The sequence below is a fragment of the Myxine glutinosa genome, chromosome 3, assembly GCF_964187855.1.
Source record: "Myxine glutinosa chromosome 3, kmMyxGlut1.1, whole genome shotgun sequence".
NCBI classification, from domain to species: Eukaryota; Metazoa; Chordata; class Myxini; order Myxiniformes; family Myxinidae; genus Myxine; species Myxine glutinosa.
Window position 1 is genome coordinate 113,273,853 of NC_136263.1, and position 144,179 is coordinate 113,418,031.

The window sequence follows — 144,179 nt, forward strand, 5'->3', positions numbered from 1 at the left end:
CTGGTGGGAGCAGCGATGGAGAAGGCCCTGTCCCCCCAGGATCTGAATTTCGTCCGGATAGAGGGGGTCAGGAGGTTGGTACCAGCAGAGCGGAGGTTGCGGGTGGGAGTGTGTCTGGAGAGGAGGTCAGCCAGGTAGGATGGGGCCAGGTTATGGAGGGCTTTGTATGTCAAGAGGAGGATTTTGTACTGGATTCTCTGGGGGATGGGGAGCCAGTGAAGCTTGTAAAGGATGGGGGTGATGTGGTCACGGGTCCGGGAATGGGTGAGTAGATGGGCAGCGGAGTTCTGAATGTATTGGAGTTTATTGGTGATTTTTGAGGGTGAACCATAAAGGAGGCTATTGCAGTAGTCCAGACGGGAGGTGATGAAGGCGTGGATGAGGGTTTCTGCAGCCGTGGAGGAGAGGGATGAGCGGAGACGGGCAATGTTTTTCAGGTGAAAGAAGGCTGACTTTGTGATCTGTTTAGTGTATTTGTCGAAGGAGAGGGTTTGGTCAAAGATGACGCCAAGATTACGGATGTGAGGGGAGGTGGATACTGAGATACCATCGATGTTGAGGGCAAAGTTATTGGTGGATTTTGTGAGCGTTTTTGGGCCAATGATGATTATTTCAGATTTATCACAGTTAATACCCCCATTCCACTTATGCCGATCGACCCCGATTTGCACAACGGGAACGATCCTATTTGGAACGGGATAAATCGGCATGATCGTAAACGGAACGTCTTCGATCTTTGTCGATCGGGACAAAAAAATAGATCGGGGCGATTTTTTAAACATGTTTAAAATTTCCATCCCGATCTGAAATAGCGGGACTGATCATGATTACAGCGTGAATGCAACGTAGTCCATCGGAATGATCGTAGTTAGAACGGCTTGATCGTGATTACAGCGTCGTTGCAGCGGGAGGATTATCTTGTGCCGTTTGGACGACGATCGTTACCTATCCGTCCCGCTCCAATGCCGATCAAAGCCGCTGTATATAAATCGGTCCGGATTGCATCAGCCTCACCCGATCAAATATTTCGACACGACAATTTTTGTCAATGTTGTGAAGTGGAATTGATAACTGCATGAGCCAAATTGCATTGCCCAATAACCCCATGGTCTAAAATTAAAAGCGGTACAAGTTAAACAAATATTATTAATGATCAATTTTACCGCTTTTAATTTTATGACCTTTTAATTAAGTGAATGCAAACTTTGATCCCCTCTACCCAGCAAAAACTTGTCAAATTTTTAGCTTTTATTTTGAAGACCTTTCATTTTGCAATGCATTTTCATCCCCTCAACCCTTCTGTCAACCATGGCCGGACCCAGAACTGAGGGGCTCTTCTTCTTCTCATTCTTCTTCTCACCTGAGCAGCTCTTCTTTCATTAATTGCATATTGTTGGAGAAGTAGAGCGAGCTGCAGACGGCCATTTCTCTGATGTTGATCCATGGCTGTCTTCGACGATACTGCTGATCGGCAAGCAAATCGGGCCCTATTTATACGGATCGGGACCTGAAATCTGCTTTTTAGTCGGCTTAAAGACGGGAATAGAGCGTAGTTAGATCGGTTTGGTCGGGAATGACGTAGTTGAAACGGCAATAGATCGGCCGCATCGGCGTTGGATCAGTTTTAGATCGGCGGCGATCGGGAATGCATCGTGTCAGAGCGGCGGCAATCGCGAATGCAGCGTGGTTACAGCGTACGCGAGCGGGAACACAGCGGCTCTAAACGGCTTCGATCGGGTCTTCAGGGACCCGATCTACCCACGATGAGCGTGGTTACAGCGTAGTGATCGTAATCGGCGCGTACTTAGGACGTAGATACAGCGTAGATGACCAGTTTTTTCCCAAAGTGTCCCGATCGCTCCCGACCTGGAGATCGGGGCTAATCGGGGCCAATCGGCATAAGTGGAATGGGGGCATTAAGCTTGAGGAAGTTGATTTGAAGCCAGGATTTTATTTCAGTGATGCAGTTTGTCAGGATAGAGTGGGTGTCGGTGGAGACGGACTTGGTGGAGATGAAAAGCTGGATGTCATCGGCGAAGCAGTGGAATTGGAGACCATGACGGCGGATTAAGTGACTGAGGGGGGACAGGTAAAGGATGAAGAGGAGGGGGCCAAGAACTGAACCTTGGTGGACACCTTGGGGGAGGGGAGCAGTGGGGGATTTGCAGTTATTGATGGAGATGAACTGGCGTCTGTCAGAGAGGTATGATTTAATCCAAGAGAGGGCAGTGCCGGTAACGTTAAAGGTGGTTTCAAGTCGGGTGAGGAGGATGGTGTGATCGATGGTGTCAAAGGCAGCGCTGAGGTCGAGGAGGACGAGAATGTTGAGGTTGCCAGCGTCAGAGGAGAGGAGAAGGTCGTTGGTGATTTTGAGGAGAGCAGTTTCAGTACTGTGGTTGGAGCGGAATCCGGATTGGAATGTTTCATACAGGTTATTGGTAGAAAGGTGATGTTTGAGTTGAGTGGCTACAGCGCGTTCCAAAACTTTTGACAGAAAGGGTAGGTTGGAGATGGGTCTGAAGTTGTTTAGGGTGTCAGGGTTAAGTCCAGGTTTTTTTAGAATGGGGGTAACAGCAGCAATTTTGAGGGAAGGTGGGACGATGCCTGTAGACAGGGAGGAGTTTATTGTTGCAATGATAAGTGGAGAGAGAGCAGGGAGGGAGGCCTTGACAAAGCTGGAGGGGATGGGGTCAAGAGTGCAGGTGGCAGTTTTCATTCCTATGAGGAGTTCAGAGAGGTCAATAGGGGAGATTGGGGAGAACCGAGACAGGGGATGGCAGGACAAGGGGGGGCAGGTGGTTGGAGGGGGAGCGGGTGCGGCGGTGGTCAAGCTGTTGTAGATGTTGTCAATTTTGCGTTGGAAGAAAGAGAGGAAGGAGATGCAGTTGTCTACTGTGAATGACTGGGTGGTGGTGTTCAGGGGGCGGAGGAGTTTGTTTATTGTCGAGAAAAGTGCTTTTGGGTTTCCGGAGCCAGAGTGGATAATTTGAGAGTAGTAGGCAGAGCGGGCGCCGGAGAGGGAATCTTTGTAGTGTTGTAGGTGGTCCTTGTAGGCTTGGGAGTGAACTGTGAGACCTGTTTTATTGCGGAGTCTTTCAAGTTGGCGAGCACGAGTTTTCATCAGGCGGAGTTCAGTGGTAAACCAGGGAGCAGAATGGGTGAAAGAAACTGTTTTGGTCTTCATAGGCGCAAGCTGGTCAAGGCAGGAGGAGAGAGTGTGGTTGTAGTAGTCAGTGAGGTCAGAAGGGGTGTGGAGGTCAACGAAGAGAGAAGTGGACATTTTTTCAGAGAGGGTGGATGAGAATGAGGTAGGTGAAAGAGCGTTTAGCTTATGGAAGTTGATAGTGCGATAATGTCTTGGTGTTGGGGTGGGGATGTTGATGGTCATAGTGATAGCTAAGTGGTCAGAGAGGGTGAGGTCGGAGCCAGAGAGATGGTGCAAAATTAATCCAGTGGAGCAGACAAGGTCCAGAATGTGACGATGGTTATGGGTAGGAAAGTCGACATGTTGAGTGAGGTTAAAGCAGGTGAGTAAATCAGTGAAGTCAGTGGTTATTGTGGAGTCAGTGGAGTCCATGTGGATATTGAAATCACCAAGGAGGAGGATTGAGGGGGAGAGGGAACATAGCTGTGTCAGAAAGTAGGAGAAGTCAGACAGGAATGTTGGGTGTGGTTTGGGAGGGCGGTAGACGACAGCCATGACTGACTGCATGCGACCAGAGAGTTTAAAAGCCAGGTGTTCAAATGATGAGGATGAGGCGATGGGGATGAGGCTGGTCCTGATGTCTTGACGGTGGATAATGGCAATTCCACCACCTCGGCCCCCCGAGCGTGGTTTATTGACATAGGAATATCCATTGGGTGTGGTGAGGTTGAGTGTGTAGTAGTCCAGAGGTTGTTGCCTGGTTTCGGTGAGACAGAGAAAGTCCAGTTTGTTATCCAGGATGTAGTCGTTCAGGATGAGGCATTTGTTGTTGAGGGACCGGGTGTTGAACAGGGTGAGCTTGATGTTGTTTTGAACAGCAGGGATGAATTCAGGTGATTTAGCCAGGGTCCGTAGGCAGGAGGTGCGATTGTGTGCGTTGCTGTGACCAGGTGGGCTGGGACGAAGAGTGAGAGTGCGCTGAGCCGACCAGAGGACGGGGATGGAGTGACCTGATTGCAAATATACAAACTTATGACCGGAGCCACTGTGAATGTACCTGGGTCGTCGGAGGAGTCCATTTGATTTGATGGCAGAGATGCATGATGGGGTGGAGCGGGTATTGAGCAGAAGGAGCCTTGCGGCGGAGTACCGCAGAGCCATGTCAGGCAGGAGGGGAGAGACGAGACGAGGCCAAGGTTGAGGAGGTGAAACAATGGTCCCAACCCACGGGAGCGGGCCCGAGGAAACGAAGGAGCCAGGTAGGTGAAGCCAGGAGCAGAGCCGGGACCAAGCAGAGGGCAGGCAGGAGCAAAGAGACGATCATGAGGCCAAGGTTGATCACGGCAAAGCGGCAAATGCAGCGGCAATCGACTGCCGCCGCTACAAATCTAGATCACGGTGGAAAATTGCCACCAAACCGCTGCGATGGTCACAACCCACGAGAGCCTGCCCGAGGAAACAGTGAGCAGGCGAAGGAGCCGGGCAGGCGAAGCAGGGAGCAGAGACGGGGCTATGCAGAGGGCAGACTCAATGGCCAAAAAATCCGCATGACCACCAAAAAAGCAAGCAACTGACAGTGGCCCGGTCGAAGAAGTGGCGAGCATGTGACGCCTGCGTCCTCTTCATACCAGACCGGAAGCGGAGGAATCTATCTCGTTTATATATCTATATATATATCTATATCTATCTATCTATCTATATATCTATCTAAATCTATCTCTATATATCTATAGCACATCTCGTTTCAAATCCCCCCACAACATGTCGATGGGATTTCGATCCGGGCTTTGACTTGGTCATTCCAGAAACCTCCATTTCTTTCTTTTCAGCCATTCCTTGGTGGATTGCTGGTATGTTTAGGGTCATTGTCATGTTTCAAGGTCCACCTTCGGTTGAGCTTCAACTTTCCGACAGCTGGCCTCACATTATCCTCAAGCACCCTCTGGTACAATAAAGAATTCATAGTGGATTATATGATGGTGAGCTGCCCAGGCCCTGATGCAGCAAAGCTGCCCCAAACCATAATATTTTCACAACCATGCTTTACAATTGGTATCAGGTGCTTGTGGTCAAATGCTGTCTTTGGTTTTCGCCAAACATGTCTTCTGGTACTGTGGCCAAATAGCTCTACCTTTGACTCATCTGTCCAGAGCACATTGTTCCAGAAGTGCTGGGCTTTGCCCAGGTGTTCATTCGCAAACTTTAGTCTTGCCCTGATGTTCTTTCTGGACAGCAAAGGTTTCCTCCTGGCACACCTCCCATGTAGATCAAATTTGTGCAGCCTCTTTCTAAAGGTAGACTCGTGCACTTTGACATCAACAGTGGCAAGAGCTACCTGTAGGTCCCTTGATGACATTCTGGGGTTCTTCGAGACTTCTTTCAGCATCTTGCGGTCTGCTCTTGGGCTGAACTTGCTGGGGCGGCCTGGCCAGAACAAGTTGGCATTTGTTTGCAATCTTCTCCACTTGCAGATGATCTTCCGGACAGTCGAATGATTGATTTCAAATTGTTTGGAGATCTTTTTAAATCCCTTCCCAGACTCGTATGCATCTATAACCTTCTTTCTGAAGGCCTCAGAGAGCTCTTATGATCTCGGCGTGGTGACGCCGCACACTTCAACAACAAAGAGCAAACCAAACGAAATGTCTGTGGTTTAAATAAGACAGGTTCCTCCAAGATCCTTTCTGACGATGCTCTAATCATTTGCACCTGAGCTGGTGCACCTGATTCTAATTTTAGGTATTTGAAGTAGTGATAAATGTCGGGGTGTACTTACTTTTTCCAAATGCGAAATTTGCATTTATGTTTATTTAAATTATACAATGGACTACAAAATGTAAATGTTTCATGATATTTGTTTTATTATATCACCTTTATCTATCAGTATTGTTGAAATGATCAAATAGCTGTATGTTGAAATATGTTGAAAAAGTCAAAACATTACATGGGGTGTACTTACTTTTTCACGTGACTGTATCTATATGTATTTATCTATCTATCTATCTATCTATCTATATATATATATATATATATATATATATATATATATATGTATATATATATATATATATATATATATATATATATATATATATATATATATATATATATATATATATACAGGGTGATTGAAAAGTAACTCCCTATTTTTAAATACTTATAATTTATTTCTTAACTATAATTTTTACAAGAAATGGATATAAGAAGAAAGCGTGTAGCATGTAGTTTTATTTAAAATTCGATATGGGCACCAGAATTCGCCACCAGCTTCTCAAGCCGCCCGGGAACCGCGTCAAGTAATTTCACCAGGAACTCTTGTGGGATGGAAGACATAACTTCTCGTATTCGCCCTTCAAGTTCTTCCAAAGTCGTTGGTTTGGTACAGTAGGCTGCTCTTTTACCCAACCACAAAGAAAAAAGTCACATGGTGTTAAGTCAGGGCTCCTGGTTGGCCACTCATACGGACCACGACGACCCATCCATCTCCCAGGGAAGTGGGCATTCAGCCATTCACGAACAACAACAGCAAAATGTGGAGGAGCGCCATCTTGCATGAAAATCAAATCTTCAACATTCTCCGAAGCACTGATAATTGGCCAGATTTCGTCTTGCGGCATGGTGAGGTACCTTTTGGCATTCATGGTATCGCGAAAATGAAGGGACCTACAATCCTTTCCGAAGTCATTCCACACCACACCGTTACCTTGGGCCGATATTGCGTTTTTTCAGAAATAACACGAGGATCTTCTCCTGCCCAGTAATAGCAGTTGTGACGGTTCACAAACCCACTGATGTGAAATACCGCTTCATCAGACCAGAGGATATTTTTGAAGAGATCAGACCAATCTTCATACCAAGCCAGCATCACCTCCCCAAACTCCATGCGAATGTCGCAGTCTTCATCAGAGTGCTTGACAGTAGTGCGGCTTCCAAGCATGCCATTTAAGCTCCTTTTTGAGCACAGTTCATACTGTGTGAAAGGAGAGCCCACTTTCCCTTGCTGCTTGTCGAATTGACTTTCTTGGGCTATGTGTAAACATTTCTTGAACTGCTTGCACTGTCTCCGGGTCACTGGACTTGGAAGGGCGACCGCTTCTTCGAGTATCAGATACAGATCCTGTAGCCATGAGTTTTGCATGACAATTCTTGATCGTCTTTGCCTCAACTTGAGCATGTGCTCCTTTAATGGTCCTCCACCATCTTTGCACTTGAACAACGGGTTTCCAAACTTCGTAACGTGCCGCTAGCTGGGCACGCTCCTGCAGGGTAAGACGTCCAGCCATGTTTGTAGGGCTTCCGAATTTCAAACAAAAAATAATCTGAAAAAAAACCAACACAGATTAAATTCTCATACATTAAGGAACAAACACTAAAAATTTGAGAAAAATATTATAATAAATAAATAATGTCTAAATATTTTAAAATAGGGAGTTACTTTTCAATCACTCTGTATGTATATATATATATATATATATATATATATATATATATATATATATATATATATATATATATATCGATCTATACATCTATATATGTCTATCTATATATCTATATCTATCTATCTATATATATCTATATATATCTATATATATATATATATATATATATACGTATATACATATAATATATATATATATATATATATATATATATATATATATATATATATATATATATATATATATATCTCTGTATATCTCTATATCTACATCTACATCTACATCTACATATATATATATATCTATATATATCTAATATAAGTTCTTCCCAATATATATATACAGTTTTTCCCAATATATATACGTATATACACGACCGGTTAAAACTTTTAGAACACCTCAATTTTTCCAGTTTTTATTGAAATTTACGCAGTTTAATGTCCAATGAATAAACTGAAATGGTACAAAGGAAAGCAGTAAACTGCTCGAGGTTAAAAAAAAGTTTAGGTTAGCAAAAACGGGAAAATAATGTAAATTGCAAAGTTATATTGTAAAAAAAAAAAGGCCTTCTTCAGGGAACAATTAATGGGTGAACAACTTACAGCTGTTCTGCAGCAATGTAAGTCAATTAAGCCTTGAAAGTTGATGCAAACAATTCCTACAAGTGTCCCAACCTCTGCTGATGACTTGATTACAAACCCCCTGTCTGTATAAAAGCAGCATTGGAACAGACTGTTATTACACCCTCTGAAGCATTATTTGGACAATATTGCACTGCAGGAAGTAGTATATTGGAAAATGGAGGAAACTCTGGTAGGAAGAGGTCTGGCAGACCCAAAGCCACAACAGAATCAGAAGACAAGTTTCTGAGAGTCAACAGCTTGCGTGATAGGTGGCTCACAGGACAACAGCTTCAAGCACAGCTTAACATTGGTCGAAGTAAGCAAGTCTCAGTTTCAACTGTGAAGAGAAGTCTTCAAGCTGCAGGTTTGACAGGTCGAGTGGCAGTAAGAAAGCCATTGCTAAGATGGAAAAATAAGAAAAAGAGGCTTGCCTGGGCCATGAAGCACCACCAGTGGACTACTGAAGATTGGAAGAAGGTCTTATGGACCGATTAATCAAAATTTGAAATCTTTGGTTCATTATGCAGGGTATTTGGACACTGTCGAGTTGTTGAAACGATGGGTCCCTCAGTGTGTGACACTAAACTGTCAAACATGGAGGAGGAAGCGTGATGGTCTGGGGCTCTTTTGCTGGATCCAGAGTCAGTGACTTGCACAGAGTGACTGGCATGCTGAACCAAAAGGGCTACCACAGCATTTTGCAGCACCATGCAATACCCTCTGGTATATGCCTAGTTGGTCAGGGGTTCATCCTACAGCAAGATAATGACCCTAAACATACGTCCAGGCTTTGTCAAAACTACCTTCGAGGAAAAGAACAAGACGGTAGGCTTCAAATCATGGAATGGCCAGCACAGTCTCCAGACCTAAACCCGATCGAGCTGGTTTGGGATGAACTGGACAGAAGGGTGAAAGCAAAGCAACCTACAAGTGCAACACATTTGTGGGAACTTCTGCAACAGTGTTGGGAAGAACTTCCCGAACAATATTTGATTTCCATTGCAGAAAGAATGCCACGAGTGTGTTCGGCGGTTATATCTGCAATAGGTGGCTACTTTGCTGAGTTCAAAATTTAAATTAAATTTTGTTAAACAAAATGATTCTATGATTTCTTTTTTATCTCCAATTGTTTATTTGTTCTATGCTTAATTTCAGAGTACATTGAGACATTAAACTGCGTAAATTTTATTTAAAAAACTGAAAAAATTGAGGTGTTCTAAAACTTTTGACCGGTAGTATATATATGTACTTCCAGAAGGACAACCATCACTGCAACACTCCACCGATCTGGGCTTTATGGCAGAGTGGCCAGATGGAAGCCAAACAGTTCAATCTTGGTTTCATCAGACCACAGAATCGTGTTCCTCACAGTCTGAGAGTCCTTTAGGTGCTTTTTTGCAAACTCCAAGCGGGCTTTCGTGTGTCTTTCACTGAGGAGAGGCTTCCGTCTGGCCACTCTGCCTTAATGCCCAGATCGGTGGAGTGATGGTTGTCCTTCTGGAAGTTTCTCCTATCTCCTCACAGGATCTCTGGAGCTCAGCCAGAGTGACCATCGGGTTCTTGGTCACCTCTCTTCCCAAGGCCCTTCTCCCCCAATTGCTCAGTTTGGCCGGGCAGCCAGCTCTAGGAAGAGTCCTGGTTGTTCCAAACTTCTTCCATTTAAGAATTATGGAGGCCACTGTGCTCTTGGGAACCTTCAATGCAGCAGAGATTTTTTTGTAGGCTTTCCCAGATCTGTGCTTCAACACAATCCTGTCTCTGAGCTCTGCAGGCAGTTCCTTCGACCTCATGGCTTGGTTTTTACTCTGATATGCATTGGTAGCTGAGACCTTGTATAGACAGGTGTGTGCCTTTCTAAATCATGTCCAATCAATTGAATTTACCACAGGTGGACTCCAATCAAGGTGTAGAAACATCTCATCGATGATCAAGAGAAATGGGAGGCACCTAAGCTAAATTTCAAGTGTCATTGCAAAGGGTATGAATACTTATGTCAATGTGATATTTCAGTTTTTTTTAAAAAATAAATATGCAAAACTTTCTAAAATCCTGTTTTCTCCTTGTCATTATGGGGTATTGAGTGTAGATTGATGAGGGAAAAAATGAATTTAAACGATTTCAGCATAACAAATGTGAAAAAAGTGAAGGGGTCTGAATACTTTCTGAATGCACTGTACATATCTCTATATTTAATAAACAGGAAATAATTTCCTCAGAGATTTCTCACACTAACCCTGCAAGCTTTATAATGGCCAATGTCTTACATGCCTGCTCGGTAGAACCCAAATGTGAGTGTATGTATGTGTATGAAAGTGCATTGCAGATGAACTCATCCAACAATTTAATAAACAGGAAGTAAATTCCTGTGTGGGGCTGGTGTGAAAAAATTCTGACTCAACCCAGGACTCAAACCAATGAACCTCATCACTTACACAGTGACAGCCCACTGAGCTTTTGAGTCTCCGGGATATCCTCAGAGATTTCTCACACTAACACTGCGAGCTTTATAATGGCCGATGTCTTACGTGCCTGCCTGATGTCAACTGATAATTGAAGTTTAGCGTTTTGAATGACAGTGTTTTCCACGTGAAAACAAGACATTTCCTTTATGAAGATTGTGCATAATGAGGAGAATTCTGTGAGGTGTTTTGGAAAATGGTTAAATGAGACTGAAATTTGTGTGAAAAACAGGTGAAATGTGCTTCTAGTTTTGAAAAAATTGTCTTTCTTTTTGCACATTAACTTAACGTTTTGCTCATTGGGTTCATAGCACCAGTTCCAGTGTGTAAACAGTCGAGAAAAACTGTAAGCTGCCAAAGGACATTCCAAGAAAACTCCCCAAATATTCCACACTCTAATGGGTACAAATTCCCTTACAAGAGCCTTGTGGAACAAGATTATCTGTGAGTATAATATAAGTAAGGAAAATAGAAATGTTACCTGCCATGTTTGGAATTCACTAACATTGGCACAAGAGTTGTTAAGAAAAGGTCCATGACCAGGCTCACATGTTTGCAGATCATGAAGACCATATGCTGTAATGTACACAGCCATGTATGTGTTGTAAGTAACTCTCAGCTCTGAAACATCAGTGAATGGATTATAAACTGAGGAAAGGTTTTCGTTGCCTGTACAGAGCTTTGTGTAAATGTCCAATGTATTCCAAGTGCAGTCAAATATTTTCTTCCAAAGTTTTTCGAAATAGGAATCTGGAATAATACTTGTTGATTGTTTGTGCATTTGTTTCTTTCGAAATGCAAAATCTTTGAAAGTTTTTATGTCATGCAAAGTTTGGTAGTTGTTGTTTTCTGTAAAGTTGTCTCATAGCTACTATTGTGATTTCCTTTCATCTCTTCTTTCATTCTGGTATTTTCATACAACGTCAATGAGAGGTTTGATATGTAAACAAATTCCTTTTCAGTTCTGAGATGCTTGATTGGAATACCATTAATTGTCTTTGTGAGTAAAAAGCTTGAATGAAATTGCTCATAATTATTTGAAATGCCATCGTAACATGCACTGACATTATAACTTGAAGTACAATGCAATTTTGGTCTTAGACCATGCTCTCTCAATGCACTTATTACATTTCTGGACTTCTCTGTCTGTAATGCATCTGTTGTCTTTGATAGAGGAATCATTTTTTCCAGAAACTCTCCTAAGCCTGGAATCCTTCCTCTGCGCATCACAAAGCCAATTGTTCCCTTAAATAAATGAGCATTGTGAGATTTACTGAGAACTGGTGCTGTCACCCAGGCATCACTTCCTATCCATGTCTTTCCAGTCATATTTCGTTTCAATAACTCTTCAGCTAATGGGAAAAGGTCTATTTCACTTGTAAATAATAATATGACACTTGCTTTTGTTTCTTCCATAACTTTTCCTGTGGGAAATGTAAAAATATCAGTTTAAGTTATTGCTCAGATAATGCTCAGTTAATGCATTGAAAATATGTACTGTATGTTCATTTTAATTTCACAGTGCCATTATCTTCTTTAATTTGTTGAGATCACATTAACTTCTGTTGTCAAAGTAACAACACATTCTGCAAGATAATTTGGTGAATGCATTTGGATATTATTTTTTGATATATAGTGACCCCTTTATGGAGAAAGAAAATCTTTGTTGCATACCATAATCTTCCACCTGAGGACAATGCGTGGTTGAAACAATGACTTCATACACTGACAATAATTAAACTGACCTCGGAGCAGGTTCTGAAGAACTTTTCTTTTATGAAGAAAGCTTCTTCTGTGAAAGTCTTCTTTGGACAAGGAAGAATTAAGTATTATATGCCTGTCTAAAATTTACTATTTTGAGAAAAAAATTAATTGAAAATGCTGCATCAGAACAGGTATCTGATTTTGTATCCAATTACATAAACACACACACACACGAATACATACATACATATATACATACGCACATACATACACACACACACACACTAATATATACATAAACACACAAATCTTTAATACATACATACATAATACATTGGTTGGGTGTGTTGTATACATATATATATTTATTCGTACATGTATTTGATGGTGTTTTGTGATCGTGTAAAGACAGTACTGTAACAAACAAAAATTTACACCCGAAAAATACATTATGTACACTAAATTATTATCAGTATTTGCGTAACGTTACAAGTGACTTATTACGTAAATATGTTGGAGAAAAAAAAATTCCATTCAAGTAAGAACTAGAACGGCACTCTTTAATGTCACAATGTCGAATGATATGCCTCCGCCCACATTATTGCATCATTATAATAAATTTATCAAGTTTGATTTACATCCATTCAGCTGTGCCCAAGTTAGCACATTTTTACCTGACATGACATCTGACCTTTGACCTAATGAACGCAAAATTTCATCAGTTAATGTTTACATCATTATACATACCTGCACAAAGTTTTAATTTAAATTCCTTCAGCTGTTCACAAGTTCTCACTTTTATACCTGATATGACCTCTGACCTTTGACCCCAGGACCCAAAAATCAAATCAGATAAAATCTACATCATTATACATATCTGTAACAAGTTTGAATTAGATCCCTTTAGCCATTCTCAAGTTATAGACCTATTACAGACTTTGACCTTTAACCTTTGACCCCTTGAACCCAAAATATAATCATTAATCTTTACATCATTATAAATACTTGTACCCAGTTTGAATTTTTTATCACTTCAGCTGTTCTCAAGTTATAGACCTTTTACAGACTTTGACCTATGACCCCAAAATCGAATCACTTCATCTTTACATCATTATACATACCTGTACCAAGTTTGAATTAGATCACTTCAGACGTTCTCAAGTTATAGACCTATTACAGACCTTGACCTCTGACCTCTTGACCCCAAAATCTAATCAGTTTAATCTTTACATTATTCTACATAAGTGTACCAAATTTGGTCAGAATCCCATCACTGGTTCACAAGTTATCGCGGTAACAGTATCTTTTTATCTAACATGACCTCTGACCTTTGACATTTGACCTCGTGACCCCAAAATCGAATTAGTTCATATTTACCTCATTAGACATACCTGCACCAAGTTTGACGAAGATCCCTTTAGCTGTTCTCAAGTTATCGGGGGAACGAAAACCTATCACGGACAGACGGATGGATGGACGGACGGACAACCGGAAAACATAATGCCTCCGGCGGCTTCGTCGGCGGAGGCATAAAAATAGGGGCAATATCCCTGCACACTCACCCGTTAAAATAAAGCAGTATACTACACATTCTAAAGGTATTTTAAACCAAATTTAAATGGTTGTTAGGAGACAGGGCAGCATGTAAATCATACTAACGTAATCACAACACTTAAAAAACATATTTTGGGGGGCAACCCCCTGTAGACATCCTTAGACCCCGAATTTTCGAATGCAATGAACAAACTTTGGTACATCACGGGTGACGAAAGTTGTGATAAAGTTTCATTAAAAGTGTGTAGTTTCAGAGAAGAGAGCAAATACCTAAATTAGGGGGTCAAACACCCCCCCCACCCCCCCGCACCACCCATTTAAAACCGGATTTTACTACTAATAAGTTGCTTACCGAGCAAAGATATTTGTCGGTCATCTTTAACCTTTGGAAGAATTCCATGAAATGCAATGCAAACACCGTTTTGTTCTACTTCTTCAACAAACTGAGCCACAGCGAGTCGACCATAATCATCATTGACTGCGATCGTACCAACAAAGAGCCAAGAGAAAACTTGCACAAGGTGGGATAGTGCTGAGGCTTGGTGTTGGTCACTTGATTCGGTACGAACAAAAGAGGGAAACTGCGATTTGTCACTCAAACACTTGCAAGATGAATCATAGCTTACCTGTTTCCAAATGAAGATGACATTCATTAAAAACTATAATTAGACTTAATTGCACAAACTTTATTTCATAGGAATATATCGTGTCTAAAAGTCTTTGTTAAATAAGAATTTTTTATTTTTGCCTCCAATACCTCATCACAACTTGAGTCATCAAACATGAGAAGAAAAAGCAAAGAGGGATTCAGTTACTAATTGTCTGGGAGAGAGGTTTGAATAAGCAGACATGGGAAGAAAAATGGAACTTCCAAAACTATGCTCACAGGAATGTTGTGAGTCTTGGGTGTCACATGGAACCCAAAGTCTAGCTGAATTTGTCGGCTATCATGTGTTTTTTTCCTCCAGGTCCTAAGAACCTTTCTCTCCGTCAAATCATGAGGATGAAGCTGATCAGTTTACACTTCCCTGCAGTCGGTCAATGTAACAGAATTTTCCACTTTCAATCTCTCAAATGATGGACACTTGTGAATCACAATTTAATTTTTTTTTAAAAAGAACCTCCAAGGTTGCAATAATAACGTTTTGATACAAAGGACACACATTTTTACATGCCCCAACATAACTGCTTGTTTGATGCAATTGGTACATCCGCCACTGAAGGTGGATGGAGGTTATGTTTTCACCTCTGTCTGTACGTCTGTCTGTGAACAGGATGTTTCAAAAGTTATTGACGGATTTGGATGAAACTTGGTGGGCAGGTTGGGTGTGTGACAAGGACGAATGGATTTGATTTAGGTGAAGACAACTTGGACATCCTTTAAGAATTAAATTATCCTATCGATCCTCTACGCAAAAGGAAATGCTTAAACATTTGAGTCAGTAGTTAGCAGGAAGCTGAAATGTAAAGTCTTTGTTGTGTGATGTTTTTTTTTTGTAATCTTCAATGACAGGTATAAATGCAGATTTTGTAAGGTGGCCATGGAGAGTTGTGATGACTTGAAAGCTTTGCAAAGTGAGATATAACTCCTCCACACCACATACATCTTCTGAGCCTTAAATTCTGTCATCCATTGTCCACACAAAATGAAACGTCAAAGCATTCAACACAGAAGACAAAACGTAGGACACACAAAGGAGAGTCTTTTGGTCCTTGCTGCAGAATTTGAATTCACTGCATCTTTCTCCTTATGAAAGCAGGGGGAAATTTCAGTATTGGTGAGAGTGAGAAACACCATGTTCACATCAGGGAGCACACCCTACAGCATGCCTGATCAGAACATAATCCGCCCCATTTGGATGAATGACTTGTTCAAGCAGCTATATGCACAGTGGCCTTCTCGGCCTTGTGAATACAGGACCATGCAATGGTAAATGTCACTACCTTCAAACAGAATAAAAGTGTCAGAACAGCCGTACAAGCTATCATTGATGCACATGTTTCAATCAAGAGCTTGTTAGGACCTGGAGGACCTTGTTAGGACCCTGGAGGACCTTAGGACCTGGAGAAAAAATGCTTAGCCTTGTGCTTGGGAAGTCTTATGTCCCCAAATGACACTCCCACGTTGTTGCAGACCACCAAGAGAGCCAGAAGTTCACCACATATTCTGATCATAAAGAGCAAAGAGTGAGCAAACGTTGTACAGTGTGTTCTATTGCTATTCCATACATCTTCAAACTTCCCCTATTCAAGAAACCTCCACCTTCTTCTTCACACTTGCCCTGGCTGAAATGCACGCAACAAGGTGTAAAGGCGAGGGGCAGGTTTGATGGGAGGCATGGGGTGGGGCTGTGAAGAGAGCCTGCTTCCTCCCGATTTAGCCTCTCCTCCCTCACTGTTCTATCATATTAGGAAGAAGAAACACCTCCTGTAAGGAGATGGCAATTTTATCAAGGCAAGAACATGACACCATTTTCTTTCCCTGCGCCGATACTATTTTTTACAGTTTTTAGTATGACTCGGCCGGGGTTCAAACCGCCAATCTCCCAGACTCAGAGTGCTCCAATGCTCCAACCATTATGCCAAAGACCAAAAAAATAAAATAATCGGTGTCAACAAAAATGTTCATGGGAAGATCATGCCCTTCTTTTGATTTGATTTGCCCTTCTCAGTCTTTTGATTTGTAAACCCTTTTTTTTTTTGGTGATTTAAGTTGATAGCATTCAGGTGTGTGTAATGGGTCCATAAAAGAGAAAGATACCTCATAATGTTATGGATAAATGCTTTATATGCTGTAACCAACTAAACATTACGATATAATGATTTCAACACAGGGAGAATGCTGGTTATAAAGGGTAGCTCTAATTGGGTTATAAAGGGTCATTCTAGAGGGTTATAAAGGGTAATTCTAAAGGTTTCTGAAGGGTAATTCTCGAGAGTTTTAAAGGGTAATTATAAACGGATATAAATGATAATTCTAATTGGAATCTATAGTGTAATTTTAATGGGTTATAAAGGGTAATTCTGAAGGGTTCGAAAGGGTAATTCTGAAGGGTTCTAAAGGGTAATTCGAGAAGGTATTTAATGGGTAATTCTGATTGGATTCCAAAGTGTAATTCTAATGGTTAGAAAGGGTAATTCTTAACGATCATAAAAGGTAATTCTTATTTGGATTCTCAAGTGTAATCTAGAGGGTAATTCTAAAGGGTAATTCCAAATGGGTTATTCCATAGCGTCCTAAAGGGCAATTCTAAAGGGTTTCATTCGATTCTAGGCTTTGCCTATTTATATTTAAATTATTTATTTAAAACATTTAAAATGCCAAACTGAGCCGCTTCTTTGAGACACAAGTGCGATTTTTAGTTCAACGCCTAAAAATGTTCACAGTCAGCTCTCCTTATTTACAAGAGATATGTGTTCATATTTATGTAAAAAGATTAATGCATTGATCAGACATAATGCAAACAAAAAGCTTACTTGAGGAATGTAATAAAGCCCAAACAGGCGGGCCATCATCACTGCAAGTGTAGATCCATAGGTACCAACAACAAGGTGCTGAGGACACAATGTATTTTGAAATGAAACTCCTTTCATCAGGTCTAACGAAGCTTTCACTGTTTTTGGCATATTGAAGCATGTATCATGTATGATATAGCCAAGTGTGGTACTAGGAAGCAAAGAGCTATTTTCATTGATCTCGTTCACTGCAAAAACCATTGCCATAGCCCAGCGAAGACCTCTTGGATAAAAACTGCAAAATAGATGTTTTGGCAGAACAAAAATGTTTAACAGTTTTAATAATGCATTAAACTTCTAAAATCACACTTGTATACACTTGAGATAAAAAAAAAACAAGACCGATAGTCTAACAACGGCGAAGTCAGGCTTGGATCTGCTGAGTCCCTTGTCATGTGATCAGATCCTCAGCTCTGATTGGTGGACGTCTGTGAGGGACAAACATACATATACCAGATGGACAAAGGCTGTTCCAGACAGCATAGCCCTTTGGGCTATGCCATAAAAATCTGGCTGCCGAACCATGTGACTGACGATGCCATCAATTTTTGTTCTCGCCTAATTTATCCCTAGATCACGCTCCAAAAAAATTCATACTGATTGGATCGAGCATTCTACTTGTCAATTTATGACATCATAATGACGGAGCCTATGACATCCACCTTTCAATATTTTCCATTGAGTGGTTTCGAAGATATAGAGGTGCAAATTCTTTCAGTTTTTCCAAGATGGCGCCATACCACGTGGTCCATGACGCCATAATAAGCAGTAAAAAAAAATATACAGGAGGGGTGCTCTTATCGTTTCAATTTTGTGTCAATGGGACGAATGGTTGCAGGGACAACGAATTTTAAAGGGAATAAACCCACAAAATGGCAGCGGAAGGATCATACATACATACATACATACATACATACATACATCGGACAGACAGAGAAACACTATTCCGTAAACGGTTATGGGCTACGCTGTAAAAAAGAAGTGTGCTTACGTTACAATAAATACTACATAACATAAGATAAATTTTCACAAGGTGAAAACCACTTTAGTTACAGATTACTCCTAGTAAGGACAATTGATAGGGAAAATATATATGTAGACAAGGCTTTGATATGAACTATAAGGAATAAAAGGACATTAGTAAAAAAAAAGGACAAATACATAGTCACAATACTAGCGAATCCATGGAGTTTGAAAATGTCAGGAAGTCAATTTAACAGGCAGGCGCATGTCACGTTGGGATTTTACCCAATAATGTACTCAGCTGTCTTTTAAAAGTTATTTTAACTTAGGTTTATTAAACTGCGATCATTCATGTAATTACTCAGACTGCAGGAAATGATATCCCGTCAATCACCCCATGTTTACCCATACATATGAACGTGAAGGAATGAACCAGAAATAAACGAGTATGTAAATTTAAGAAAGCACATTTATTGTCAAATAAACATAGGTGGGCATGGTTACTCAAAAAAGTAACTTCGTTACCCGTTACTCCGTTACAAAAAGTAATGGAAGTTACCGTTACTCCACTACTTTTATTAATTAAAGTCAAAGAAACGCCGGATAGCGTATTTTTTTATTATACAAAGGGAAGAAATTTAAAAAAGCGCTTAAAAAGGTTAAAAACGGAGCTTATCGGCGACGACGTTCACTCCTTGACGTCCTGCTCCAACTGGTTTGTGAAAGACTTGGACCAAAAGCTTTCCATGGAGGAACCCAAAAGAAGGATGGCCATAATATTGGGGTCATGAAAGTAGTAGTAGTTGTAGTAGTAACTAGCCGAAACCCGTGGAACATCCACGGAAGGGAGGATGTGGTTGCTTGTCCATTATGGATGTGTACCATTATGGATGGCATAGGGGATTTGCTTGTCCGAGTAAGAGTTAGGAAGAAAGATGAGCATGAAGAGTGCATATATGAACAACGAGTCAACGATCGCCGACATCGGCACAAATGCATGCTCTGGATTGTCCACTCAGTGGACGGCTTGCTGTCGCCTTCGACTGTCCAATCAGATGAGACAGCTACCTTAACGTCCTCTGATGCGACGTCACACCTGCGAGGTATCAGGAGGCGGAAACCGAATCCAAAACAGAAGCTAAAGTAAAGACCATCGGAGATCTCCTGCGGCAGCGTTTCTAACCGATGTGGTAAAGTACAGTACGTACAGTAAAGGACATTCTCATTGATCCGTTGATTAACTATAACTGACCTGCGCCGCCCTGCTCTAGCTTGACATGTTAGCAGGTACTCTGACCTTTTTCACAACTTCAAATGGCGTTTCATAAAATCCTGCTGTGACTCGACATGCGCCGCACCATAATCATTGGCTCATAAAACCCTACACTGCTACAGAGGATTATACCTACCACCGGAAGCCGGCACTTGGTTGTCCACAGAGGGAGGGAAGAAACACACCATGTGGAATTAAAAACAAAATGCTTTAAAATATTCAAGAAAGAAACATTTTTTTTTTCATTTAATATTCCGTAAGTATTTATTGTACGACTAACGATTGTCAAAATAAGAACCTGCTTTGGGCAATCGCACACTATACCGTCGAGGCCGCTTTTACAGAATAAGAAGGAAATAATTAAATTAATGCTTTCCTATTTACATCGTTGAGTCAATACGTCAAAAAATCATTTTTTAAACCTGTAATCACTGGTTGTAGGGAATGCAGATTTGACGATCAGTTGATTTATGTGTGTGTGTGGGTGTGTATTTTAGACTTGGACAATATAATAAGGAAAATTGCTTTGCAATACATGCCCATTTGCAAGTTTCAGATCAATATCAGTAAGCAGTAAGCATGGCCCATTATTTAATGACACCACTCGACTGTCCAATCAGCGGACGGCTCGCATCGCCTTCGCCCAGCAGACGCCCAATATGATGGCGTCGAAAGATGGCGTCGTATCAGCCGTTAATCGGATGCTTTGGGGCCCCAAAGTCGACGAATTCAGATTTTTCGAGTCTGTCTGTACGTGATAAACAAACAGCGCGGTTCGTAGATCGTAAATCCATTAGTGCCGTGGGCATCGGGTCACTGGGTGCGGCGTAAAAGGGAGAACAAAGTCGAGTCCTTATGGTATTATTATATAGATAGTAGAAGTAGTAGTAGTAATAGTAGAAGTAGTAGTAGTAGTAGTAGTAGTAGTCGTAGTAGTAGTAGTAGTAGTAGTAGTAGTAGTAGTAGTAGTAGTAGTAGTAGTAGTAGTTGTTGTAGTAGTCATAGTAGTAGTTGTTGGTTTTTGTTGGTTTTGTTTGTTTGCTTGTTTTATGAATGTTTACTAAAAGTAGCAGAGCACCTTGTGACTTTTACACATTCAACATTATATTCCTGCCAGAATTCATTAATTTCCTTTCTTATGCAGTGTCCCCTGTATGTTAGATCAATAATTTGTAATTTGTTCAATGTCCCGGCGATAGCTTGCCTACTCTTTGTAAAGGACACTGTACTGATTCATGTCCACCAAGTAACAGATGGGACGCCCAGTTTAACGTCCATCCGAGGGTCCACACACATACTGATGCCTCGTCCTGCCTGTTAGACACCAGGATGACAGTTTGTAGCTGGTTCGGGATTCCAACCCAGGCTAGACAGCCCGAAGGCGAGACTTAAAACGTCTATCCGGTAGTAGTACTTGCAATATGTGCAGTTCCATCATCATTCAATGTAATTAGCGTCCCAGTTTAATTCATTCATAACAACAGCCGATTATTTTTCTGTCCCATAAATTCTTGAGTTCTGTAAAATAAATTTGCACAAGACTCACGACTTGATGAATCTGATACATGACAGGTTATCTTCAAGATAGATTGCACAATAGAGGCCGAAAATAATAAATCAAAATTTATAATGAAGGAATCCAATTCCTACAAACTAAAAAGCATCTGAAAATGCAAAGCCCGTCCGCCAACGTTTGTATTCGTCTTTGTCTTCTTCTTCCATTTTCTCAAAATAATGAAAACAGTTTTTTTTTAAATACAAACTGAAAATTGATGATTTTATGCAGCCTTGACCTTTGAACTTTAGATCTTAAAAAAACAACAACAATCAGCTTCTAGGTTTTGATTGGTGAACTAATTCAGTGACCCAATTTGCAAATTCTGTATATTTCAGGTCAATGGGGTGAAAATTGGTGATTTCGGCATGCTGTAGGTGGCGGTTGCCCTGTAATTAAAGCATAAATGTATCAATTGAATTAAGTGTGACTTGCGCGATCGCGCACAGTAGTTAATTTAAGTACAAAGAAACGTTAAAAAAGCAAGTACACTAAATATAATCTTTTTAACGTTATTTACCTTGAGGAACATGAGACGCTCCAAGCTGGCATCGGAGAGGGTGGCTCTCTTTGCCCTGATGACGGCCTTGCCCATGGAGAAGAGGCGCTCCATGGAGAAGAGGCGCTCCATGGAGAAGAGGCGCTCCACGGAGGAGGCGCTCCACATCGGAGAGGGTGACTCTCTTTGCCCTGATGACGTCCTTGCCCATGGAGAAGAGGCGCTCCACGGAGGAGGCGCTCCACATCGGAGAGGGTGGCTCTCTTTGCCCTGATGACGTCCTTGCCCATGGACAAGAGGCGCTCCACGGAGGAGGCGCTCCACATCGGAGAGGGTGACTCTCTTTGCCCTGATGACGTCCTTGCCCATGGAGAAGAGGCGCTCCACTGAGGCGCTGGAAGGGACGGCCGTGTTGTATTTGGCGAAGACGCGCATTAGGCCTGGCTCCTTGCAGAAGGCCATGTCCATCAGCTTGTCATCCTTCAAGACAAGTTAAGTTAGACGATAGAGAAACGATGCTGCTGCTGCTAAGAAGTAGGAACACTGCAGAACTGAAGTCAGTCAGTTCTGAACACGGAACGGAAATGGAAGTCAGCTATCGCCGCAGCTCGGCTTCATTTGTATCGGTGTATGCTATTGGTTGTTGGCTATTCAAGCGGCCAAAATGTAGCAAACTAATGGAGTAACGGAGCAAAAAGTAGCGGAGTAGCGGACCAAAAATTAACTTCCGTTACCTGGTCCGTTACAGAAAAACAAAGTTACGGGTCCGTTACTCCGTTACTCAAAAAAGTAACTTCGTTAGTAACGGAGTAACAGTAACTGACAGGTGCCCACCTATGCAAAAAAATATTTGAATAAAGAAGAATTGGAACTTAATAAACACTTCAGCAATTACTCCGAAACAGTCACTTAACTATAATCCCTTCCTCCGGTATGTGTCTACTTTCGTCTCGGCATTATCATATTAAGACTAGTGGGGTCACCCGTGGGAATCCCACGGGCATGGACGTGTGTGACATTTCGACATATTGCGTTAGATGCTGCACCTGCACATTCAGTTTCACAAACTGGTTACTGGCAATTTATCAGATCCACAAATAATGTAATCTACACAATGTATTTACTTCTGATAACATGTGAATGCATGTGCGTGCACATGGAAAATACAGTTTGAAATGTGTTATTACATCTCATGTAAAATACATACATACATACACACACACACACACACACACACACACACACACACACACACACACACACACACACACACACACACACACACACACACACACACACATTTTGTTTTTTATTTTTGTTTCTCACAATTCTATCTCTTATGATTTTCAATTCTTATGTGCAACGATGCTCCGATTCTTATGTCCAAACACACACACACACACACACACACACACACACACACACACACACACACACACACACACACACACACACACACGCGGGTAGTGGGACACGCACACTTGGAAACTCGTGCGAAAACAAACAAAAATAATAATAAAGATTTCACGATTTTAGTTCCTGGAAGCTATTCCTGAAAATTGAAACGCATTTTATTTGGGCGGTGTATAATCGCTCTGAACGAAACAGGCATTACCTCGTTTCCTTTGCTCGAGTTGTTCAAAAAGTAATTCTTCATCGAATGATCGAAGACAGGTTGATTGAGTCTTAAAATGCACATCCGATCATAGACATACAGAGGCCGATCGTAGGCCCATAGAGGTCATGACTCTTCTTCATTTTAAAACTTGAATATATTCATAACTTTTCGCTTTACAAAGTAAAAATAGATTAAAACCAAACGTTATTAATAAATATGGTATTCCATAGTTTACATTATTATGTACATTTTTGAAGTACTGTATTGTTTTATTCCATGGTTGGAAAAGAGTTGACTCGCTTGAAACAAACTCTGTGTATACACCCCAGGAATATGGAAAAATATAATTCGTCTTCGGTTCGATCCCGAACTTCAGTATTCAGTCGCTGTATTTTTACGAAGTAATAATATAAATAACGAAGTCCTGTGGATGTTATCTCCTTCTCCATCGCTCCTTCATCTCTCTCATTCTCTTCTGTCATTCTCTTCTCTCATTCCCCTCTCTCCTTCCCCGTGCCAACATAACAGTTGACACATTCAAAACGGCTGTTCGAATACATGTCGCCGATTTTCTCAACTTTAGCTGAAACAGAGACTTGAACAATCCCAGTGACTGTGATGGTGAATTAGTCGAGATAAAGCCGCGAGGGAGACTCAATGAATGGGCTTTATGTTACAGGCCTTCGAAAATGCATTTTGTTCTACAAACAGTAACTTTCATCGAACTTTATTCCAGTTTTTTTTGCAACCGAGTCTAAAACCATGTAAGCGACTGTGAAAAATGAAATGATACATCGAATTAGAGTTGAAATAAAACTGTGAAAGAGAGCAAGACACCGCGGGCCTCACAAAAGAGGCCTCAAAGCTATGCGAGTAAACAAAATGGTGGATATTTGTTTTATAAGCCTCTTCCAGAATGGGTGGAGCTACTCTCTCAACGGAGGAAGCCACACCCCCGGACAGACGTCCGACAGACAGAATCACCTACGGAGAATATAATTTAGATATGCCATTTGGTGTCTATCTATCTCCCTGACTGTGATACCTCCAGTCATTATTTATCCAATCTCAAACAAACTTGACAGAAAGACAAAGGGTCACACAATGGAGGTTGTTGTGACTTCATTTGCCTGCCCCACAATGGGATTTTCTGCCTTTGGCAAAATCCATGTCAAGGTGTATAGATTACTTAATGTGGTATTTTTCTAAGGCCACTTCTAAACATAGGGGCAATACCCTTGGCACTCACCTGGTAGAATAAACAGTATACTGCACTGACTAAAGGTATTTTAAACCAATTTCAATGGTTGTTTGAAGACAGGACAGCATGTAGAATCATACTCACATAATCATAAGACTTTAAACAAACAAACTAAACAAGAAGACGTCATGCAGAGCACGATACTTGAAAAATACACCACCCCCCACCCCCTACCCCATGAAAAAAAGGTTGCAATTGATCCAGCAAATTGTCCATTTCATCAAGATCAAAATTGACGATCATGATCAAAGCTCAAGTCAATAGGATGAAAGGTGACGATTTTTAGATGAAAATTGATGATTTTAGAAGCTTGACCAAGAGATGACCTTTGACCTTTTGACCAAAAAAATAATTGGTTTCCCAATTCAATGAGGCATTATGCAAATGCTGTTAAATTTTCAAGTCAATCGTATGACAATTGATGATTTTTCAGATGAAAATTGATGATTTTGGAAGTTTGACCTTGAGTTGACCTTTGACCTCAAAACTAGTTGTTTACCCAATTTGTGACAATGTGTAAATGCTGTTCAACTACCAAGTCAATCGGATGAAAATTGATGGTTTTTCAGATGAAAATTGATGATTTTGGGAGTTTGACCTTGAGTTGACCTTTGACCTCAACAATAGTTGGTTTTCTAATTTAGTGACTCGATATACAAATGCTGTTCAATTTTCAAGTCAATCAGATTTAAAATGGCGATTTAAGAAATTTGAAATAAAAATGGGTTTTACCACCGTTTTTTCCCACTCTCTATTACACAACCCCTTCTAATACATTACATTAGTTATTCTTAACTAGTGTACAGTCGAACCCCGACTTACCATGCCCTGGGTCTCAATCATGCTTCTCGTCCAGTTGCTTTGACCTGAGTTTTTGCGCAAACGTAAGACCAGTGCCATAGATGCGTCGACTACCAAGAGGCAGATGAAAGTGATGAGCCTCGACCAGCTTTCGAGAGAGAGCCTCTGTTGCCAGGCATTACGACGTCAATGAGTCCACCATTTGCTAAAAACAGAAGAATGAGAAAGTGATTCGAGAAAGTGCTGCGGCGAGTGCTATAACGAGCACCAAGGTGGTCACCCAGGTCCTGGACGTCCACATTGATGGGATGGAAAAGGCTCACAGCATATGGATAGAGGACAACACAGGGAGAGTATGGACCTCTCATTCGTGCAAAGGTGAAATTTATATACATTTAGCAGAGTTACCCGGCGTTTCCCGGAAAATAAATAGCCAGTCACACAATTTAGTTTTGATATTCTGTTTATTTGTAGTGGGCTTTTTATTGTCAGAGGAAGCTACGCCCCTTGGGCACGCTCTGCTGCCACGCCCCTTGGGCGCACCCCAAGTCTAAATCAGATGCGCCCATGTTTTTTCTCGTGAAAAGTTACCCCCATAGACCCGCTCTTCCCTCTCTAAGTCACTTCCTTAGGCTGTCCATGAGGCACAACCGAACAAACAGACGTTCACAAATATGGATATAGATCAAGTTCATCTGTCTGGCACGGATGGTGCAAGCACGAGTGAAGTACTGAGCGATTATGGTACGAGCAGCGCTGGTTCATTCACAGCAAGCAGGGGATGGTTCCACCATTTAAAAGAGCAGTACGGTCTCAAAAATGTAAAGTTCACAGGGGACCGTGCCTCAGCAGACCTCGACGTGGCCAAAATGTTGCCTGCTCAACTCGCAGGTCTTCAACACTGATGAGACTGGCCTTTTCTGGAAAAGATGCCTACGAGAACTTTGGTCTCGAAGAGTGAGGGAACAGCATCAGGATTCAAGTCGCCAATGACCGGGTATCACTTCTCCTCTACGCAAACACAAAAGGGGATTGTATGGTCAAACCCATGATGTACTGTTCCTTGAACCCGCATGCTCTCAAGGGCAAGCAATGCTGCACATGTTTTGGACGCCCAACGGAAAACCTGGGTGCCGGCAGCAACCTTCATGGACTGGTTTCATAATTGTTTCGTCCCTTAGGTGGTGAGGGACCTGGTGGAAAAAACCTTGTGTTCCAGGTTCTTCTGCTCATAGACAACTTTCCTGGCCACCCCGCAGACCTGGACGCAGGCTTACCCGAAGGTCGAGGTGATCCTCATGCCGCCCAACACCACCTCACTGATCCAGCCACTCGACCAAGGTGTAATCTCCACATCTACCATATGAAACACAATATGTGTTTGTGTATGTGTGTCTGTCCCCCTTCATAAGGCTAGGTTTTAAAAGCTTTTAGTAGTGATTTAGGAGGGATTTGAGTGGGGGGGGTTAATGGGCAATCTTTGAACATGACGACTGTGTGTCCACTGGTTGAAAGACCTAAAAGACTCTGAGGACCCAAAATACCTCAATGATCCAGAAGACCCCCAAGGACCCAGAAGACCCCGAAGACCCAATGGACCCCAAACACCCAAAATACCTGAAGAGCCAAAATACCCTGTAGACTGTGAAAGACACAAAATACCATGAAGACCCAGAGGAACCCCAAGGGCCCAAAAGACCCCAAGGACTCTGAAGACCCAAAATACCCCAAAGCCCCAGAATACCACGAAGACCCAAAAGACAGAAAAGACCCTGAAGACCCAAATGACCACAAGGATCCAAAATACTCCAAGGATCCAAAAGATCCAAACAACCCCAAGTACCCAAATGATGGAGGACCCAAAATACCCCCCAAGGACTCTGAAGATCCAAAATACCCCAAAGACCCCAAAAAAACCAAAGACCCAAAATACCATGAAGACTGTTAAAAAACAAAAAAGACCATGAAGACCCAAAATACCCCGAATACCCAGAAGACTAAAAAGAACCTGAAGACCCAATGGATCCTGAAGACCCAAAAGACCCTGAAGACCAAATATACCCCGAAGACCCAAAATACCCCGAAGACGCAAAAGACCCTGAAGACTGTTAAAGATCCAAAAGACCATGAAGACAGGCATACAGGTGGTGGTTCGGGTGACAGGTCTTCTAGACACCATACAGGTGGTTCGGGTGACACCGTCACAATTTCGGTCTTCGAGGCCGGCCGATAGGCAAAGTGTGACCGGAAGGGACGAGGTTCTCCTGACCACGTGGCCCTTGACTTGGTTTGTCCGCACAATGTGGGCGCTTTCAGGATGAACTTTAGCCGGGGAGCGTTTGGGCGCCCCGGTCTGATACTGCCGCCCATGCGCAGAACAACTTGTGAGTGCACGTGGGTCCCGGCGGTCCCACTGGCCTAGCGCTACCATGTTTAGACAGCGAACTCTGTCGCCGGGCACCGGCACCTTCTCCCGGAAGTTTGAGAGATCAGCAGTGCCGGGCACGGTAGGACACCCGCGGAGCCCCGGCGGACCAGGGACGCGCGAGCCTATGCGTTAGCGTGCTACGGCGGAATCAACGGCTTCGGCAACGGCCGGGCCGATACTCGGCCCGGTCGCCCAGAAATGAACTGGTTCGACACCCGCGCTAGAGAGGTTGCGGGCGACTGAGATGTATTAACAAATTAGTTAATTAATTTGAGACGTCCGATTTCTAGTGTTTGGAAATTTGGAAGAGCTTGACCCTAGCCTTTCCCTTGCGAGGGCAAGGAGGAACTTAACACTTGACACTTAAGCTTAGTTTGAAGTACACCCTGCCAGCGCTCACGGTGGGACGGCAGGGCAACCAGAAGGGACGAGGTTCTCCTGACCACGTGGCCCTCGATCTGGGAAGCGAGAGGCGTTCCATTAGTGGACGCGCCCCTCACGCCCGATTTTTGGGCGGCCCCGGCAGGCCGTTTGTTTTGACGTTCCGTGACAGGCCCCGCACCCCCACCTCCGGGCCGACCGGGCGACCGGAATGAATCCCGGTGTCCCGATCCGAACCTTCAGAGCGGGCCGGCTGGGGAGTGCCTGGCACCCCGTACCTGCACTTTCCATCCCTGCGGTCCCAAATACCGGAACCACCCGAATACCACTTTATTTGACAAAATGAGGTGCGGCCTACAGCCTTAGAAAACCAACCCTATATAAGTCAATACCTTCAACGACATAGGCGCGCATTCGTGCCGCGTGACGTGGTGACGTCATCGCGCTTTCACCTTAAAAGACTTATTTGATATAAGTTAATATCTTGATATAAGCCTTAGAAAACCAACCCTATAGAAGTCAAATGGTCCAATAAAGGGTGATGGGAGGGTGATGGGAGGGTGATGGGAGGGTGATGGCAGGGTGATGGGAGGGTGGTGGGAGGGTGATGGGAGGGTGATGGCAGGGTGATGGGAGGGTGATGGCAGGGTGATGGGAGGGTGATGGCAGGGTGATGGGAGGGTGATGGCAGGGTGATGGGGGAGGGTGATGGGGCAGGGTGATGGGGCAGGGTGATGGGAGGGTGAGGGGAGGGTGATGGGAGGGTGATGGGAGGGTGCAATAATCCAGTGCAATAATCGAAAACCGATTCAAAATGGCCCCTCGCTACGATTTTCCACGATCACATTTTATTTTCACCACTTCAAATCGACCGAATTTCACCAAATAAGATACCACACTCGATGCACTGATGTCATTTTTACGGCAAAAGTGAAAACAGATTTTAATTTGGAAATAAAACGAAAGCGTGCACAATGGAACCATTCGTGCCGCGTGACGCGGTGACGTCATCGCGTTTCCACCTTAAAAGACTTATTTGATATAAGTTAATATTTTGATATAAGCCTTAGAAAACCAGCCCTATAGAAGTCAATATCTCCGACGACACAGGCGCGCATTCGTGCCGCGTGACGTGGTGACGTCATCGCGCTTTCACCTTAAAAGATTTATTTGATATAAGTTAATATTTTGATATAAGCCTTAGAAAACCAACCCTATAGAAGTCAATACCTCCGATGACACAGGCGTGCATTCGTGCCGCGTGACGTGGTGACGTCATCGCGCTTTCACCTTAAAAGATTTATTTGATATAAGTTAATATTTTGATATAAGCCTTAGAAAACCAACCCTATAGAAGTCAAATGGTCCAATAAAGGGTGATGGGAGGGTGATGAGAGGGTGATGGGAGGGTGATGGCAGGGTGATGGGAGGGTGGTGGGAGGATGATGGGAGGGTGGTGGGAGGGTAATGGGAGGGTGATGGCAGGGTGATGGGAGGGTGATGGGAGGGTGATGGCAGGGTGATGGGAGGGTGATGGCAGGGTGATGGCAGGGTGATGGGGGAGGGTGATGGGGCAGGGTGATGGGGCAGGGTGATGGGAGGGTGATGGGAGGGTGATGGGAGGGTGATGGGGGAGGGTGATGGGAGGGTGATGGGAGGGTGCAATAATCCGGTGCAATAATCGAAAACCGATTCAAAATGGCCCCTCGCTACGATTTTCCACGATCACATTTTATTTTCACCACTTCAAATCGACCGAATTTCACCAAATAAGATACCACACTCGATGCACTGATGTCATTTTTACGGCAAAAGTGAAAACAGATTTTAATTTGGAAATAAAAGGAAAGCGTGCACAATGGAACCATTCGTGCCGCGTGACGCGGTGACGTCATCGCGTTTCCACCTTAAAAGACTTATTTGATATAAGTTAATATTTTGATATAAGCCTTAGAAAACCAACCCTATAGAAGTCAATACCTCCGACGACACAGGCGCGCATTCGTGCCGCGTGACGTGGTGACGTCATCGCGTTTTCACCTTAAAATATTTATTTGATATAAGTTAATATTTTGATATAAGCCTTAGAAAACCAACCCTATAGAAGTCAAATGGTCCAATAAAGGGTGATGGGAGGGTGATGGGAGGGTGATGGCAGGGTGATGGGAGGGTGGTGGGAGGGTGATGGGAGGGTGGTGGGAGGGTGATGGGAGGGTGGTGGGAGGGTGATGGGAGGGTGATGGCAGGGTGATGGGAGGGTGATGGGAGGGTGATGGCAGGGTGATGGGAGGGTGATGGGAGGGTGATGGCAGGGTGATGGGGCAGGGTGATGGGAGGGTGATGGGAGGGTGATGGGAGGGTGATGGGGGAGGGTGATGGGATGGTGCAATAATCCGGTGCAATAATCGAAAACCGATTCAAAATGGCCCCTCGCTACGATTTTCCACGATCACATTTTATTTTCACCACTTCAAATCGACCGAATTTCACCAAATAAGATACCATACTCGATGCACTGATGTCATTTTTACGGCAAAAGTGAAAACAGATTTTAATTTGGAAATAAAACGAAAGCGTGCACAATGGAACCATTCGTGCCACGTGACGCGGTGACGTCATCGCGTTTCCACCTTAAAAGACTTATTTGATATAAGTTAATATTTTGATATAAGCCTTAGAAAACCAACCCTATAGAAGTCAATACCTCCGACGACACAGGCGCGCATTCGTGCCACGTGACGTGGTGACGTCATCGCGCTTTCACCTTAAAAGATTTATTTGATATAAGTTAATATTTTGATATAAGCCTTAGAAAACCAACCCTATAGAAGTCAATACCTCCGACGACACAGGCGTGCATTCGTGCCGCGTGACGTGGTGACGTCATCGCGCTTTCACCTTAAAAGATTTATTTGATATAAGTTAATATTTTGATATTGTGGCGGACACAAAAGCCCACTGGCGTGGTGACATCATTCCGCGCACCAAGTGGGCGGTGGCCACGCTCGAGGGGTAGGCGTGGCCTCATGATATACACCGGGCGCGCAGCCCGGAGCACGCCAGTGTTACAGTGAGCTCCTGAAATAAAGACGCTTATAAGTTACCGCTTGTCCGCTTCCTCCTTGCTCGCAAGCAGCGCGCGTAACGCCGCGCTTTACTGGTGACCCCCTTGACGTTGGATCTGCCGGAGCGATCCTTCCACATGCGACGCCATTGCCATGGCCAACTTCATCAAACTTCCCGAATTTTGGGAGGCTCAGGCCGAAGTCTGGTTCGTCCAGGCCAAAGCCCAATTTCAGCTTCGGCGCCTCACCGGCGATGACACGCGCTATTGCCACGTCGTCGCCTCCCTCGGGCCCGGCACGGTCGCTCGAGTTGTGTCCGTCCTTCGCCACCCACCGGACGGCCACAAGTACGAGGCACTCAAGCGGCTACTCCTAGCCATGTTCGGCCTCACGGACGACGCACGGGCCGACCGCCTCCTGGATCTCCCCGAGCTCAGTGACACGCGCCCATCGGTCCAAATGGACCATATGCTGTCACTGTTGGGCGACGAAGCCCCCGGTTCTCTATTCCGGGCGCTTTTCCGTCGCCAACTTCCAGCGCAGGTTCGCCTCGCGTTGGCCGGGACCGGGCTAACGGAACCCCGAGCATTGGCAGCCGAGGCGGACAAGTACTTCGCCGCTTCGGACACGCGGGCGAGAGTCGGCGTGGCCGTCACGGCCCTCGTGGCTGATGCTGCTGATGCTGCTGATGCTGCTGCTGATGCTGCTGATCCACAGCATCAGCTTATACAGCATACGCAGCATGCTGATACGCACCTCATGACTGCCGCCACGCCCCGCCCACCGCCACGGCGAAAACCGCCACCGCAGGGAAACCCGCCAACTCCACCGGCCTGGCGGAGCCAGCCGCGCTCCTCCAGCTCCACCACCTGGTGCTGGTTCCACGCCAAGTTCGGCCACGAAGCTCGGCAGTGTCATCCGCCATGCTCCTTCAACAGGTCGGGAAACGCCTGGGCCGGCGCTCAATAGTGGCGATCAGCGCCGGCCGTTCGAGCAGCCTGCTGTTCATAACGGACACCTTCTCCGGGCGCCGTTACCTGTGCGACACGGGAGCGCAGGTGAGTGTCGTTCCCGCCGGCACGTCAGACAAGCATGCCGCAGGTGGGGGCCCCGTGCTGCTTGCCGCGAACAGGACGCCCATCCATACGTATGGAAAACGCTGCCTCTCTCTGCGGTTCGGAGGGCAGGTTTTCCGATGGACGTTCATCACCGCCGACGTGCCCATGGCACTGCTTGGCGCGGACTTCCTGTGCGCTAATGGGCTCCTGGTCGACGTCAAGCGCAGACGTCTTGTCCAGGCCGAGACGTTCAGCTCGCTCGCTTGTGCGTTGCCCAGCTCAACGAGCGGCTTGCCAAGCGGCTTGCCGAACGGTTCGGTTCCGGCCACGTTGGTCTGTACGCTTCCGGCAGCGGACACATTCACCCGCCTCCTCGCCGGCTTCCCGGCCCTCACGCAGCCCACCTTCTCGGCGGGGGCCGTCAAGCACGGGGTGGCCCATCACATCCCCACCGTCGGGCCACCGGTCTACACCCGGGCACGCCGCCTCGAGCCGACGAAGCTGGCGGTGGCAAAAGCGGGGTTCGCTACACTGGAGCGACTCGGCATCGTTCGGCGCTCAGAGAGCGCTTGGGCATCGCCACTGCTCATCGTGCCGAAGCCCGGCTGGGGATGGCGACCGTGCCGGGACTATCGCCGTCTCAATGACGCCACGACTCCCGACCGCTACCCCGTCCCCCACATTCAGGACTTTTCCGCCCGTTTGGCGGGCATGTCCTTCTTCTCGAAGGTGGACCTCATACGCGGCTACCATCAGGTCCCTGTCAGGCCGGAGGACGTCCCGAAGACGGCGGTCATCAAGCCATTCGGACTCTTCGAGTTCCTGCGCATGCCCTTCGGTCTGAAGAATGCGGCTCAGGCATTCCAGCGACTGATGGACAGCGTCCTGCGTGACTTGGATTTTGTCTACGTCTACCTGGACGATATCCTCGTCGCCAGCGCGTCCCGCAAAGAGCACCTACGCCACCTCCGCACGCTCTTCGAATGCCTGGGCCAGCATGGCCTGATTGTGAACCCCGCAAAGTGCCGGTTCGGCGCCACCATAATCGATTTTCTGGGGCACAGTGTCACCAGGCACGGAGCCGTCTCCCTGCCGGCCAAGGTGGAGGCGGTGAAGGGGTTTCCGCGCCCCCGCACGATCAGAGGGCTGCAGGAGTTCCTGGGCATGGTGAACTTTTACCATCGGTTCCTGCCCCGTATCGCCCAGCTCCTGCGCCCCCTGCACGAAGCTCTCCGAGGTAAGCCGGGCAAAGGCGACGTTACCTGGACCGAGCAGATGGACACGGCGTTCACGGGCGCGAAGCTCGCCTTGGCTAACGCCACCATGCTCGCGCACCCGGCGCCCGATGCACCGATCGCCCTCACCACCGATGCCTCGGACTACGCGGTGGGCGCGGTGCACGAGCAATGGGTGCGTGGAGCTTGGCAACCGCTGGCGTTCTTTAGCCGGCAGCTTCGCCCGCCCGAACGCCGTTACAGTACCTTCGATCGCGAGTTGCTCGGGCTTCACTTGGCGGTCAGGCACTTCCGCCATCTGCTCGAGGGCCGTGCGTTCACTGCCTTCGTCGACCACAAGCCGCTGATCTTCGCGATGGGCAAGGTCACCGAGCCGTGGTCGGCCCGGCAGCAGCGTCACCTCTCGGCCGTGTCCGAGCACACGACGGACATCCAGCACGTCGCGGGGAAGGACAACCCGGTGGCGGATTGCCTTTCCCGGGCCGTCGCCCACGCAGTCCACCTCGGCATCGACTATGCCCGGATGGCAGCGGCCCAGGCCGCTGACCCCGACGTCCAGGCCTTGCGGACCGCCGTCACGGGCCTCCGCGTCACCGAGGTGGCGTTCGATGGCGCGGGCGCGGCCCTCTTGTGCGACGTCTCCCTCGGGCGTCCTCGCCCCATCGTGCCCGCGGGCTGGCAGCGCCAGGTGTTTGACGCCATCCACGGCCTGTCCCACCCGGGCGCGAGGGCCTCCCAAAGGCTGATCGCCGACAAGTTCGTCTGGCATGGCCTCCGGAAGGCTGTCCGCGGCTGGGCCAGGATGTGCCTCGCGTGCCAGCGCGCCAAGGTGCACCGGCACACCCAGGCCCCGTTGGCCCCGTTCACGGTGCCGGAACGCCGGTTTGACCACGTCCACGTGGACCTGGTGGGACCTCTTCCCCCCTCGCGGGGTTTCACCTATGTCCTCACCATGGTGGACCGCACCACCCGGTGGCCGGAGGCCGTGCCCTTGGCGTCGACAACGGCGGCCGATGTCGCGCAGGCTTTCATCGCCACCTGGGTCGCCCGGTTCGGCGCCCCCTCAGACATCTCGTCCGACCGGGGCCCCCAGTTCACCTCGGAGCTCTGGAGGGTGGTCGCGCAGGGGCTCGGGGTCCGGCTGCACCGAAGCACGGCCTACCACCCCCAGGCTAACGGCCTGTGTGAGCGATTTCACCGCTCATTGAAGGCCGCGCTCCGGGCCTCCCTCCGTGACGGCGGCTGGGTCGACAGGCTCCCCTGGGTCCTGCTGGGCCTCCGGACGGCGCCCAAGGAGGACCTGCGTGCATCCGCGGCGGAGTTGGTCTTCGGGCAACCGCTGCGGGTGCCGGGCGAGTTCCTCCCCGACTCCACGGCACCATGGTCCGCGGCACAGCAGTGCTCCGCTCTGCAAGAGACCGCCCAGAGGTTCGCCCCGGTGCCAACGGCATGCCACGGGCACCCACCGACGCACGTCGCCCCGGAGCTTCGCACGGCGGAGTACGTCTTCGTCCGCCACGATGCCCACCGGACACCACTGCGGCCCCCGTACGACGGGCCTTTCCGCGTGCTGGAGACCGGGGCGAAGCACTTCACCCTGGACATCGGCGGTACTCCTGACCGCGTTTCGGTAGACCGCCTCAAGCCGGCCCACCTCGACGTGGACCATCCACCGCCAGTGGCCCGACCCCCACGTCGGGGCCGCCCCCCTGCGGGCGGACCCCCGGCACCGCCCAGCCCCGCCGCCACGCCGCCCCCCGGTCCTGCACCCATCCCAGGGGCAGCCAGGGGCATCCCACCTGGCATCCCTGCACTCCGGACGCCGCCGATCGCCAGGGGGCGCTTCGGCCGGGTCATTCGTCTGCCCTGCAAACTGGCCCTCCAGGTGCGCCGGAATTCTGGGGGGGCGCGTGTGCTGGACACAAAAGCCCACTGGCGTGGTGACATCATTCCGCGCACCAAGTGGGCGGTGGCCACGCCCGAGGGGTAGGCGTGGCCTCATGATATACACTGGGCGCGCAGCCCGGAGCGCGCCAGTGTTACAGTGAGCTCCTGAAATAAAGACGCTTATAAGTTACCGCTTGTCCGCTTCCTCCTTGCTCGCAAGCAGCGCGCGTAACGCCGCGCTTTAATATAAGCCTTAGAAAACCAACCCTATATAAGTCAATACCTCCAACGACACAGGCGCGCATTCGTGCCGCGTGGCGTGGTGACGTCATCACGTTTTCACCTTAAAATACCTATTTGATATAAGTTAATATTTTGATATAAGCCTTAGAAAACCAACCCTATAGAAGTCAAATGGTCCAATAAAGGGTGATGGGAGGGTGATGGGAGGGTGATGGGAGGGTGATGGGAGGGTGATGGCAGGGTGATGGGGCAGGGTGATGGGGCAGGGTGATGGGAGGGTGATGGGAGGGTGATGGGAGGGTGATGGGGGAGGGTGATGGGAGGGTGATGGGAGGGTGATGGGAGGGTGATGGAAGGGTGCAATAATCCGGTGCAATAATCGAGAACCGATTCAAAATGGCCCCTCGCTACGATTTTCCACGATCACATTTTATTTTCACCACTTCAAATCGACCGAATTTCACCAAATAAGATACCACACTCGATGCACTGATGTCCTTTTTCCGGCAAAAGTGAAAACAGATTTTAATTTGGAAATAAAACGAAAGCGTGCACAATGGAACCATTCGTGCCGCGTGACGCCATCGCGCTTCCACCTTAAAAGACTCATTTGATATAAGTTAATATTTTGATATAAGCCTTAGAAAACCAACCCTATATAAGTCAATACCTCCAACGACACAGGCGCGCATTCGTGCCGCGTGACGTGTTGACGTCATCGCGCTTTCACCTTAAAAGATTTATTTGATATAAGTTAATATTTTGAATAACTCGGTCAATACCAGTCCGAATTTCGCCAAATAAAGGTTCCCGTTATCCACAGATACCCCTGTATCCTCCTAGAGGTGAAGTCAGGATGAATTTCGCAAAAAATAAAGTCCTTCGGCGACGAAAATTTAGCATGGGGTTTTCCTATGTAAATTTACCCTGAAGTAATTTTACCGAAAATCCTGGAGATTTCGCGGGGCCAGTTTCCGTTGAGTGTTAAGACGTACTAGCGACTGCGAAATCCGGAATCAGAATTAAAATCCGAGCCTCCGTTAGCTCTAAGGGCCCCCCAAAACAAATCGCATATATTCCTAATGAAAAAACTTCGAAGCTCCTAAATCCTAAAGCTCCTAAAGCTCCTAAAGCACAATTTCATTGTGCACGCTTCCGTTTTATTTCCAAATTAAAATCTGTTTTCACTTTTGCCGTAAAAATGACATCAGTGCATTGAGTGTGGTATCTTATTTGGTGAAATTCGGTCGATTTGAAGTGGTGAAAATAAAATGTGATCGTGGAAAATCGTAGCGAGGGGCCATTTTGAATCGGTTTTCGATTATTGCACCGGGTTATTGCAAAGATTGGGCAAAAATTGACCGACGAATTCAAAATATTAACTTATTTTACTGATTATTATTAACTTAAAATTAACAAAATAGGGTTGGTTTTCTAAGGCTTATATCAGAATATTAACTTATATCAAATGTCTTTTAAGGTGAAAGTGTGATGACGTCACCACGTCACGCGGCACGAATGCACGCCTATGTCGTTGGAGGTACTGACTTCTATAGGGTTGGTTTTCTAAGGCTTATATCAAAATATTAACTTATATCAAATGTCTTTTAAGATGAAAGCGCGATGACGTCACCACGTCACGCGGCACGAATGCGCACCTGTGTCGTTGGAGGTATTGACTTCTATAGGGTTGGTTTTCTAAGGCTTATATCAAAATATTAACTTATATCAAATGTCTTTTAAGATGAAAGCGCGATGACGTCACCACGTCACGCGGCACGAATGCGCACCTGTGTCGTTGGAGGTATTGACTTATATAGGGTTGGTTTTCTAAGGCTGTAGGCCGCACCTCATTTTGTCGAATAAAGTGGTATTTGGGTGGTTCCGGTATTTGGGACCGCAGGGACGGAAAGTGCAGGTACGGGGTGCTTGGCACTCCCCAGCCGGCCCGCTCTGAAGGTTCGGATCGGGACACCGGGATTCATTCCGGTCGCCCGGTGGGCCCGGAGGTGGGGGTGCGGGGCCTGTCACGGAACGTCAAAACAAACGGCCTGCCGGGGCCGCCCAAAAGTCGGGCATGAGGGGCGCGTCCACTAATGGAACGCCTCTCGCTTCCCAGATTGAGGGCCACTTGGTCAGGAGAACCTCATCCCTTCTGGTTGCCTTGCCGTCCCGCCGTGGGCGCTGGCAGGGTGTACTTCAAACTAGGCTTAAGTGTCAAGTGTTAAGTTCCTCCTTGCCCTCGCAAGGGAAAGGCTAGGGTCAAGCTCTTCCAAATTTCCAAACACTAGAAATCGGACGTCTCAAATTAATTAATCAATTGGTTAATACATCTCAGTCGCCCGCGACCTCTCTAGCGCGGGCGTCGAACCGGTTCATTTCCGGTGCGACCGGGCCGAGTATCGGCCTGGCCATGGCCGAAACCGTTGATTCCGCCGTAGCACGCTAACGCGTAGGCTCGCGCGTCCCTGGTCCGCCGGGGCTCCGCGGGTGTCCTACCGTGCCCACGTCGCCATGTCTCACTGAATAAGAGAGTCAGACGTGGTGCCCGGGGACGGAGTTCGCTGTCTAAACATGATAGCGCTAGGCCAGTGGGACCGCCGGGACCCATGTGCACTCACAAGTTGTTATGCACGTGGGCGGCAGTATCACACCGGGGCGCCCAAATGCTCCCCGGCTAAAGTTCATCCTGGAAGCGCCCACATTGTGCGGACAAACCAAGTCAAGGGCCACGTGGTCAGGAGAACCTCGTCCCTTCCGGTCACACTTTGCCTATCGGCCGGCCTCGAAGACCGAAATTGTGACGGTGTCACCCGAATTCTGTCTTCTACCGACTCCTCTCTGGCCTTGCTCCCCCTGCTCTGTCCCCCAAATATTCCTGCAGCACACACAATATCTGCCAGCAACCATCTTCTGGTGAAACTGACAAAATCAAGACTCTCTGCTCATCTTCACTCCTTTATTCCTCTTTTATCCCGCCTCTGGAACAAACTCCCACACTCTCTTCAATCTCTCTCCTCCCTCGAGGTCTTTAAAACAGCTGTTCACCACTATTAGTCCGGCAGCCAAGGGGAGTGACCCCTAATTCTCTGATATAGTTTTTTTCTCTGCTGATTATTAATCTTTGGGGTGTATATAATGAGATCTAGGGTGGTGTGGACCTGTCACCCTTGAGCAATTTTAAATATTCAAGATGTCGTCCAATATGGCTGCCACGAAGGACTAAAATTCGAAAATTCCTATTATTTCAATGTTTTCTGCCACAGATAAATTATTTTTTGGCCAAGATGTTTGTGTTGGGGTCCAATAATTTCGATAGAAAGGGTTTGAGAAGTATTGGATGTACCGATGCTATGGTAACTAGCAATATGGCTACCATTAAGTCGGTAAAAGGTGGTAAAAATGGCAAAACGTCCAAGATAATATGAATAGAACATTCTTTGTATTTCCTAGGTATATAAAATTGACTACAATAAATTCGATAAAAAGGATGAATGAGTTTAAGATTTTCTGTTGCCATGGTAACCACCTTAAATAGCTTCCAAAACTACTGCTTTGATGGCGGAAACTAAACAAACTGTCATATCATCAAAGATGAACAACATAGAGCAGTATGATTTGTTCCTGGATATTATCATTTAGGGCCATACAAGATGACCACAGGAAATGCGATCAAATTGACCACAGAGATTGCAAAGAATATCAAAAATAGAATTGCATCGAGAATGCTGTAGATTACATGTAAGTGACAACTACCATTAAAGAAACTAGGTGAGCACACACGAACGTTCATGTTAGAAAACAATCTATCTTTGGCTTGCAGGCATTTCAGTTTAGAGTGGTGTCACAAAAGTAATGTTCTGACACAATGGGTCATTGGGTATTTGCAGATGGATACAGATGTGTATACGTCCCCGGGTTCAGTTGAGAGACATCGTCATTTTCGTCATCGTCGTCTGCCTGTGGAGCTTGCTTTGTTCTTTCGTTAAAACAACCCTGGCCACCCTGACATGCACAGAAAACTGAGCAGGCAAGGTTTGCACTGTTGCAACCACATCTTTGTGTCTTTCAAGGGATCTCACGACTGCAAGAACATCTGACGAGTTTCAGTAAATCATCTGGTGCGAGGGGGATGTCACTGGGAAGAGTTGTTGGGAAAAGTGTTTTGGAGCAAATGACCATCCAAATGCTGTTGGATCCATTCTCGGTGGATCTGGTTGCAGTGCATTCCTCCAGACTGCCACCTGAAGGTGAGCGTGGGCCACATTTTCCTTGAATGCCTCATTTGTTGGAGTCAAGGAAGCCAGCTTTGGTGCACCAGCCACACTCCGGCCAACTTTGCTGGTCCACATTTTCTGGCGTGCCACTGTCAATGACGTACAATTAGTCTGGCCATAACAGGCCAGAATGAATGGTGTTGCCTGGGAGGTGATCTCCGACAGAATGCGACTTGTGTCACCGATGTAGCTTAGGGCATGAACGCCAGCTCTCAGGACTCTGAGTGCCACAGCCTTTCCAATTCCGAAGTATGTTGCCACTGTATCGCAACCAGTGAGTCCATGTGCTGCTAACAGGTCTGGGATGATTTCACGATGCTGGTCAACGGTGGCATTGATATCAATCACTGCACGACCATGAATTGGCGAAACCATCAGGACAGAGGTTGAAGCTGGTATGTCACCTTGGCAATAGAAGTGAAGCAGAAGAACAAAGATGTCAGTGTCGTCTGCAACCACAAGCACTTTCTTAGCCTTCACCTCTGACACTTGTTAAACTATAATGGTATCCGCCTCCTCCTGCATTGTTTTCATGTCCTGGTGCTTGATGATGACACCACTATTAATCTCCACTGGCACAGGGTCACTTCCAGTGAGAACAAGCTTGTGCTGTGTGAAGTCATCCTTGTGGGATGCCATGTCCTCGCATATTAGGTCGATGAGTTGCATCTTGTTTCTGGTGACAGTCAGCATCACCTTCTCTGGTGGTAGACGTGTGGTGCACCACAGAGTATACACCCTACTTGCTCCCTTGTCTCGTCCTTGCCTTGTGCTGTCCTTCGTGCTGTCTGCTTTGTATCTGAAAGTATAGAATTGGTATGGTAGGGGTAATTCGCAGATATGTAAACAGCATCCATTTTATTTGCAGCATGAAGTTGCGCTCCTCTTTAACTTGTCTCATATATGGCCAGAGTGCAGACTTAGGTGAACTGATTACTACCATTTTTGTCAGATGGATGTAATGTGTTCATAAGAATGGTACTTGGTACATGCATGTCAATTTGTGTGGTTATGGTTACAGTACATGCTTAAATCTGTTATTGATGAACATCACAATAGCGTTGATTCCTTTATTTTTGAAGTGACTCACCTGTCAAACACAAGATATACATCAGTCTTCTTCAGGCGTCCCTGGATGTACAGTCACATGAAAAAGTAAGTACACCCCATGTAAAGTTTTGACTTTTTCAACATATTTCAACATACAGCTATTTGATCGTCATTTCAACAATATTGCGAGATAAAGGTGATATAATACAACAAATATCATGAAACATTTACATTTCGTAGTCCATTGTATAATTTAAATAAACATAAATGCAAATTTCACATGTGGAAAAAGTAAGTACACCCTTGGCTCTAATAGGTGGTATTGCCCCCTTTGGCAGAAACAACCTCAAGTAGGCGTTTCTTATAACTGTCTACCAGTCTCTGACATCGACTGGGAGAAAATTTTGCCCACTCCTCCATGCAGAATTCTTTCAGCTGTGCGATGTTTGAGGGGTTTCTTGCATGCACAGCTCGTTTCAAATCCCCCCACAACATCTCGATGGGATTTATATCTGGGCTTTGACTTGGCCATTCCAGCACCCTCCATTTCTTTCTTTTCAGCCATTCCTTGGTGGATTTACTGGTATGTTTAGGGTCATTGTCATGTTGCAAGGTCCACCTTCGGTTGAGCTTCAACTTGCCGACAGATGGCCTCACATTATCCTCAAGCACCCTCTGGTAAAATGAAGAATTCATAGTGGATTCTTTGATGGTGAGCTGCCCAGGCCCTGATGCAGCAAAGCTGCCCCAAACCAAAATATTTCCACCACCATGCTTTACAGTTGGTATCAGGTTCTTGTGGTCAAATTCTGTCTTTGGTTTTCGCCAAACATGTCTTCTGGTACTGTGGCCAAATAGCTCTACCTTTGACTCATCTGTCCAGAGCACATTGTTCCAGAGGTTCTGGTCTTTGCCTTGGTCTGGTTCATTGGCAAACTTTAGTCTTGCCCTGATGTTCTTTCTGGACAGCAAAGGCTTTCTCCTGGCACACCTCCCATGTAGATCAAATTTGTGCAGCCTCTTTCTCATGGTAGACTCGTGCACTTTGACATCAACAGTGGCAAGAACTACCTGTAGGTCCCGTGATGACATTCTGGGGGTTCTTAGAGAATTATTTCAGCATCTTGCAGTCTGCTCTCGGGCTGAACTTGCTGGGGCGGCCTGGCCTGAACAAGTTGGCAGTTGTTTGGAATCTTCTCTGCTTGTAGGTGATCTTCCAGACAGTCGAATGATTGATTTCAAATTCTTTGGAGATCTTTTTAAATCCCTTCCCAGACTCGTAGGCATCTATAACCTTCTTTCTTCAAGCCTCAGAGAGCTCTTTTGATCTAGGCATCGTGACGCCGCACACTTCAACAACAAAGAGCAAACCAAACTAAATGTCTGAGGTTTAAATAAGACAGGCTCCTCCAAGATCCTCTCTAACGATGTTCTAATCATTTGCACCTGAGCTGGTGCACCTGATTCTAATTTTAGGTTTTTCAAGTAGTGATAAATGTAGGGGTGTACTTACTTTTTCCACATGCGAAATTTGCATTTATGTTTATTTAAATTATACAATGGACTACAAAATGTAAATGTTTCATGATATTTGTTATATTATATCACATTTGTCTACCAATATTGTTGAAATGAAGATCCAATAGCTGCATGTTGAAATATGTTGAAAAAGTCAAAACTTTACATGGGGTGTACTTACATTTTCACGTGACTGTAACTGCGTTATCGGTCCAGATAGTCTTGCACTGTGCCAGATGTCGGCCATGGTACTACCAAGAGTATAGCACAACCATCCAGGAATGATGCCTCTGCATCCTTCTCAGCATTTCTGCTTGATACCTCCACTTTGATGGCATTCATGAGGTTGGCCTTGGTTTTGGCTTCACGCATCTGACCATCTGCATCAAACATGGAAGTAGGATAAGGTGAAAGTTCATGAGCCATGATGCTCTCAGCATCTAGGCTACGTGGGCCAGACTGCAGTCCAATGGCAGTAGTGTATATATGTTGCTTCTGGGACACTCTCATTTTCCCATTGACTTACATGTTAATTTTTCCCCTCCCTCATTGCCCCTAAACACCTCTATTTCTCTCACCCTGTTCTTTACGAACCTTCTAACCTTTTGACATGTTATCCTTATTCATTAGACCACTTAAACAATGGTCCTTCTGTGTGAACCTGTGATCCTTCTGACCTTATGGACCTTTTAACCTTTTACTCTTAATATCATCTGGTGAATCATCTTTGACCCACTCAAACAACGACCCTACAAATATTTGTTTATGTGTGGGAAATAATTTAATTCTCCTACAACTCTCCTCACCGTCTAATACATTAACAAAAAATATGTTTGAGTTTGGTTCTTTATCAAGATATTTTAACTGAGCTAAAATAAAATGATAAACCTCCCTCAATGTTCTTGTCTGAGCGCCTCCTCTCCCACATACCATTTTTAAATTAATGTATATATTTTCCTGACAACCATCAAAGTTTTCCGTCCACTCAAAAATATTTTTATCTTTTTTACCCAACTCACCGGTATTTAAATTAATTCTCTTATTTGTTTTGTGAACTTTTTTACCAGTTGCCTTTTCAATTATACCTATTTGATATTTTTCACATTCATTATGTTTTCCATTTATATACCAAGGTTGATTACACCTCCACTCTTTAGTCTGGTTGATACTTGGTTCTATCATTTATATAATAGTAAAAAAGGCGGCGGTAGCCCGTTAAAATCCCCAACCCCCCCTTTTTAACTTATCACTTATATATATCTTATCACTTATATATATCTTATCACTTATGTATATCTTATCACTTATATATATCTTATCACTTATATATATCTTATCACTTATATACTTATATAACCATAAGGGAGACTATCAAATCCATTTTCTAAAATAAACCTCTTATCATCAAAAGCCCCCAATGCTTTCTTATTTATCTCTTAATAATAATAATAATAATGCATTTATTTTATATAGCGCTTTTCAGGAAGCCCAAAGACGCTTTGACAGAGTGCAAAACATAACGCATAGCAAAACATAAAGACAATTGCAAAAAAGAAGAATCAATAGGGAAATATTCAAAGCACAAAGGAGGGAGAAGGAGAGGAGATAGTCAGGGGTTAGATGCTGTGGGTTAAATGTTGAATGCAGTGTTGAACAGGTGGGTCTTGAGTGATGTTTTGAATGTGGTGAGTGAGGAGGAGTCTCTGATGGTGTGAGGTAGCGAGTTCCAGAGGGTGGGAGCAGCGATGGAGAAGGCCCTGTCCCCCCAGGATCTAAATTTGGTCCGGATGGGGGGGGTCAGGAGGTTGGTACCAGCAGAGCGGAGGTTGCGGGTGGGAGTGTGTCTGGAGAGGAGGTCAGCCAGGTAGGATGGGGCCAGGTTATGGAGGGCTTTGTAGGTCAAGAGGAGGATTTTGTACTGGATTCTCTGGGAGATGGGGAGCCAGTGAAGCTTGTAAAGGACGGGGGTGATGTGGTCACGGGTCCGGGAATGGGTGAGTAGACGGGCAGCGGAGTTCTGAATGTATTGGAGTTTATTGGTGATTGTTGAGGGTGAACCATAAAGGAGGCTATTGCAGTAGTCCAGACGGGAAGTGATGAAGGCGTGGATGAGGGTTTCTGCAGCCACAGAGGAGAGGGATGGACGGAGACGGGCGATGTTTTTCAGGTGGAAGAAGGCTGTCTTTGTGATCTGTTTAGTGTATTTGTCGAAGGAGAGGGTTTGGTCAAAGATGATGCCAAGATTCCGGATGTGAGGGGAGGTGGACACTGGGAAACCGTCGATGTTGAGGGCAAAGTTATGGGTGGACTTGGTGAGCGTTTTTGGGCCAATGATGATTATTTCAGATTTATCACAGTTAAGTTTGAGGAAGTTGATTTGAAGCCAGGATTTTATTTCAGTGATGCAGTTTGTCAGGATAGAGTGGGTGGCGGTGGAGATGGACTTGGTGGAGATGAAAAGCTGGATGTCATCGGCGTCTGTCATCGATGTCATCGATGTCTCTTCTGAATATAATTGATGTTTATAACTTCTTATTCCATTAATCTTTCTAAACTCTTCTTTCTTTGTTGTTAAACAGTTATAATAATCCTTAAAGTTTATTGTTTCTTTAATAACATTTTTCTTTACACCTTTTAACTTCTTATCAGTCTTTTCAACGTTATTCACAATGTATTTATAAGCATAAGCCTTTGACCTCAATCCCACAAATTCACTCATAACATTTCCTCCTAATTCATCCTTGAACTTTCCAATCACCTTTTTATTTTTAGAAGAGAACAACTCACTCTCTGGACTGTAATTACTAGTGTCATAGATATTAATGTCTCTTTTCATGTCTGAATAAACATCGTTGGTATTAATTTTCAAAATAAAACTATCTGTATCCATATAAAGTAGATTAACATCATTTTGATATTTCTTCCTCAAGTTATTATAAAAGTAATCATACATTAATGACTTTGATAAATCAAGAATTGTTGTTCCAATATAAATAGGTTTGTTCATTTCAATACTCTCTTTAATCAAATGGATCGCACAAAAGTTCTCAGTAAAGACCTCAGCTCGAGTAAAACTCGGTCTATTAATTAATTTTGATGCTTGTTCCCAAGATGTTGATAGTCTGATATTTTGTCTTTTCCTCACATTCTCCATAGTCTTACCAAAGACCGCATTATTCATCAATTTATAAAAGTCTTTCTCAAAATCTGTTTTTGACTCTGTTCTTCTTTGTGTATTAAAATCAATGTACCCCTTTAACCAATGACTTTGATTGAACTTTAGAACTCTATGGATCTTCTCTACTCTTAGACCTTTTGATAAATATTGTCGCAAATTTCTTTGGTGTAGAACATAATTTTTCTTGTTATATAATGTAGTAAGTAATTTTTCTGTTAATTCACCGATATCAAACGATCGTTGATAATCACTCAACCATTCTTTCTTTGGACTTTCTTTCTCACAAGCAAATGGGAGATCTTTGTGTAGATTATGGAGTTCCTCTGGATATTTTAAATCAATTTCAAAATAATAACCAACTTTTTCTTCATCCAATTCTTTTTGTGTAGAGATACATACATCTTGTAAAACGTTTTTGTAGTCTTTTTCCTTTACCCATCTAAGTTTTCCATAAGGAAGAGCCTGAGACATTGCCCAGCCATACAGGTTGTTCGCGTCATAGTACATCAAGTAAGAACTCTCTTTCGTTGGATCATAATTTGGAAGATATTTGTTATTTGCTTTTGCGTATCTACTCGAGCAGACTTGTGAAATTCCACCTCTTTTTGCCTTTTCAATCATCAAAAGCATATCAACATCGGTTATCAAATCCAAAACTTGTTTTGTCATTTTCAACATCGCACTCCAGGCCAATCCAGGTGCTGTGTAGTAGTGAGCAGGATCCAATCCATATCCAGTGCGACAAACAGATCTAAAGGCTTCAAATACATCGGCCAATAAAAGCACATCAGTTTTGAGATACAAATCGTGATACTCGCCAAGATTCTTGATGTTATATTTTTCCCAAACATTTTGTGCGTGTACATAATCTTTATCAGATATATTACTGTTGTTTAATTTGTTATAGAAATTTTCTTTTGAAGGAAGTTGTGTTTCATTGAATCTCTCAAATGAGTCCATATAGTCATAGGGGTAAATTCCCTTTTGTGTTAGAAAATCTTTATCTAAAAAATACTCTGAAAGACATGGAAACTCTTTTAGATTTTGAACCAAGTTAGCCAATGGACTTGCCATGAATTTAAATGTATCAAGAAATCTGATATGAGTAATAGGAGATGTGTGAATTGTTTTTGTGAATGAAATGTATTTCTGATCCATGTTTGGAATTGCTGAGATACTTCCAGAAGTCTTTGAGAGTTCCTTGATAAATAGATGTGTATCATAATGAGCGTTGTTATGAAGAAAGACAGGAATGAAAGAGGGGAGTTGATAATTAATATTACAACTTTGATGAGCCGGACCTCTATATTTACCAGTGACATGACAATGGTCTCTAACCTTTAGACCTTTACCAATTTTCTCCTCACAAATATGACAGACATTGTTTTTTATAAATTCCCTTTTTTCTTTACTTGTTAAGGACATTGGTTTATTGGTTTCTCTCATTATCTTGGTTAATCGAACACAGTCTTTTTCTAGTCGTTTCACAAACTCCTCTGGGGTATTTGAGCCTCTATACATCTCTAACTTGTTATATTTATCACCAATGGATCATTTGATATAATAACAAAAACCACAAGGAGTATGTTTTTGATATTTATTTGTGTATGATTCTTTTGGATCTGGAGAAGCAGTATCAATTTTTTCTAAAATACTTTCAAAATCAGCATATATAACAAATGGATGTTTTGTTGTTTTCTTTTCATCTTTGAATGTGATCTTTGAGTCTTTTTTAGGCATGTTGATTACCGTTGATTTATGTTCACCACAATAATTTGAATGTTTATCTAATCTTTCTTGTGTATGGAAGAAGTTAAGACAACGCATACAAATATATATTTTATTTGTTCTTTTACATACTTGTGGTTTTATTAATTTAGCAATATCTTTGATGTATGTATAATGTGAATTTTCGTCTGAATTAAAATATAGAAGATTAATATGAGTTTGTTTACAATTGTCAGAAAGCTTTAAAACCTGAATGTTGTTTGTTTCTGTTAGACCATAAACATTAATTGATAAATTATTCATCTTTTCAAATTTAGGAATATCATTTAAAGTCATCGGAAACTTTAGATCTTTCGTATTTAATGTATTCTCATATTTTTTATAATGAGATACTCTTTCATCATGAAAATGTGGAGGATGTAAGTGTGCTAAAATAGACCCGAGAAAACATTTATTGTCTTTATTTTTGATATTGATAACTGCTTTTCTATTTTTGATAACACTGGGTAAATCAATGTAAGAAGAAGCTTTTAGAGGATCTGATTTAAGAATATGGATGTCTATGTAAATAATTTTTCCTATATTGAATCCACTTCCTACTATTGAATTATCCACATCTTGCTCTTGTTTAATAAGTTCATCATAGACTCCTGATGTTTTAAAATCTTGATATGAAGATATAAAGTGTGGCTCAGTTCTCATGTATGGTGTATCTATAACTCCTTTATCCTTTGTCATTTCTAATTTTACCCCCATATAAAATTTAAGTGGTTTCATTTCTTTTAGTGTTTTTTCAATCAATGTTTGAACAGCAGGTTTGACTATTTATACAGCATCAACTATAGACTTTGGTTCGGGAGGTTTGAAGTTAAAGATTCGAATCCTGATATGTCTTTTGAAAGCACCATCAGTATTTTTAATAGTAAACAATTTTGACAAGTGTTTGTTAGTTTTAAGATGGGCTTTAAACCCCTTCTTGAGGATGGTTGTTTTACAGACCTTACAATGTTTTGTTTTAGGTGGAAGAGGGGAAAGTTTGTTAAGAATGTTGTATGTATGTTTTGTGGTGAGAATATGTTGTTTATAATATTTTACTTCCTTCTCGCAAGTATCACAATAAACCATATTTATAGCGTGAGAAAACGTGGTGTTTTATATATATCACTGTGCTTAAAATAAAACACTTTTGAGCTTTACAGCTCCGTTTTATATATATCGCTGTGCTTAAACTAAAACACTTTTTCACTCAGAATCATCTAAGTCATAACTATCACATGAATACTCAGAATCATACACAGAGTCATCAATAAAGCTACTCTCATAACTATCATTTGAGCACAAACTATTAGTATCATAACTATCATCTGTGTTCAATGAAATACTATCATCACCATCGTCCAAGTTCAATGAAATACTATCATCACTATCGTCCGAGTTCAATGAAATAGTAAAATCTTCACTGCTGTAATAACTCATATTTAATTAGCAGAAAAAACCTTTCCATCTATACCAATATACTTTCTTTCATTAACGGATTCAATCTCTACATTTTTAATATCAAAAGTTATCTTTAAATAATCTCTAACTATCATAGAACGAAATGACATTTCACCAGAAATATTAACATCATTAATTTTACTTAGATCTACACCCTTTAGATTATTAAAGTAAATACAAATTTCTCCACGAGTATTGTTGATGGTATTATCATTCTTTTTCAAAGTATCGTGGTCAATCACTTTTTCAAGCTTTGAATAAATTGCCAGGAGTAGAGGAGAAACTTTTGTTAGATTTACTTTAATGGATGTCTTTCCAGGTATAGTTAGAGCTCTTCCTTTAAATGTAATAGAGGGGCTCATGTTATTTTCCATAACTGGTTTTACCCAAAAATTTCCATATTTATCTTTGTTCAATTTAACATCTTTGACATATTTTTCTATATCTTTCACCGAAGTAGAGATTGATTGAAATTTGTCTTTTGTGCTTTGAAACATTGTATTTATTAATGAATAAACTTGCCTTTAGTTTAAGTAAAAATTTACCATATAAATATGATAAGTTCTGAAGGATATTTAGAATTTCCAGACTCTCCATATGATAAATTAGAGAATTGTCCGGCTTGTGATAGAATAGGGCTTAATAATGAGGGTTCATATAAACAATGTATTTTCTGTGATTTAATTTTAATTAATGATAATAAGAAATATAAAAAAACATATAACTCTTTTAAATTAGAACCAAAAATGAATTACTTTACAAGATTAATAAGAGAGATGAATGTTAAGTATTGTGATGATAATACACCATTTCTTTCAAGGGAAGAGACTATTTGTATTGAGGAAATGTATAAGGGTTTAATGATATTTATTATTCAAAATAATTTTAATGGAAATGTTAATACAAGATACTATATAAATAAAATAATGAATTATTTTGAAATTAAACCCGAACTCAGGATAAAATATAGAGTTTCTAAAATAGCTCAAAAAAAGTTAGATGACTTGTTTTCCAAATATATAAATGAATGATTTTTTACCCGTTTGGGAAAATAAGATAAAATTTAATAACCATAAAAACATTCCAAAATTCATTGAGATGTCTAATAGTTGGTTCAAGCGGATGTGGAAAAACCTGTTTACTTTTAAAGATGCTCCTTGGTCCTAATTTTTTAGATTATGATAATTTAATAATTTTTACAAAGTCTAGTTTTCAACCCGAGTATCAACTACTCTCACAGGGTTTTAATGCAGGTCTTAAAAAGGAAGACATTATCGGTTTATTTAAACTTCAAAACAAACTAAATGATTATAATATTGAAGATATAATACAATTATTTTGTGATACACAGAAATCAAAATCGAAACCAAAACCCATAACTTGTATTCTCAGTGATAATACGGATGATATACCTTCACCTCAAGATTTAGATAAATCAAAAAAGAACCTCGTCATCTTTGATGATTGTGTTAATGAGAGAAACCAAACAGTAATGGATAGCTACTATACAAGAGGGAGACATTCTTCTTGTAATTGTATATATCTTAGTAAATCATATTTTCAACTCCCTCGACGCTCAATAAGAAACAATGCCAATACTTTTATTTTATTTAAGTTAAATTCAATAGATGTAAATAATTTTTGGAGAGATAATTGCTCTACGTTATGTAGTAAAAAAGAATTTGAAAATTATATGAAACACACGATTGAAAAATATAAATATATTGTTGTGAAACAAGATGAGATATTAAAGGATGTATTTTTATTTTAAACTTAATTACATATATAAATGATAACTATTATTATTAATCTTGTGGGTAAATCTGCTTCAGGAAAGAACTTTCATAAATCTAAACTCTTGAATAGTAAAAATGAAAAGATTGCAAGTTTTTTTTAAAAACACCCTATGATTCATTTTGTGAGTACTACAACCAGAGCAAAGTGACCAGGAGAAGTAGAAGAGAAAGATTATTACTACATTTCAATGGAGGAACATATGCGATTGAGGAACGAAGGTCAAATATTTGAGGAGGTCTCTCTTGGTTCTACAAAATATTCACATTGTAAGAGTGAGTTAAATAAAGTAAAATCTAATGGTCTTGGGATTTTAGAAACTAATCCTGAAGGAATGAGACAAATTATTAAACAATTGTGTGGTGATGGAGTTAAGATTTTATCATTCGGTTTTGATATCGATGAGGAGACTCAACGCAAACGTATGAAAAGCAGAGATACAAGTATTAGTGAAGAAGAAATAACAACTCGTATTAATACCAATAAAGAATTTGATGAAATATTTAAAGAAAAGGATTTATTTCAACACATTTACTATAATGACAAAGAAAAGGAAAATTTTTCCATTGACCTTTACAATTCATTAAATGATATTTTTCAATAAATAAATACAGAAAATGAATACCGAAGAAAGAGCAAGAAAGTTTAAAGAACATCAAGAGTTGGTTTCAAAAGTTGTAAAGCAACAGGAAGAGATAAAGAAGAAACGGAGACAGAAACTAACTGGTGAAGAAGCCTTTGAAAGAAAACAAGAGAAATTTTTTAAACCGCTTTTAAAAACTCAACACCCTACAGTTCCCACGGTAGAATTTACTCCAAAAAAACTTCAAATGCTCAAAGATTTTAGTCAGATAACAAAACAAGAACTTGGAAAATTTGAATATAATGATGAAGAATTATTTCAGAAACTTGAGGAGGTAAATCAACCCCCTAATTATGTAGTGGAAGCTCTTCAAAACAATGAATATTTGGCAGATTCAAAAACCAGAGCAGGTCTCATTCCAACAGAAGAACCAGCAGTGTTCCATCTTGTGGAAGAAAAGGTATTGATATTTAATGATGAATTGATGTTCTTGAGTTCTACTCAACCAAATGTTAAATTAACTCCAAGATTAATGTTTCTTCTAACAAACCCCGGATTCAGCGGTTCAAAATATTTTGAGGAACCACTTGATATGGAAAGAGAGGAAGATAGGGTATATATTGAGTTGCTAAATGCACTTGATTATGGAGTTTCTGTTGCTGGTAAAAGTAAGAAGAATGAGAAGGAGAAACATATTATTGATGCTTTAAGTAAGCTTGGTTCAGGTGTTAGTTTTCTTCCAAATGACCCATCACAATTAGTTAATAGGCTATTATTGTTGTTAGGTAGTAAGAAGGCTGGAAACAACAATTGTTTTAATGAATCCTCAGCCATTTTAGATCAGTTGATGAATATGAAAATAATTAATAAATGTCAATACAAAGATATTTTATTAGATATTAAATAAGATGAGAAGCACAATTCTTAGTTTTAATTTCACAACGAGCGATTACACAGCTTCATTCCCTTACCCACTACAACTTGACCCCCTTACCTCATATGAGGCATCTTTATTGTCGATGGAAACTTATAATACCTTGTTTAATATCACAGAGAAAAACAACAAGTTTAGTTATAATCCAGGAAGTGGATATAAAACTATAACCGTTTCACCTGGAGCTTACGAGATTTCTCAAATATCTTCAGAAGTCTCTCGCCTTATGAAAGTAAAAGGTGATGAACCAAAAAATATTGTAATAGATATTCAAAAACACACTTCAAAATCAACTATTAAACTTAAAAATAATTATAAAGTTGATTTCACGATTGAAAATTCGTTTAGAGAGCTATTGGGTTTCTCTTCAAAAAAGATTGAAAATAACGGGACGTTTTACAGTGATAATGTTATCCAAATATCCTCCGGTATAAATTCAGTATTAATTCATTGTGATTTGATTGATGGTGCTTATAACGATGGAATAAGAACAAATACAATATTTTCATTCAGTGCATACTCAACCCCGATTGGTTATAAATTTAATATGGAACCAAAAAATCTTGTCTATTTACCTGTGTCAGGAAAAACCATATACAGAGTAAATTTTAGGATAACCGATCAAGATAATCGTATGATATCCTTTAATGATGAAATTATATCCATCAGAATTCACCTACGTGAAGTTTTTCAATAAATAAATAATGGTTATTGTGAGAAAACACGAGTTGGGAAAATATAAAATAATTACAGGGGAGGGCATGTACCTTTCACCATACTATACAAGGTATGTGGGTAAAGGATACTATAAACCTAAGAGACAACGAGGTGTAGGTCATCAATTTCGAAATAAAGGAGATGGGATAATTGATACTCTAATGGGTATTGGTTCAACCATCCTTAAACATAAAGACCTAATTGGTTCAACTGCTTCTGCCGTGGGTTCAGTTGCGGATGCTATAAAGAGTATAAAAGATGCTCAAAAGGAGTCTCATAAATTACAAGCAATCAAAGAAATAAAAAAAGGTAAAACTCAACTATCTTCACAAGAACGACAAAAAATCATTAAAATACTTGGGTCAGGGTTTCAACAATTTTAATGCTATATAAATACAAGTATGGAAGCGATTGATAGTATCTATGATTTGGATGATACGATTATCATTTCAAACTCCACTAAAAAGGAAGACTATTTTAAGGTAAATGCTATAACAGGAACAGACTGGAATTCAAACGGAACAAAAAGTTTTGAAATAAATAATCAACAAACTTACTTGAATATAGCTGATAGTTTCTTGCTGTGTAAATTTAAATTCACTAAGGCTGCGAATAATACTAATGCTACACTCGTAAATGATTTCTTCTGGAAAATGTTTGACAGTGTCCGCCTGTATATTGGAACACAAGAGGTTGAAGCGGTTGATTATGTCTCTGCTACATCTGAAATGATGTAATTTACACTATATTCGTTTGGTGATAGAATGGGTAAGGGAGCTGTTGAAGGTTTTATTCCTGATATGTCAACGGGTACAAACACAGACCCTGGTTATAGTCAAAGGAAGGCAATGTATAATGATGACACAAAACCAGAGAATAGTTTTACCGTAGCAGTACCTCTGAAAGGTATATTTGGATTTTGTGATTATGACAAAGTTTTGTATGGTCTTAAAATTAGATTTCAACTACAAAGGAATGATAATGTAAATAGGTTGCTTTTTGGGGCTGAAAATGCTTTTGGAGACAACAATAAATTTGTTATTAATGATTTGTGTTGGTATATCAGTGAATATACTCCTAATCTTAAAACGGAAGAGATGTTAAATAGAAGACTTAACTCAAAGAAACCGCTAAATGTATCATACCTTAAAAGAAGATGTCAACACGTTAAACTGGAACACACTACCTACCTTGGAATTTGGGTGTTCTTCAAGGAAAGCCACGATACCTCTGGCTCATTTTTTAAAAACCAGATGGAGAGGACGGTACTAATAAGAATAATGCCCTGAGTGATAATGCTAAGGTGAAACAACTTCGGGTTTCTCTTGATGGCACATTTTATCCGCGAGATAGATTGGAAATTGATTGGGAAAAAAATGATTATGCGGAAGCCTACAAGTCCTACCAAAAGATGTGTGAAAGTAATGGTAATAATGATCCTATTTTGGATATGGTTGCGTTTCAAAAACTTTATACAATCTACGCAATTAACCTGAGTTCTCAAAAGGAAACTATAAAGTCTAATCGAGTGGATACTTCTCTATACATTGAAAGAGGGGAGAGTGAAGAGGTTAATGCATATTGTTTGCTTTTGGAGGAAACAGAATTACAGATTAATACAGATAATGGTGTTATGATTAATATCACATAGGTTTTTTCTCATAAATAAATGGTTGGGGTATATGTTAATCAAATCAATCTTAATAAATTAACATCTTGTATTCAAAATCAAAAGCCTTGTATTATTAATGTTAATACAATTCAAAGAAAAGGAGCTGTAAGAATTGATGTTTTACTAACACACACACAAGTAAAAACACTAAATGATGTTGGATCTCTTAAAATTAAAATGACGAAACCTATGTTAAAGAAATATTCAATAGACGAGTCAAGAGGAGGATTTCTCCCGTTTCTAATTCCTTTATTTGCTGGTTTAAGTGCGGCGGGAGCATTGACTGGTGGTATTTCAGCAGCGGTAAAAACTGCTAACGAAAGGAAGGCACAACTAAAAGCTCAAAAAGAATTGGAAAGACATAACAAGGAGTTGGAGAAACAAATTAGTGGAAGTGGTGTAATTGTAGATTTTGCTCAAAAACTTGAAAGTCTACCTGATAAAGCTAGATTGTTGGTTGGAGATATGCTTTCCTCTATTGCTCAAGCGGGTGTTAAACTAACTAAACGGGGTAATGGATTGTATCTTTCTCATAAATAAATGGATAAATGGTTTAAACAATTTGGAAAGAATACAACGTCAAATATAGAACTAGCTAAGTATTGTAAAACACTAAAAATTGATAATGTGGTTATTTGTATGAGAGATGAATTAATACATATAAATAAGAATACAAAGAATATTATTATGAATTTAGACACACAGAATGGTTCTCATTGGGTTTGTATTCATAATAGTCAGGATAAATATTATTTTGATAGTTATGGTATGCCACCACCTGTTGAAGTAATACAATTCTTACAGAATGGTGTTTATCAAACATTTCAAGTTCAAGAAATTAATTCTAAATGTTGTGGTCAATTATGTTTATATGTATTATTTCAACTCAACAATAATGAAAATTTTTATGATATCATTTTTAATCTAATATAAATGACTTATGTTGGAAAAGATGGTTCTATCTTTGGAAAATCTTCTCAGGATATTGATTTATCAAATTATTATACAAAGGCACAGGCTGAACGACAAAAATATAGTGTAAGTAAAAATATTAATATGAAGAATACTTATAAATTAATCAATTATCCAAACCCTACAGATGCGAATGACTTAATTAGATTTAGTGATTCATCACAATATATATTTTTAAAGAAAACAGCACGTTTTGTTAAACAAGTAAAATTTACAACCACAACACCTGGTTATACTGACCATACACCTTTCCTCATTGAATTTAACTACCTGCTTACAATTGAATTTTATAAAGAAGGACATATAGTTAATATGTGAATTAATAAATGGGGGTATGATATGCCTGATTTAGGGTATAATTGGTCTTTTTCAATAAACATAGAAGACCTACATGATTTTAATCAGTCTCGTAAAGAAGAATATTATCCACTTGGTGAGGATAAGGATTTATGTGGAAGTACAATTAATAAACAACAAATACATGGTTTTAAGAAAAGAAAAATATATGATAGTATAGCGATGGTTAGCATGACAAAGAAGGAAGGTAATGAGATAAGGATAGAAAGCCGAGGAATACAAACCGATTTGGTAGTGGGAAGATGGGGTGGTATTACCTGTCATAATATTAATCTCACATATATTTCTGATACATAAATGGCAGGAAGAAGACTACAAGAGAATTATAATTTTTGTATTCAAGGATACCTACAAGAAAAGGGTGCTCGGTATTACATACCTTATGATTTGGAGCATATACATGGGAATTTTGTCATAAAAAACTGGCCTTATACTGATATTGTTAAACCCACAAATAGAGACTTGTTTAAAGTATTAAATAAAAATGAACTTCTCAAAGTTATGAAATATAAAACTCTTTTAGAAATCGTCAACAAATCTTATTGGTATCCTATTATGAGAAAAATAATTATAGATACAAGAATATCTCAAAATCCAGATGAGTATATGTATAATATTCTTTGGGGTTTAAACTCAAGGGTAGCAAGGGATGAGGAAGGAGTTGAAGAAGAGAAGGAGAAAAGAGAGAAAAGAGAGAAGGAGGAGAGGGAACAAAGAGAGAGGGAGGAGAGGGAGATGGAAATCAGAGCGATTCAAAAAAGAGTGGATGTATTACAGCAAGAAGATCAATCTCAACTCACCGAAGAGGAAAATAAAGAAAGAATGAATGCTGTGAAAATATTGATATCAAAAATTGCTAAGATAAATGAGGAAGGAGTTAAAGAAGAGAAGGAGGAAAGAGAGAAAAAGGAGAAGGAGGAAAGGGAGAAAAAGGAGGAGGAGAGGGAGAAAAAGGAGAAGGAGGAGAGGGAGGAAAGGGAGCAAAGAGAGAGGGAGGAAAAATATAAAAAGATGGAAATCAGTGAGATTCGTAAAAGATTGAGTGTATTACAGCAAATAAATCAATCTCAACGCACCGAAGAGGAAATTAAAGAATTAACAACTCTTATGAAGATAATGGTTTCAAAAATAACAACGTCAATGTCTTCAATTTCAGGGAGGAGATTTAAACGAGAAAGTGGTGAAGAAGAAGAAGAAGAAGGAAAAGATTATGTGATTGATGATGTTGGTGTCATTGACTTTAGTTAGTTTTTATTTGTAAATAAATGGAGGAGAGAGTGAAGGCATTCCTTAGGATTCTTTATGTTTTAAAAATAAAGATTGAAATGTATATGTTGAAAACCAAAAAGGTTTTGATACTCTGTCGGAATTTTTCTGATAAATAAATATGAGTTATTGTCTCAAATGTAAAAAGAAAACTAAATCTAAAAATATCTCTTATGTTAAAGCTAAAAATAATAGAGTTTATCAAAAAGGAATATGTCAAGTATGTGGCTCTAAAAAGTGCCAATTCATCTCTCCTAAAAGAGCAGGAGACATACAAAAGTTTCTGTCAGGAAGTAAATTTACAACAACTGGAATTCCAGGGGGAATTACACCTTCCAGGGTATTCTTTCTGTGGTCCAGGAACAAACTTGGATAAAAGATTAGATGAGGCTAACAATCCTAAACCTTGGTCCAGACCAAAAAATAGGGTTGATGAAGTGTGTATGAAGCATGATATTGCTTATGGGGATACCACCACATTGGATGAAAAACATGAAGCAGACAGAGAAATGTTGTATAATTTGTCTTTGATACGAAATCCGACATTGAGAGAGAAAGTTGATAGGTTTATTGTGAAAAAAATGATAAGTGTTAAATTGAAACTTGGTCTTGGTTATTTCCCAAAAAACTATTAAACTCCAATGATGTTATCAAGACTGAGGAGCTTTTGGCTAATGAATTACATAAACCTATAATCACAAAGTTTAAAAGAAGGAAAGTTTATTCTAAATACACCGACCACATATGGTCCGCTGATTTAATCGAACTAAATAATGATAAGGGATACAGGTATGCTTTAACCGTTATTGATTTGAGGAGTAGATTTGCCTGGGTTGTCCCTTTAAAAAATAAAAGGGGTGATACTTTAATGTTAGCCTTTAAGCTAATATTTGATAGGGATAAAAGAAAACCAAAGAAACTGTGGACCGATGAGGGAACAGAGTTCTACAACAAAATATTCATGAAATTTCTTAAGGGGAAGGGTATTAAATTATACAGCACCTTTAATGAAGGAAAGGCAGTTGTTATTGAGCGTTTTAATCGTACTTTGAAAGAGAAATTATATAAAAAATTCACACAACTCGGTTCTCAAAAATGGGTGTATTTAATTCAGGATATTGTAGATGATTACAACAATACAGTTCATTCATCAACAAAATCAAAACCATCAGAAACATTTACAAAATTAGAATATGAAAAGGAGATTAATTTGAGAAAGCCCAAGTTCAAAGTTGGTGATATTGTAAGGATATACAAATGGAAAAGCCATTTTGAGAAAGGTTATACACAAAAATGGACTAATGAATTATTTATAATCGTTGATGTAATGGCTACAAACCCTTGGACTTACAAATTAAATGATATAAATCGAGAAGAAATCTTGGGTTCATTTTACTCGCAAGAATTACAAAAAACAAAGCTAATAATTCATTAAACAACATTTCTATTCACCCCACCCAGATTAGCTAATTTAATTCGTGGTAATAAATAAAAAAAATTAAATAAATAAAAAATCATAAGCCACGCCCACACCGACCCCGCCCACACAGACCCCGCCCACACAGACCCCGCCCACACAGACCCCGCCCACACCCATCACCCCCCACCCCCCGTGCGTTCCCCCACCCTTGATCCCCCCTCATCCCACCCCCACCTTCCCCACACACACAAGGGGAGGGGAGGGGTGGGATGGGGGGAATCAAGGGTGGGGGAACGCATTCTCCCTTCCTTCTAACCTTTATTCTTTTCTTGTAATTAATAATTAAATAATTCTGGACAAAGTATATATATATAAATAATATTTTAAACAAAATCTTTATATTTTTAAGACATTTTTCTTGAGGTATTACACATTTAACTTCTTCCCAGCACAAATCATCAATCTCTTCCCAACATAAGTCAAAGGTAGTTTCAACAGCAGCAGATATCTTCAGGTTTGGAATCTCTTTCTGTCAAAGGCAAGAGGGGTAAAACAAGGAGAGAAATAAATGAATGATATACCCTGAATCACCTCCCACAATGCGCAGGGATATGGTGTACCTATTCGAAACGGTGTACCCACACATTGACACACACATGGCCAAAATACAATACATACACACATGCTTACCTCCAAAAAATCAAGCTTAGCGTTCAGATCGTTGAGATGAAAATTAAGGATATCACAGGATGACAGGAAATAACCATTCCTATGGAGTCCAAAATCGTCCCACTCCAAGCTTTGGTCTTCGAGGCTGCAAACAAAATAAGGAGAAATTACTATGCTGAAGTAAGCTTGACAAAACATCACACACACGCACACACACACACACACATACACACACATACACACACATACACATTCACACATACACACATACACACACACACACATACATACACACACACACATTGGAGATCTCGCGAGATCTTGGAGACGGCGGCAGGGATTTTCGAAGCTCCACACGGTCTCCACGTTTTTCGAAGTTAAGTCTGGTCACAATTGTATTTTGTCGAAACTGTTTTTATCTTTCGGTGTGTGAAGTTATTGTGTGCAACTTTGGTTGTTTCTCGGTGTTTATCTTTCATAAATTGATCGTCTGTTTGCCGTGTCGCGAGCAAGGCCTTTGCCGCGTCGCGAACGATTTGAAATCGAAGTTAAGTGATTGTTCCCATTTAAATTTTCGTTAAAATCTGTATTTATTTATGGTGTTGTACGTATATTGTGTCCCGACGAAGATTTTTCGGTGCAAATCTTTCATACCTGTATTGAAAATCGTGTTAATTCGTGTCGTGTCTTGAGGCCTTGTACAGTGTGCACTGTACAACCTTGAGGCTTTGTTTTTCTCAGCGGTCCGTCGTTTTGTGATCCAATAACTTTCGTTCTCTGTATTCCCAGGCTTTTCACCCATAGCCTACTTCCTTGTGTAAATCTCAACTCAAAAAAAAAAAAAAAAAAAAAAAAACATTTTCCTTCTCTGTCCTCATTCGTTTATTCATTCTTATTCGTTCGTTCGTTCTTCGACCACGTGTTTCTCCCCCATTTCCCCAGATAGTTTTCACTCATTAACCTTCAATGTTTACACTTTCCCCTCAAGTTATGTATTCCATCATATTTTATAACACCTTTTTCTTCTTCTTCTTTAAAAGGCTGCTTTCGACTTGCTCACCAAATCAATTCATCCCAAAAAAAATATCCATCTCCTATAGTGCCTTTTTTCTACATTCCCTAAACTCTCCTGCACTCCATCCTCCATCCAGCATCCTTAAACGTATTTTTAACTCCAAGGTCACAAGAAACTCATTTTGCAATAAATGTTCGTTTCCCATAAATCGTACACTTTCAAAAATCCAATCTCACCCCTCCCCTCCAAATCTTCCCCATAACCCCTCCCCTCCAAATCTTCCCCATCACCCCTCCCCTCCAAATCTTCCCCATCACCCATCCCTTTCAAATCTCCCCCCTTGCCCCCTCCCTCCTAAACTACCCCCTCACCCCTCCCCGCCAAGACGCCCCCTCGCCCCTCCTCTCCTAGACTCCTGCCTCACCCCTCCCCTCCAAATCTCCCCCATATCCCATCCCTTTCAAATCCCTCCCCTTGTCCCTTCCCTCCCAAACTCCCCCCTCACCCCTCCCCTTCAAATCTCCCCACCCTCATTGCTTCTCAATTTCCCCCCTCTCACTCCCCCTCCTCAAAGCGTCCTCCCCGCTTCTTCCCCCTTCAAACTCTCACCTCCATCTCCCCCAACCTTCTGCCTCGCTCTTCCCCCTCCCCAAATAACACCTCATTGTGGCTCACCCAATCACCATCAAACCTTTTGTCCGCCCCATCCTTCCCTTTCTCCGAGCTATTCTGAAATCTCTGACACACCTTCAACAGCTCTCCCTACCTCTTCCACCTCTTCCACATCTTACCCTACCCCTCCTCCCCCCTGTTCTGTATCTGATGCTCCCCCTTCCTCTTCATTAACGGTATGGACCTCAAACATCCGGGGCCTTCGTTCAAACTTAACTGATCTCTCCATACAGGTTGCTTCTGTCAAACCAGACGTGATCTGCTTAACAGAAACTTTCCTCCTTTATGATGTCTCTGATTCCATAGTATCTCTCCCCGGCTACTCCCTCCTCCGGTATGATAGACCTGAGCCTCGTCCTGGAGGCGGGGTTGCTATCTTTATCAAAAACTCTCTTCCTCACTCGCCCTGCACTGCACTCTCTCCACCTCACCCCCAGGAATACCTCTGGCTACGGCTTCCCCTTCGCTCCCACCTCTTGTTCATATGTGTGTTGTACCGTCCACCAAACAGTGATGACTCCATCTACATCTCGCTGTCTGATGATATGGACCAACTTCTATCTACTCATCCCAACTCTCTCTTCCTCATATGTGGTGATTTCAACTGTCATCATGCCAGTTGGCTGGGTGTGGGTACCTCTCTCACCAGCCATGGCTCCTCAGCAAAGGACTTCTGCGACTCACTGGGACTGACACAATCTGTCAATTTCCCGACCCGGATCTCAGTCAACGGAACATCTTCTCTTCTGGACTTGGTTATGACTAACTTCCCTGAAAATGTCTGCTGCTCTTCTTCTGCTCCGATCGGATCATCTGATCATGTCCTTGTTAAAGTGGACATCTCTCTGACCATCCTCAGGGAGCCTGCTCAGCGTCGACGAGTCTGGCATTTCACTCAGGCCAACTGGCACGGTCCTCAAGCAGCCATCAATCATCTGGACTGGTCTCCCATCTCTACCACCTCTGACATCAACTCATCCTGGGAATTCTTCCAAAGTAAATTGCTCTCTCTCATGCACAGATTTATCCCATCTCGTCTTCAGTTGTCATACCCTTCCTCCCATCCATGGTACACGGAATCTTGTGGTGAGGCTGTTGCCCAGAAACAACTTGCCTTCGTCTCCTGGAAAGCAAATCCAACGGAAGGAAATCTCATTTCCTTTCACAAAGCCTGAAACAAGTGTGTGTCCACCCTCAGGAGAGCCAGGAAACAATATCTCTCCGTTCTCAAGACCGAACTCTCTTATCTGTCTCCCTCTTCCAAATCCTGGTGGCGTCTGGTCAAATCCGTTTCTGGTGTTTGTTCCCCCTCCATCCCCTCCCTTACCTCAAACGGCTACACAGCTGACTCCGCACGTGAAAAAGCTGAATGCCTCAACTCTGTGTTTGCCTCTAAATCTTGTGTCCCAAACCCATCCCTCTCTGTACCCACCATACCCAGTCGTACCCTGCTGCTCCTGGACTCCGTGTCCTTTCCTCCTGACAAGGTGGAAAAGTTTCTGTCAACCCTCGACTCTGATTCTGCAACTGGACCCGACGGCATCAGCCCACGGGTCCTAAAATCCTGCTCTGCTGCTCTATCTCACCCTCTCTCTGTTCTCTTCACCCTCTCTTTTGCTCAAGGTCAACTGCCATCTGCTTGGAAATCAGCCAACATCACCGCTTTGCACAAAAAAGGTGCAAAAACAGATCCTAGCAACTACAGACCAATCAGCCTTCTCCCAATTATCAGCAAAGTCATGGAATCCATCATTGCTTCAGATATGAAATCTTTCCTCTTCTCCAATGGCTTGATCTCTGATCATCAATTTGGTTTCAGACCAGGTCACTCTACTCTGGACATGCTGCTTCTGCTGTCTCAACAATGGATGGAGGTCCTCAATGCCAAACAGGAAATTAGAGCTGTCTCCCTCGACATATCACGTGCCTTCGACACGGTCTGGCACCCCGCTCTGCTCACCAAACTCTCCTCCTTTGGTATCCATGGAAATCTCCATGCATGGCTGGCGGACTTCCTCTCTAGTCGTCGTCAACGTGTGGCCCTGAATGGGTTTCTCTCATCTCCTCTTCCTGTTCAGGCTGGAGTTCCCCAAGGTAGTGTTCTGGGCCCCGTGCTTTTTCTGGTCTTCATCAATGATCTCTCTGACTCTCTCGAAAATCCTCTCTATCTCTTTGCTGATGACTCCACTCTCTGCCGCTCCATTCCTCTTCCCTCAGATCAGCAGTCTGCTGCCTCCTCACTCTCTGAAGACCTGGACAAAATCACAGACTGGTCAAACAAGTGGAACATGTCTTTCAATCTTGACAAATCTCACACTCTTACTATGTCTCTCCGAAAAGATCGACTGGACAACCCTCCCATCTACTTTCTCAACAATCCTCTCCAAGAAGTTCTGTCGCTCAAGATTTTGGGTCTCACTATCTGCCATGATCTTTCTTGGGAAAACCACATTTCCAAGCTGGCCTCCAAAGCCAGTCGCCGACTGGGCATCCTCCGTCGTGCGAAGTCCTTCCTCGGCACACCTGAGCTCCTCACCACATACAAGGCTTTCATCCGCAGCTCAATGGAATACTGTTCTCCCCTATGGGCCGGTGCTCCTGCCTCACACCTAGCTCGGCTTCACGCTGTTGAAACCAAAGCTTTCAGAATTATTGGAATCTCCCGCGATGAAGCTATCTCTGAGGGCCTTTCACTCACTCACCGCAGGCAGGTAGGTGGTCTTTCTGTCTTCTACCGACTCCTCTCTGGCCTTGCACCCCCAGCTCTCTCTGTGCTCTGTCCCCCAAATATTCCTACAGGTCGCACAAGATCTGCCAGCAACCCTCTGATGGTTAAACTGCCGAAATCTCGGCTCTCTGCTCACCTTCACTCTTTCATTCCTCTTTTCTCCCGCCTCTGGAACAAACTCCCTCACTCCCTTCAATCCCACTCCTCCCTCCAGGTCTTTAAAACAGCTGTTCACCACCATCTCTTATCTTCCCCCATCCAAAACCTTGATCTTTTCTACCCCCGCTAATTCACCCCAGATCCACCTTGTTTGAAATTCCAACTTCTTTCCTGGAAGTCCTGGCAGTGTCCATATGTTTTATACCTCTCCCACCGCCCCCTTCCCATGCCCCCCCCCCCCAAAGCCCTCGCCCTCTCTCAGATCTCTCGATGTCTCCATGTCTCTCGGTCCCTGCTCTCAAATGTTGTGTTTGTGTCCTTCCCCCTCTCTCCCCATCTTGTCTACCGCTCCCGATGTTATATGTTTTATGTGTCGGTTTGTCTTTCTGTGTAATTAATGTTCGCTCTTTCACGAGCCTCGATCTTGTATACAAAAAAAAAAAAAAAAAAAAAAAAAAAAACATACACACATACACATACACACACACATTCACAGATACATACACACACACACATACACACACACACACACTCATAGATACATACACACAAGAACACACACATACACATACACACACATTCACAGATACATACACATGTCAGGTCGTAGATTTGTTATTGCTTAATGTTATCCTATAGACGTCGGCCGACTAATGCGTTATGATTTAAATGTTGTTTAAAAATGCGATTTCATAAGTGAATAAAGGGTTTTTCGCTTTGCTATAGGTTAAATGAGAAGGTACTCGCTTCGGTCATGCTGGACAAATGGCTTTTTTTGTATACGTGTGCCCTTTCACCTAGATAAGTCCGGTCGTAAAATCCCTCTTTGATTCGCAGACGGCGCCTCGAGCCGCGGATGGACAAACGGATTAGGCGCTTGGAATGTGTAGCTTCATGTAGGATGCTCGGATTGCAGACATAAACCTTTGGATAATGGTCTTATCAGGGCCAAGCATGCACTCTCCCTTCAGTTATTTACATTTTCTGTCACCTCGGAGGCTTGAAACCACATCTGGTCCTGATACTAATGGTGCGTGCTGCACTCCCCCAAGATGAAAGAACGGATGACGGTGGGGGCTAGGGATAACGGTGGGAGGAACTCTCGCCAGTCCCTTTGTTCTCTCGGAGATTTTCTGATAAACGTGTTCCTATTTAAGCGGACTGTGAACCAATGCATGCAGGAAGGCTGAACGTGGCATGAAGCTGGTTCGTGCTGTAGAAGTTCGCTTCCTCCGGATCTGTATAAGTGGTATTTTTAAATAAAGCTTCGTCATTCTCAGGCTGTTGGTGGAACTTCTTTTAAGAGCCAAGAGCTGTTTCTTGACATTTTTGTACCAGGAGTGGGGTGCAACAAGACAGTGACAGTCGAGGCGAATCCTGAACGACTCGAGGGGGGCTGCCTGAGGCCGGGACGCCGGCACGCTGATTTGTTTAAGGTGAGAATTGTTTTTTTTTTATCAGAGGGCAATCCAAATTCGTACCCCCCTCCTCGAACGGGCACAGTTCGTCTCCCCTGTCACCTGTACTGCCTGCACTCCGAACAGAGATTGTAAGTAAAGGCTAATTTTCAGGCCTCAGAATGACGTGTCTTTGTTAAATTCACCAGGATAACGTTAAGAGGGTAACGGATTTAACAGTAAGGTTAACGGTACAGTTAGCACCAAGGGGGAAAAGTGAGGTCGGACAGCCGTAAAGGTTGAGCCAGGTGGCCAAGATCTTTCCAGGAAGGAACAGCCCAGAGACAAGATGGGGTATGCCATTGCATGCCAGGGAACGAAGGGCTGTGGCTAACTTAGAGGGCCATAGGAACATGGCCAGGAAAAGGAAAACGCACAGGTACCAGGTAGGCCTGACAGAGGAAGCAAGCAACAGAGGTCCAGATAGAAACAGGCCAGGACCTGGTGAACAAGAGAAAATAAATAGGCTCACAGGAAAAGGGGCCAGGTAACCACAGGTAAGAAGGACAGAAGTGGTTTTTGAAATATTGAAATTTTAAGCATTATAGCTATGGTTATTGAAGCTACAAGGACAGAGGACAATTAAGTAAGCAGTTAAGCAAGTAAATCAGCGGTTGATGCCGCTGGACCAGATGCCAGACCAAGACCCCCCACCCCCCAAGACCTGAGCTCAGTCCCGGGGCTCTAGGCAACACCCCAACACCCCCCACCCCACCAAGACCTGAGCTCAGTCCCGGGGCTCTAGGCAACACCCCAACACCCCCGCCCTGCCTTCCCTTTTCACCTCAACCCACCCCGTCCAACCCGTCCCAAGAAAAATCCTTTTCCTTGAATGAGAGACGTAATATGAATGAACATAGATTGTACATGGGAGTGGCTGGAGAAAGGCATGATTTGAGTCGATCTGATTTTCGCGCGAAGTCTGGGAGACTCACTGGTATATGAATGAGGAATGAATGTATATTGGGATATTAATTGACGTGTGTATCTGGCCAATGTATTTGTCTGTATAACGTATGCAAAGCAGAGGGTTTCGGTGTGAAGCTTTGTAAGTGGTCTGCTTGACGTGCGGAAAATTCAGGCCGGGAATGTCGATTTTAGCGTCTATCCGAGGGACCAGGTGAGGTCCTTAACTGAGTCCGGATTTTCAGTTGTTTGGGAGTGTTTGGGAGCGATTTGATACAAATCGGGTCAGGAGAGCACTCGGAGTGCCCTTGTCGACCTACTGTTGATATGAAGCGGTTTCTTGGAGATGGTTACAAGATGGGCTGCTTTTGTCTGTCGAGTGGCAGTCGGGCAGAAATTTGGAATTTGTTGAACTAAATTCAGAATTCGAATCGAAATGTGTGTTTGACTTGAATTGAAGAGTTCATTCAATGGCAGATATTGTGTATTGTATGTGTGGCTGCCCTGAGGCAGCTCACCTTTAGGATGATGCTATGTCACGGGGTGATGATGATGTCATGTAGTGCATTTTGGGTCAGAGAGGTCAAGGTCAGATATCCTGTTTTTTGCGATGATTACGAGCTAGGGATGAGTTAATGACAGCTGACTGTTCTGACAGCTCAATGTTATGACAGCTCAATGTTATGACAGCTCAATGTTATGACAGCCGACTGGCTGACAGGTGCCAAACTCATTCGAAAGGTAAACCCCGCCGTGAACGCGAATAGGGCGGCGTGCAGTCTGGTGTTGGGATTCGTGTGGAGGCACGAGGGTGCGCGCCAGGACGGGGGGCGGCGTGGCGTCGCCGCGTTGAGATGGTTGTACCAGGTCGATCGGCGATCTCTGAATTTAAATCGGATTTTTGTCGTGTGTATTGTGAATTTTAACGTCTATCCGAGGATCCTGGCGATGTTCGGTTAATTAAAGTGTGGTACGAACCTGTGGTTTCCGCCGTGCGGCTCCGTGGAAGTTTGGGTAGAGTTATTGTGCGTTCGGGCAGGAGCCGAGCGAGCCGCGAGTCACGTGTGCGCTGTATGGGGGGCTCTCGGTTTTGGGCAGTTGTCGTTGTAGTTGTTGTTGTTGGATGGGAAATAAGGGCAGTTGTTGTTGAGTTTGTTGAATTGGGTTCGGAGCATGGGATTTGCTCAGAGTGCCGGTGATAACCTGCTTACTCAAAAGGATGTGCCCCGCACGGTGGGAGGTCCGTGAATGGTTGGCAAAGGGTTTCTTGAATTTAATGGCAGGAATTATGCGATTAACGATTATATTGTGTATTGGTGACTTTTGTGGATTGTATGCGATGTGACCTTGTGAGTCAATGGGCCGTGTAATGAGAAAGATTACAGATTGCTGGTGTGAAAATAGGTCATGGTGTGAACTGCGGTCAGACAAAGAAATACACACCCTTTGATCTGAAGGGAGAGCGGAGGTTGTGATTGCATTCCTGGTTCGCTGTGTACTGTATGTGGTTGTGTTTGTCTGTCTGTGGAGTTATATTTCAGGATATATTTTTTTTCCAGGATATTCAGGATATTTCAGGATATTTCAGGATTATATTTCAGGATGAGGCATGGATTTTAAGGAGGAGGTGTGTGCCCTGAGAAAATTGTGGATCGCGGATTGGGCACTCTGGGTGCGCACTGGGACTGCAGTTGTGTCCAGGTGGTAAGGGTGTTGCATTGTAAAGCATGTCTCCCACGGAAGTTCCTGGGCGGATTGTGACGGTTGTTGGATTCGTAGGGCGCTGGCATTTTGCGATGTAGAGCCTCAATAATGGTCATTTGTCGGTCCGGATGTGGAGTTCTTGCAGGGGCGGAATGTCGCCGGACTTGCATTAGTTGTGGGATGAAAGCGCTGGTTACCCCAATTTGAAGTTTGACCTTTTAAAGTTCATTTGACCTTTGTTCGAGATTTGCAAGGGAAAGAGGTCAGAGGTAATTCACTAACCTTGGAAGAACGACAGGCTGTCAGTCTACTGGGTGTTGCTTTAACGGCAGGATATAGAACTTAAATCTGGAGAGAATATCGGGACATATACTGTTGATTAAAACTGAAATCATGTACGTAATTAGTGAACAGAGAATATCGGGACATATACTGTTGATTAAAACTGAAATCATGTACGTAATTAGTGAACAGAGAATATCGAGTTCTGCTTTTTGTTGTTGTGGTTGTCGTTGACGTCTCAAATCTCGATTCAGGGGACTCAAGAAATAAACAGATTTCCGGTGCCGACCGGAAGCGTCAGGTACAGTATGCTTTGTATTTAATTTAACCGGGTTGAGTACAGTGACGCGTTTGATCGAGCTGTGGGGATAGTCATGTTAAATGGAGGATATTTGGGAGGATGAAGAGATGCAAGTAACATGGATTAAGCTGTGGTATCAAGAGGTGGGTGCCGAGGTATATTGTGGTTATTATAACTTACTGATTATGGGGGGCGCACCGAGTACAGATCGGGTTGCATGGTGGAGCATGCGCAGGGTGGAACACCCCGTGTGGTTGGAGGTTGAAATGCAGTGAATATGCCCGATTTTGGCTTTGCGAGGCTCTAGGTAGAAGTTGGCATTTCGATATTGTGGATTATATTGTGCCTGTCTGGAGAGGTGATGTCCTGTGCTGAGGCTGGTGACACGCCTCTGTTATTTGTCTGTCTGTCGGTCTGATTGTAAGTCTTTGGTACTATGGAGGGTTAATTGAGTGCTCAGGCGTCATTGTTCCATGGAGGCAAGTACTGGGCCCAGGTACTCATGGGAATGGATCAAACCTACAAGGAAATTCAGTCGCTGAGGTTGCCAGAACTGAAAATCGAACTCTGGGCTTCTCAAATGGTCACAAAATTTGGACATGGGGAGATGGACAGGACAACAATGGAGTTTATATGGACTGGTTTGGGGCAGTTTCAATCTGACGATTACAGAGTGTTTTGTTCTGTTCACGAAACATGTAAAAATTCATGGAGTTGAAGTGATTTGCAAGAAGACAGCAGAGTCAGTACTGGGATACAACCTCATCCAGGGGTTTTGGTCCAGCCTGCAAGGAGTCCAGGGGTTTGTTTCAGGGGTTTTGGGGAGGTTTTGGATGCAAAAATGGGATGCTGTGCTCATCTGGATGTAAAATTAATACTGACTACTAGCAAATATATCCATCAAGGACGGGGAATGATGTGCAGTGTGATTGGGTAGGAGGTAAAGGCCATAAAACACCAACCCCATGAGGAACGAAATAAATGGAGACGTCGACAATCACATGATGGTTGGGATTGAAGGACAACCTACTGGGATTTCATGATGTCATCCGGCATGGTGAATGCTTTGATAAAAATCTACTTTTGACTGGACCAAACGAGACCAAAATTGGAAGTAAATCTAGATACATAAGGTGTGAAATATAGCATAAATAAGCTATAGGTAATGGAAATATGGCAGTGTAAGCTCGCTGAGGAAGAGTTACCTGTAATAGGGGACGTAACAGATGGGTGGATTATAATGACGGGGGAGCGCAATAGTATAAGAGGTGACTGGGAAGCGCAGGTCTCAGAAGGGAGTAGTCAGCTTCGATGATGCAACAGTGTATGAGTGAGTAATTGTGATCTGTTTAAGTGTAAGAGGCGGTGGAGATGGAAAGAGGTGATGAAATCGTGGATGAGGGTTTCTGCAGCCATGGAGGAGAGGGATGGATAGAGACGGGCGATGTTTTAAGGTGAAAGAAGGCTGTCTTTATGATCTGTTTAGTGTAGTTGTCAAAGGAGAGGGTTTGGTCAATGAGGATGCCAAGATTCCGGATGTGAGGGAAGGTGGATACTGGAAAACCATCTATGTTGAGGGCAGAGTTATGGGTGGTTGAGGTCGTTGTCGGTTGTGGTTGATCCGAAGCCAGGATTTTATTTCAGTGATGCAGTTTGTCAGGATAGAGCGAATTGTGGTGATTAAGCTGTTGTAGATGCTGTCAATTTTGCTTTGGATGAATGAAAGGAAGGAGATGCAGTTGTCTACTCTGAATGACAGGTGGTGGTATCCAGGGCGCTGAGGAGTTTGTTCACGTTGTAAAGTTTGTTTATTTATTTGTTTATTTAGTTTGTTTATTGTAGAGAAGAGTGCTTTTGGGATTCCGGAGCCAGAGTGGATAATTTGAGAGTAGTAGGCGGAGTAGAGGGCATCTTTGTAGTGCTGTAGGTGGTCCTTGTAGGCTTGGGAGTGAACTGATTTGGGTTTAATAGGCACAAGCTGGTCTAAGCAGGGTGAGGAGGATGGTGTGATTGATGATGTCAAAGGCGGCGCTGAGGTGAGGAGGATGAGAATGTTGAGGTTGCCGGCGTCAGAGGAGAGAGAAGGTCGTTGGTGATTTTGAGGAGAGCAGTTTCAGTACTGTGGCTGGAGCAGAATCCGGATTGGAATGTTTCATACAGGTTATTGGCAGAGTGGTGATGTTTGAGTTGAGTGGCCACAGCACGTTCCAAAACTTTTGACAGAAAGGGTAGGTTGGAGATGGGTCTGAAGTTATTTAGGGTGTCAGGGTTTAGTCCAGGGTTTTTCCAGAATGGGGGTGAAGTTTCACGAGTTTTTTGGGGAAATCGGTATGTGAAGCTGGATTACGTTGGAACTGCTTGGTGAGCCATGGAGATGGATTGGATGTTTTATTGTTGGTTGTCTGGGAGTTCGGTTGTTGCATTGCCAAAGGTTTCTGTGTGGTGGACACACTCGTTGGCTGTTGTCTTGTGTGACGTGGGTGGAGATGTATGTGGCTGCGTGTGGCTGCCTGGAGTCGGGAAGGCGGCTACAGTGGTTGATATTGTCCGGGGTGCTTCGATTTGCATAGGGGGTGAAGATTGGGATATTACATTATTTTGAGTAAGTATTGGCATGAGTAATTACATAAGTAATTATGAGTTATTATGAGTAATTAGTGGTATGAGTATTAGTTATGAGTAAGTGATTATTTTAGTAAAGTTACATGTTTCGCTGTGTTGTTGATCTGGGGACAAGCTAGTTGATGGGTACCCTGGGGTCTTCGGCGTGTCTATGTGTTTGTCTGTCTGTTACACCGGACTCTTGAATGGGTTTTCATGAGACGAATTTCAGACATAACAGTGAGAATCTATTTTGAGCGAATCACAGTGGGTGAGAAAAACATTGTGTGTGACCAGACACCAGAACTGACCATAATTGGAATTGGAATTAGACCAGGTTATTTCTATTATTTGTTTATTCGTGAAAATAAATAAATAATAGGGGGAGGTTCATGGAGGTTAATGGTGGTTTGTTTGTGTTAATTCTAGTTGAAACTCTAGCTGAAGTAATTTTCGTTTAATTTTTATTTTTTATTTATTATTGATGTAGGAAACAGGCAAATGGGATGCTGAGAGATGGATTGAATTTAAAATTGAATATTGGATAAAATTGGATCCACTTGGAAAAAGTGGATTAGGAAATTGGAGACCAGGTGTTCTATGAAACTATGAATTGAATGAATTGAATCTATGAATTGGAGACCTGGAGACCAGGTGTTCCCAGGGCGCTTGTGGACCAGGTGTTCCACCAGAGGAAAAAGACCAGGTGTTCGTGGAGCACTTCACCTGCAAGAACGCCTTGGAAAAGGAGGAAAGGGACCAGTCCAGGTGTTGCTGACTACACCAACGGCAGTCTTTTGCGAGGGCAAGACCTCGTGGATCCACGCCACGCACTGTAAGTTGGCCATACAAGCACCAGACACTACACCACAGCAACCACAGTAAGGATGGGCCTAATCATAGGTACGATACTATTGATAGCAACAGCAGCTAGGGGAAGCTCCGATTCCAATAGATGCGAAAACGAAACCCGACACCTCACCGTAACATGGGGACAAAGAGTATCACTACCATGTTTCGAACAGAAAGCCCTGCACACAAATTGGGTAAGCGTAAAATGGCTAGCACTGTCGGCAGGGCCTGGACGCATTGGCATTGTACTACAAAAGCAACGAGAGTTCCGGGAAAACGGGCAAGCTAGCATTGAGACCTTGGCCCAACCAGGATACAAATGGGGAACCCCTGATTTTAAGCTACAAACACGCACGCGCCTAGAGAAAGGCATGACTATGCAAGTCCGGTGCAGCGTCTGGACCCCAGGAGCGGCCAGTGGCGAAACTAAACACACACCATGCATCGAATACATACTCACGCCACACCCCCAGGATAAGGCCCCAAAGAAGGGGGAAAACACATATTGGAAAGTGGCCAGGGAGGTGGCAACAATTCAAAATAGGACACACTGCTGGTCGTGCATGCACTTTCCCCAAGCAGGCACCACAGGAATACACATGATAGTGCTACCTCTGTCCCTCAATGACCCCTGCTCACAACCTATCGATTCCCCATGTTTAGTCACCACGCTGGAAAGAGAAGGGGTTGACAACGGCAAGAGTTGCAATCGACAATTTAATTATCGCCCGTCAATGATTGCCCATGTGGCCGAGAGGCCTGCCCCCGTCTGGGTCAAACCACAGAAAGGGACGGTCTGCCTCCAGGGTTCCGGCCACTTGCGTATGGGAGAATCAGAATGCGCCTACACTCTCCCCGGGAAGCTGGGACAAGGGAGCTCGGGGATTACATTACGAATAGTACTGCAAGATAAACACAACCACAACATAACGGCTATAACATTCTCTAGGGGGGTTAGTAGGATTAATGGGGTGGTAAAGGGACTCCGGTGCTTATCCACCCACCTGGTCCCACCCCATGGGACAATGTTTATATGCGGCGACAAGGCTTACCCCTATTTACCAAATAATTGGGGGGGCACATGTTATCTGGGTTCATTCCTTCCTGACGTTGAGATACTGGATGAGCTAGACCCAAAGTCCTTGGACAGGCGTTATAAGAGGTCAGTCATGAACGAAGATGGAACCACTAAACTACACGGGAGCCTATGGGAAAAGGTGTTTGGTTTCTTCTTCCCAGGAGCGGGCACAGTCATGGATAGTTTCCGGATAGATAAATTGGCTTTGGCCCTAGAAAAGGTGGCAAACGACACCGCTACGGCTCATGATATACTATTGGACACGGTAATTCACATGCGTACAATGGTGATGCAGAATCGGGTGGCTTTGGACATGCTCCTGGCAGAGAAAGGAGGGGTATGCGGAATAATAGAGGGAAAATGTTGCACTTACATACCCGATCCATCCGAAGGAGTGTCAGCCGCAATAGTGAGACTAAGGGAAACTAGCCACGCCCTGACGATCGATCGGATCGCGCGCGAGAATTCTTATAAATTTAGCTGGCTCACTGACTGGTTCCGGGGATGGACGGGCACCATAGTGAAGTGGTTATTGACCGCACTGGCTGTGATACTTGGGGTAGTAATTTGGGGGGCACTAATTGCAATCTCTAGTCCTCCTCTGTATGAGAAAGTATTTTACAGGATGGAAATTGAAGAAGCCGCCGACAACGACTATGGTTCTGACCACAGAGGCCGTCGACCTGAATGGGTCCTTCAACAAGGCAGATGTGACCAGCGCTCCAGAAAATTGCATTGAATTTTGTGATGACTGTGATACTTGTGTTGATCCCATGTGGGAACTGGCTGCTGCCTGTAATGATGTCTGTGATGACTGTGATACTTGTGCTATAAACCCCTTGCGTGTACTGGCTAACGCTGCTTATGTATTACAAGCTGACAGCTGTACACCCCCTTCCGACCCAACTATGGATCTGATTGCGACGCTGGGTCTGGCGGTCGAGGGACCCGACGTGGATATCCTAGACCCGCAAGCCGACCAGGCGCCCATGGGAGACTTTGACATAAAGGAAGTTCCTCTCTTTACTTCAAAAGTTTTAAGTTCAAATGCTTCAAGTGAATCGGATTTTTACGCTCTGTACCCTGACCAGGAAAATGAGACACAAGATACTGACGACATTATGTATTCCCCAGAACAGCAGCACGTGAGAGATCTCATGGGCATGATCGTTGATTAACTTCGAAGATCTGAAAGGACCGCGTCTGCAAAGGGTGGGGGGAGCAAGTTCCGCAGGGGAGGTGGTGGCCCCCTGGCGGGGCAGAACCTCATCTGGACCAGACGCCTTCGTTGTGGATCCGAAACGTTAATGGACTTTCATGTTCTGAGCCCTCAGGCTCCAAGCACGCACCACACGACACGTTCGCCAAATGCACGGGCGAGGCGCTATGGGCGCACGGTATGCCCTTGGGAGATACCCGCATTACACAATTATTTTTCAATAAAGCCCGATGTGGCACGTTGTCTCTTGAGATACTTTGTCTCGACGAGACAAGAGGAAGGAATGTCAGGTCGTAGATTTGTTATTGCTTAATGTTATCGTATAGACGTCGGCCGACTAATGCGTTATGATTTAAATGTTGTTTTAAAATGCGATTTCATAAGTGAATAAAGGGTTTTTCGCTTTGCTATAGGTTAAATGAGAAGGTACTCGCTTCGGTCATGCTGGACAAATGGCTTTTTTTGTATACGTGTGCCCTTTCACCTAGATAAGTCCGGTCGTAAAATCCCTCTTTGATTCGCAGACGGCGCCTCGAGCCGCGGATGGACAAACGGATTAGGCGCTTGGAATGTGTAGCTTCATGTAGGATGCTCGGATTGCAGACATAAACCTTTGGATAATGGTCTTATCAGGGCCAAGCATGCACTCTCCCTTCAGTTATTTACATTTTCTGTCACCTCGGAGGCTTGAAACCACATCTGGTCCTAATACTAATGGTGCGTGCTGCACTCCCCCAAGATGAAAGAACGGATGACGGTGGGGGCTAGGGATAACGGTGGGAGGAACTCTCGCCAGTTCCTTTGTTCTCTCGGAGATTTTCTGATAAACGTGTTCCTATTTAAGCGGACTGTGAACCAATGCATGCAGGAAGGCTGAACGTGGCATGAAGCTGGTTCGTGCTGTAGAAGTTCGCTTCCTCCGGATCTGTATAAGTGGTATTTTTAAATAAAGCTTCGTCATTCTCAGGCTGTTGGTGGAACTTCTTTTAAGAGCCAAGAGCTGTTTCTTGACACACACACACACACATACACACACGAACACACACAAACACATACACACACGAACACACACGAACACACACACACACACACACACACTAAGGCAGCGTCGTTTAACACAAATGTATTAATATTTAGTATCTTACCTTGCATATGAATCTTCCAAGAATGGTGAAACAGGCAAATGGTTTAAATGCTCATTCGCCTCGTTGTAAATCTCTTTCGGAAAAACTTCATTTTCTGCCAAGACCAGGTCATTTTCAAAACCTGAATTGCTGTAATAAAAAAAAATATATCATGTCATATAAATTTAAATTAATCACATACAAAGCTCTCACCAACAGTTCAATTCTGAATGAAACTTACCCTAGTGAGTATTCTTCATCACTGGAATAAGACAAGTTGTCGTTCATCTTCGTCGATTCACAATGTTTAAAATTGAACTGAATACGGCTTTTTATAATGTAAAATGTATTCAGGGAAGAGAACTGGCTGACAGCATTTCGAGGAATCTCAAGGCGTGTGTGAAAACAGGAAACGAAACAATGAAAACTTTCTGGGAAGTTATCCAAGTCAGTGAAACAACGTCATTTCTCAAAAGCGAATAATTAATTTTAAAAAGGTTTGAGTATGGTGATGGAAGTTGGAGAAGAATTAAATTATTTCCCACACATAAACAAATATTTGTAGGGTCGTTGTGTGAGTGGGTCAAAGATGATTCACCAGCTGATATTAAGAGTAAAAGGTTAAAAGGTCCATAAGGTCAGAAGGATCACAGGTTCACACAGAAGGACCATTGTTTAAGTGGTCTAATGAATAAGGATAACATGTCAAAAGGTTAGAAGGTTCGTAAAGAACAGCGTGAGAGAAATAGAGGTGTTTAGGGGCAATGAGGGAGGGGAAAAATTAACATGTAAGTCAATGGGAAAATGAGAGTGTCCCAGAAGCAACATATATACACTACTAATGGCTCTGGCATAGATAGTCTCGGTGTCAAAAACTTTGACCTCACCTACTTTAAGGTGTTTCCGGGCGATTTCCATTGTATTCACTGTCTTGGTTATGGTATCATGAAAACCACCAGGCCAGCTTTTCTCAAACGTCTCCATTTGGTTTTCACCCAGAGTGACGGCATTTTTGACATTGACTGATGGGTGGACTACAACCTTTCCAGTCACCACATTGACTAGTCCATCTTGATGCTGCTCTGGATCTAGCGGATCTATGCTGAGTTCTACTTTCTCATGCAGCGCATTCCTGTCCTGGGTATCGACCTTGATTCTGGCTGGCATCTCTTCCTTGTTGTAGGTCTGCGCAGGAGGACCTTCCCTGTCCCTCATTTGGTTCAAGTCATTAATGATTACATTGCATGTATGTAGACTGTATGCCCAGGTTTTCAGGGTTTCGGGTTTCAGGGTGATGCCCACTATACCTCTGTGCCCATGTCCATATCGCATGAAGGTAGTTTCAATGGCCATATCAGTTCATATTCCATTGAACAAACCTGAGGTGTGATGCATTGTGTGCTCTCGGGCCATGAGGTGTTTGCAGACTTCACTGGGAAGACGTTCCATAGCATGCAGGCAGTACAGGGCATATCAGGCATATTGGGTATGTCCTGCTGCAAAGAAGAGAGGTATCATTTCTTTGACAGTATCGAGATGGAGTGCCCAGTCTGCCTCTCGCTCAGCTTGAATGTATTTGACAATTTTAGGGAGAGAAAGAATGCTCTGTACACGTCACAATCGTCACATCATGTCATTCCAACTTTAGACTCCTATTGTCATCAGAATATCTGAAACGTAATGGTAATCAATGTGATATTAGCAGAAAAAACGTGTTTATCAAAACGTTAAAGCCCCCATTCATGGTAGCATCTTTGTGGTTACAATGGCAACATCAAACAGTTTATTTATCAAATCAATCCCATCATGATCTTAGGGTTAGAAAACATTTAACTAAGGCCAAAAATGTATGGTTTTATGTTATATATCTTTCACACTTATTTCAAACATCAGAATGGTCACTTTAGATGGTTACCATGGCAACAGAAAATCGTAACTCATCAAACCTATTTTATCCAATACATTGTGGTCATTACTCATTAGCATATACGTAGGAAATAAAAACAATGCTCTAATAAACATTTTCTTGAAATTTATGGCAGTTTTGCCATTTTTACCACCTTTTACTGACTTAATGGTAGCCATATTGCTGGTTACCATAGCAACGGTACATCCAATACTTCTCAAACCCTTTCTATCGAAATTATTGGACCCCAAAACATATATATTGGCCAAAAAATAATTTATCTGTGGCAGAAAACATTGAAATAATAGGATTTTTCGAATTTTAGTCCTTCGTGGCAGCCATCTTGGACGCCATCTTGAATATATATAATTGATTAAGGGTGACAGGTCCACACCACTCTAGATCTCATTATATACACCCCAAAGATGAATAATCAGCAGAGAAAAAAACTATATCAGACATTTTGGGGTCAGGGGGAAATTTGGCCTTTGGCTGCCGGACTATATCTCTTATCTTCCTCCATCCAAAACATTGATCTTTTCTACCCCCATTAAAACGCCCCAATTTCCGCCTCTTTGAATCCCCAGCTTCTTTCCTGCGGTTCCTAGAAGTGTTAATTTGGTTTGTACCATGTACCCTCCCCTCCTCCCCCAACCAACCCCTTCCATAGTTTTGTGTGTCTGTGCATGTTTTCATGTTAAATGTGTTAGCTCTTACACGAGCCTCGATTCTGTATACAAAAAAAAAACTGACTTGCAAACTGAGCCTCAAGGTCGGTGTGCAGAAGCGGTATTTTTTAAATCACAATAAATACAAGGCACAGGGAGGTGAAATTTGCTGCACGTGATGTGCAATGTACAGAGAGTAAACTGAGTGTTCATTTACATCTGTAGGATGTCTGAAAAATAAAGATGATATAAGCACCCCTTACACTGGGCCCAGACTTCAGACTTTGGCATGCTCACGTGGCTGTATCATTAAAACTGTTCCAACCCGTTGTTTTTGACTGGCTTTATAATAGTTTAAAACATATTACACCCACCGCATTTTTAGATGCGATGGACTCCGACCTAGGACTCACCGTTGGGCAATGTTGGAAAGAGTTCAACATTTTCCACTGCATTGGCGCCATCAAGAAGTTGCTGGATGAGGTGAGAGGCTCCACAATCACCGCATGCAGGCACAACCTGTGGACACGGGCAGTGAAGAACATCACAAGATTTTCTGATAACATGGAGGAGAGGCATGAAATTGTCGGGTTGGCAGGTGGGAGGGGCAGGATTTGATGATATGCAGCCTGAGGAGTTGGAGGTTCTTATCTCTTCGCATGGTGCCGAGCTCACTGAGGAGGAGTTGGAGGCCATTACCAAGGTTTCCGAGAAGGATGAGGTGGACAGTGATGAGGAGGAGAGGTGCCGAAGTCCAACCTCATGGTCAAGTTCCTATGTGAGGTGCTGCAGCATGCAGGACATGCGGGTGATTGCCAACAGGGTACAAGACGCTGACCAGGTCATGGAGTGTTACCTCAAATTTAAGAGGGCGTTGGATGTCTTGCTGCTCCCCTACAAAAATCTGCAAAGAAAGCTACGGCAATCTACAAGGCAGCTCTCAATTACGCATTTCTTCTGCCCTGGTTCCTCCACCTTAAGACCATCAGCACCCTATACTGCCTGTCCTGCCTCACTCACAGTGCACGACTCGGCAACCTCACCACCATCCTCACCTGCCTTTTCCTCAGTGCATGACTTTGCAGCAGCCTCATTTGGGTCATCTTCAAACTTCGAGGAGTTCACTGGATATTCATTCTTCATCATCATCACCATTTGAAAATTTGTGTTTTTCAAATAAAAATTTGAAACATTAGGCTACATGATGATGATGTTGTTGTTTTTTTTTGTTTTTTTTCACGGTATGATATGGTTAAGCACTTTTAATAATCTTTATGCACATTCCTTCAATAAATTGGATACGGTACCTGGTGCTGTCGTTTTTTTATTTGTAAGTATTTTTTATTTGGATGTATTTTTATGTGAAAAATATGTGGATCGAGGCTGGAAAGAAAGACATAGTCATATAAATGCAACTTACTTTACGTGCTTTAGCTGCATTAAAATAAATAATGCAACTTTGCAACTTTTCTGCAACTTTGCACAACAACTGCTGCAACTTTGCTTGTAGTCGGAGCTGCATCTACATTTGACTGAAAATTGTAGCCCACACCTGTTAAAGGCTGCGATTACATATAAATAACTTGATACTGTAAAACTTCCACCAAAACCAATGCATCTTCCTCCAGGATGCAAAACTCCAGTGTTGACATGCATGAGACCATGGAAAGCAGGCTCTTTGTGTTTTGTAGTGTGAAGAAGACGTCCAAACATGATTTGATGTGCGGCATAGTGTTGCCACTATTAACAAGTTACTCCCCAGGATTCTTTATCATTATACTTCGTCCTTCCAGTAGAGTTAGTTTTGATGTTTCACCTTAACTATGAAGCACAAGTTAAAGTCATACCAGAATTTACATTATACACAATGATGTATGTATAATAAATCTGCTCAAAAAGAACAAAAAAACCAAAGCCTAATTTCAAAAACTTTGAATTATTAGTACATCTGATCATTATATTATTTTATTCGTTTGTACAATTTAATCGAGTACGATTACAAAGTTTAAATCAAATCTCTTAATATAAAGTGTGATGCACCAAAACTATCTGTGTCACTGACTGATAAACCAGCTTTAAAAGGGATCTTTTAAACCTTCAAAGTCATGTGTGTGTGAAAGATCCTGGGATGAAATGTACACAGTTGACAAGAGGTTAAATACCGTCGGACTTCGCTATTCGCGGGGGATACGTTCCTGGAAAAAGCCACAGATTGCAAAACTGCAAATGGCGGGGCATTATATCAATGGGAAAAAGGCGGATTGGTTCCCGAGTCACGAAAATCCACGAATAGAGAGAAACAAACCGCCAATGGTGAGACAAATCCCAAGAATGTCGACGATAATCCGCAAAGGTTGATGAAAGTCCCAGTAATGGCGAGACAAAACCCGCGAATGTTAGAGATAATCCCACAAATGGCGAGGCAAATCCCGCCCGCAAATGTCGAAGATAATCCGCGAAGGTCAATGAAAACGTGAAGCACACAGAAGTGAATGTAGAAGCAGGTCATGTTCGCAGCTCAAATAAGATGGTTTTTTTTTGCATATGTCCAGCTGCTTTGTGCATGGCTGGTGAAAGATGGGTTTTATAAATTTGTCAAGCGAGCAGCTAGTGAAATTTGTTTTTTGAGCCCAAGAAAAACTGCGAAATTGCGGAACACGGCCGCAAATTGGAAAAAACCCTGCGATTTTGCGGGAAACTTTTACGCAAATAGAGAAGAAGAAGAAGAAGAAGAGGAATAAGAAGAAGAAAGAATGAACCACCTTTAGAGAGAAACATGTTGCATTTTATCAACCGCATATAAGCTGAACCAGTGAATAGTGGAACCGCGAATAGCGGGGTCGACTGTATTGTAATATTACACATAAAAATTGTTATTTATTACAATTAATTTTAAGCAAAAATAAACATTTTTTGGGGAAATCCAAGGCTGGAAAATATTCAGATTCGCCTCAATGATATAGATGTAGTAATTTATAAACCACTTGATAACATTGTTGCAGAAAATAAAAATATTTTTGATAACATTGTTGCAAGAAGATAGCGTTCCAGCAAATGTACGAGTATGTTTGCAAAATGACAAACGTTTTAAATGAACGAGATTTGTTCAATCAAATGGATGAGTATTGGAAGGGCTGAAAAGGATTCCTTGAGTTATTCTGTATTCAAAAGAAATAATTTGTAATAGAAATGGAAAATTACTTACTCTGTGCAGCCAGGCAATTCTGGTGTAGATTTCAAAGTTTCTTCTCTGTCACTAATGCCAAAATGTAAAGGAAATAGGCCCCCCAATATGACGTCTCCCACTTTTGTTATTTCACGCGTTTCTTTCTCAAGATGTTTGCAATCATTTGAGCTCACAATAACGATGTGCAGACAAATCAAACACATAATCCTCAATATCCACAAACACATTGTTGGAATTTGAACAACAAATAGAAAAGTTATCAACAGCAGTTTCATTTGGAAAAAGGTAGCTTTCATTTAATTAATTAATTATCTGTACAGCAATCAGGTTGGGCTGGCCGAATCATGAAAGCAAGGTACATTTCATCGCAAACAAATATATACACATTTGAGAACCACAAATCAAGGAAACTGTTATTTATTTTGAATTTATACAGTGTATTTGTCAAATTATCTCAATCATAAATCAATTTGCATGTAACAAGCTGGAAATTAAAAAGATAAAATGTAAATATATTTCATAATTTTAGGTAAATAAATTGAGTCGTAAATTATAAGTAAATAATACTATTTCCAAGAGGAATAGTCCTAAGATATGAGTACCGAAGACTATTACACATCCTCCGTGGATGTATGAGTAACGTTCCTTATTTGTTTAATTAAGACCCTCATGTGGGCAGAATCCATGGCTGCAACATGTTGGCTTGAAAAAGGCAACTATTGCCTCCCACACAATGAGCATGCTGGGGCATACTCCCGGGGAGTATATTATACAACTAGCACCTTTCAACACGTGTGTGGATCAATTCCTTTCTCCAAGGGTGGGCTGGTGATTTGCCAATAAAAGGCTTCTGAAGCCTAAATAGCCAGACTGATGCTGTCTGTGGTTAGCAACGAGGCAACGGACACTGCTTTGTCCAGTTGTGGGTTCTGTATTTTCCACACACAATTACAGAGTGAAAATATTTATTTTATTTTGATATCTTGATTCACTTGAAAAACCAGGAAAGACTTCAATGTAGAACAAGCTTGAGACCTTGGCTTTTTGTTTGGTTTTCTGTGACTCCGATTTGGTTTTTGTAAAACGACTTGCTTTCATACCCTCGACAAGATGTCTTTATCATTCACATTTCCATTTTATAATATTATTTCCCTGTTTATTAGTCATTTCATTGTTATTGAGTGATGTGGTTAACCAGTGGTAGATGTGTTTAAACTGGAATTGTAAGGGTAACTGAGGGAATTAGGGATGAAAGGGTGCATAGGTGATGGCAGATATGCACAGGCATGATGGACCTAATGGCCTTCCCTGCATCAAAGTTCCTTCTCTATTTCCTTGTAGTCCTTTGTATATTTTTCCCCCTGGTTGAATTTATAGATCTCATTGAATGTGTAATATGTACCTAAAAAGTTGGATTTGTGGCATTCACCCCTGTTGGCCAGGCCCTTCCAGCAAATGCTTATGTGACAGAGGGTTTCATGGTCACCATTCTCGACAAGAGGTGCTAGTTTTATATATACAAACAGGAGTGGTTAAGCACAGGCAAACCTACCTGGGACCCTCTGCAGCTGCAGACATTCACAAGTAGCACATACATGAGACTCCCAATGCTGCATGCCCCCTCAGCCTTCGGACCAGTTTTTTCACTTGTTGGCAAGTCATTAGCGACAGCATGGACAGAAAGACAGACCACTGAGGCTCCCAGGCATGTACTATGTGCAATGGCAATATCATAACAGTTGACATACAATGGCAAAGAAAACAAGCATTCTGATTATTGCGCTGCAATACATGTCCCCTCCCAAAGTTCAAAGTGCCATAACTTTGTCAAAAATGATCGAATATGCAAATTTATGCATGGTTGATGCTGGTTTTCAAACTTGATCTGAGGTATGCTGAGACACGTGTGTCATGCCTCGCCTCGTCGATAAGCCTGCAAGGTCGCTCCGTGGAGCGGCCTGCACGTATTGCACTGTGTGAATTATATAAATTATTACCAACTCACGGTCTGAGGTACTAGCGATTCAAGAGATATCCATTTAAAATATATATATTTTCGTTTCATGAACGATATCTGCCAAACCACGTACCCTATCGCAAATTCCAAAAGGACATTTTAGTAGACTGACATGCTGAACAGATTTGTCAAGTTTCCCCTCGATTGGATCAAAAATGAGGGAGGGGCTCGGTTTTAAATGTTCATGCTTAAAAACGTCATAACTCTGAAACCATCAGTATTTTTTTATATTTTTCGGTGCACGATCAATGATCGATGTGTATATATATGTTGCTCGGCTTGGCTCCGCCCCTCGGGAAAGCGCGCGCTGTGTCACGCTGTTGACGTTCGCGAGACGAGGCTGAGGAGGACGCACAGTGCGGCTTGAGGAGAACTCCAGAATAAACGAGATATCCATTAAAAACAATATTTTCGTTTAATTAACGATATCTGCCAAACCATGTGCCCTATCACAAATTCCAAAAGGACATTTTAGTGCTGAAGAGATCTGTGAAGTTTCCCCTCGATTGGATCAAAAATGAGGGAGGAGCTCGGTTTTAAAGGTTCATGCTTAAAAACGTCATAACTCTGAAACCATGTGACGCATGACGTCATGCTCGCTGACCTTTTGTTCCTCATGGGTATGCGATTTTGCCTGCAAAGATTGGCCTCGATCTGTTCAGCCGTTGCAGAGAAAAAGGGGTTTTCGTGTTTTCACGAAAAACAATATGGCGACCGAACCACGTGACCTGTGACGTCATAATTAGCATTAAAATATTCTACAGACCGAGTCCATCATATGGTGAAAATTTTATCTCAATCGGTCCTATTATTGCAGAGAAATTGGTTTTTAAAGGAAATTAAAACTAAAATGGCACTGAGTTAAGGATCATAAGAATTGCCAAAGTTCAAAGTGCCATAACTTAGTTAAAAATGATCGAAACGTCGTGAAGTCCGAACTAGACCTGTAACTTATCATGAGGAAACGATGTGCCAAGTTTGAAATCATTAGCATTAAGCGTTTAGAAAAAAAGTCTGGAAAACTGTTCTTTGGGTGACGGACTGACGGACGGAGGAACGGCGTGCAAACCTATAATCCCCTCCGGTATACACCGGTAGGGGACTAATAAAACAGCAGAAGACAAGGGATAGGCAAAACATCAGGTGGTAGAAGCTCAAAGATCTGGAAGTTTCCAAGATGTATGTTTGCTCTTTCTACCCCCGTTAAAACACCCCAAATCATAGGGGGTGTTGTGTTAAAACACCCCAAGCATATCTCTTTGAACATACTTGAGATATTCCTCCTCTTTTACCTTTCTCGATCATCAAAAGCATATCTACATCACTGATAAATTCCAAAGCCTGTTTTGTAATTTTTAACATAGCACTCCAAGCTAAACCAGGAGCAGTGTAATAGTGAGCGGGGTTCTAATCTATAGGAATTTTTATTATGGCAGACGGTTCTAAAAGTCTTAAACACATCAGCCAATAGTAATACATCAATTTTAAGATATAAATTATGATACTCTCCACGGTTCTTTAGATTAAAGGGCTAACCCCCGCTCTCGGCAGGGAAAATGGCCTGAAAATGCCTGTTGTGTTGTTGTTGTTCTTTATATTAAACTCCTCTCCGGCTTGCTCGCCCAGCTCTCTATGGGCTCTGTTCCCCAAATATTCCTACAGGTCGCACAAGATCTGCCTGCAACCCTCTTATGGTTAAACTGCCAAAATCAAGACTCTCTGCTCACCTTCACTCCTTCATTCCTCTTTTCTCCCGCCTCTGGAACAAACTCCCTCACTCTCTTAAATTCCACTCCTCCCTCCAGGTCTTTAAAACGGCTGTTCAACACCATCTCTTATCTTCCCCAATCCAAAACCTTGATCTTTTCTACCCCCGCTAATTTCACCCCAAATCCACTTTTTTGAGGTGACTTTTGACTTCTTTACTGGAAGTCCTTGCGTTTTATACCTATCCTGCCTCCCCCCAGGCCCTCTCCCTCCCACACATCTCCCGATGTCCCTGCTCTCAAATGTTGTGTTTGTGTGCTTCCTCCCCTTCTCTCCCCATCTTGTCGACCGCTCCCCTTTTTATATACTTTGTTTGCTTGTTTGTTTGATTTGTTTGTTTGATAAATGTTAGCTCTTTCACGAGCCTCGACTCTGTATACAAAAAAAAAAAAAAAAATCCTTTGTGTAGAGATACCGATATCCTGTAAAAGCTTTTCACAATCTTTCTCTTTAACCCATTCAAGTTTCCCATAAGGTAGGGATTGAGACATTGCCAATCCATACAAATTATTAGCATCGTAATCCATCAAGTGAGAACTATCTTTTGTAGCATCATAATTAGGAAGATATTTGTTGTTGCCTTTAGCATATCTCTTTGAACATACTTGAGATATTCCTCCTCTTTTACCTTTCTCGATCATCAAAAGCATATCTACATCACTGATAAATTCCAAAGCCTGTTTTGTAATTTTTAACAAAGCACTCCAAGCGAAACCTGGAGCAGTGTAATAGTGAGCGGGGTTCTAATCTATAGGAATTTTTATTATTGCAGACGGTTCTAAAAGTCTTAAACACATCAGCCAATAGTAATACATCAATTTTAAGATATAAATTATGATACTCTCCACGGTTCTTTATATGAAAGGGCTAACCCCCGCTCTTGGCAGGGAAAAAGGCCTTAAAATGCCTGTTGTGTTGTTGTTGTTCATTATATTAAACTTTTTCCAAACATTTTGAGCCTATGTATAATCTTTATCATTTATATGACTTTTACTTAGTTCATTAAAAAAAAAATCCTTGGATGGAAGTTGTTTTTCTTTAAACCTCTCAAATGAATTTTTTTTTTTTTTGTATACAAGATCGAGGCTCGCGAAAGAGCTAACATTAATCACACAGAAAGTCAAACCGACAAATAAAACACAAAATAAGGGCAGCGGTAGACAAGATGGGGAGAGGGACACAAACACAACATTTGAGAGCAGGGTCATCGAGAGAACTGTGGGAGGGAGAGGGCATGGGGGGAGGTGGGAGAGGTATAAAACATATGGACACTGCAATGACTTCCACGAAAGAAGTTCGAATTTCAAAAAAGTGTATCTGGGGTGAATTAACGGAGGTAGAAAAGATCAAGGTTTTGGATGGGTGAAGATAAGAGATGCTGATGAACAGCTGTTTTAAAGACCTGGAGGGAGGAGTGGGATTGAAGGGAGTGAAGGAGTTTGTTCCAGAGGCGGGAGAAAAGAGGAATGAAAGAGTAAAGATGAGCAGAGAGCCAAGATTTTGGCAGTTTAACCATAAGAGGGTTGCTGGCAGATCTTCTGCGACCTGTAGGAATATTTGGGGAACGGAGCACAGAGAGAGCTGGGGGAGCAAGGACGAAGAGGAGTCGGTAGAAGACAGAAAGACCACCAACCTGCCTACGGTGAGTGAGTGAAAGGCCCTCGGAGTTAGCTTCATCGCAGGAGATTCCAATGATTCTGAAAGCTTTAGTTTCAACAGCGAGAAGCCGAGCTAGGTGTGAGGCCGGAGCACCGGCCCAGAGGAGGGAACAGTATTCCATTGAGCTGTGAATGAAAGCATTGTAAGTGGTGAGGAGCTCAGGTGTGCCAAGGAAGGACTTCGCATGACGGAGGATGCCCAGTCGGCGACTGGCTTTGGAGGCCAGCTTGGAAATGTGGTTTTCCCAAGAAATATCATGGCAGATAGTGAGATGCAAAAGCTTGAACAACAGAACTTCTTGGAGAGGATTGTTGAGAAAGTAGATGGGACGGTTTTCCAGTCGGTCTTTTCGGAGAGACATAGGAAGAGTGTGAGATTTGTCAGGATTGAAAGACATGTTCCACCTGTTTGACCAGTCTGTGATTTTGTCCAGGTCTGCGGAGAGTGAGGAGGCTGCAGACTGCCGATCTGAAGGATGAGGAATGGAGTGGCAGAGAGTGGAGTCATCAGCAAAGAGATAGAGAGGATTTTCCAGAGAGTCGGAGAGATCATTGATGAAGACCAGAAAAAGCACAGGGCCCAGAACACTACCTTGGGGAACTCCAGCCAGAACAGGAAGGGGAGATGAGAGAAATCCATTCAGGGCCACACGTTGACTACGACCAGAGAGGAAGTCCGCAAGCCATGCATGGAGATTTCCATGGACACCATAGGAGGAGAGTTTGGTGAGCAGAGCTGGGTGCCAGACCGTATCGAAGGCACGTGATATGTCAAGGGAGACAGCTCTGATTTCCTGTTTGCCATTGAGGACCTCCAGCCATTGTTGAGACAGCAGAAGCAGCATGTCCAGAGTAGAATGACCTGGTCCGAATCCAAATTGGTGATCGGAGATCAAGCCATTGGAGAAGAGGAAGGCTTTGATATCCGAAGCAATGATGGATTCCATGACTTTGCTGATAATTTGGAGCAGGCTGATTGGTCTGTAGTTGCAAGGATCTGTTTTTGCACCTTTTTTGTGCAAAGCGGTAATGTTTGCTGATTTCCAAGATGCTGGCAGATGACCTTGAGTAAAAGAGAGGGTGAAGAGAACAGAGAGAGGGCGAGATAAAGCGGCAGAGCAGGATTTTAGGACCCGTGGGCTGATGCCATCTGGTCCAGTTGCAAATGAGAGTCGAGGTTTGACAAAAACTTCTCCACATTTTCAGGAGAAAAGGACACAGAGTCCAGGAGCAGCTGGGTTCGACTGGGAAAGGTGGGTACAGAGATAGATGGGTTCGGGCAACAAGATTTTGAGGCAAACACAGAGTTGAGGCATTCGGCTTTTTCACGTGTGATGTCAGCTGTGCAGCCATTTGAGGTAAGGGAGGGGATGGAAGGGGAACAAAGACCAGAAACAGATTTGACCAGACACCACCAGGATTTGGAGGAAAGAGACAGGTTTGAGAGTTCATTCTTGAGCGTGGAGAGATAGTGCTTCCTGGCACTCCTGAGGGTAGACACACACTTGTTCCGAGCTTTGTGAAAGGAACTGAGATTGCCTTCAGTTGGATTAGCCTTCCAAGAGGCAAAGGCAAGTTGTTTCAGGGCAACTGCCTCACCACAAGCTTCAGTGTACCATGGACGGGAGGAAGGGTACGACAACTGAAGACGAGATGGGATAAATCTGTGCATGAGAGAGAGCAGTTTACTTTGGAAGAATTCCCAGGAAGAGTTGATGTCAGAGGCAGTCGAGATGGGAGACTAGTCCAGATGATTGATGGCTGCTTGAAGACCATGCCAGTCAGCCTGAGTGAAATGCCAGACTCGTCGGCGCTGAGGAGGCTCTCTCAGAATTGCCAGAGAGATGTCCACTTTAACAAAAAAATGATCAGAAGAACGGATTGGAGCAGAAGAAGAGCAGGAGACATTTGCAGGGAAGTTAGTCATAAACAAGTCGAGAAGAGAAGATACTCCATTGACTGAGATCCGGGTTGGGAAATTGACAGATTGTGTCAGTCCCAGGGAGTCGCAGAAGTCTTTTGCTGAGGTGCCATGGCTGGTGCGAGAGGAACCCACACCCAGTCAGCTGGAATGATGACAGTTGAAGTCGCCAGAAATGAGGAAGAGAGTGTTGCGAAGAGTGGATAGAAGTTGGTCCATGTTGTCAGACAGGGAGATGTAAATGGAGTCATCAATGTTTGGAGGACGGTCCAGAACACATATGAACAAAAGGTGGGAGGGAGAGGAAGCCATAGCCAGAGATAATCCTGGGGGTGGGGTGGAGAGAGGGCAGTGCAAGGAGAGTGAGGCAAAGTTTTTTTGATAAAGATAGCAACCCCACCACCAGGACGAGGCTCATGTCTATCATGCTGGAGGAGGGAGTAACCAGGAAGAGATATTAAAGAATCAGAGACATTTTGAAGGAGGAAAGTTTCTGTTAAGCAGATTATGTCTGGTTTGTCAGAAGCAACCTTTTTGGAGATATCAGTCAGGTTTGAGCAAAGGCCCCGGATGTTTGAGGTCCATAGTGTTAATGAAGAGGGATAGGGAGCATCGGGTACATGACAGGGGAGGGGAGGGGTAGGGTAAGATGAGGGGTGAGTGGGGGAGGTAGGGAGAGCTGTTGATAGTGTGTCGGAGATTGCAGAAGAGTTAGGAGAAAGAGGAGGACAAAAGGTTTGATGGTGATGGGAAGAGGCACAGTGAGGTGTTGTTTGATGGGGGGCACAGCAAAGTTGAAGGTTGGAGGAGGTGGAGGTATGTGATGGAAGGGAGAAGAAGTGTGGAGGAGGCAGCTTTAAGGAGGAGTAGGGAGAATTGAAGAAAAATAGTAGGGGAGGGGAGTTTTGAAGGGGAGGGATGAGGGGGAGTTTTGAAGTGAAGGGGCGAGTGGGAATATTTAGAGGGGAGGGGGAAGGGGGGAGTTCAGGAGGGGAGGGGCGAGGGGAGAGTTTAGGAGGGGAGGGGTAAGGGGGGAAAATTGAAAGGGAGGGGTGAGGGGGGAGTTTAGGAGGGGAGGGTGAGGGGGAAGAATTGAAAGGGAGGGGTGAGGGGGGAGTTTATGATGGGAGGGGTGAGGGGGGAGTTTAGAAAGTGGACGATGAATGAAAAACGAACATTTATTACAACCTGTAGTCCGGCAGCTTAGCTAAATATCGCATAACAATTGTGCATTTTGTGAGGAAAGCACCAAATTTGGCACACTAGTAGACTATCATATTATGAAAAGATCTGGATATTGGGCCATCTCAGATTCAGATATTTGATTTTTGCAAGATTTGCAGATTTTGCAGATTTGCAAGCTGAGATCGCAATGCTAGGGACGGCCGACTCCTTACTGCGAGCTGCCCACGTCACCCGCACAAGAAGAGCTCATCAAATCACTGCAGCGGCACTGCACATCCTGCAACACCGTGCGTATGAACGCCACTGTATGACATATGCTGATGATGCAGAAGACCTGCCTGAGTTCGAAGACCGGTGTCACCAGAGAGGAGAAGACATTCCCAACTTTCAGTACTGGGCAACTGTGCTGGAACTAGAGATGTTGGTACTGGTCTACGTGCGTTCTCTGCGGCAGGCTTCATTCACGATGTACCTTGATGCCCTGACGGAACTGGTCCCATGGTTCTGTGGAAGAGTTCTATTTCTTAATGAAAGAAGAATGGAAGACTCCACTTTGTTCTTATATTCGGTTTATTTAACTCAAAAGGAAGGGTAGGGAATTATGAACTGATGCAAGGTAAAATACCATACTAAACGAACTATACTTTAACAAAGCTTTGTTCGGCCGGTCGTGGCATGATCTTCTCCTCCTTTGTAGAGCTTCCTTCATTCCTTCGTCCAGCGCAACCACTCTTTTCGAAGTCCCACTTTACCTTTTATTATCACTGTTCACTCCATATAAGGTAAGGTATTCGAGACTCCGCACGGCTCAGACAGAGACACTCTGATTCTTCTCTTGGAGAACTCTGAGACACATCTTAGACAGTTATTATCAGTTGGGATAATAAAGCACCTTTATCTTTCCTTAGGTCACTCCTTCGTGACCCCTCCGAACTAAGAATGTTCCCAGCCTTTTCTCAAGAGGAAAATACATTTTGAACAAGAGGGGAGAATATATAAATAATATATTCCTCCACAATTCCTCATTTTTTTCTTTTTGTTTCTATTAATCATTAATCTAAACATCAACCTATTTACTATTCGACCCACAAATTTGGTAATCCAATTTCCCATTCATTAAGGCATACCCCATCATTCTGGAAGAATATGATCACAAATCATTTCTCTTTCCATATTAATAATGCAATTCACTTCATTTGCATAAAGCATACAACACTTCATCTTTACCAAAACACAATAATTTCAGTTCACCATTAAAAATAATAAAAACATCTGCAACATTTGGCAATACGTTTTACTTCAAGACAAATGTTGACTTTTTGTTTGAAAAGAAGGGGCTGATCACTCGTGTTTGAAATTCAGGTATGAAACATTTTCTTCTGATGTCTTCATGGCACCTACACTATTTTGCGTAGGATTCTCTGCTGTTGTGATAGCTGGGCAGAGTCACAAACTGACCCTGCTTTGCATGTACCATTCTTGCCACTCTTGCTGTGAACCATAGTAGATTTGAACAAGGCCTTCATTCAATTGTCGTCGACTTGCCTCCTCACTCATCATGAGTATGGAGCAAGTGTTGATGTGATGTTGGTTTGACCAGCAAGATGTGGAACAGGGATGCCGGATGCATCCGCAATGTTGATGTTGGGAACATGGTACTCAAGTTGTCCATGGTCCATACCAGGAGCACCCAGCAGAACCGTGCACAGCTGTTGTAAAGAAAAGGCACAGCCGTTCGCTTGTAGCTCCATGCTGACTCCCCGGAAGTTGGTGAAGTAATAACACACGTCACCGCATCCCGTGGAAGTTGCAGGTAAAATGTCGTCGTCCTGCAATTGCTGACGTAATGAATGTAGGTGAACAAAGTAGGTGATCGCCCTTCTTTCATATGTTGCCGTGTGATCCAGGCCAATGGTCACATAAGTCTCCCTTGGTGAAGGTAAGCATCCATCTCCAAGTTACAAAGGAGAATGTCTTCATCATTCTTTGAGAAGGAGGGTGTATGCCAAGATTAACTTCATTTTTAGCCACAAATTTTCTTTTTCGAACTTCTTTCCAGTTGTCGTTATCACTCCATTTGAAATGGGACCTGGTCTTTCCTTTACTCAGCCACATTTATATCTGCTCACCACACAGATTGAATCAGATGGGGTACATTGTAACATGAAATCACTATATTTTAACTAATCATGTATATCTTATAACAGCTTCACACGAATAATATTCAAATCAGGTATATGTTTTATATTACTAAACTAAGAATAACATCCACAATTTCTTTCAGGTTCATATAATTCAAAAATTAAACTCATGCAGTTATTTTAACACTACTCAAAGAAATAAATGCATTATTAGTTAAGTGTATATAAGTAAAATCACAAACAGGAATATCTAATTCCCAACAAATCTTGCAAACAGCAAACTATGCATAATGTATTATTAGCATAGTCCTCCCCACTTTTTTCTTTTAATAGTGTAACTTTTGGTGATATGAGTTCACTAACTCGTAAAACGGACACAATTCACAATGGTTTGTTATGCCCTTATCTTAGCCGTACTGTACTCATTTGCAACATCACTTGATTCAATCTCTTAATCTCAGCATTTATGTTGCCATAAAAGTCTTCCTCTTGTGGTTCCACATGTATTTCCTCATTTGTTGCTTCATTTATTTCTGCACATGGTGCTTCATGCACTATCATAGTGTTATTTGTTATCTTATTCAAACCCACCGTCACTAAGGCTTTCAAGCAAGCCATCACTAAAACTATTGCCAATATAACAACTAATCCAACAAACAAGTATCGGAGGATCTTAGCTGCCACTCCTCCGAATGTATTTTCCAACCATGCAAAAGCACCCCCTTTTACATAATCGTGATATCTTGCTCCCTCTTGTCTTAGTGTATCGGCTATGTTATAAATGTCTCCCGAATTATCAGGTATAATATGTACAACAATCTGTACCAATTACTGCGCATGTACCCCCTTTCTCCACTAACAGCATATCTAATGCCATGCGATTCTGTAATGCCATGGTTCTTGTTGCTGCCAGCTCACTTGTAAGTTGTGTCAATCCACTAGCTGTTTTATTTGCCAATGTTTCTATAGCCAATGCCATTTGCCGTAGCTCATGGCCTGCCTTCCAGGTTCCATAAAATGGAAATACTACCATTCCAACCCATTCTCCCATACTAACAGTTCGTTTTTGTCTCGAATGCAGGATGCGCATTGGTGACTCCGTTAACAAGTGCATGTGTGGAAGTACAAATCGGAGAATCTCGCGAGATCTCGGAGACGGTGGGAGGGATTTTCGAAGCTCCACACGGTCTCCACGTTTTTCGAAGTTAAGTCTGTTCACAATTGTATTTTGTCGAAACTGTATTTATCTTTCGGTGTGTGAAGTTATTGTGTGCAACTTTGGTTGTTTCTCGGTGTTTATCTTTCATAAATTGATCGTCTGTTTGCCGTGTCGCGAGCAAGGCCTTTGCCGCGTCGCGAACGATTTGAAATCGAAGTTAAGTGATTGTTCCCATTTGTATTTTCGTTAAAACTGTATTTATTTATGGTGTTGTACGTATATTGTGTCCCGACGAAGATTTTTCGGTGCAAATCTTTCATACCTGTATTGAAAATCGTGTTAATTCGTGTCGTGTCTTGAGGCCTTGTACAGTGTGCACTGTACAACCTTGAGGCTTTGTTTTTCTCTCAGCGGTCCGTCGTTTGTGATCCAATAACTTTCGTTCTCTGTATTCCCAGTCTTTTCACCCATAGCCTACTTCCTTGTGTAAATCTCAACTCAAAAAAAAAACAAAAAAAAAAAAAAAAAAACAACAACAACATTTCCTTCTCTGTTCTCATTCGTTTATTCATTCTTATTCGTTCGTTCGTTCTTCGACCACGTGTTTCTCCCCCATTTCCCCAGATAGTTTTCACTCATTAACCTTCAATGTTTACACTTTCCCCTCAAGTTATGTATTCCGTCATATTTTATAACACCTTTTTCTTCTTCTTCTTTAAAAGGCTGCTTTCGACTTGCTCACCAAATCAATTCATCCCCAAAAAATATCCATCTCCTATAGTGCCTTTTTTCTACATTCCCTAAACTCTCCTGCACTCCATCCTCCATCCAGCGTCCTTAAACGTATTTTTAACTCGAAGGTCACAAGAAACTCATTTTGCAATAAATGTTCGTTTCCCATAAATCGTACACTTTCAAAAATCCGATCTCACCCCTCCCCTCCAAATCTTCCCCATAACTCCTCCCCTCCAAATCTTCCCCATCACCCCTCCCCTCCAAATCTTCCCCATCACCCATCCCTTTCAAATCTCCCCCCTTGCCCCCTCCCTCCTAAACTACCCCCTCACCCCTCCCCGCCAAGACGCCCCCTCGCCCCTCCTCTCCTAGACTCCTGCCTCACCCCTCCCCTCCAAATCTCCCCCATATCCCATCCCTTTCAAATCCCTCCCCTTGTCCCTTCCCTCCCAAACTCCCCCCTCACCCCTCCCCTTCAAATCTCCCCACCCTCATTGCTTCTCAATTTCCCCCCTCTCACTCCCCCTCCTCAAAGCGTCCTCCCCGCTTCTTCCCCCTTCAAACTCTCACCTCCATCTCCCCCAACCTTCTGCCTCGCTCTTCCCCCTCCTCAAATAACACCTCATTGTGGCTCACCCAATCACCATCAAACCTTTTGTCCGCCCCATCCTTCCCTTTCTCCGAGCTATTCTGAAATCTCTGACACACCTTCAACAGCTCTCCCTATCACTTCCACCTCTTCCACATCTTACCCTACCCCTCCTCCCCCCTGTTCTGTATCTGATGCTCCCCCTTCCTCTTCATTAACGGTATGGACCTCAAACATCCGGGGCCTTCGTTCAAACTTAACTGATCTCTCCATACAGGTTGCTTCTGTCAAACCAGACGTGATCTGCTTAACAGAAACTTTCCTCCTTTATGATGTCTCTGATTCCATAGTATCTCTCCCGGGCTACTCCCTCCTCCGGTATGATAGACCTGAGCCTCGTCCTGGAGGCGGGGTTGCTATCTTTATCAAAAACTCTCTTCCTCACTCGCCCTGCACTGCACTCTCTCCACTTCACCCCCAGGAATACCTCTGGCTACGGCTTCCCCTTCGCTCCCACCTCTTGTTCATATGTGTGTTGTACTGTCCACCAAACAGTGATGACTCCATCTACATCTCGCTGTCTGATGATATGGACCAACATCTATCTACTCATCCAAACTCTCTCTTCCTCATATGTGGTGATTTCAACTGTCATCATGCCAGTTGGCTGGGTGTGGGTACCTCTCTCACCAGCCATGGCTCCTCAGCAAAGGACTTCTGCGACTCACTGGGACTGACACAATCTTTCAATTTCCCAACCCGGATCTCAGTCAACGGAACATCTTCTCTTCTGGACTTGGTTATGACTTACTTCCCTGAAAATGTCTGCTGCTCTTCTTCTGCTCCGATCGGATCATCTGATCATGTCCTTGTTAAAGTGGACATCTCTCTGACCATCCTCAGGGAGCCTGCTCAGCGTCGACGAGTCTGGCATTTCACTCAGGCCAACTGGCACGGTCTTCAAGCAGCCATCAATCATCTGGACTGGTCTCCCATCTCTACCACCTCTGACATCAACTCATCCTGGGAATTCTTCCAAAGTAAATTGCTCTCTCTCATGCACAGATTTATCCCATCTCGTCTTCAGTTGTCATACCCTTCCTCCCGTCCATGGTACACGGAATCTTGTGGTGAGGCTGTTGCCCAGAAACAACTTGCCTTCGTCTCCTGGAAAGCAAATCCAACGGAAGGAAATCTCATTTCCTTTCACAAAGCCCGAAACAAGTGTGTGTCCACCCTCAGGAGAGCCAGGAAACAATATCTCTCCGTTCTCAAGACCGAACTCTCTTATCTGTCTCCCTCTTCCAAATCCTGGTGGCGTCTGGTCAAATCCGTTTCTGGTGTTTGTTCCCCCTCCATCCCCTCCCTTACCTCAAACGGCTACACAGCTGACTCCGCACGTGAAAAAGCTGAATGCCTCAACTCTGTGTTTGCCTCTAAATCTTATATCCCAAACCCATCCCTCTCTGTACCCACCATACCCAGTCGTACCCTGCTGCTCCTGGACTCCGTGTCCTTTCCTCCTGACAAGGTGGAAAAGTTTCTGTCAACCCTCGACTCTGATTCTGCAACTGGACCCGACGGCATCAGCCCACGGGTCCTAAAATCCTGCTCTGCTGCTCTATCTCACCCTCTCTCTGTTCTCTTCACCCTCTCTTTTGCTCAAGGTCAACTGCCATCTGCTTGGAAATCAGCCAACATCACCGCTTTGCACAAAAAAGGTGCAAAAACAGATCCTAGCAACTACAGACCAATCAGCCTTCTCCCAATTATCAGTAAAGTCATGGAATCCATCATTGCTTCGGATATGAAATCTTTCCTCTTCTCCAATGGCTTGATCTCTGATCATCAATTTGGTTTCAGACCAGGTCACTCTACTCTGGACATGGTGCTTCTGCTGTCTCAACAATGGATGGAGGTCCTCAATGCCAAACAGGAAATTAGAGCTGTCTCCCTCGACATATCACGTGCCTTCGACACGGTCTGGCACCCCGCTCTGCTCACCAAACTCTCCTCCTTTGGTATCCATGGAAATCTCCACGCATGGCTGGCGGACTTCCTCTCTAGTCGTCGTCAACGTGTGGCCCTGAATGGGTTTCTCTCATCTCCTCTTCCTGTTCAGGCTGGAGTTCCCCAAGGCAGTGTTCTGGGCCCCGTGCTTTTTCTGGTCTTCATCAATGATCTCTCTGACTCTCTCGAAAATCCTCTCTATCTCTTTGCTGATGACTCCACTCTCTGCCGCTCCATTCCTCTTCCCTCAGATCGGCAGTCTGCTGCCTCCTCACTCTCTGAAGACCTGGACAAAATCACAGACTGGTCAAACAAGTGGAACATGTCTTTCAATCCCGACAAATCTCACACTCTTACTATGTCTCTCCGAAAAGATCGACTGGACAACCCTCCCATCTACTTTCTCAACAATCCTCTCCAAGAAGTTCTGTCGCTCAAGATTTTGGGTCTCACTATCTGCCATGATCTTTCTTGGGAAAACCACATTTCCAAGCTGGCCTCCAAAGCCAGTCGCCGACTGGGCATCCTCCGTCGTGCGAAGTCCTTCCTCGGCACACCTGAGCTCCTCACCACATACAAGGCTTTCATCCGCAGCTCAATGGAATACTGTTCTCCCCTATGGGCCGGTGCTCCTGCCTCACACCTAGCTCGGCTTCACGCTGTTGAAACCAAAGCTTTCAGAATTATTGGAATCTCCCCCGATGAAGCTATCTCTGAGGGCCTTTCACTCACTCACCGCAGGCAGGTAGGTGGTCTTTCTGTCTTCTACCGACTCCTCTCCGGCCTTGCACCCCCAGCTCTCTCTGTGCTCTGTCCCCCAAATATTCCTACAGGTCGCACAAAATCTGCCAGCAACCCTCTGATGGTTAAACTGCCGAAATCTCGGCTCTCTGCTCACCTTCACTCTTTCATTCCTCTTTTCTCCCGCCTCTGGAACAAACTCCCTCACTCCCTTCAATCCCACTCCTCCCTCCAGGTCTTTAAAACAGCTGTTCACCACCATCTCTTATCTTCCCCCATCCAAAACCTTGACCTTTTCTACCCCCGCTAATTCACCCCAGATCCACCATGTTTGAAATTCCAACTTCTTTCCTGGAAGTCCTGGCAGTGTCCATATGTTTTATACCTCTCCCACCGCCCCCTTCCCATGCCCCCCCCCCCCCAAAGCCCTCGCCCTCTCTCAGATCTCTCGATGTCTCCATGTCTCTCGGTCCCTGCTCTCAAATGTTGTGTTTGTGTCCTTCCCCCTCTCTCCTCATCTTGTCTACCGCTCCCGATGTTATATGTTTTATGTGTCGGTTTGTCTTTCTGTGTGATTAATGTTCGCTCTTTCACGAGCCTCGATCTTGTATACAAAAAAAACCAAAAAAAAAAAAAACCCAAGAAAACATGTTCCGAACCATCCTGACGGAAGATACGGATATGCCTTGTGTCCACATATAAAATATGTATTATTATATGTCCATGTGTTGTCCATTCCCCAAGTGCCTTCCCAATATAAAGTTAAACCCTCGGTGCCATTTGGTCCTAGTGGGACAGGCATCCTCATCCAGCCCTCTTCAAGACCATAATAGTGGCATTTGGAGGTTCCCATAGACCTATTATGCGCACGCATCTGGGGTCTGGTGATACACATCAATCCTTTCATTTGTTGTTGAATAGTCACGAAAGAGGGCATTTTGTGCTTATCATATGTAGGTCTATAACTGTCCTTAAATTGGTAACAATTATATCCTCCTTTTTGCCATCCTATCCTTCCTGACATTGAGCCTTCAAAATCAGCTGCTATCAGGGTGTCTGGGAGGCGGCTACATAATTCTGCCCAACCAAAAGAAACTGCCTCCAATGGTACTCTGTTCTCACTAGAATGTGGCATTTGTGTGCATATCCAACAATTACTTTCATTGGCTATATCAGCCCTTGTGTGGGCTAAATGTAAAAAAGTATTAATCCCGTGTAATCCATCGCGTTCTAAAGGTGTGTCCCTATCTTCCATCAAACTTCGCCTTTGTTTATGTCGTCCTGCATAATCATATATCTGTATGTCGGCCAGCAATGTTGCATTTTGTGCTCTCATTAGCCCGAAATAATGCATGCAACACAGAGTCCCCACCACTAGAGAACTCATTCCTAGGATAAATATCACCATTTTCAAGGAGTATCCGAAGTAGAAGTCTCTGTTTTCCCCTGATTTGTCGGCTTGTCTTGATAAGGTCTTTCCCTTTGTCCCACCTGTATTCATCTGTAAAACATGTAAGCTACCCCTTGTATATGTTCATACTTATAACATAATTATATGTCAATGACATTCAACATTATATACCAAACTAACAAGCTTCCTAAAAGGGAAATAAAGAAAAATCCCTTAATACGTAACATAAATCTAATTATTTTCCTTACCCTTATCCCCCTATCTCCCGGGGTCGAACTAAATCCCCTGATCACGAGTGTAGTTGTGATACATCATCACTCATGCCGTACTAATGTCAGTAGATAATTGTATGTCATGTGGGCAAATAAATGTCACTATCCCAAGAAGGAATAATACATGTTGAAAATGCAATGTTTATCAATGCAAGGGGTATTAAAATGTAATTCAAATGAATGTAAATCACGACTATCATTTATCCGCCACTGAATGTTCTGCTGGGCTACTAGGTGCAGCCTCATTTTCTGTGGGACAATCCACCTTAGCCCCATGTGCTCGCTTGCAATGAGAGGCATGAATCCAACTTGGTCTGCCTTGGCATTTCACTGCAGTATGCGTTGTCAGCAGCACCTGATGTGGTCCTGACCATCGTGGTGTCAACGCAGTTTTTCGTTTGAAAATTTTGATGTACACATAATCTCCAGGTTGAAAAGAATGACACTCATGCTCTGCAGGTTCTGGTAAAGCTTCCTTTACCTGGGAATGAAACATCTTCACGATTTCGGTCAATTCAATACAGAAGGAGTACATCAAATCATCCATCTGATGAATATCCATCTCCTTGATTGTCAAGGGAGGTGAATGAGGTACCCGCATTGGCCTCCCCATCAAGATTTCATGCGGGGATAATCCCGTTCTCCTATTAGGAGTAGCCCTCATCGCGAGGAGTGTAAGTGGAATGGCATCCGGCCATTTCAACTTGGTGTCCGCACAGATTTTGGCCAACTTGTTCTTTATCACTCCATTATGTCGGTCCACTGCTCCCGCCGACTGGGGGTGATAAGGACAGTGGAGATGAAGGTTTATTTGCATTGCCTTACCCAATTCCTTAACGACCTCTGCTGTAAAATGCGTACCCTGATCATAAGAAATCCTGCAAGGAACTCCAAACCGGCATATGAAGTCTTTTAACAGAATCTTCACAACTGTTTTGGCATCGGCATGTCGACAAGGGTAGGCTTCCACCCACTTTGTAAACATGTCTACAATCACTAGGACAAACACAAATCCTGCGCACTTGTTCATTTGAATAAAATCCATTTGTAAATGTACGAACGGACCTGACGGTGCAGGATGAGCTCCTGGTGTAGTTTTTTCACCTTTTCCTGGGTTATACGCCTGACACACCTGACATGTAGCACAACATTGCTCTGCCACAAGTGTAAATCCAGGTGCATACCATTGTCTTGACACTGATGCACACATTCCTCCTTTGCCTGTATGACTCACTCCATGAGCCAGACGAGCAATCCATGGCAACAACTGGCGAGGGGCGACAACACGCCCATCGCGAGAAGTCCATAACTTAGATTTCTTGTCAAATGTGCATCCAGTCTGTACCCACACATCTTTTTCTTGGTCCTCCACCACGTCTTGCATAGCACTGACATCTTGCAGCATCGGGGTGTTTTCAGGAACCCTGAGAGGTCCCTGCATAATCACTGGGTCTTGGTCAAAATATGCCGCATGCTTTGCTGCTTCATCCGCCCTTGAATTGCCCTGCGAGACCTCATCTCTCCCTCGTGTGTGGGCCTCACATTTGACCACTGCAATTGCTGATGGTAGAAGGATTGCTACCAAAAGGCTAGCAATCAGCTCTCCATTCTTAATGTGGCTTCCTGAAGATGTCAAAAAGCCTCTTTGTTTCCAGAGAGCACCATAATCATGAACAACCCCATGCGCATACCTGGAGTCTGTATAAATGGTGACCCTCTGGCTTTCCGCTAAACAACAGGCTCTAGTTAACGCATAAAGTTCTGCCTGTTGAGCCGAGTAAGTGTTTGGTAATTTCCCACTCTCCCATGTCTCAGAATCTGTGCATACCGCATACCCTGTCAATAATGAACCATCCAATGCTCTTGATGATGATCCATCAACATATAGTACCAGATCTGCGTCTGGGATGGGAATGTCCTTTAAGTCAATGCGAGGCACTAGTGCATGTGCCAATACCTCCTCACAATCATGGGGCTCACCATCTTCCTCTGTTGGCAACATGGCTGCTGGGTTCAGCGTTGGACAACGCTGAATGGTAAGGTTTGATGGCGTCACTATCCCCAGTTCATACGTCGTAGCCCTTGACGCTGAAAGGTGCTGCGTTCCTGCCTTCAGCAAAACCATCGCCACCGCATGCTCAACAAGAAGAATCAAGGGACACCCCAGGACTAATGTAGCCGTGGCCTCCACGGCATATGATGCTGCCGCCACTGCTCGCAAGCACTGTGGAAACCCTCGTGCCACTGGATCCAATCGAGTACTGTGATACTATTTCTTAATGAAAGAAGAATGGAAGACTCCACTTTGTTCTTATATTCGGTTTATTTAACTCAAAAGGAAGGGTAGGGAATTACGAACTGATGCAAGGTAAAATACCATACTAAACGAACTATACTTTAACAAAGCTTTGTTCGGCCGGTCGTGGCATGATCTTCTCCTCCTTTGTAGATCTTCCTTCGTTCCTTCGTCCAGCGCAACTACTCTTTTCGAAGTCCCACTTTACCTTTAATTATCACTGTTCACTCCATATAAGGTAAGGTATTCAAGACTCCGCACGGCTCAGACAGAGACACTCTGGTTCTTCTCTTGGAGAACTCTGAGACACATCTTAGACAGTTATTATCAGTTGGGATAATAAAGCACATTTATCTTTCCTTAGGTCACTCCTTCGTGACCCCTCCGAACTAAGAATGTTCCCAGCCTTTTCTCAAGAGGAAAATACATTTTGAACAAGAGGGGAGAAGATATAAATAATATATTCCTCCACAGTTCCATGCCTTAGACCACACACACTATGCCAGGTGTGTCCCTGTTCACCTGAGGGACATGGTTGCACTCCCAATGAAGCACCCAGATGTAGCCAGAGAATTCAGGGCTGGCAACTTCACTGTACAGAAGACGAAGGAGGTGTTCTCTTCAATCCCAATCGAATCGAAATCTTGCAAAAATCAAATCTCTGAATCTGAGATGGCCCAATATCCAGATCTTTTCATAATATGATAGTCTACTAGTGTGCCAAATTTGGTGCTTTCCTCACAAAATGCACAATTGTTATGCTAAGTTGCCCCACTACTGGGTTTATTGTGATTTTCAAGTCAGAGATCCATTTGAAAACGAGAGGAAGGGTGGAATGAAGGTGAGTTTAGAGAATGTAGAAAGGAATGACTGTAAGAGATTGAATTTTTTTAGCCGCGTCGCAAGACGCTGGTCATTGAGTGCCCTCTGCTGTTTTTGTTGTTGTTCTTCTTCTTCTTGTTCTTCTTGTTCTTGCAGAGAAGACAAAACCTCAAAGCTCCACCCATTCTGGGAACCATAGCTCCACCCATTCTGGGAGAGGCTTCATATAAACAAATATCCACCATTTTATTAACTCGCATAGCTTTGAGGCCTGTTTTGTAGGCCCGTGGTGTCTTCCTCTCTTACACAGTTTTATTTCAAATCAAATTCGATATATCATTTCATTTTTCACAGTCGCTAACATAGTTTTAGACTCGGTTGAAAAAAAACGGGAAGAAATTCCGATGAAAGTTGCCCTTTATAGAACGAAATGAATTCTCAAAGGCCTGTAACTTCAAGTCCATTGAGATTTTTTTTTTTTAAATCACGGCATGGTCAGTCATACACCGCCCGAAATAAGAGACGGGAAAATGCCGAGATATATATATTTTGTTTAAATCGCGGCATGGTCAGTCATACACCGCCCGAAATAAGAGACGGGAAAATGCCGATATATATATATATATATTTTGTTTAAATCGCGGCATGGTCAGTCATACACCGCCCGAAATAACAGATGGGAAAATGCCGAGATATATTAAAAATTCGTCCATTTGATGACAATCGTCACGATGAAATATTTAATTTATACGTCGTCACAATAATGTGGAGAGAGGAGCATATCTTCGTTCACATGTCGCCACATACGGGAAGTTGCCGAGATATATATATTTTAAATCGCGGCATGGTCAGTCATACACCGCCTGAAACAACAGACGGGAAAATGCCGAGATATATTAAAAATTCGTCCATTTGATGACAATCGTCACGATGAAATATTTAATTTATACGTCGTCACAATAATGTGGAGAGAGGAGCATAGCTTCGTTCACGTGTCGCTACACACGAGAAATCGCCGAGATATATATTTTTTAAATCGCGGCATGGTCAGTCATACACCGCCTGAAATAACAGACGGGAAAATGCCGAGATATATTAAAAATTCGTCGCCATACACGGGAAATTGCCGAGATATATTTTCACTTTGCACAAAAATAATATCAAGTAATCGAATCAATAGGAATGTCCTGTGCCTATAACATCGACGTTATAGGCACAGCTGCATCTAGGCATTGACCATTGTGTAACATCGACGCGGCTTTTGTTTTAATTAAAACTTTTTGTACTTGTTTTGAAATAGAATGATTTGATGAGGAAATTGAAAAAAAGCCTTTTAAATAGGAAGAACAACAGTGTGTTGCAATAAACCACTGATTAAAACACTGTAGGGGAAAGTTTAAACATATTTAAACAAAACCGTGAAAAACAATCTGGGAAAAGTCCCTGAAGTAAGGGTGTGGATCAGAGAAAGGAGAAAGGGTTCAATGAAATGGAGGAAACTAGAATTGGAAAGGTGAATTTCAGCTGGAGATGGAAGGAAGAGGTGGAAGAAAAGGAGATAAAGGGGGCGGGGCGAAACAACAAGCACACGTGCCCACAAAGATAAAAGGAAAAAATATATATATATTCTGTATTTAAAACATTAGACAAAGGGTAGATGTTTGGGGAAGTTAGGGGGAGAAGCGAAAATCTAAGAAATAAGCAATACAGCAAAGGAAAGAACTTAAATTCATAAAACACTGATGGGGGGGGGGGGGGGGGAAGCCTCAAGTTACCAGGCCGCACGTGGTGCGAAAAGAAAACGATTAATTATACACAAGTTTGTACAAATTGCAAACCAACACTAACTAGAAACACACAGTAACACATACACAATAAAATAACGAGCGGAAATTTGACAAAGACGTGAATGGGAAAATACTGTTGCGGTTTTGCCATAAAGGCAGACCCCCTATAGTTAATTTCACGACAACATGTAGCCTGCAGTAGATAGTTATTTCTTATTGAATGTAAAGATTAACCCTTTCCCATTGTGTAGTAATAAAGACCAAATAAGCGTTGAGATTAGCCAGGATGTCAAGCCTTCGTGTGGCTGGGGGAAGCCATTACTAATGTGCAGAAAGGCGTGGCCAGAAGCACAGGCCCACGTGACCAGTGAGGAGGCGGGAACACATTGCCGGGATGCAGCAAACCTCAGCGAATGCGAGGCTGTGGAACATTTTGAAGGGCGTGGGCGGGTCTGATAAAACCCCCCTCCAGCGCATTTTGATTCTCTTGCTTTTAGGCTGCGCCCACGGTATGACGTCTCTTGGATTTTGCAGCGCCAAGGACACACCTGAGCTCTTGCCTTTTCGCCACGCCCACGACGAGACCTCACTTGCTTTTTCGTTTCTTCCATGACACGTGTTTGGCCTTTGTGTTTTCGTCGACACCCATCGCTTCTTCGCCGATCTCTTGCGCCACCCGGCTGACCTGCAAGCGTTGGCTTTCTACAAGAATCACCTGAGCTGAAGTTGTCTGCCTGCGTGGCAGCTTGTCCAACCTGTAATAAGTTGTCCGTGCTGACGTCAAGGCGGCAGTTCATCCTTCGGACATCACCACATCGAACTGCATGTCCGGATCGAGGATACCAGCGGACACCACGTGGCCATTGAGGCAATCCCAGCAAGCACCTATATCGGTATGCCCTTAACCAGCGTGTCTTCCCCTGTGTGAGAGTGAGTGTGAAGGCGCCAAGTCGGGTTTATAGTAGGTAAGACTTGATAAGCTGTATCTTTTGTCTATTTTCTGTGCCTTCAAAATAAAAGGCTGTACATTTGGTTACTTTCCAACCTGTTCGGTACGTCCTTTCTCCATTGGCCTGGCATCATACGAGACCCAATTTGGCTCGAATCGGGTTCATAAATGACGTTAGGTGCGCCGCTTTCCACACCGTGCAAATCCGCTCGGCACACAATTGAATAAGGTGTGTGAAAGCGAGGGTTCGATCCCCAGGTTTCTACGGTCACGTGTCTTGAAGGTATTTGGGATATTTGACCAGCAAACTCTTCGGCGTGTGACTGGGAGATTGGCGATTGGAATTGCTTAGCAATCCGTCAACCACGAGTTTAGTAGTCATGGACGGCGGCCTCAGTGGAACTGGAGTTCGAGGGGGAACGGGGTATAAAACCCCCTTAATACGTCGACGAACCCGGCATCCGCAACATATTTGGTGTCGGGATTGGGATTGGACCTGGAGTCTGCTTCACGTACTGCGAAATTACGAGCGTGTGGAAATTTAGTTTAAAACTAATTTTATAATTAAAATTAAAATCGGATGATGGCTGGCCAAGACGTGCAGGTTCCGGTGGGAATAGAAAATGTAGAGGACAAGGAATTAATGGCCCAGGACACAGATGAACAGATCGACCTTGGAGTTGATCATGGCGCAGCAGGGAATGGAGTTATAAATGGCGGAGCTTCGCACACAGGGCCAGCGGCAGAGGCTGAGCCCACTGTGCAAACGGGGGTTTACACCATGGAGTTATTCATGACCCAAATGAGAGCATGCTTTGAGGTGGAAATGAACAAAATGTGTGATCGGATGGACACCATGAGGGAGAAATCAAGCGGCGATATGAAGAGAATGAGCGAGGAGGTCGCGGTTGTGTGCGACGAGGTAAAGCGGTGTGAGATGCGCGTCCAGCGAGAGCTGAAGGACAGCACGGCCAAACAGAATGAGGGAAGAGAAGGATTGACGCGGGAAGTAGAGAAACTGACGGTGGGACAACAGGAAATAAGGGAACAGGTGGGTAAGAATACCGATGTTATACAGTCACCTGAAAAAGTAAGTACACCCCATGTAAAGTTTTGACTTTTTCAACATACAGTATTTCAACATACAGCTATTTGATCTTCATTTCAACAATATTGAAAGATAAAGGTGATATAATATAACAAAAATCATGAAACATTTACATTTTGTAGTCCATTGTATAATTTAAATAAACAAATGCAAATTTCGCACGTGGAAAAAGTAAGTACACCCCTACATTTATCACTACTACAAATACCTAAAATTAGAATCAGGTGCACCAGCTCAAGTGGAAGTGATTAGAACATCGTTTGAGAGGATCTTGGAAGAACCTGTCTTATTTAAACCTCAGACATTTAGTTTGGTTTGCTCTTTGTAGTTGAAGTGTGCGGCGTCACCATGCCTAGATCAAAAGACCTCTCTGAGGCCTTCAGGAAGAAGGTTATAGATGCCTACGAGTCTGGGAAGGGATTTAAAAAGATCTCCAAACAATTTGAAATCAATCATTCGACTGTCTGGAAGATCATCTACAAGTGGAGAAGATTCCAAACAACTGCCAACTTGTTCAGGCCAGGCCGCCCCAGCAAGTTCAGCCCGAGAGCAGACCGCAAGATGCTGAAAGAAGTCTCTAAGAACCCCAGAATGTCATCACGGGACCTACAGGTAGCTCTTGCCAATGTTGATGTCAAAGTGCACGAGTCTACCATTAGAAAGAGGCTGCACAAATTTGATCTACATGGGAGGTGTGCCAGGAGGAAAACTTTGCTGTCCAGAAAGAACATCAGGGCAAGACTAAAGTTTGCCAATGAACACCAAGGCAAAGACCAGCACTTCTGGAACAATGTGCTCTGGACAGATGAGTCAAAGGTAGAGCTATTTGGCCACAGTACCAGAAGACATGTTTGGCGAAACCCAAAGACAGCATTTGACCACAAGAACCTGATACCAACTGGAAAGCATGGTGGTGGAAATATTATGGTTTGGGGCAGCTTTGCTGCATCAGGGCCTGGGCAGCTCACCATCATAGAATCCACTATTAATTCTTCATTGTACCAGAGGGTGCTTGAGGATAATGTCAGGCCATCTGTTGGAGAGTTGAAGCTCAACAGAAGGTGGGCCTTGCAACATGACAATGACCCGAAGCATACCAGTAAAACCACCAAGGAATGGCTGAAAATAAATAAATGGAGGGTTCTGGAATGGCCAAGTCAAAGCCCGGATCTAAATCCCATCGAGATTTTGTGGGGGGATTTGAAACGAGCTGTGCATGCAAGAAACCCCTCAAACATCGCACAGCTGAAAGAATTCTGCATGGAGGAGTGGGCAAAAATTTCTTCCAGTCGATGTCAGAGACTGGTAGACAGTTATAAGAAATGCCTACTTGAAGTTGTTTCTGCCAAAGGGGGCAATACCACCTATTAGAGCCAAGGGTGTACTTACTTTTTCCACATGCGAAATTTGCATTTATGTTTATTTAAATTATACAATGGACTACAAAATGTAAATGTTTCATGATATTTATTATATTATATCACCTTTATCTCTCAATATTGTTGAAATGAAGATCAAATAGCTGTATGTTGAAATATGTTGAAAAAGTCAAAACTTTACATGGGGTGTACTTACTTTTTCACGTGACTGTAGGTGTGTTAAAGTCAGCGGAGAAGGAATTAAAACTGGAAGTTGTAGCGACCAAGAGGGAATGTAAAATGGTGCAGGAGGGACTGACTAAGAGGGTGGATGACGTCATAGAAACTATGGGCACGAAGGAAAGAGAAATTAGGACACAAATAGAGACGACGAAGGTAACCTTCGAAGAGGAGATTTCGGAGGCGCATCGGGAGATAATGTGAGTTTAGGAAAAAATGGCGGATATGGAGAATGATGTAAGTGATATTGAAAAGAGACGAAGTGAAAGGGGGAATGAAATGAGGGAGGAATTGCAGGAATGTATGCAAGGTTGGTGCTCGCATCGTGATGAGGAACTTGCAAATCAAATAAAAAGATTGCAGGTTAATGAAGAGAGCCAGATGAAGATGGGTCCCGAGGTGAGTGGTGATTTCGGGAATGTGTTTGGTGCGATCGGGTGTTCAGCTAGCTTTGGAGAAATGCCAGACCCGGGAGTTTGTGCAGGGCCAAGTGTGAGGGGTACGAATTGTACGGAGTGTGTGGAGAGAGTGTGCGCACCGGTGTGTGCGAGTACGGAATGAGGTGCGAGGGGTAATCCGCCATCTCAGGCATCGACACCGCCCGGGATAGGGGTCAGTGGGACAAATAGGGGACGCAAGCCCCAAATAGGTGGTTCACCGTGGGGCGGTGCTGCGTCGGTCCCGCAAGGACCGGGCTGCAGTATTCGTACCTCCGGCATCTGCACAGTGTTGCTGGCGCCGTACGACGGCAAGAGCGATCTGCGGGCGTACCTGGCCCATTTCGACCATGTGTTCCCGAGGACACCCGCGGAGCCCCGGCGGACCAGGGGCGCGCGAGCCTACGCATTAGCGTGCTACGGCGGAATCAAAGGCTTCGGCCACGGCCGGGCCGATACTCGGCCCGGTCGCCCGGAAATGAACTGGTTCGACGCCCGCGCTAGAGAGGTCGCGGGCGACTGAGATGTATTAACAAATAATTAATTAATTTGAGACGTCCGATTTCTAGTGTTTGGAAATTTGGAAGAGCTTGACCCTAGCCTTTCCCTTGCGAGGGCAAGGAGGAACTTAACACTTGACACTTAAGCTTAGTTTGAAGTACACCCTGCCAGCGCCCACGGCGGGACGGCAGGGCAACCAGAAGGGACGAGGTTCTCCTGACCATGTGGCCCTCGATCTGGGAAGCGAGAGGCGTTCCATTAGTGGACGCGCCCCTCACGCCCGACTTTTGGGCGGCCCCGGCAGGCCGTTTGTTTTGACGTTCCGTGACAGGCCCCGCACCCCCACCTCCGGGCCGACCGGGCGACCGGAATGAATCCCGGTGTCCCGATCCGAACCTTCAGAGCGGGCCGGCTGGGCATGCCCAGCCTCGACTTGCCAGGCCGCGTCCAGGACGCCCGGGCATGTCCAGACTCGCCTTTCCAGGGCTCGCCCAGAGCGTCCGGGCATGCCCGCTCTCGCCTTTCCAGGGCTCGCCCAGAGCGCTCGGGCACGCCCAGCCTCGACTTGCCAGGCCGCGTCCAGGACGCCCGGGCATGTCCAGACTCGCCTTTCCAGGACTCGCCCTTGACACCCGGGCATGCCCGGTCTCGGTTTTCCAGGGCAAACGCCCCGGCATAAATGTGTATATATATTGCTGCCCGATAAACGGGCTTGTCAGAATACCTGATCTGTTTTGTTTCAATAAAGCAACTCGGACGAATTCCGTCTTTGGTCGCGTCAATTCTTTCGACTCGCGTTGGAGCGCAGCTCCTTCACTGGTGACCTACCGACATGGACACGGCAGTGACTCTTAAACTGCCTACCTTCTGGGAGGCTCACGCGGCTGTTTGGTTCACCCAGGCGGACTCCCAGTTCGCCCTGCGAGGCATCACCGCGGACGACACCCGCTTCCACCACATCATGGCAGCGCTCGGTTCCACCACCGCGGCCCGCGCCCTGAGCCTCCTCGAGCACCCGCCGGCTGCCGACAAGTATGACGCGCTGAAGACGCTCCTCCTCGACGCTTTCGCCCTCTCACCAGCGGCACGCGCACGGCGCCTGCTCGACCTGCCCGAGCTCGGCGACACGCGCCCGTCCGAGCGCATGGACTATATGCTCTCGTTGCTCGGTGAGCACTCTCCGGATTTTCTGTTCCGCGAGCTGTTTCTTCGCCAGCTGCCTCACCCGGTATGCCTCGCCCTGGCTGGCACATCGATCACCGATCCCCGCGCCCTCGCCAGGGAAGCCGATAAGATCTCCTCGGCGGGCCAACACATCGGCGTGGCTACCTGGAGCCTGCCGCCGTCCGAGGCGACGCCCACGACGCCCGAGCGCCCTGCGCGGTTGGAGGCCGAACTGCCAGTGCAACTGGCGGCCGCCACGCCACGCCGACCGCTTCTGACACGACGGCCGGGGCCTCCACCTGACCAGGCGTGGTGTTATTACCACGCCAGGTTCGGACACGAGGCTCGGACGTGCCGACCCCCGTGCACTTTCGGCAAGTCGGGAAACGGCCTGGCCGGGGTTCATTCCCAGCCATGAGCGCCGGCCACTCGGGCAACTTGCTTTTTATTCGGGACAAAGCGTCCGGGCGGCGTTTCCTTTGTGACACCGGCGCCCAACTGAGCGACATACCCGCCTCCGAGCAGGACAGGTGGGACGCCATTTGCGGCCCCTCTTTGGTCGCTGCTAATGGCTCGGCCATACGCACTTTCGGCCCGCGCGACGTCACCCTCTGCTTCGGCAGCCAGCGCTTTCAGTGGACCTTTGTGACCGCCTGCGTCCCCATGGCTTTGCTGGGCGCCAACTTCCTCTGCGCGCACGGGCTGCTGGTCGACATCAAACGTTGTCGCCTTGTCAACGCCGAGACCTTCAGATCCCTGGCGTGCACGATGAGCAGCTCTGCGCCGACCGAACTGGCGTGCGCCCTCCCGACGGCGATCGAGTTCGCTCGCCTGCTCGCGGAATTCCCGGCCCTCACGCGGCCGACGTTTTCGGCCGTCGCAGTGCGGCATGGGATCGAGCACCACATACCCACTACGGGCCCGCCGGTCTACGCCAGGGCCCGCCGCCTCGACGCGGCCAAGCTCGCCGTGGCAAAGGCCGAGTTCGACGCGTTGGAACACCTCGGCATCGTGCGGCGCTCCAATAGCGCGTGGGCCTCACCACTGCACATCGTGCCAAAGCCGGGGGGCGGATGGCGCCCGTGTGGCGACTACCGCCGCCTCAACGACGCAACCACCCCCGACAGGTACCCGATCCCGCACATCCAGGACTTTTCCGCCCGTTTGGCGGGACGGGTCATATTTTCCAAAATTGACCTGATACGGGGATACCACCAGTTACCTGTCCGGGCGGCCGACGTCCCAAAGACGGCCGTCATCACGCCGTTCGGCCTGTTCGAATTTTTGAGGATGCCGTTTGGCCTCAAGAACGCGGCCCAGGCGTTCCAGCGCTTAATGGACGGCGTGCTGCGCGACCTGCCATTTCTTTTCGTCTATCTGGACGACATCCTCGTCGCCAGCACGTCCCGTGCCGAGCACCTCCTCCACCTCCGAACACTGTTCGGTCGCCTCAGCGAGCACGGCTTAATTGTCAACCCAGCCAAATGCCACTTTGGCACGACGACCGTTGACTTTTTGGGCCACCGCATCACCAAGACCGGGGCCGTGCCGCTGCCGACCAAGGTCGAGGCCATCACCAAGTTCCCGCGTCCCCGTTCCATCAAGGCCCTACAAGAGTTCCTCGGCATGGTGAATTTTTATCACCGATTCGTGCCCCGCGCTGCTCAGCTCATGCGGCCCCTTTACGAGGCCCTCCGGGGCAAGCCGGCCAAGCATGACATCGTTTGGTCTGGGGCCATGGACGCGGCCTTCGCGAGCGCAAAACGGGCCCTCGCCGACGCAACGCTTCTGGCTCACCAGGTGCTCAACGCGCCCATCGCCCTCACTACGGACGCCTCCAACTACGCGGTGGGCGCCGTCCATGAACAATGGGTGGACGGGGTTTGGCAGCCACTCGCTTTTTTCAGCCGGCAGCTCTGGCTGAACAAGTTAAAATACAGCACGTTCGACCGCGAGCTGCTCGGTCTATTCCTGGCCGTTCGCCATTTCCGACACCTCCTGGAGGGCCGCCCATTCACGGCTTTCGTCCACCACAAGCCATTGGTCTACGCAATGGCCAAAGTCACAGAGCCGTGATCGGCCCGCCAGCAGCGCCACCTCTCCACCGTGTCGGAATTCACCACGGACATCCGGCACGTCGCCGGCAAAGGCAACGCCGTGGCCGACTGTCTTTCTCGGGCCAGCGCGAACGCGGTCCACCTCGGCGTGGACTTCGCGCTCATGGCGGCCGACCAGACCACCGACACCTTGGTGCAGGCCCTGTGGGCGGCGGACACGGGCCTCCGCCTGGCCGACATCCCCTTCGTGGGCACCGTCCTGCTCTGCGACGTCTCCCAGGGCCAGCCTCGCCCCATCGTGCCCGTTTCCTGGCAGCGCCGCATCTTCGCCTCCATCCACGGCCTTTCTCACCCGGGCCGGAAAGCTTCTCAGAAGCTGGTGTCGGCGCGTTTCATCTGGCACGGCCTTCGACGGAACGTCCGCGACTGGGCCAACGCCTGCACGGCCTGCCAGCGGGCCAAGGTCCACCGCCACACCCAGGCCCCGCTAGCACCTTTCACCATGCCTGCACGGCGTTTCGACCACGTCCACGTGGACCTAGTGGGTCCCCTGCCCCCATCACGGGGGTTCACCCACCTGCTCACCATGGTGGACAGGTCCACCAGGTGGCCGGAGGCCGTGCCCCTCACCTCCACCACCACCGCCGACATGGCGCAGGCATTCATCGCCACCTGGGTCGCGCGCTTCGGCGCACCGGCGGACATCTCGTCCGACCGCGGCCCACAGTTCACGTCCGAACTTTGGGGCACGGTCGCCCGATCGTTGGGGGTCACGCTGCACCACACCACGGCCTACCACCCCCAAGCCAACGGGTTGTGTGAGCGGTTTCACCGCTCCATGAAGGCCGCACTCATGGCCGGCCTTCAGGACGACGGTTGGACCGACCGGCAGCCGTGGGTCCTTTTGGGCCTCCGCACGGCCCCCAAGGAGGACCTCCGGGCATCCGCCGCCGAGCTCGTCTACGGCCAGCCGCTCCGCGTCCCGGGCGAGTTCGTGCCCGACGCTACCAGTCCCTGGTCCGCCGCACACCAGCGTTCGGACCTCCAGGAGGCCGCCCGACGATTTGCCCCCGTGCCAACGTCACGCCACGGTGGCCCCCAGTCCTACGTCCCCCCGGCGCTTCGCACAGCGGAGTACGTCTTTGTGCGTCATGACGTGCACCGGGGGCCACTCCGGCCGCCGTACGACGGGCCATTCCGGGTCCTGCGACGGGGCGACAAGTCCTTCGTTGTCGACGTCGGCGGCCGGTCGGACCGGATCTCTGTGGACCGCCTCAAACCGGCGCACGTGGACGTCGACCGACCACCACGGTTGGCCCTTCCTCCGCGGCGAGGCCGCCCCCCGTCTACAGTTCCCCCCGCTCGACCACCCACCACCGGATCGGACCCCCCCACCCCCACGACCCTCCAGGGGTCGCTTCGGCCGGGTCATCCGGACCCCCCTTAAATTGACCCTGCCGGTGCAGGTCGATTCTGGAGGGGCGTGTGTAGCGGTTCCCGCTGAATGTACACAATCACCTTGCACCTGCCATGACGTGGCCAGGGCGCGATCGCCATGCCAGGCTCATCCGGACGGGCCCAGACGCGCCTCTCCTGGGCATGCCCGGACTCGCTGTTCCCGGGCACGCCCGAACCTCCCGGGCACGCCCGGTCTCGTCTTTCCCGGGCATGCCCGCTCTCGCCTTTCCAGGGCTCGCCCAGAGCGCCCGGGCACGCCCAGCCTCGACTTGCCAGGCCGCGTCCAGGACGCCCGGGCATGTCCAGACTCACCTTTCCAGGGCTCGCCCAGAGCGTCCGGGCATGCCCGCTCTCGCCTTTCCAGGGCTCGCCCAGAGTGCTCGGGCACGCCCAGCCTCGACTTGCCAGGCCGTGTCCAGGACGCCCGGGCATGCCCAGACTCGCCTTTCCAGGACTCGCCCTTGACACCCGGGCATGCCCGGTCTCGGTTTTCCCGGGCAAACGCCCCGGCATAAATGTGTATATATATTGCTGCCCGATAAACGGGCTTGTCAGAATACCTGAGCTGTTTTGTTTCAATAAAGCAACTCGGACGAATTCCGTCTTTGGTCGCGTCAATTCTTTCGACTCGCGTTGGAGTGCAGCTCCTTCAGAAAGATGGGGAGAAAGGAAGGGAGAGGCAGAGGTTGCATTAAGAAAAAAAAAAAATCGCTTCCAATCCCGTACGTAATATATGAACCGCGAAACGGACAATTTCCGCCATTTCAATTTTGGTATTTCAAAAAAAAAACATCGTTCAATACCCCGTCATGGTTGACAAACACCGTCTAGATTTTTCACAAAAACAATGTCAGCAGTAGACGCAACGCGAACAACAAATGAATCTCACAGCCTATAGAACGTTTACAAATGTTCACAATCCTTTCCTAAAACCAACCCACAGTGTTATCCAAACAGAAATGTGCCATATGGTAAAAATCAATCAATACTACCCCTCAAAAAAATTGGAACACCCACGGGATTCGAACCCAACGAAAAATTTGTGCATCCGCATTTACTGACTGTGCCATCTCAAATCTGGGAAACTAAAAAAAAAATCTATATGTATGTAGGTGTCGCGCGTTTCGTGTACACTGAACGGGTATTTGAACAATCATGCAAAATACCATGTATGTGTACATGTACGTGTGCTCAGCGTTCACCCACGGTTTGACTCACGAAGCGGTGACTAAGCATATCGGTACATATCGGTCCCTATGTGCGAGACTGACATGACTTTAAAAAAATGGATTTATGGTGCACACATCAATCCATTCCTTCCAGTGCATCGTAAGACTTTCATTTGTAAAAAAAAAATCCAACCAACCATTCCAGAAATTTCAATAGTTCTGTGTTCATGCGAGCACGCATATAAATCGTGCAAGACCCATGTCAGTCACGCGATCCTTCACTCAAAGACCCTCTACTCACCGTTCCTCCGCGAACGTGCGCAAAATGCAAACGCGCATGTCATAACAGCCCCCGGGTCAGATCCACCCGCGGAAAACCCCTTAGCAAACCCACGCACGTCCACAGCGCGTGCCTGTCGCATGTAATTGATTTACACAGCGCACTAGACTACATATTTACAGAAAATCGCAAAAAACCCTGGAATAATCGCTAAAAATCGCAAAAAAACTCAAATAATCGCTAAAAAAAACCCTAAAAAAACTCAAATAATCGCTAAAAAAAAATCGCAAAAAAATGTAGCATACGTCCCTATTCGCTCCTTCGTCATCACCAAATCAAAATAAGGGGATTTCAACCATAAACAGCGCATATAAATACACATGTAATGGGAATTCAACCCAATTGCGAACGGCAAAAAAAGAAGGTACCAACAGACATCTCAGGACATTACCTCAAACAACGTACAGCTTGAATCAATCATGATACATATACACAAATATACACGTAAGGTCGACCATATTTACATAAGTATACAGTACACCATTTTTGTGGATTTTCATGGATACACAGCACCGTTACTAAGAGACCAAAATGGATCTCATAGTGGATCTTGTGAATAAATCCATCGCACCTTTACAAAAATGTGCTTCATCCAGGGCTTTCTACATACCTTAAGTGGAGTTGCCCACAAGGTATGCCTTGTGGAGTTGCCCACCGACCACATTTCTAATACCTGAAACAATAATTGAGCAGGTTCTTGTATTGCATCGTACTGTAAAGATCGACAAGAGACAGACACAAACTTACCTTGTACACCTGCGCTGTCTGCCTGTCAACGGAAGCCATCAACTGATAGGGAACTTTTAACTGAACCCTTAAAAGAGATTTCGCAAGATGAGGCTCAGACTCAAAGGAACTCCGACTCGTTCAATTCAGATCGAGATTTATTCCGAATTGCAGAGAGAACTTTTACACAAAATATAACCAAGATATGACGTGTCGTATGGTTGAAGACTTCTTTCTCTCCTTCTCTCCTACTCGCAGCCTTGGAGCATTCTCTTAAGTAGATCTCAGCTGCTTTGATGTCGGTCGAATGGAATTCCGAGGTCAACACAGAGCTTGGTTGACTCCAGTCTTTTTGGCACCAAAGCACATCTGGTTTCTATTATGGAGCCACTAAAAGCTTTACAAAAGATGGCTATCACGGAAAGAAGAGAACAGGGTCACTGTTTGGGCCGAAAAGTTCAACCCTTTCTGACAATTTAATCTCTGTCAGTTGACTTCTTGCATTCAAACCCGGGCTGAGTCAACACTTTGCCCTGAGCCTTTCGCTAAAGGACAAAGGTTCTATCTTCCAGATGGCCCCTTATCATTTTGGTTCCATTCCCAATGCATTGCTCACGCTGCGAGCTTTGAAAGCACATTCTGCTTTTAATACTAGTTTTAACAGTGGGCAATAACTTGCCTCCCTATATCTATCTATAATGCCAGTAATCTCTGTGTGTATGTGTGTATGTGTGTATGTGTGTATGTGTGTATGTGTGTATGTGTGTATGTGTGTATGTTTGTCTGTGACCGCTGTTTCTCGACAACCACGGGTCCGATATACTTTAAACTTGCCAGGTATATTGCTGGGGACCCGAGGATGTGCCTTTTCATGGTTTCATATTAATCGGACAAGTACTTACCGAGCTATGGCGATTTAGCCGTTCGCCGTTCGCTTTGGCGTTGCGAATGGACCAAACCATTTGATGTAAATAGAGGGGGGGGGGGGTTCTGTGGTCGTTGCGAATGGACCAAACCATTTGATGTAAATAGAGGGGGGGGGGATTGTCACCGTACTCGCAAGCCGTTCGCTTTGCCTTTGGCTTTGCGAATGGACCAAACCATTCCATGTAAATAGAGGGGGGGGATATAATTTTAGATATATATATAGTACGGGCATGCCCTAGTCTTTACAATTCCACAAGTGGCACTGACACCACACATTTGGACCACATTTCGAGTGGCCCTGCTCATGAATAAAAAAATGATCCATGTGTGCAAGTATGAAGATTTAGATGGGCCTGATCTTCAAATGGCCAGTATGCCGGTCAGGGCCAGCCGGTTTTGTTAGCCAGCCGACCAAGGCAAGAAGCCACTCCAGCAACATGAGAGATGACTCCAGCAACAAGTGCTCCGAGTTTTATTCCTCAAGTCCAGGTCCTGGCCATAGTTTTTGTAAATAAATTGTGTTTAGTGTAAAATGTAAAAATGTTGCCCACCGGTTATGTGTTTAGTTGCAAAATTTCGGCAATACGTGAACAGTATAGGGTTGTGGGTGTGAATCTGTTAGGTAGTTTCTCAACGCATTAGGAGCAACATATTTACTTTAAAAATGTACATTTAAATGTAAAAAAAAAGAAAAAGTCGCACACATTGGGACTTGAGTTAAAAATGTTAGGGAAATCACATCTACGTGTCACACTAATAGTAATATTAAATGAATGCCAGCTCACCCCAGCCGCTCCATGTGGACAACTCGGGTCGAGTCTCGGTGAGAGGAGGGGGTAGTGTTGCGGTTTTGCCATAGAGGCAAAACCCCTATAGTCAATTGCACAACAATATGTAACTTGCAGAAGTTAGTTATTTCTTATAGAATGTAAAGATTAGCCCTTTCCCAATATGTTGTCATAAAGACCAAATATGTGTTGATATTAGGCAGGATGTCAAGCCTTCTTGTGGCTGGGGGAAGCCATTACTAATGTGCAGAAAGGCGTGGCCAGAAGCACAGGCCCACGTGACCAGCGAGGAGGCGGGAACACATCGCCAGGATGCGGCAAACCTCAGCCAATGGGAGGCTGTGGAACATTTTGAAGGGGGTGGGCGGGTTTGATAAAACCCCCGTCCATCGCATTTTGATTCTCTTGCTTTTAAGCTGCGCCCATGGTACGACCTCTCTTGGATTTTGCAGCGCCGAGGACACACCTGAGCTCTTGCCTTTTCGCCACGCCCATGACGAGACCTTGCTTGCCTTTTCGATTCTCCCACGACACGTGTTTAGACTTTGTGTTTTCACGGACACCCATCGCTTCTTCGCCAATCTCTTGTGCCATCCGGCTGACCTGCAAGCATTGGCTTTCTACCCGACTCACCTGAGCTGAAGTTATCTGCCTGCGTGGCAGCTTGTCCAACCTGTACTAAGTTGTCCGTGCTGACTTCAAGGCGGTGGTTCGTCCTTCGGTCATCACCACATTGAACTGCACGTCCGGATCGAGGATACCAGCGGACACCACGTGGCCATTGAGGCAATCCTAGCAAGCACGTACATCGGTACGCCCTTAACCAGCATGTCTTCCCCTGTGTGAGAATGAGTGTGAAGGCGCCAAGTCGGGTTTATAGTAGGTAACACTTGATAAGCTGTATCTTTTGTCTATTCTCTGTGCCTTCAAAATAAAAGGTTTTACATTTGGTTACTTTCCAAACAGTTCGGTACGTCCTTTCTCCATTGGCCTAGCATCATCCGTGACCCAATTTGGCTCAAACCGGGTTCATAAATCACGTTAAGTACGACGCTTTCCACACCATGCAAATCCGCTCGGCACGCAATTGAATAAGGTGTGTGAAAGCGAGGGTTCGATCCCCGGTTTCTTCGGTCACGTGTCTTGAAGGTATTTGGGATATTTGACCAGCAAACTCTTCGGCGCGTGACTGGGAGATTGGCGATCGGAATTGCTTTGCAGTCCGTCAACCACGAGTTTAGTAGTCATGGATGGCGGCCTCAGTGGAACCGGAGTTCGAGGGGGAACGGGGTATAAACCCCCCTTAGTACGTTGACGAACCCGGCATCCGCAGCAATACTTTAACTTTGATGCCATGCAGAGGTCGAAGTCACTTCCTTGCTCGAGTGACCGAAAATGGAAGTCAAAGTCTTTTGGGTCTTCAGGGTATTTTGGGTCTTTCGGAGGGAGGGGGGGGGGGGTTCCAGTGGGTCTTTTAGGTCTTCAGGTCTTTTAGGTATTTGGGTCTTTTAGGTCTTTAGGCCTGTGGGGTCATTTGGGTCTATGGAGTATTTTGGGTCTTCAGAGTCTTTTGGGTCCTCTGGGTCTCCGGGGTCTTTGGGGTATTTTGGGTCTTTGGGGTGCATTGGGTCTTTTCAGTCTTTTTAGTCATTGGGGTATTTTGGTTCCTCTGGGTCCCTTGGGGCCCCGGGGTATATTGGGGTATTTAGACTCCTTGAGGTATTTAGGGGTGTGGGTGCGGGAGGGAGGGTCTTTTGGGTGTGAGAAGAGAAGTTCTGGGTACTTTCGGTTAAGTATTTCAGGTTACATTTGTGGGTGAAGTCAGGTCAGCTTTACAACCAATGGGTGAAGGGCAAACATACATACATACACACGAACACTTGCTCCATTATATGTGACCCCCTCTGTCAAAACCATACACTTGTCGGCATTTCTCTTAGCGAGAAAAAGCCGAAGAGAGTCAAAATATGACCACAGAGACCAAATTGAGATTTTTATATGGATAGAAAGAGTAACCTCTCTCGATTATTATGCACCAAAACATTTTTCCAGGAAACAACAGAAAAGTTGTGAAATTTGACAAATAATCTAAAATGTCGTTCTCAAAATGTGCTCGGAAAGTCACGAAGATCGCGAAATTTCGATGTTTTACTACCAGCCGTACATTGTAATTCGAAGGAGATCCCTGACATACATGTTTGGTATGAATGAAAAGCTCTACGTGTGCACATTTTTTGTGCGTGTGAACTGTATTGTGAACTTTGAACCTAATTATCTCCATTGATTTAACGAAAATATAATTGTCATTAAAATACCATAACTTCGTTAATTTTCATCCAATTAACATAATGTATATGTCAAATGAAAGAGAAAAGCATGGGGAATCAGATGATATCAAAATATCAATTTTGATTTTTCCTCCCAAGTGTCTGCTTTTGTCAGAGCATACCTAGATGCCAGAGCTCTTTTGCCAGATCATACCTAGTCACATACCTAGATGACGTTATAGGTCACATGGTACGGCAGCCATATTGCATTAAAAAAAAAAAAGTTGACATAATCTCCAAAACTGCTCAACAGAAAAAATTGAAACTTGGCATATGTTATCAACTCCCCATAGGGTATATAGGGTGATAACGATTATATCATCGGTGAAGTGATATTCCAGCCATAATTGGTTTAATCAAAATCTTCATCTGAAAAATCTAAAACTTCATTTATCTGGTGTATGACGCGATGAGTGAAGAATTAAATTTATGACGTTCATCTCCCATGACAATAAACTATGTGACATAATAGGGTGCATGAATGATATGGGGGAAATGGGCCATCATAGCAGTGGGCCATATAGTGGTGCTGCAAATGAGACCCCCAAAAAAATAATGGAAGCAACTGGTGGTAACAAAAGCTGCCAAGTATATTTTTTGTGATCAGTAGGGTCCCAATAGAGAAAATGCGTGATGCCACCCTGGCACATGGGTACATCATTACTAATTTGCATATTTCTAAGATTGACCCAGCGAAATCTGATCTCACTGGGTTTTCACTATTTTGCCATAATTATGCCTCTAATCAACATTTTTGAGTGATTTCAAAGATTAACGTTTTATTATGCATGCATACATGCATATGCATACATGTGCATTATGCATGCATATGCATATGCATTATGCATGCATATGCATACATGTGCATACGTAAGGAACACAAAGGGAGAGCCTCATTTGCATAAATCCAATATGGCTGAACCAGAGATAATGCAAAAAAGTGCATTCACATAAATCTTTATTTCTTCTTAAAAATGACATTATAGCATTTTGGCAAAAACAGAGATACCAGTAAACCATAGTTGATTACAAGGATAGCAAATATTTCAGTGGCCACAGTAAATTTTCCCTGTGTGGTGACGTAGGCAGGAATAAAGGCAACAGTTACTAAAATACAGAAATACATGTAGAAAGTGATGAACTTTGGTTCACTAAGAGATGGTAAATAAGTTTGGGCTTTGGATGCCAGGCAGCAGCAAATGATGAAAAGAATCACCAAGTAGGCCAAAGCACATATCGACCAGGCAATTGATGAATCCACACATTCCAAAATGATGTTTCCCGGACGATCATTTGTGTTGTAATTTATATGGGAAAATCCGAGCAGAGCCCAAACAATATCAAAAGCAATTTGTGGTGTTACAATAAAACAAATCACAGTGTTTTCATTGACAAATGTTAGGGGTTTAATGAAGAGATTGTCTGAAAACATTTGAAACAGTTATTATTGCAATTTACAGGTTGAAGAAAATAATGCACATTTGATGTAATGTTTTCAAGAAATTGATCACTTCAAAAACCCTGTTTTATCAAACTTTTTAAAACCATCTGTGTTGACTTCAATTACTACCATGCCAATTAACTGGAAGTCAATTCCCAAACTACCCTCCATGGTATTCGATTCAAGGCCTTTTGTGATGCAGCCTGACTTACATCACTATTTTTTTGTTTTATGTACACATTGTCGAGGCTCGTGCAAGAGCTCGTACTAATGTACTGAATGGATCAAGACCAAACAGGACAAAAGGAACAATAGAGAGAGGGAAACACCAACAGGAAATTTAAAGGCTAACTTGAGGCACACTTGGACAAGCAATGGGAGTGGGGAGGAATGAGGGGCAGGAGAGGATGCATAGGATGGACAAAATGGATACAGAAGGAAACTCTCAGGATGGAAAACTGGAAATTTTGAAGGAAGATTGGGGCGGTGGTTGGGGGACCGAGAGGTTAACGAGAACAGAAAATATTATGGTCTTGAAAACGGCCGTCTTGGAGGCATGGAGGGAAGAATGAGAATGAAGAGAATGTAGAAGTTGGTTCCATAGGCAGGGAAAAAGAGGAACAAATGAGGAGAGGTGAGCAGTGATATTGGATTTAGGGAGTTCCACCAGAAGGGGGATAATAGTGGACTGTGTGTGCGCTGCAGTAACCTGGGGGTACAAGGCACGGGAAGAGCAGAGGGGGCAAGACAACAAAGGAGGTGGTAGAAAGAAGACACTGGACCTCTCCAGACAATAATCATTAAGGCTTTGGTTTCAATAGCGTGAATCCGAGCTTTGTGTGAGGCAGGAGCACCGGCCCAGAGGGGACAACAGATTTCCAATGAGCTGTGGATGAAAGCCTTGCATCTGGTGAGGAGCTCAGGTGTGCCAAGGAAGGACTTTGTATAATGGAGGATTCCTAGTGGGCAGCTGGCTTTGGAGGCCTACTTTGAAATGTGCTTTGCCCAAGAAAGATTGTGGCTGATCGTGAGAAACAGGAGTTTGAATGGCTGAAATTCCTCAAGATGAATGTTAAGAAAGTAGGAGGGTTTGCCCAAGATAGGAGTATTTGCCAGACGGTCCTGTCTTATTTGTCTGGATGGAAAGACATATTCCAAGTGTTTGACCAGCTTATAATTTTGTCAAAGTCTGAAGAGAGAAAAAAGGCTGCAGCCTACCTGTCTGAAGGATAACGAATGTCATGGCAGAGGATAGAATAATCAGCAAATAGACAAAGGGGATTTTACAAAGGGTCAGAGATAATTTCTGAAGATCAGGAACAGGACTGGGCCCAGAACACTGCCTTGGAACACTCCAGTTTTACTCATTACATCTGGTTAACTGTGTACATGAAAAGAGGCAGACTCCTGGCGACCCTCCCCAACCCTATACATTCCTAACTGCCCGTTATCCTCCACAATACCAAGCTGAATGATCGTCTGCGTTCCTTCATCCCTCTATTATATCACCTGTGGAATGGACTCTGCATCTTTTCTCTTGTATCCCTCCTTAAAGCCCTTCAGGAGTGATGTCAATTATTATCTCCTGCTTGCTCCCACACTGGCACCTGCTCTCTTCATCACCTTGTGTGGGATGTATTTGTATATATTTTACCCTTTGATCATTGTCAATCTCTGAACATGCTACTCTGTCTTTATGCTCCTCTGTGAGCCTACGTTTCTGTACACATACAAACTTGTGTTTTACAGTGTCCTCACTCATGCCTGTTCAAGAAAAGAAAAGTATCAATGCTGTTGTGATCATTAGTACAATGTGAAATATCTATGATGTAATGTCACTCACTTGAGATAAAAAATTTATCTGCTTCAAGAAGAAAAAGACTAAAATGTCAAAACTCCGTGGTTTTAGTAATTATGCTGTACGTAGTTAAAACCATCAGTCGGCCATCTCTGGTTGGATTATAAAACAAAATCTTCCACATATGTATACTCTCATGTAGTGTCTTTGTGTTGAAAATGGTTGAGGACATGTTAAATATCTGGATTTTACAACGAAAATGGCCACCAGTCTACCAATCGGCCACCTTTAATCAGATCACAAAATAAAGTGAGGTGCATGTGTATGACATCAAGTACTATGCTCGTGCCAAGCTTCAACAAAAGCGGCCCATGCTTGTTCAAGAAAAGGTTAGGGGCACGTTTAAGTAACAAAATGGCTGCCAGTCGACCATATTGGGTCTGATCTCGAAAGAAGTGACGAGCATATGTAACCCATCATTTCTTATCTGTGTGCCAAGTTTGAATAAGATCTGTAAAATGCATGTCTGTGAAAAGGTTGAGGATGTGTTCAATATTGTGTTTCTTTACAACTAAAATTGCCACCAGTCGGCCATCTTTGATCGCTTCACCAAATAAAATGATGTGCGTATGTATACCATCATGTGTTGCCTTTGTGCCAAGTATGAACAAAATCGGTTGATATAACTCCGAAATACGGGTACTGAAGCATGGTCGGACGAACAGAAGAGTCCCAATCCATAAGCCCCAGTTTCAGACTAAGTCTACCAGAGGCTAATAACTCTAAGGAGAACTCAGAATATAGCGAGCTTATAGCTGAACTGACTGGCTGAAAGATGTGTATGTATATATATATATATATATATATATATATATATATATATATATATATATATATATATATATATATATATATATATTTGGTTGAGTACGTGCGTACGTGTGGCTTGCATGTCTGCATTTTAAAAATCAATTTTCTCGGCAACGGCTGTCTGACCTCCTTTTTTGTGGTGAGGACAATAACCAATTTTGAGGTTATAATCATATTTATTTTGGTTTGTGGAATTGTCTTTGAAAACAATGATTTTATATCATGGAAAACATTCCTCAATGTCCATGCGGGCAATGCTCATAATTGGAATTAATGGCAATGAAAATGTGTTCATCGAAAAATCAATATGATGCAAGTTTTACTCCAAATAATTAAATTAAAAGTTTTGTTATTTTAAACCTGAGATATCTATTTTATAGTTTAACATTGTTTAGTAAAACAACAATTGATTGTCTTAAACATTCCGAATTTTTTTTTTCTGCTTACCTCCAGATTTAATGCAGAGCTGCAAGATGATGCTTATCAAACAGGAAACTATCAATGTAAGACTGAATGGTGCCAATATTTTTTGTGTTTCACATGTTGGGTTTATTGGCCTTCCAGCAAATGTGAAACAGCTGGAAAAGGAGATACACACAGCCAACAACAGGACACCATACATCCAAGAATTGTCATTTGGCTCTTTATGGGACCAAAGCAATGTAATCATAATGGATAGTGTGAAGACATTTCCAAGCACACATAAAGCCAATAAGGGAACAGCAATTGGGTCAGAGAATGCAAGGAACTCTTCAGGAAGTGTGATGCAATAATCCCGTTGCGAAGTGGAACCAAAATATTTCTGGCATCGAAAACAGTCCTGTGAGTCTGAACAAAATGAAAAAGCTCAGATAATGCAACCGTTGGTTCAATTAAAGACGGGAGCACGTCATCAATGTACAACGAGTTTATTTCTAATAACTGAGAACAGAAAAAGCAGTGGATAGGTTTCCAGGATGATGATTTACAGAGCTTTTAAATTCACACAGCCATCAGAGTTCAAACAGATTACTCCTCTCTCAGGACATTCCGAACAATCAAAGGCCGCCCCGTGCGTTCCTGAAACTCGAAGATGGCATAGGACAAAGAACTCTTCGACCAACCGCGTGGACACAAAATGCACCACCGAGCTCAATATTTTAATCCAAATTATATAATTATTTTTCACAATCAAAATGAACAGGGATTAATTAAATAGCAGTATCTATATTATAATAGGCGAAGGTGATTCTGTCTGTCTGTCTGTCTGTCTATCCGGGGTGTGGCTTACTCCGTTTGCAGAGTAGTTCCACCCATAGCTCCACCCATTCTTGGAGAGGCTTCATGTAAACAAATATCCACCATTTTATTAACTCGAATAGCTTTGAGGCCTGTTTAGTTAGGCCCATGCTGTCTTTCTCTCCCACACAGGTTTATTTCAACTCAAATTCGATATATCATTTCATTTTTAACAGTCGCTAACATAGTTTTAGACTCGGTTGAAAAAAAAAACGGGAAGAAAATCCGATGAAAGTTTCCGTTTACAGAACGAAATGAATTCTCAAAGGCCTGTAAAACAGCGTTACGCCTCGGTCCCCCGTCGGTGAAGTGATGCGAGTTGACAAAGTGGAAGACGCAAGGCGGCCATCTTGGATTTTGACGTGGTGACCCAATTTTCAATAGCGTTCTTCCTTTTGCCAAGATACACTCACACACCAGATTAGAAGTTGGTACTTCGCTTATTTTTCAAGATATTCCGCTCACAAGGTTCAGACATACATGGCGGCGGCCATCTTGGATTTTGACATGGCGACCCAATTTTCAATAGGGTTCTTCCTTATGCCTAGATACACCCACACACCAGATTATAAGTTGGTACTTCGCTTATTTTTCAAGATAGTTTGCTCACAAGGTTCAGACATATATATGGTGGCGGCCATCTTGGATTTTGACGTGGCGACCCAATTTTCAACAGCTTTCTTCCTTATGCCGAGGTACACCCACACACCAAATTAGATGTTGGTACTTTGCTTATTTTTCAAGATATTCATCTCACAAGGTTCAGACATACATGGCGGCCGCCATCTTGGATTTTGACGTGGCGACCCAATTTTCAATAGCGTTCTTCCTTCTGCCTAGATACACCCACACACCAGATTAGAAGTTGGTACTTCGCTTATTTTTCAAGATATTTCGCTCACAATGTTAGACACATATATGGTGGCGGCCATCTTGGATTTTGACGTGGCGACCCAATTTTCAATAGCGTTCTTCCTTATGCCGATACACCCACACACGAAATTAGAAGTTGGTACTTCGCTTATTTTCCAAGATATTCATCTCACAAGGTTCAGACATATATGGCGGCCGCCATCTTGGATTTTGACGTGGCGACCCAATTTTAAATAGCGTTCTTCCTTTTGCCTAGATACACCCACACACCAGATTAGAAGTTGGTACTTCGCTTATTTTTCAAGATATTCAGCTCACAAGGTTCAGACATACATGGCATCAGACATACATGGCGGCGGCCATCTTGGATTTTGACGTGGGTTGCACCCACACACCAAATTCGAATGCGGTCCTTCGCTTATGCATGCCTGCATGCACGGACGGACGGACGGACACACGGACGAAGGGGAAAACCATAGTCCCCCTTTCGCTCTGCGGTGCGACGGGGGACAATAAAGCCCATTCATTGAGTCACCCTCACGACTTTATATCGAATTCACCATCTGATTGAATTTTTATCGATGGTTTTAGACTCTGTGTCAGAAATAATTGAGGACATTCACGCACACACGGGAAAATGCAGAGATATATATCTATCTATAATTCCAGTAATCTCTGTGTGTTTGTTTGTTTGTACGTTTGTTTGTTTGTACGTTTGTTTGTTTGTACGTTTGTTTGTCTGTGACCGCTGTTTCTCGACAACCACGGGTCCGATATACTTTAAACTTGCCAGGTATATTGCTGGGGACCCGAGGATGTGCCTTTTCAAGGTTTCATATTAATCGGACAATTACTTACCGAGCTATGTCCAAAAAACGATTCAACCAATCAGAGAGCAGCGAGCTATCGCGTGTGCCGAACGTGGCGAACACACTCTGCCTCGGATGGCACATTTGAGAGCGTATTCATTTATTTCCCGTCGGCAAACTATGTTGGCGCTATGTTGGCGTTAAACGATGTTTTAAAACTAATTAAAACCCCGGGGGGATTGTCACTGTACTCGCAAGCCGTTCGCCGTTCGCTTTGGCGTTGCGAATGGACCAAAACATTTCATGACCCAAACCATTTCATGTAAAGAGTTCGCCGTTCGCTTTGGCGTTGCGAATGAACCAAATCATTTCATGTAAATAGAGGGGGGGATATAATTTTAGATATAGATATAGTACGGGCATGCCCTAGTTTTTTAAATCGCGCCATGATGATACACGAAAATACACCGCCTAAAATAACAGTCGGGGAAAATGACGACATATATTAAAATTTCGCTTTTTCTTTTCCGTTAAGATATATTACTTTTCCTTTTGATGACAGTCGTCACAAAAACGTCAACAATGATGCCGACATATATTTCTTCGTTCTTATTTCATTCAACATTATTATCCGGAAGTAGTTCACGTGTCCATTTCACGTGTGAAAAAACAAACTCCATTTCACGTGTGCCTGGACGTGTCATTCACATTTGTAAAATATATAAATTAACAGACGGGAAATTGCTGAGAGATATTTCTTAGTTTTTATTTTATTAGTTAAAAGCAGAAGTACCCGGCGTTGTTGTGCAGGGGAAGGAGGAGGGAGGGGCAAGTACACTTTAAACATGTATATACATGTGGGATGTGGGATATATACATGTGCCGTGGGACATGTGTAGGTGGACGTGTGTGTGTGTTTGTATGTATGTGTGTGTGTGTATGTGTGTGTGTGTGTGTGTGTGTGTGTGTGTGTGTGTGTGTGTGTGTGTATGCATGTGTGTCGGTGTACGTGTGTGTGTGTGTGTGTGTGTGTGTGTGTGTGTGTGTGTGTGTGTGTGTGTGTGTGTGTGTGTGTGTGTGTGTGTGTGTGTGTGTGTGTGTGTGTGTGTGTGTGTGTGTGTGTGTTTGGGTGTGTGTGAGTATGTGTTTATATATGTGTGTGTGTGTATATGTGTGTATGTGGGTGCGTGTGTGTGTGTGTGTGTGTGTGTGTGTGTGTGTGTGTGTATATGTGTGTGTGTATACGTGTGTATGTGTATATGTGTGCATGTGCATGTATGTGTGTGTTTATATATGTGTGTGTGTGTGTGTGTGTGTGTTTGTGTATGTGTATATACACAGTCATGTGAAAAAGTAAGTACAACCCATGTAAAGTTTTGACCTCTTCTACATATTTCAACATACAGCTATTTGATCTTCATTTCAACAATTTTGATAGATAAAGGTGATATAATATAACAAATATCATGAAACATTTACATTTTGTAGTCCATTGTATAATTTAAATAAACATAAATGCAAATTTCGCATGTGGAAAAAGTAAGTACACCCTTGGCTCTTTTAGGTGGTATTGCCCCCTTTGGCAGAAACAACCTCAAGTAGGAGTTTCTTATAACTGTCTTCCAGTCTCTGACATCGACTGGGAGAAATTTTTGCCCACTCCTCCATGCAGAATTCTTTCCGCTGTGCGATGTTTGAGAGGTTTCTTGCATGCACAGCTCGTTTCAAATCCCCGGGCTTTATACATGCTGGCGGATCTAAAAGGGCTTTATCAAAGCCCTTTTAGATCCGGGCTTTGACTTGGCCATTCCAGAATCCTCCATGTCTTTCTTTTCAGCCATTCCTTGGTGGATTTAATGGTATGTTTCGGGTCATTGTCATGTTGCAAGGTTCACCGTCGGTTGAGCTTCAACTTGCCGACAGATGGCCTCACATTATCCTCAAGCACCCTCTGGTACAATGAAGAATTCATAGTGGATTCTATGATGGTGAGCTGCCCAGGCCCTGATGCAGCAAAGCCGCCCCAAACCATTATATCTCCACCACCATGCTTTACAGTTGGTATCAGGTTCTTGTGGTCAAATGCTGTCTTTGATTTTCGCCAAACATGTCTTTTGGTACTGTGGCCAAATAACTCTTCCTTTGACTCATCTGTCCAGAGCACATTGTTCCAGAAGTGCTGGTCTTTGCCTACGTGTTCATTGGCAAATTTTAGTCTTGCCCTGATGTTCTTTCTGGACAGCAAAGGTTTCCTCCTGGCACACCTCCCATGTAGATCAAATTTATGCAGCCTCTTTCTCGTGCACTTTGACATCGACAGTGGCAAGAGCTACCTGTAGGTCCCGTGATGACATTCTGGGGTTCATAGAGACTTCTTTCAGCATCTTGCGGTCTGCTATTGGGCTGAAGTTACTGGGGTGGCCTGGCCTGACCAAGATGGCAATTGTTTGGAATCTTCTCCACTTGTAGACGATCTTCCGCACAGTCGAATGATTGATTTCAAATTGTTTGGATATCTTTTTAAATCCCTTCCCAGACTCGTAGGCATCTATAACCTTCTTTCTGAAGGCCTCAGAGAGCTCTTTTGATCTAGTCATGGTGACGCTGCACACTTCAACAACAAAGAGCAAACCAAACTCAATGTCTGAGGTTTAAATAAGACAGGTTCCTCCAAGATCCTCTCTAACGATGTTCTAATCATTTGCACCTGAGCTGGTGCACCTGATTCAAATTTTAGGTATTTGAAGTAGTGATAAATGTAGGGGTGTACTTACTTTTTCCACATGTGAAATTTGCATTTATGTTTATTTAAATTATACAATGGACTACAAAATGTAAATGTTTCATGATATTTGTTATATTATATCACCTTTATCTATCAAAATTGTTGAAATGAAGATCAAATAGCTGTATGTTGAAATATGTTGAAAAAGCCAAAACTTTACATGGGGTTGGGTACTTACTTTACATGGGTACTTACTTTTTCACGTGACTGTATAGTATATATATATATATATATAAATATATATATATATGTGTGTGTGTGTGTATGTGTGTGTGTGTATGTGTGTGTGTGTGTGTGTGTGTGTGTGTGTGTGTGTGTGTGTGTGTGTGTGTGTGTGTGTGTGTGTGTGTGTGTGTGTATGTATATATGTGTATATGTGTATACCTGTGTATATATATATATATATATATATATATATATATATATTTAGGGTGGTCCTCAAATGTAAACATTAACTTTTCTAAAGTGCTTTTCCATTTTTTATTACACCTGTAGAGAGAACAAATTGGGTAAAATTTCATTTCATTTTGAAAACTTTTACCACTGTCACATGGCCCCTGCTAATCTGCAAACAGCACTATACAGAAATTATTTTGGTTTGTTTCAGTTATGATGGCGAGTGCAAGTACTTCAAGAAGAGCAACCAGAAAAAGAACCATGTGTGGCTGATAGGCTGCCATATTGAAAAACTACCAGAAACTCGGCTCCCATCTTGGCAAGAGATTCTGCAGCGATACTTTAAGCTACATCATGCTGAGAAATTGGACATAAGCAGTGCCGCAACAACTGTTGTTCGTGAGACATTATGCATCTGGGAGAAAGCACGGATCCCCACTGCAGATGAGCGGAATATCATTGCAAAACTAGAGAGAAAAGTAGAACAATACAGATCCATCCTGAAAGTAAAGAGCCGGCGATCTGTCCCTCAGATAAAGAACGAAGAGCAGTTTCAAACCGGTCTACGTGACTTATTTGACATTGCTCATGTTGATGTCCTTGATCTGATCAAAATACCAGAGGACCATGAATTCCTTAAGGCACAACGGGAGCCAGGTCGACGGGGCTTTATGGTTGGTGTTGACAAAGTCCTAGCAGGAAAAGAGGAGTGGACACATCAACGCGACAAGGTGTTGACTGAAAGAGAGCAGCATGAAAAAGAGAAGCAAGCAGCCCGAGAGGAGACTCTTGAGCCAGCATCATCAACAGACAGCAGTGCTGAAGCAAGTGATCATGACGACTCTGCTGTTCTATCTGCTTCAAAGAGGCAGAGCCGAAAGCGTGCAAGTAGCATTGTTACACCGGACCTAACAGCAGCTCTCGACCGCACCAAGGTTAGCGATCGATCAGCTGTTCACATCTTGTCAGCAGCAGCCTCTGCTCTGGGACACGACCCTTCAGAGTTGGCCATCAACCGCACATCGATCAGGAAATCCAGGCGGATCCAACGGAAGACAATTGCAGGTGACATCCAGGCATCCTATGCTCCAAACACAAGTCTGGTGGTTCATTGGGATGGCAAGCTCCTTCCAGACGATGGGACTAAAAAAGTTGATCGCCTTCCTGTCATTGTCAGTGACCCACAAGGAACTGGAAAGCTTCTGGGTGTGCCAAAGCTGCCAGCAGGAACTGGACTAGCAACAGCTGCTGCTGTTATGCAATGCCTCGAAGAATGGCATTTGCAACTGCAAGGCATGGTGGCAGGTACGAGCTTTGACACGGCAGCCAGCAACACTGGTTCAGCACTTGGTGCGTGCACTATTTTGCAGCAAAAGCTTGGACGACCACTATTACATTTTGCATGCCGGCATCACATTCTGGAACTAGTGGTAGAGGCAGCAATGGCAGCATTCAAACCATTTCTTGGTCCATCAAAAGGACCTGAGATAGCCGTCTTCAAGCGTTTCCAGTCAAACTGAAATTCCATTGACCAAAGCAAGTTTAAGCCAATGATGCCTGATGACCTGGACTCTGTAGTTTCAGGTGTATTTTTAAGTTGCAAAGAAGATGTTGTTTCATTCTGAATCCAGAAACTGGAATCGGGCCAACTACGAGATGACTACCGTGAACTTCTTGAGTTGACTATTATTCTGTTTGGTGAGCGTCCTCCGAGAGGATTCAGGTTCATGCAGCCAGGAGCCATGCATCGGGCAAGATGGATAGCCCGTGTGATTTGTGGAATCAAGATCTACTTGTTCCGTGATCAGTTTCGACTGACCCCAAAGGAACTCACTGGCATAAAGCGTTTTACAGCATTTGTTGGAGCAGTGTATACCAAAGCCTGGTTCAGCGTTCCATCTGCCATTGGTGCTCCCGCTGGAGACCTAGCTCTCTTAAAAGCACTCATTTTCTATCCTGATTCAGTGATTGCCGAAGCCACCAGCAAAAAGCTTTCCAATCACTTGTGGTACCTCAGCGAAGAACTGGCAGGACTTACTCTGTTTGACGATAGTGTTGAGCTTGATGTCAAGCGAATGATAGTAGCTGCTCTTAAAGAAGAATGCCAAGAGAATCCTCAACCACGGGTACATGTGGATCTTACAGTAAAAGAAGCCATCGCTGCCAAGACTGTTGCAGATTTTGTTACTTCTGCCTCACTGCGAATTTTTACTGCATTCAAAGTCAATACTGACTTCCTAGAAAAGGACCCTGGTGAGTGGGCCGATGACCCATCATTTCAGTCATCACAGCAAATCTTGCGTGGTATTGCCACTGTCAACGACTTTGCAGAACGTGGTGTAGCATTAATACAGGACTACAATCAAGTCTTGACAAAGGATGAACAGCAGCGCCAGTACCTTTTACAAGTTGTTGAGTGGCATCGCCATGAGTTCCCCGACGCAAAGAAGATAAGGAGGAAATAATTTACCACAGAACTTATTAATGAGGAATTAATGGTCTGGAGGACTCTTACTCTGTGTGTTTATGATGATTGTCATACATTCTTACTGATTTGGGATTACATATGAGTGTTAGTTTATTAAAAACAATTTTGTGTGTCGATACTGAAACATTGTAATTTTCAACCCATGTGTGACAGTAGTAAATAAAGTCGTATAGAAACCATCTTTGGCACATTTCATTTTGTCACAATAAGGAACAATTTTAGCAACAAGCACCTGAAAAAGGTCCAATTTTATTTTTTGGTGTACATTTGTGGACCACCCTAACATATATATATATATATATATATATATATATATATATATATATATATATATATATATATATATATATATATATATACATATATACGTGTGTGTGTGTGTGTGTGTGTGTGTGTGTGCGTGTGTGTGTGTGTATGTATGTGTGTGTATATATGTGTGTGTGTGTGTGTGCATGCATGTATGTGTGTGTGTGTGTGTGTGGATGTGTGTGTATATATATGTGTGTGTGTATATGTGTGTGTGTGTGTGTACATGTGTACGTGTGTGTGTGTGTGTGTGTGTGTGTGTGTGTGTGTGTGTGTGTGTGTGTGTGGGTGTACGTGTGTGGGTGTACGTGTGTGTATGTGTGTGTGTGTATGTATGTGTGTGTATATATGTGTGTTGGTGTACGTGTGTGTGTGTGTGTGTGTATGTGTGTGTGGGTGTGCACGCAGATGCATTCACATGTTATCAGAAGTAAATAGATTGTGTAGATTACATCATTGGTGCATCTGATAAATTGCCAGTAACCATTTTGTGAAACTGTATGTGCAGGTGCAGCATCGAACTCAATATGTCGAAATGTCACACATGTCCATGCCCGTGGGATTCCCATGGGTGACCCCACTAGTCTTACTATAATTCACCAAATGTCTGTCCGTCTGTCTGTCCGTCCGTCTGTCCAAAGGTACCGTAAAAACAGCTGAACCGATCGCAACGATATTTTGGGTGGTGTGGAAGTGTAAAATTTATCGAGTGATTTATATGAGCCACAACCTGTCAAGATCATGTGTTTGGGACTCGCTCACCTCGAGTGCAGGGTATTTTGTAATTTCCATACAGAAGTTGATATTTTCTCAAGTAAGTGAATTATCTCTGGCACCCTGACCTAATTTGTTTGCTCGATAAAGTGGATTATTAATCGAGGCAATGGCAGACCACATCTTGTCATGATTTTGTAGAGAACCACAGAATGGTAAAATCATTTTTATATATATTCTTTATAATATTTATGACTAAGGGTAATATAATTAAAGACTAGTGGGGTCACCCGTGGGAATCCCACAGGCATGGACATGTGTGACATTTCGACATATTGAGTTAGATGCTGCACATTCAATTTTACAAAATGGTTACTGGCAATTCATCTGATCCAGAAATGGTGTAATGAACACAATTTATTTATTTCACATAATGTGAATCCTCACTCCTCTCCACCTGACACTCTCCTCTCTCCACCCTCATGCCTCTCCAATCCCACTCCGCCTCACACTCCTCTCCAATACCTCCTCACACTCCTCTCCAATACCTCCTCACTCCTCTCCAATACCTCCTCACACCTCCTCACTCCTCTACAATACCTCCTCACTCCTCTCCAATACCTCCTCACACTCCTCTCCAACACCTCGCTCCTCCCCAACCCCTAGCTCCTCCCCAACTCCTCGCTCCTCTCCAACCCATCGCTCCTCTCCAAACTCCTCGCTCCTCTCCAAACCCCTCGCTCCTCTCCAACCCCTCGCTCCTCTCCAACTCCTCGCTCCTCTCCAACCCCTCGCTCCTCTCCAACCCCCGCCCTCTCCAACGCCTTGCACCTCTCCAACCCCCGCCCTTCTACAACCCCCCGCTCCTCTCCAACCCCTCGCTCCTCTCCAACCCCTCGCTCCTCTCCAACCCCTCGCTCCTCTCCAAGCCCTCGCTCCTCTCCAACCCCTCGCTCCTATCCAACCTCTTGCTCCTCTCAAACCCCTCGCTCCTCTCCAACCCCTCGATCCTCTCCAACCCTTCGATCCTCTCCAACGCCTCACTCCTCTCCAACCCCTAGCTCCTCTCCAACCCCTCGCCCCTCTCCAACCCCTCGCTCCTCACTCTCCACCCCCTCACTCCTCACTCTCCAATCCCTCACTCCTCTCCAACCCATAGCCCCTCACTCTCCAACAGTCACCCGTGGGAATGCCACGGGCATGGACGTGTGTGACATTTGGACATCTAGATTTCGATGCTGCACATTGAATTTTACAAAATGGTTACTGGCAATTCATCAGATCCATAAATGGTGTAATGAACACAATTTATTTATTTCAAATAATATGTGACCCCTCACTCCTCTCCACCTGACATTCTCTTCTCTCCACCCTCACACCTCTCCAATCCCACTCTGCCTCACACTCCTCTCCAATACCTCCTCACACTCCTCTCCAATGCCTCCTCACACACCTCTCCAATACCTCCTCACACTCCTCTCCAATACCACCTCACACTCGTCTCCAATACCTCCTCACACTCCTCTCCAATACCTCCTCACACTCCTCTCCGATACCTCCTCACACTCCTCTCCAATACATCCTCACACTCCTCTCCAACACCTCCTCACACTCCTCTCCAACACCTCCTCACACTCCTCTCCAACACCTCTTCACACTCCTCTCCAACCCCTCGCTCTTCCCCAATCCCTCGCTCCTCCCCAACCCCTCGCTCCTCTCCAACCCCTCACTCCTCACTCTCCAATCCCTCACTCCTCTCCAACCCCTAGCCCCTCACTCTCCAACGGTCACCCGTGGGAATGCCACGGGCATGGACGTGTGTGACATTTGGACATCTAGATTTCGATGCTGCACATTGAATTTTACAAAATGGTTACTGGCAATTCATCAGATACAGAAATGGTGTAATGAACACAATTTATTTATTTCAAATAATATGTGACCCCTCACTCCTCTCCACCTGACACTCTCCTCTCTCCACCCTCACGCCTCTCCAATCCCACTCCCCTCACACTCCCCTCCAATAACTCCTCACCAATACTCCCTCACACTCCTCTCCAATCCCTCGCACTCCTCTCCAATCCCTCACACTCCTCTCCAATCCCTCACACTCTTCTCCAATCGCTCCTCACTATCCTCTCCAATCGCTCCTCACTCTCCGCTCCAATCGGCCCTCACTTTCCAACTCCTTGCTCCTCACTCTCCAACTCCTCACTCCTCATTCTCCAACACCTAGCTCCTCGCTCTCCAACACCTAGCTCCTCGCTCTCCAACCCCTCGCACCTCGCTCTCCAACCCCTCGCACCTCGCTCTCCAACTCCTCGCTCCTCGCTCTCCAACCCCTCACTCCTCACTCTCCAACCCCTCGCCCCTCACTCTCCAACTCCTCGCTCCTCACTCTCCAACTCCTCACTCCTCACTCTCCAACCACTTGCTCCTCGCTTTCCAACCCCTCGCTCCTCTCCAATTTCTCGCTCCTCTCCAACCCCTAGCTCCTCACTCTCCAACCCCAAGCTCCTCACTCTCCAACTCCTAGCTCCTCACTCTCCAACCCCTATCTCCTCACTCTGCAACCCATAGTTCTTCACTCTCCAACCCCTCGCTCCTCACTCTCCAACCCCTCACTCCTCTCCAATTTCTTGCTCCTCTCCAACCCCTAGCTCCTCACTATCCAACCCTGAGCTCCTCACTCCCCAAACCCCTAGCTCCTCACTCCCCAACCCCTAGCTCCTCACTCTCCAACCCCAAGCTCCACACTCTCCAACCCCTAGCTCCTCACTCTCCAACCCCTAGCTCCACACTCTCCAACCCCGAGCTCCTCACTCTCCAACCCCTAACTCCTCTCCAACCCCTCGCTCATCTCCAACTCTCCTCATCGTTGTTGCAGCAGCATCCTGTGCGAGTCTGTGTTCATGTTCCTCGACGGTCTCGTTCTCCCTCCTCATCGCTGTTGCAGCAGCATCCTGTGCGAGTCTGTGTTCATGTTCCTCGACGGTCTCGTTCTCCCTCCTCATCGCTGTTGCAGCAGCATCCTGTGCGAGTCTGTGTTCACGTTCCTCAACGGTCTCGTTCCCCCTCCTCATCGTGTTGCAGCAGCATCCTGTGCGAGTCTGTGTTCACGTTTCTCGACTGTCTCGTTCTCCCGTCTCGTTCTTTTTCTTTCTGCATCCTGTTCAAGTTTGCATTGATGTTCGTCGACGGACTCGTTCGCCCGTCTCATTCGTTTTTTTGCTGCATCCTGTTCAAGTCTGCATTCTAAATCGACCGGCTCATTCATTTTGGAAATGGAAGTTTCCACGCAACGCATAAATTGTCACGATCCTCAAGAGGAAGTGTCTTGTAATCCCCAAATGACAAATAGCAAGTAAATTACGTTGTGAAAATTAAAGATTTCAAATAAACCTATTTAAAGTGCAGGCGCACATAACTAATTATTAAAAAAACGAAGAAATATCTCTCGGTAATTTTCTGAAACATATTTTACTTCCGGATAATAATGTTGAATGAAATAAGAATGAAGAAATATATGTCGTTTTTGTGCCGACTGTCATCAAAAGTAAAAGTAATATATCTTAACGGAAAAGAAAAAACGAATTTTTAATATATGTCGACATTTTCCCCGACTGTTATTTTAGGTGGTGTATTTTCGTGTATCATCGTGGCGCGATTTAAAAATATATATCTCTGCATTTTCCCGTGTGTGCGTGAATGTTCTCAATTATTTCTGACACCGAGTCTAAAACCATCAATAAAAATTAAATATGATAGTGAATTCGAGATAAAATCGTGAGGGCTTGACTCAATGAATGGGCTTTATTTTACAGGCCTTTGAGAAATCATTTCGTTCTATAAACGGAAACTTTCATGGGATTCTCTTCCCGTTTTTTTCAGCCGAGTCTAAAACGATGTTTGCGACTGTTAAGAATGAAATGTTATATCGAATTTGAGTTGAATTAAACCTGTGTGAGAGAGAAAGACAGCACGGGCCTAACTAAACAGGTCTCAAAGCTATTCGAGTTAATAAAATGGTGGATATTTGTTTACATGAAGCCTCTCCCAGAATGGGTGGAGCTACTCTGTACACGGAGTAAGCCACACCCCCAGATAGACAGACAGACAGACAGAATCACCGTAGCCTATTATAATATAGACTAGTGGGGTCACCCGTGGGAATCCCACGGGCATGGACGTGTGTGACATTTCGACATATTGAGTTAGATGCTGCACCTGCACATTCAGTTTCACAAAATGGTTACTGCCAATTTATCAGATGCACAAATGATGTAATCCACACAATGTATTTACTTCTGATAACATGTGAATGCATGTGTGTGCACACCCACACATACATACACATGCACACACACACACACACACACACACACACACACACACACACACACACACACACACACACACACACATATACACAAACACATTCATACACATACACACACACACACACATATATACACATACACACACACACACACACACACACACATATATATATATATATATATAAATAAATAAATAAATATATATATATATATATATACATACACACACACACACACACACACACACACACACACACACGGTACACCGACACATTCATACACACAAACACACACACACACATCTCATTTTTTCATTTCTGTTCCTCAAAATTCTATCTCTCTCTTTTATTCTCACACACACACACAGACACACACACACACACACACACACACACACACACACACACACACACACACACACACACACACACACACACACACACACACGTCCCACATGTATATATATCACATCCCACATGTATATACATGTTTAAAGTGTACGTGCTCTTCCCCCCTCCCTCCTCCCTCCCCCGCCCGGCAACGCGGGGTACTTCTGCTGGTAACTCATAAAATAAAAACGAAGAAATAGCTCTCGATAATTTCCCGTCTGTTCATTTATTTATTTTACATATGTGAATTACACGTCCATGCACACGTGAAATGGAGTTGGTTTTTTTCACACGTGAAATGAACACGTGAACCCTGACTTCCGGATAATAATGTTGAATGAAATAAGAACGAAGAAATATATGTCGGCATCATTGTTGACGTCTTTGTGCCGACTGTCATCAAAAGTAACAGTAATATATCTTAACGGAAAAGAAAAAGTGAATTTTTAATATACGTCGACATTTTCCCCGACTGTTATTTTAGGCGGTGTATTATTGTGTGCCATCGTGGCGCGATTTTTTAAAATTTATCTCTGCATTTTCCCGTGTGTGCGTGAATGGTCTCAATTATTTCTGACATCGAATCTAAAACCATCGATAAATTGAAATCAGATGGTGAATTCGAGATAAAATCGTGAGGGTGACTCAATGAATGGGCTTTATTTTACAGGCCTTTGAGAATTCATTTTGTTCTATAAATGGAAACTTTCATGGGATATTTTTCCCGTTTTTTTTCAACCGAGGCTGAAACTATGTTAGCGACTGTTAAAAATGAAATGATATATCGAATTTGAGTTGAAATAAACCTGTGTGAGAGAGAAAGACAGCACGGGCCTAACAAAACAGGCCTCAAAGCTATTCGAGTTAATAAAATGGTGGATATTTGTTTATATGAAGCCTCTCCCAGAATGGGTGGAGCTACTCTGTAAACGGAGTAAGCCACACCCCCGGACAGACAGACAGACAGACAGACAGAATCACCGTAGCCTATTATAATATAGATAGGGTGTTTTTCAAAATAGTGTTATTGTGGGATTGAGTCTTCCCATTTATGATGGATGATTCTGTAGAATACTAGTACCCGACTGCAAAGCCGCAATGAGCCGGCGAAGCCAAAGCCTCTTGCCACTATTTTACCCATCACTATGGCATCAGTAGGTTAGGTAGTTGGTAATAGGTAGGTGTAGTAGGTACCGTACCTAGTTCAAAATGACACCATTTGCATTCTGGATGAGATTAAAATTTATAAAATTTACTTCTTGATTAATTCGGTGAATTCCGTCTCAACTTCGGATATTTCTGGCCGTGAAAAACTATCCCCTATGGCCGCAAGATTTCTAAAAAATTATTCTTCGTCAATTTTAAAATATTTGACGCCGTTTTCAGCCTCCGAAACGTGGTAATAAGCTTTTTTGAAATATTTTTTCAACTGCTCGAATCTCATTGGTTCCGGTGTTCGGTGACGATTTTCGTTGAAGATAACCAGGGCCCGTGCGGGCCCGGGGAACGAGGTTGGTCTTAAAGTATTTTAATTACAAATTAGAGGTGCATTAGATTGTGAATCAAAAAAATACGGGTGAAACAATCTCCTATTGAACTTTTACTCAATTTTTTATGCATACTTCCGCATCCGCAAGATGGCGGCCTCCATGGAGCGATGTGGTTTTAGAAATATTTTTTCAAATGCTCGAATCTCATTGGTTCCGGTGTTTGGTGAAGATTTTCGTTGAGGATAACCAGGGCTCGTGCGGGCCCGGGGAACGAGATTGGTCTTAAAGTATTTTAATTACAAATTAGAGGTGTATAAGATTGTGGATCAAAAAAAGACGGGTGAAACAAACTCCTATTGAACTTTTTCGCAATTTTTTATGCATACTTCCGCATCCGCAAGATGGCGGCCTCCATTGAGCGATTTGGTGCGTAAAAGCTTCGAAATTCTCAAAGGATCCAGCATAATCTGCCTTTTCAACATAATATGCACGCGTTCATTCACAACACCGGCTTCGCTGGCTATCAAATAATGATTCCGAAAATCTTGTTGCGTTATGTTTTAATGCACTCAAATATAGATTATAAAATGTGTTTTGTACTGAGTTCAATGAATAGGTTGAAGAAAGATAGTTGAAAGATATTGTTTTCAAGGCAAAGAGACAGCTGGCGCCATGAAACTTGTTGACTATTTCATTGTTTGGTAAAACTAATTGTCATCAATGCTCATTGGCTCGGCAAACTTGATGCCATTGTGGCTGTGATAATCAGCTCAGTACGAGGTCTGAAGCTAACATTGTTTGAAAAGTGAAATGCAAAATACTTGTAAATTATTAGGCAAAATGGAGGAGGAGTTCCCGTTGAACAATAGAAGTGGATGGTTTGCCTTGCGTTGGCCTGTGGGGGATGGGTTCACATGTACCTTGCTTTCTTCCTTCTCGCTTCATATAATGGGTATTAAAGTTTTGAAATTTCGTAGGGAATTGTCAATGCAGTGTTGTTTTTAATTTAAAAAACCATAAGGCAACAATTCGGAAACTAAATACCAGTGATTCAAACAGTTGCATGCAGGTTTTCTCCGGCAGGATGGCTATCGCCGGGATTCTGAGTTTTAAAAAAAACCAAGACGTTCTCAGTAAATCTTTTGTAACGGTATATATATATATATATATATATATATATATATATATATATATATATATATATATATATATATATATATATATATATATATATATATATATATATATATATATATATATATATGTGGGGGGTAAGACTTGTAAGGCCTATACAGCATGGATATATAATGTGGATAGGTTGTTAAATCTTGCTCCTTGAGCTAGCCTGGAGCAAATTACCGGATGGGACATGCAATTATCTCGGCATCGGTGACCACAGGCCATGGCATGGTCCGAACACTTGCTTACTGCATTTAATAAAGAATGCTTGCTTGCCACTTTTCACATAGTTACAAAGACTGCTTTGAACTACTTATGCCCTTTGCTTCTGGTCAAGCTGCCCCTGGAAATAAACGTTTATAATCCCAGTCCCCAAACAGCTGCCATAGGGAGATAAGAACTTAAAGGATGTTGCAAAATATGTTGAACTTTTGCTCGCTTTAAAAGCCCACCTTGGAAGCTCGGTTGGGACCATGATTTATTATCCTTTAACTTGCCTGCACGTATATTCATTGTTTGCATTTTGCTCAGCTTGCTTTACCGCCCAATTATAACAAGGCTTGGAAACTGTAAACTCCCTTGTGGCATACATTTCCTGTCCTTGAAGCCGGCCCGGTTTGTTTAGAATAATAAGCTTGAGAATGTCGCAATATCTTACTCTCACATCTGTGCCTTAGACCTAGCCTTTGCACAGGAAAGGATGTCGACAGGGGCTGTGCCAGCCCATTGTTCTTATCTGAAGGTCATTATTTCAGTGGAGAGTGTTTTTCTACTCTAGCGGAGAATTTTTTATACTTTGTCCAGCCTATATAATGGATCTTGTTTCAGAGTATTTTCAGTGTGGCTCGGACTCGCATTGCTTATGTGTTAAGCTTTGCAGTTCGGTCTCACTCCGCAATTGTGTATTGCCTTGATTCTTTATTAAACCAATGTTGCTTATCCCTGTCTCTCCTTCCTTTAAAGTGAAGACCAACATATATATATATATATATATATATATATATGTATATATATATATATTGTTGCGGATATGGGATTTGGCCTCTATCCATATCCGCTTGTAAATATTCCCCTATTTCCCCAATACTCCCCAACTATCCCCAATCCCCCATTCCCTAGTCCCATTGCCTGTAAATAACACTCTGTAGAACCGACCTTCCCCTTTTTCCCCCATTAAATGTCGTGCCCAGGTCCACCGCATCTCACGTAGACAACTTTCGGACATCTTGCTAGTTATTCTTAGTCTATGTCAGTTAAGGACTCGTTTCCATTAATTCTGACTCTTCGTTGCACCAGAATGTGATCGTATGGCACCAGTAGTGAGTTTAGGACCTTCCCCTACCTCCTCCCATCTTCCCCATGAAACTACAACAACAACAACAACAACAACTACAACAACAACAACAACAACTACAACAACAGAGGAGATTGGGGGCGGCGCGGCGCGGGGAGTGTGCGTCCTCACACCGGCTTGGTTAGCCGCCATTGCCATGTGCGCCCACGGGGTTACCACGAAGGGGCTGGCTGTCAGCTCCTCGTCAGGGGCGGAGCCTGGTAACTCCCCCCCGCACCCAATAAGAAGGGCGGACCGATTCCATCTGGGGCGGAGCTAACGAGCCGAGGGCGTGTCACTCCCCGCCGGATATACGGAGCGACTTACCGGACGTGACGAGAGATGCGCCCCCAGCTTGAGAAGACAAGTCACCACCTCCGAGCGCTGAGTGAGACCTCCCGCATCTTTGGACTGGACCGGGTCGATTTTGCCCCTGAGCCAAGGTGCACCTTGAGCCATCGAAGACCTGCCCCTCCTTGCCATCAATCCCCGTGTGAGTCAGTTTTGTCCCGTTTGTCTGTCGTCTGTCGGGGCTAATATAAGAGTGTGTCTAAGTGCCTGCCTTTCTATGCTGTCCCTCTTGTCGTTGTAATCTGACCTTCCGCCCTAATATAACCTCCTCCGGAGGTCTTGAGAACCGTATCCCTGGTGTCGTGTCATTTTAATCCCAGCCGTTGTGTCCTTTTCCTTCATTGATTTAGCGTAGCGCGACTCGGCAACGTTCGAGTATAATCGGGTAACTTGTGCGGACACGGCGGCCATTCCGCTCGGCCCACCATAACATCAAAGTCGTGTCTGTAACAATATACATACATATATATATATATATATATATATATATATATATATATATTGTTGCGGATTTGAGAATCCTGCACGTTCGTAATTGTTGTGAATATCACCCTCTGTAAATGTAATGATTCTTTGTAAATACCTCCATTTGCATAAAGGTCAAAGGTTGTCCCCTTAGCTAGTCCATGTACAAGCACGTAGCCAATAATGGAACCTCTCTATAGTTATTTCTTTATTATGTGTATCAGTTAAGGCTCTGTTTTCCACTAGTTGACATTGCATTGCACCAAATGAAATCATGATAGTTCCCCTTTCAAGTTTCCCCCAAATCGTCTCCTCAAAGTGCAAGTGACAGTTGGGCGGTTTTCATTGCCATCATTTTCACCCCAAGACTCCATCGCACACGAGGCCAAGGAAGGGGCAGGAGCCGCCGGATCACGGGCGTGGCACCACCTCGTCATCAAAGGTGGAGCCAAAGAGCCCTTGCCCACCAATCAGCGCCGAGGTGAGCAAAAACCGGAGGCGTGGCATAGGAGTTGGCGGATCATCACGCCATGCGCGATATAAGCGTGCACACAAGCCTTTTCGCAGGAGATGCATGACCCAGCTGAAGGAGACAAGAGAGAAAGAGACGTGAGGGGGTGCTCATATTGCAGCAATAGGCCGAGATCCTCTAGGCCCTATTGCCGGTCGGTGAAACGCGAAGCTGTGTTTGCCGGGTTTTCGCCTCGACCCCAAAGCGTGGATCGGAGCGCGCGCTTGAAGCCGGACCTCGATGCCTACCATCTGCCTGGACCCTTCCCTGCCTGCCCATACCATGCTTCATTCTCGTTTTGTGTACCTGAGTTTGTCTTGTTTGATCTGTCTGGGGAACAAGTTAAGCCTGCATAGATAAGCTAAGAATTGCACTGTGTCTTCTTCTTCTTCTTCTATTTTCCTTCTGTAATTATTTTCGTATCTTTCCTTCTCCCTTGGTTTCTTTGATTGTGCACATAATTGGTTAATAAATATCTGTTCCCCCTTACTTAGGCTTCTTCTTCCACATCCGATCGTCTTTGTGATTTCCCCCATTGAGTACCTGTGGCACGATTTGGCCAATGCTTTATGAATCGGGTTTAGTCCTTGTTAACGGTTCGAACCGCGGGCTGCTAAAACCGCTCGGCAAAATACCATCTTGTCCGCGGTTTCGAACGGGAGTCCCTTCCCTGCGTCGCGGTCAGGAGTGGCACTCAGGTCCTTGGGAGTTTTCATTGACCAATTACCCTGGCTGCTCCCGACCGGGGGGGGGGGGGGGGGGGAGCGTTGGGATTTCCAGGACTCACGTCGGTCAGTTATAGACAAGGGGCTAACCCCCCCTTGGTAAGGGGAAAAGGCCGACGTTGACATCCGTAACAATTGGTGTCAGGAGTGGGATCTGGAACCTGGGATTAAATTTATTTAGCCCAAATTCTGGACACCAATTGTGCTATTGGCCGTAACAATTGGTGTCAGGAGCGAGATTCGGACCCGAAGTGCGCTTAACGCACTCAAAATTACGAGTGGTCGAAATTTTATTTAACATCCAAATTTAAAATCATGCCATGGATAATCAAGGCGACCGGATGCCGGTAGGGGAGCTAGAAGGGGGGTAGAGTCGA

General features: G+C 44.1%; 1 protein-coding gene across 1 annotated transcript; it reads right to left on the minus strand.

Annotated features, from left to right (window-relative positions):
- Positions 1–11,485: 11,485 nt before the first annotated feature.
- LOC144891216 (extracellular calcium-sensing receptor-like) lies at positions 11,486–81,887 on the minus strand. Its single transcript, XM_078773599.1, has 7 exons — positions 81,817–81,887; positions 81,227–81,408; positions 79,548–79,566; positions 17,405–17,666; positions 14,280–14,553; positions 12,415–12,474; positions 11,486–12,093 (listed from the first exon to the last, which is right to left on the minus strand). Exons 1-7 carry the CDS (start codon positions 81,885–81,887, stop codon positions 11,486–11,488), a joined length of 1,476 nt encoding a protein of 491 aa, XP_078629725.1.
- Positions 81,888–144,179: the final 62,292 nt, after the last annotated feature.

Excerpts from the sequence above, each read along its gene's own strand:
- LOC144891216 (XM_078773599.1), bottom strand. The coding sequence starts at position 81,887 with ATGGATTCTGCCCACATGAGGGTCTTAATTAAACAAATAAGGAACGTT. Across the intron at positions 14,554-17,404 it reads GGCTTTATTACATTCCTCAA|GTAAGCTATGATTCATCTTG; the intron begins GTAAGCTTTTTG and ends ATTTGGAAACAG. Across the intron at positions 12,475-14,279 it reads CCGACAAATATCTTTGCTCG|AAGACTTTCACAGAAGAAGC; the intron begins GTAAGCAACTTA and ends CCTTGTCCAAAG.